General features: G+C 44.6%; 3 protein-coding genes across 11 annotated transcripts; 2 read left to right on the top strand and 1 right to left on the bottom strand.

The window, feature by feature from the left end:
- Nucleotides 1-7,208: 7,208 nt before the first annotated feature.
- Nucleotides 7,209-41,967, bottom strand: LOC131088872 (tropomodulin-2). Of its 2 annotated transcripts, none has more exons than XM_058033250.1 (10): nucleotides 41,921-41,967; nucleotides 32,033-32,237; nucleotides 29,651-29,807; nucleotides 18,362-18,484; nucleotides 17,264-17,350; nucleotides 14,493-14,623; nucleotides 13,781-13,888; nucleotides 13,367-13,510; nucleotides 12,918-13,062; nucleotides 7,209-10,916 (listed from the first exon to the last, which is right to left on the bottom strand). In XM_058033250.1, exons 2-10 carry the CDS (start codon nucleotides 32,156-32,158, stop codon nucleotides 10,882-10,884), a joined length of 1,056 nt encoding a protein of 351 aa, XP_057889233.1. In that variant the 5' UTR covers nucleotides 32,159-32,237; nucleotides 41,921-41,967; the 3' UTR covers nucleotides 7,209-10,881. The 2 variants fall into 2 exon arrangements, with proteins under 2 accessions (XP_057889233.1, XP_057889234.1); XM_058033251.1 differs by having other exon boundaries at nucleotides 32,033-32,234; nucleotides 41,921-41,950.
- Nucleotides 41,968-47,405: 5,438 nt separating this feature from the next.
- On the top strand, nucleotides 47,406-72,016 carry LOC131088971 (tropomodulin-3-like). Of its 7 annotated transcripts, none has more exons than XR_009115201.1 (11): nucleotides 47,406-47,460; nucleotides 53,611-53,807; nucleotides 55,182-55,338; nucleotides 62,341-62,463; nucleotides 63,044-63,133; nucleotides 63,637-63,767; nucleotides 64,716-64,823; nucleotides 66,246-66,389; nucleotides 66,727-66,871; nucleotides 67,961-68,100; nucleotides 69,001-72,016. XR_009115201.1 is itself a non-coding variant. In XM_058033459.1 (11 exons), exons 2-10 carry the CDS (start codon nucleotides 53,682-53,684, stop codon nucleotides 68,014-68,016), a joined length of 1,080 nt encoding a protein of 359 aa, XP_057889442.1. In that variant the 5' UTR covers nucleotides 47,406-47,460; nucleotides 53,611-53,681; the 3' UTR covers nucleotides 68,017-68,029; nucleotides 69,001-69,031. The 7 variants fall into 7 exon arrangements, 5 of the variants coding, with proteins under 5 accessions (XP_057889442.1, XP_057889444.1, XP_057889439.1 ...); XR_009115202.1 differs by having other exon boundaries at nucleotides 67,961-68,252; XM_058033459.1 differs by having other exon boundaries at nucleotides 67,961-68,029; nucleotides 69,001-69,031.
- Nucleotides 72,017-72,471: 455 nt separating this feature from the next.
- Nucleotides 72,472-81,722, top strand: LEO1 (LEO1 homolog, Paf1/RNA polymerase II complex component). Of its 2 annotated transcripts, none has more exons than XM_058033753.1 (12): nucleotides 72,472-72,555; nucleotides 73,303-74,007; nucleotides 74,256-74,360; nucleotides 74,862-74,956; nucleotides 75,626-75,771; nucleotides 76,221-76,305; nucleotides 76,628-76,722; nucleotides 76,998-77,132; nucleotides 77,807-77,942; nucleotides 78,252-78,438; nucleotides 78,710-78,807; nucleotides 81,439-81,722. In XM_058033753.1, exons 1-12 carry the CDS (start codon nucleotides 72,498-72,500, stop codon nucleotides 81,541-81,543), a joined length of 1,950 nt encoding a protein of 649 aa, XP_057889736.1. In that variant the 5' UTR covers nucleotides 72,472-72,497; the 3' UTR covers nucleotides 81,544-81,722. The 2 variants fall into 2 exon arrangements, with proteins under 2 accessions (XP_057889736.1, XP_057889735.1); XM_058033752.1 differs by having other exon boundaries at nucleotides 74,253-74,360.
- Nucleotides 81,723-127,810: the final 46,088 nt, after the last annotated feature.

The following is a 127,810-nucleotide window of genomic DNA, read 5'->3' as shown; positions in this document are numbered from 1 at the left end:
GTCGCTGGAGAGAGCAGAATACGGGGAGTTCAGTGCAGCTGTGCTGCTAGGTGCACTGGAACCAGATGTATGTTTGTATTTTTGAACTCTAAAATAGAAATAATAGTTGTGCTGGTTTAGTTTCTAATCTTTTTGCAATAGTAACTATGCATTTGCCAGATATGTGATCTCTGCATGGCACACTGGGGCCTCCCACTCAGCTGAGGCTGCTAAACCCTATAAAATACAAATAGCTGTTACAATGGATCTCCAGTGCTAGTTTTGTAGCTTTTAATTGACCCAAGTGATTATCTAAGCTACAGAGTGAGAGCACCACATCAGCTGTTCTGGTACAGGGCTTAGACTCATCTTCTTAAAAGCCTTTTTATGAATCATAACTCTCTCTGTCCTTGAATAACTTAAAATCTAACAACACTGAAAGTCTGAACAGCCCAAACCTCTTAACGATGCTTGGCTTTGACGCACATCTGAAGAGGCAGGTACCATTACTCATCCTCACTTGGATTATATCCCAAGGTCCCTTTTGTAACATCCTGTAGTCCTGTGACCAGCTCCTGACCTGGTTCTGTAAACAGGCAGGCTCTGTTGTTGAATGTTAAATCTAGCACACAAGTAACTCAAGTAGAATATGTACTCAGAGATGACATTTCAAATGTGAAACCTTGGAGGATTAGCTCTGAAGTGAATTTATTTTTCCAAAACTGATTACACCAGAACATATTTCCAGTGGACAACATCCTGGTAATTTAGTATCATCCTGGTAATTTATTCCCTTTCCTAGCTGCAATCACTGATTGGGAATTCTCTTAGCAAATGTTTGTGCTTGCAAGAATTTCTCCTCATCATCCCTATTGCCAGCATATTATCTGTGTACAAAATCCACCTTAGCTTCACTGAGAGTCTGTAAAGTTCCAGTTTAGGGTCTCAGCTATTACATCAGTATATCCATGTTAGTCTTTTCTGTTGTCTGTATTCTCAGGCTCTCTAGTCCTCATAAACCCAGATCTTGGCAGAGTAGCAGCATTTTCATCCAGAGATTTCAGTCTTCCCTGCATGTGGGTTTGTTTGGGGGGATTACATCTGGTTTGGGGATGAGGCTGCTGTTATTTCAGCTGTGCCATTACACAGAGCAGTGTAGATGCTCCTGAATGGCAATTTCTGTTCCACACTGAGTTTCAGGAGACTCAGGCCAGTCTGTGGCCACAAACAGTATCAGTTTGTGCCTATTTTACTATTTCATCTCCTAACAAGAGCATGAACCCTGATTAGTCTGTGGTGTGGCACTTAAATCTTTCAAGTCTGTCTGAAATGTGTTCAAATTAAAACCATTATTCTCCTCTGAGATTATATGTGTAAATGGGATTGGGTCAAAACAACAAAAGCTCCATGTTCTTTATTACAACTGGACTGGTCATTTTGAAATGCAGGTTTGCTCCTCCCTGTGTCCTCCTGGGAGCAATCCCTGTAAATAGGTTAGTTGTTAGCACCAAACCCTGCTGTGTCTCAGGTAGGAAGTGCAGGGCAAGAAATTGTCTCCTAATTGGAGAGAGCATTTTGTAAGTCACGCTTCTCTGTACTTAAACAGGTTTTTGTCTATAGCTTATTAAAGAGAAAATTATGTTCCAGAGAAAAAAGTGTCCTGCTTCTCCCTGAGCCAAAATAAGTCCTCAGCTCTTTAAACATCTTATCATCAGGAATTTCTTCTGGTTAGTGCAGTAATTTTTCCCTTATAAGGCAAGTTCATCATGAACTCTGAACCTTGGGTGTCTTCTGAGAAAGAGTTAATGGCATGTGAGGAGTGGGGTGGGAAAGCATTTCAAAGGTGTAAATGCGAAAATTGACCAGCATGCATGTTAGCCTTCCCATTGTCTTTTACCTTGAACCTTTTTTTCCTGAATGATTGCTATTATAGACTTTCACCTAATACTGAAACAGTAGAAAAACCTCAACATTTCCAACTGTGTTTTCAGGTTTGAACTGATTTGTAGCCTATAGACTTTGGATCCTAAAGGTCACTGGCTTACTGTCCATCTACCAGAAGACATAAATCTATTTGTTGTAGTCTCAGTCATCCCCTTGTGAGGAGAGGGGACAAACCTTGGCCTCTTCCTGCCATGACCAGCATGAGGGCATGCTTGGGAGCTTCCCATTCCAAGTGTATGTTTTGCTTCCTTGCTTTGATGCTGAAGGGGCTTTCTCAGTGTTAAAGCTGGCAGGTGCTGGCAGTGGATCCCAGTTCTTCAGGTGATGAGCATCGAGGCTCCAGGCAGATCCAGCTGGTGTCCCTTGCCTTGCTACTGCCCAGCCTTGAGGCAGCCAGAGCTGTGCCCAGCCCCGATTCACCAAGGAGATCAGGGCTTTCTCCCATGTGCTGTTTGGCTGTGGTCTCCGCTCTTTGCTGTCTGTTTGGAGTGTTCCATGGCTTGCCTAGGGAGTGCAGTAAATATTCCATGTGGGAGAAGGGAGGGAGTGAGACTCAAGGCATTAATTAAAGGCTGCCTAGTCTGGGCAGGCCGGTGCTTCAAGCACAGTTGCCATGGCATCCCTGCCCCTGGTGCTCCAGCCTGAGTCACGCTCCCCTCTGCTCTGCTGGGGTGCCTGGCTGTCCCTGTGCAGAGGGAGTGACACCAAGGCTTTGGTGACTCACACATCAGAGGGCAAGAAGCATTGCTGCAGCCCCAGTGAGCTCCACTGGAAAACAAATCCACGGCCAGCAGATAAATCTCTGCTGACACACTAGTGCATCTGTAGGAGCTCCTACCACCAATATCAAGGGCCCATCTAGTGTTAATATTTTGTTGAGTGAAAAAGAAAAAAAGCACTGAATGTATCTGTACCTCAGTTTCCTCTCTGTAGTGTGTGAAGGATATGTGCAGTAGTCTTTGAGTACTTTTAAAAGTTTACATCAAAAGTGCTTAGCAAAATGCAGCAAACTATGATTTGAAGATGGTCCAGAAACTGAAATGTCACCTTTACCAGTTACAGGGCAATTGCCATTGATAGCCACCCCTTCTACATACCCTTGTGGTATCTAAAACCTTCTGGGGGCAAATTTTTCTTTAATTCAGGGCAGCTTTATCCAGGGGAAGGAGATTCAAAAGGTCATCCAGAGGGCTGATCAGCTTGGCATGGGTTTAAACATTTTCAAGTAAATTAGCCTGCTGAGATTGCTTTGTCAGGTTCCAAGCAGAGCAAATGTTTGGGCTCAATCTGAACATCTGGAAAAGGATGCAGAATGTTGGTGCCAATGCTTTTTTAGTATCTCTGGCAGGTCTTGTGTGCCAAACTGCTCATGGTAAACTCAATCACCAACTCTGAGCTGATGGAGACATCAGGCTTTTCACTTCCTCTGCAGCAGGTGGCTTTTACCTTCAGCACATGAAAATCTCTTCATGTGTCACACCTAATTCATTCCTGCCATTGCATCACTTACTCTCTGAGCACAGTTCTTGTGTCAACATTTTTATTTTATTCTGTATGATGCAAGTATTTGGTTTGATTAAATTGTAGGCTGGGTACTGGCACACAATTTAGGGATATTAGGTACAGAGGCCAGACTTGGTGGCCCCAGTTGTCCCTCTCATGGAAAAATGAGACCAAATGGGATCATTACAAAATTTCAAAGCCGCAGGCACTGACAGCAACTCACAGGCAAAGCTGTGACCTGTGCCAGGAGGTGATTTAAGTACCCACCTGGCCTTTGACTCTTCTGACACTGCTGTGAGTGGCGCAGCTGCAATGAGTGTGCACAAACAAAACACAAAACCTGGTGCAAGTCTCCTCCTGAACAGCCAGACCTCCTCGGATGTTCTTGCAGTGATTCATTCTGACTCCAAGCTGTCCAGACAGCCCGGTGGGTGCTTCTCAGGGGCAGCCTGAGGCGCCTCAGCCCGTGTGTCTGGGCACTGCTGCCCTTGCAGCACTGGCTGTGTGAGGGCTGGAGCCTCTGCTGACTTCTCAGCATGCAGGATCACGCTGCCTCTCCTTGGAAACAGTGCTTTCCATTGTGCAAATATTAAAAGTAACTTGTTGTGACTTGTTCATTTAATTATGGAGTCGGTTTGAAAGCTTCAGAAGAGTGAAGGGAAATAATATTTTTATTGGATTTTCTTATTGGTACAGAAATAGAATAGGAAATATCTAGAAAATATTAGGTCCAGCTGTCTCATTTTAGTGAGAAATGTATATGAAATGAAAACAAATGCATTTTTATGTAAATGTCATCACATATCTTTGTTTAAACTTTCAGTCTTTCTCATCATGGAAATGATCTTTCAAGCCCCATGGATCTCCAGTGCTGGAAGGGACCCCAGCTCTTGGCAGGTGGCATAACCACTCCTGTTCCTGCTGGCTGGCTTTGTCACAGCTGCTGAGCACTTCTGCCTGCTCATGCCAATCAAACTCCCATTTCCCTTCTGTCAGGCATTCTAGACTTTTCCACAAATGCATGTGAGATCAGTACTCTACAAAAAAGGCGACCTAAACAGGAGGTAACCAGGCCCAGGTTCAGTAAAAGTGCACTTTTTTCCAGGCTCGGAAGAGATGCCAAAAACTTCCCTGTGGTGCATTTAACGTCACAGTAGTTCACCTGGACCAACCAGCATATTTGGAATGTGAAGGTAGAGAGAGCTTAACTGGAGCTTTCATCAGCAGCCACAGAACAATTGGTTCTGCCGAGCAAAATTTTAAGGAGACCCTTTGAGGGCTTATTCTTATTTTTCTCCCCCCCAAGCAGCCTAAAAGCGTGCAGGAAAAATACAGGGATGCAGTAGAGTGACTGCCTGGCATTGCCCACCAGCCAGAGGGTGGGGGAGCCTCCACAGCAGCTCCTGTCACTGTCTCTGTTTTTCCTGCCCTTGAATTCAGCACCCCATGAACTGTTATAACACAGAACCACATTAGATCTCTGAGCAATCTGCTTCATGAGGGTGATGAACAGCAGTGTGTGCAGGGTGCCAGCATTGCTGAGTACAAACTAACCCTGAATGCCAATGCCCTGGTTCACTAGACACTGGGCACAGTGGCCTCCTTCTCCACCATCATCATCTGAAATCTTTTAAAGCTATTTGGATGATTGATGAGTATACAGCATTTTCATGGACAAGTGGAAGAATTAATGCAAGATTCTCAGGCCTGGGGAATTCTTTAGTGTTCACCAACAGATTGAGATCTAAGCAGATTTTAGGTGACCTGCATCTGTGATGACAGCTGAGAAATAATTCTGTAACTAGGAAATGCTGCTTCCAGACTCTCTTCAATTTATTATCAATGCAGTCATTATCAGAAAAAAATTGACTGTGGAACAATAATGCAATTGCTTTATCTGACTGCCTTGTTTTCTCCTCCCTTGCTCACTGAATGAATCTACCTAATGTCAGACTCAATAAAGTCAGACAGCTGCTCTAAGAAACAAACAGACCCTCATTAAGGGAGGCCCCTTGTGCTGCTTTTGTTTGTGCTCATCTGCTTTATGGGAATAGACAGGAAAACCATGAATATTTAAAGCACTTTGCTGTGGCTGGGAACCAGCTGAACACAATTTCACTGGTGTTTTGCCCTGACCCACCCCTTCCAGAAGGAAGCCTCAAAGCCCATTGACCACTCAGATTGTTGGGTTTCATGTGCAAATGCTGTCCTCTAGGTAAATATCCAAAATGTTGAATTGAGAACTGCTTGGTTCCTGTCCAACAGCCCCATCCCCAGCAGAGCACTTGCCCTGTGGGATCTCCTTGCACTGCATTTGGGTGCCACCCTGCTGCAGCTCTGGCAGCAGCTTGTGCTGGGCAGGGAGCACAGAGCTCCTGGCTGTGCCCACAGAAACACATCAGCCAACAGAGCAGGGCACAAGATTTAGTCAGCTTGACCCCATTCTCTGATATTGCATTAAAACTCCCTGGAGTCTCTGTTTCATTCAAAATTGAGATTTTACTTTTGGATAGATGCATTAAAAGAGCACCAGCAAGGGACCTTCTGCATGGCAGCAGCAGGGGTGGGTGGGCATGGGAAATGCAGCTTCCTGCAGTTCAGGCAGCTGAACTGTCACTCCATATCATATTCATGGGGAAAATGACCTGGCATTCCTGGTAGAATATGAAGCACTGGGGTTTGCACTGTTGTTGCTCAGGCTTGGGAGAGAATTGAACTAATTGGAATAGGAAAGACAGAAAGATGCATGCTCAGAGATTAGGAATAGTATCAATCCTCTCTTTGTAAAGTCAATATTTTTCAGTATATGAAACTTCCATTCTGAAAAAGGTGAGTGCAAGGGGAGAAGCTGATTCCTAAAATAAAGGTGCAGAGTTATAAGGAGGGATACAGTATCTGCGTTCTTTGTATATACTGCTTTTATATTGAAAATCCCAAGGGAATTGAACACAACCCCAGTAATGAAAGGGATGCAGGACCAAAACTGGTCTTTTGGTAAAAGCTCTGAATTATGCAGAAATAAAACTCTGAGAGATATGAAATGGAGTGCATGACCTCATGAGCTTCTGCAGCTGTATTCTCTGATTCCCTTCTGACTGAGGATCTGGGAATTGTGCTGCATTGTTCCCATGAGCTCTCTTCTGGTTTAGGCTCTGCAAATCCCAGCAGAACCACACACTGGGACACAGATACCTCCTCTTCTTGAAGAGTCTCATCCACTTATTTACATTGAGATGAAAAGAAGAAAGATACTGTGAGATTTCACAGGTAAAATACTGACATAAGTAAAGGTGGTCTTAAAATGGGTAGAGAAGATGTTTTGTTTCTCTGTGGGTTAACTAAAGTTCTCTGGGATTGTGGAGAGCAAATTGTCTGTGGGGAAATGACATTTCTTTTTCAATTGTCCTTATGCACCGTGCAGTTATGTGCATTTGGCAGCTCTTTTGTCATGCAGCACAGGTTCTAAGGGCCACGTTAACCATGTCATTAACTCAGTTACGCACCCTGCAATGCACTTGAGCCCCTTGAACCTTAGAACTGGGCCTAATGTGAAAGAAATTGGTGTGTCTTGGTGTCAAATTCTAATGAGGTGCCATATGGAAATTGCTGAGGCTCTGGAGACAGAGGGCAGGAAATACCTCCAGTCTCTCCACCTGAGAAGAGAAGGGGAAATCCAGGAAAGCTGCAAGAGCCACAGAGGAGAAAGCAGTTTAATCTGATATCAGTGCACCAAAGGGGGCCCGATTCAAGTCACAAACCCATGAAAAACTGCAAAATTCAAATCCTTTGTGAAGGTTTATTTAGAAAAACCACGATGCTGGGGAGTCACTGTTACATAGCATGGTAATTCTCTTTCTCTTGAGCAATATGCACCACACCGTGCGCATGCAATTACTTTGTTCCAGAGCTAACACTGTCATTGATACATGTACACACATGGTCCTCAGTGCACACTACACTTCACAGGGATGGTAGGACACACACAAAGTTGAGCTTTTCCATGAAAAATCTGTATAAAAAATACAAACCAAACTGAAGCAGTCAACACGAGAAGCAATGTGCAAAAATAGACAGTTACTCCTGAATGTTTGCTTAAGAAAAAGGGACTCTTCTGTCCTTGTTCCCCACTCAGCATTGACAATGCCAGATGCCTGAAAGTAGGATATGAAATAAGTGGTCGCATCCTGCCCCCCTTCATGTTAGTTGCAGAGGTTTTTAACCAGATAAATAATCCTGTATTTGTATTAAAATCTGCCTCCAAGCATCAGCACTGTGTGCTGCTGTTGCATCCAACAGATCTTTATATTGAGTGTTTGATCTGTGACACTCAGGGCTGGTGACAACCCAGGCCTTGTGTGGAGCACACAGAAGAGGCAGAACCAAGACATCTCTGGTCCCTGAGCCCCCTGGCAGGGGCTGGCAGCAGCTGCCTGCAGAGAACAGCCAGGGACTGGGAGCTCTGCTCAGCCTGCTGGAAGGAGCTGGTTCCAGCTCTGGCCATGGGGTGCACACTCTGCTGGCTCATGGTGGGGCTGGTGTGGGAGATGATCCCCACAGGATGAGGCTCCTCCCTGCAGAGGAACCCTGGCTGTGCAAGGGGCAGATGAAGGAATGGAGAGCCCACAGAGCTGGGTACCACCCAGCCAGGTACCTCAATCCATGGTGCAAACTGGGGCTGCAGAACTCCCCTGGCTGTGTAAGGACATGTGTGTGCTCTGAGCAAAGCTGTACAGACGCTGCAGACACCATGGAGCAGCCACACCAGCCCATCCCTGTGAAACTGCTGCATGCAAACACCAACACTGCCAACGGCAGCTAAGACTAGAAATGGATTGCACTTGTTTCCCTTGAACGCAGACACGTACCACTAAGAAAGAAAAAATAACCATAAAAAAAATCTTCAAACAATTGATTGATAATTGGGATTCCCCTGGCTGGATTAAAGGAAAAGAAATTAGGGGCAGAGTGATTCCTATCACTGGAGGTTAGCAGTAACATAATCTTTAGGTGTTGTGGATGAGGATTCTTCCCACCCATGAAACTTCATGGTGCAAAGCCCAGTATTCTCCTTGTAATCCAAATGGTTTTTAAGGATTCTGTTTGAGCCCGTGCAGAGTTATGACTGTATTACAGAACTTGTAATTTTTTTTCAATGGGAGATCAAAGTTTTTCACAGCAAATCCTGCACGGATCCAGGGAAAACCTTAGCAAGGCTCCCCTGTGTGTTTTGTTTTTTACTTGCAAAGCAAAGGTTTCAGTTTATTCTGAGGAAGGGAAGAAGTGGAAATTGTAGAGACTGGGAGGGAAGTAAATTGTAGAGACTTCTCAGGGAAGTAAACTGTGGCTGCTGCACTTTGCATCCCAGCTCTGCAGACCACTTTAGCCAAGTATTTTAAGTGGGATTTCAGTGAGTGTTATTCACTTTGGACCCCACTACAAAGACCAGTATCCAACAGGAAGAGCATTGCCTTGGACCTTGTCATTTCCCTTACAAAAGGCACAGAGGGAGGGTTCATCCTGTTAGCTCACACCTCAGGAAGGTGACAATGTCACTCAGGGAACTGTGCCAAGCATCACCAGGTCTCTGATCCCAGTGCCCCCAGCAGGCCCTGCTGGCTCAGGACCATCCTGCAGTGACTGTGGTGTGCAGCCCTGTCTCAGAGATGCCAATGTGCCCCAGCTCTGGCTGCAGGAGCATTTCTGCATCTTCCTGAAAGCTTGGGGTGTGTGACACACCTGACCTGAGCATCCCTGGGCTCTCACAGCATGCACCTCTGGCTGTCAGTCAGCTGTTGGCAGTGATACAACTGTGGCAGAGAGTAGTTTTAGATGGTGAATTACACAAAATGAAACATCAGACTGCATTCTTACTGAAATTTCAATGCTGCTGAGCATTGGGGTTAGCTGCTGCTCTGTGAGTGCTTCCCACTGGGTTGAGATAATGTCCAGCACATCAGTTAAGGCCATGATTTAGCAAAGCATTTGTGCATGTGCTTAAATCTGCCCTTATTCAGATAAGCATTTGTAGGGGAATAGAATATCAGAAAAAAAAAGGTAGTGTAGAAAGTAATCTCACCCCTAAGGAGTTGCAGCTGGGCCAATTAGCAAAGATTGGGAACAGGCCTGACTTTAACAGGCCACAGCTGTAAGCAATGAGAAGAAGATGCTATAAAAGAGTGGGGTGGCTGGGTGAGAGGGGAGCTGGAGTCAGTGGCTGCTTTGTGAGGAAGAAAGAGTCAGTGCTCTGAGGAGCTGCCCATGAGAAACAGCAAGAAGGTATGGAACTTTTGTGAAAAGGAGACAACAGTATGGAACCCCTACAATAAGGTGACAACAAGCACTGGCACAAATACTCATGTGCCTTGTGATACAGGGACAAACCTCAGCTGCAGCATGTGAATGTCAGTCATGTGGCTGTCCAAACTACCCCTTTAATGTCTTTTTTTTTTCCCTGGTAGCACAGTGGCTCTCTTGGATTAAGCATTTAATTAATCTTCATCTAAAAGATCCTGAGAACAGTTCTATAATGCTAACAAATGTACATAAATACAGAACTAAAAAAAGTCAAACTCATGGCTCAAAGCAAAACAAATATTGCTCAGAATACTTGTTTAGGTTAAGATCACTAGCTGTAAACTGTGCATTCTAGTAGCAAACAAAAACTTGTTGGCCTAGGAAAAAAACCCAAAACATTCAATGTCTACGGGATTGGCAGCACTAATATTACTTTACAATGTGAAGTAAGAATAAAAAACATCAGTGTAACATTGCAAAATGATCCAGCTAACCTAAGCTGATGTAAACAAGTACGCTTTGACAACGTTTGCACGTCTAGGCGTGACCCTGCACGGGGAGCTGGGCGGGTGCAGACCCACCAGGGGGCACAGGAGCTGCTCCAAGGTGCTTCCAGCTGCCCAGGTCCCTGCAGGAGAGAGGCTCGGGGGTGGGAACCTGCAAACCTGTACTGGCATCACTAGCTCTACTCCTGGGAGCAGCCCTTTGCAGGATTCAGTTCAGCAGGACTATACACATGGGTAAGGATTATTCACAAACATAAGGCATTGCAGAACTTGGCCCTAAAATTTCTATTTTCAGCAGAGAATCCCTTATCCATATACAAGGTGATATTTTTATATATCAAAAAGTATCTAAAATAAGGGTCAGAGTCACTATATGTTATGCTCAGTAACACAGTTAAGATGCTGCATATTGGCTTCAGATACTGCAAACCATTTTCTTCATTAAAATCAAACCAACTATGAACCTTTCTCATAAGAATTAAATTAACCACGAAAATTAAGAATGAGCAGGCTCTGTTTTCAAGGTTAAAAGGAGAGACATTGACAGAAATCAGCAACTCCCATTGCAGTAGTTTTCCAGCGCCTTCCCCTCTGAGCAGTGGGCACTCTGGGGCTGCAGTGGTGGTGCTCTCCAGTCGTGCCTGGTGTCCTGTGGCTACTGGCGCTCCCCTTCCACCCGCTTCTTGCGCACTGTGGGCAACAAGGAGAGTCAGCACTGCCTCCCCGAGGGCACAGACAGCCCCCCAGCAAGGCAGCCAGCAGAGAAGGGAGCAGCTTCTGGGAAACGCTCACAACAATTACCATCATCAATATGTACCATATACCAGCATGCACAACAAAATAATTGTACCCAAACAGCGTTTTTTGTATTGCCGACTGTAGAATTTCACCAAGTGTTCACATCAAAAAATCACATTCTGAGGTAAAGGTTTTAGATGATTAAAAAATCACCACTTCCTGCACTTCCTTCCAGTGATTCCATTTAGATTTTATGACAGTTTTATTGTTCTTTCAAATGACACTGTGTTCCAGCTAAATTGATACTGGTCTGCTCTAGTCTGCAGTGCTCTGGATTATTAAAGCTTTAGGCATCAAAAATTAATGACTTCTGTAATTGCACAGTGTATACTGTAGGTAAGCAATAGTCATATTCTTTTAGAAAATAATTTGAATTACTCTGAAGTACCAATATCAGTTAATATTGGCAAAAAATATATTGGACATTCAATTACCTGTTTAAACCTCACATCCTCTGAATGCATCTGATAATCAGTTAATTGACTCTGTTTTTTAACTGAAAACCACATAGACTGAAGTTGTCTTTTAGCAAACCAGAGTGGTAAACCTTGTGTTATGGGCAGGATTGTTCTGACAAGTGTGAATTTTTACAGCACTTAAGATATATTATACCTGGTATAGAGCAGGTTTAGTTGGGCAGCATTTGCTACTCCACATTCTAGTAAAATACATGAGTCTTTTCTGACCTGGCCAGATAAGATTTGCAAGGTTCTCCTGTTTGTGTGATAGAAAATTTAGTGTTATGTCAGTGTCATGTCCTGTTCCTGATATTGAATGGCTGAAGCACAGAACAAAGCAGTAGAACTTGATGGATGAATGCTTTTCACCACAGAAAGTCAATAACAACAATATATTACTAAACATCTCATTACTTTACTAAGAGGAGGTTTTTTTCATCATGCCTTTTTGGCAGATTGCATTATTCCAAAGCCTGCAGTGTAGCATCATTCATTTGCGTCTGCTTTCAGTGTTTTGTTCATTTATTTTATTGAATTCCTTTAGGAATTCTGTCCTACAAAATCCTGAACAAAACCAAACAACACAAACACAGGAAAATAAAGATTAGGACATAAGTCTAATGACAAGTGGTGAAATAATGGGAAAAAGGGGTTTTTCTCTATTTGTAGATGGGATATTTCAAATACCCTTCTGGGACACTGACAGGAAAAATAGTATATGGTTGGAATGTTTAGATATTGCTAAAAATTAAAATTTCAAACCCCTAAAAGCATGCGTGAAAGAAAAAGGTTTTACCTCAACTTTTATCTTAGTTCCCACAGAGAGAAACCCAAGCTGAAACTCACAAAGACATCATGGTTTGATACCCCAGTCTGAAGCAGAACTGATTAAAAATACAAAGTTAATTTCTTTTTTCCCCTTCTCACTCTAAATTTCTTCTGCCTGGTCATCTCCTGTGTATTCTGTGTACTGAGGGCAGAGCATGTCACACTCAGGTGACACTTGCAGGGTTTATTGTCTTTGCCTGTCCTTGGTCACAAAAGCAGGAGGGTCTGGTTTGCTCCCTTGGCTGGGCAGGCTGGACAACAAAGTCAGGACTTCTGTGTCCTCTGAGAAAACAGGATGGGTTTGACTCCTCATGTACTGCCCAGAACAGCTGATAGAGCAGTGAGAAATTTAGGACACTCCATAGAAAAGGCTGAAATAACTCCCCAGAAGGAGGCGGAGAAAAATAGTGGCTCCTAATCCCAGTAAGATCTTTGCTGTTTTCTGCTCTAGAGCCTGAGGAGCTTTGCCTCTCCCCTCACACGGAGCAGTGTGAATAATGCTGTGGTCAAAATTCCATCTGAATGAGCAGACAGGGAGAGCTGTGCCTGGGAAGGTCAGGGCTGGGCTCACACCAAGAAATGATGAGTAAATGCAGTGCCAGCTTACCCAGATCGTTGTTTTTAGTGATAGCTGCTGCTACCCTGGTTCTTGGACCTTGTTTTGTGAACTGGTATCCAAACTTGAGAATCCTGGAGTTCTCCTCCAGCATCTTGGCAATCTCCATCTCTACAGCTGTCCCAAGCTGCTGCCTCTATCGGGGATGTAGTGAAGGATGCCCAAAAGAAAAGGAAACATTTGCATTCATATCAGAGAGAAGTAGGTGCTTGCATTTAAGTACTGGGCTGCAAACTACAAAGAGAATCCCATCCCTGGCGATTTTGCCCTGGGTTTTGAGTAGAATTATTGAGAAGTTTTCCTCCCTTTGGTTGCACTGACTGGGGACATGACAGAGCCACAGAGGCTGCCTTGACTCTGCCAGAGTCCCCTGGTAGAACCCTCTGGGAATCCACATAGAAGAGAAACAAAAGTGAGCTTCCCCAGCATTCTCTCTTTACCTGGTTGTCAATTTTAATCTCTGTTAGGGATTCATTCTTTTTTAGTGCATCAATCAGTGCCAAAATCCCTGTCCCAGTGATGAAGTTGGATTCTACATTCAGACTCTTCAGTGTTTTGTTCACTTTCAACATATCTGCAAATGCCTGAAGGGCCAAAAAGAGGGAACATGAGATAACATCTTGAAAGTTTCATGGAATAGCAGGGAATCTGCAAAACAGAGCTTAGTACCAACAAGAAATAAAACATAAATATGCTTAGAAGAATGGAGAGGTAGATCAGAAGAGATTATATTTCTGCTTTTCATAGCCATAGAGAATTCCTGCAAGGGAAAATAAAGAATGTATCCTAAAGCAGACACGAACCTACTTAAAATTTGTTGTGGTTTTTTTTCCCCCAGTAATGTTGAAACTTACAATGGCTACGGGGTCATTGCTTCGAGTAGCTGCAAGACTGAATGTCTTCACATGTGTGTTGGTTTCCAGAGCTTTTGCAAAATCTTTCAGTGTTGGAATAGGAATATTCTAGGGTAAAAAGACAAATCCAGGGATTAGGAAAGCCAATCACACTGCTGATTTTAGTTATTATGAAACTGATTGATGAACAAGCACAGTCTATGCAAGGGAAACAGCCCTGATGTGTGAGGATGGTTTCCAGAGTGGGCACAGTGGCCCCCAGAGGCTGGAGGTGCCTGAGATGCCAGCGCTGCCCAGAACTGGGTCAGGCCAAGGCCAGCACGTGACCCTCTCTGAGCCACTTTCTGTTCCTCTGCCAGTTGTGCAGTCTCCAATGCCAGCTCCTCCTCCTCCTCTTGCCTGTGTGGGCTGATTGAATTTGGCCAGTGATGATTGCACAGTACCCATGAGAGATCTTCCTTCACAATCTGCTGAGAAAGGCAGCCAAAGGGAGTCACCCCTGGGGCATTTAATCAGCATTTAATTCAGGATGATCAGGAACTGATGACCTTGGAGCCTCTACAACAGGAGCCTCCTTTCCCCACCCCTTCCCTGCGTGCCCTGCTTTTTCTGAACAGTAAAGAGAGACAAAATATGAGGATAAAAGGCACAGGCTTTGGAAGTATTTGAATAAATCCTCCTATGATGACATGGACAAAACCACAGCATCTACCTTTATGTTGTTGAGATTAACTTCTGTGAGACTGGGATCATTTGCTTTTATCCTTTGTAAACTTGCTTCCACATTGGTTGGATTAGGTGGCTCCTCAAAGATGGGCTTGACCTTTTCACCTTTCACCACATCTGCAACACAAAATCTCATGAAATGTCTGCCTAGGAACAGGCACCATCCCTCTGGCTGTTCCATTCCCATTTAGGTTTGTACTGCAGCAATCCAGAAGGGTTTGTGAGAGCCACAAAACCTGCAGGTAGGAGTATGATCCCCATTTTATCCCTGCCATGCCCTCTGCACCCCCTGTGCACCCAGAGCTGGCACTGGAGGTCAGGCAGGCTGGGCAGCATTGTCAAGGGCAAACTCCTCCTTCATACAAAATCCCCGCACAATTAACTGCAGCCAAAGCAGCTTTGAAGAGTATTGTTTGGGATGGGATACTGTGTCTAATATCTGTAAAGAAAGGTATGCTCAGACCTTGCCCACTGTAGTGAGAAAATGTCCCTGCACCTAGGAATAGACTGTGCTACATAAAGCAACAAGAGCAGGAGGCCCCTCAGTTTCCTCCTCTCAGCTGATGCTATCTCAGCTTACTATAAATTCAATTAGCCCTTGTAAAATTGCAACATCTGCACTTTTAAAATAATAAAACCATCAAAGCATGAAAAGTAAGTCTGTCTGCCAGCACCAAGATTTATGAAATCTTTGAGTAGTCATGTTCCAAAGAACTGTGGTATTTAGTGCTGGAAGCTATGAGCTATAAATATTCTCAGAGATGCATAAAAATCATAGCTTAGAACATAATTAGTACTTCCAATTCCCATGCATACAATTGTGGAGATTAATTTATTAACCCTGACCTCCCAAGCCACTAGAATGCTGCTGACCACAAGTATGTTTGAATCCTTTTATTTCATGCTGCAGACAGGGAGAAGTCTTGAAGATTTGTGTTCAAGTCTCAGTGTAGTACACATTGCTGTTCATTGCAATGGGTAAAGGTTCATGTCATATCATGGGCCAAAAGAAAACCACATCCTATTTAGAGCTCATACTCATAGTAGAGATGGTCATAGACAAATCTTGAGCTGGTTTTCACTCTGCTCCCTTTGATGCCAAACCTCTTTTTACTAATTTCTTGAGAGATCTCGTATATCCCTGATAACACTTCAGCCTTTCTAGGGAGCTGGGAATTGAAAACCACATTTAGAGAATTCACCTTGGATGCAAGGACAGAAAGTAAACAAAAAAAGCAAAGCTTTTTTGCACTTGTGGCAACACCCTGCCAGACTGGGAGCAGGGCAGACACAAGCACCCTGTCCTCAGGTTAGACATCCCAGTGTACTCAGGCTAAAGCCAGGAGGAATTTTCATTTTCTACTTCTTGTTGCTTTCCGTGAGTTTTTCTTGTTTCTTTAATCATGGTGCTGTTTTGCCACATTGATGAGCAAATTTTTACTGGAGCATTTCACTTGGCTAAGGCAAGGTATTGCTTTTGGACCAAAGAATAGTGATGTGATGGTGATTTTCTGGTTCATAGGTCTGTGATTGGAGCATAGTTTAGCTGACTCACATAGCTGACTTTTTGACTTAGTACAACAAAAATATTCTGAAATCTAGGAGGATTAGTAATGCAGGCAGTTGCCTGTTATGAGATAGATGGCAGCTCACACAGGGCCCCACTGGGAAAGCCTGCAGAGCAGCTTTATCCTGAGAAAAATGAAGTGACATGGGGTCCTGTCTGCTTCCCCACCTCCCCTGCAGCAATGGAAGATGGAAAGGAAAGCCCTTGGTACAGATAGCTGCTCTTCTCATGGCCTGAGGAGAAGAAAACATTTTTTGAGTACTGTTTCCCTAGGAAAGGGCATTCCACAGTTTTGTCTTAAAAAGTAAAGTTTAGCCCATTAGATATCCAGGGCCTGGAGGTGACAAGCTCTGGATCAAGACTTGGCAGCTCTCAAGGAAAGCTTGGAATTCAGATGCTCCATTTCTCCCTCCATCCAGCCTCCTGTGGGCTGCTGAGCTCAGATCAGATTCACCAAGGGTCTGTTTATTTAGTGCAAACATTTCTGGATTTGTTTTTAGTAACTGCAGCTGTTTCTCTTGGGGGATTTCCAGAATTATTCCATTTCCTGTGTCCCTAGGGAGGCACAGAACAGGCACCCTCTGCACCACTGCCCCAGGAGCCAGGTGCAGGTGGGAGATCAGAGGCAGTGGCTGGGCAGGAGCACATCCAGGCAGGCTTTGCCTCCCTGTGAATGCAGCTCAAGGTGACTCTGGTCACAGATGTGACTCTGACAGGGATTCTGCCACATTTGAGCCCTCATGGTTCAAATAGCCACATTACTTATGGTTACAAGTAATTTTTCAGGTGTGTTAATGCAGGTATTTGGGGCAAAATGGCCTGGCCTGAACTGCAGCCAATTCTTAGCCACAGCTCACTCTGTTTTCTGCCTGCTGCCTAAACTGAAATGGAATGGAAATTTATATGTCTTGGCCTCTTAAATACTCCCACTCTTTCAAACACCTTTGCAGAGCCAGATACTGCTCTCTAGGAAAAGAAATTCCCTTAGGAATCATCTGTTTGTACACTACTGTTGTTATAATGAATTTTAACATCATATTTACTTTTAAAAAGTCACCTTTCATGATGAGTTAGATCAATCAAAGTTGGTTCCAGTGACATTACACTAAATTAGACCAACAGAGCCCACCTACAGCTGTAGAAGTCCCTAGAGATGACATGCAGCCCACAAGAGAAATCTGCTCGCTTACTTCTCACGATTCCTTTTCCATCTTTACCACGGGCTCCTGCTTCATCAAATTTTGGGTTGTTGACCATGTTGTGCACTCCAAGAACAGCTGAAATGTGTAAACAGCAGCAAGAGGATACAATGTTAATGACAGGAACACAGACTGCAGGACAGTGTCTGCTACAAATTGTAGTTTAGTTCCCCAAACAAAATCCCCTTTATAAAATGCTGTGTGTGTCATGCCTACTTGTGGGGAGAGTCTTCTGGGCTCCAAATTCTGGAGACACAGACACTTCCAATATAGATTTTTGAACAATCAAGTCAATGTAGACTGCATATCCCAGAAGTGCCAGCTGGAAGGAATCACTGTGGGTCATCCTGTCCAGCCTCTCCCTCAGGCAGGAGTGCTGCCAGCACTAATGAGGTCAGCCATGGCTTTGTCTGCTGGAGTCTGAAAACACCCAGGCATGGAAATCCCACCACCTCCCTGTAAATTGTTTCAGTGCTACACTCCTAATCACTTTCCTTCCCTAATATACAACCAGAATTTCTTATTACTTATATGTTCTATTGTTTGGTGCATCTGAGAACCTCACTGTACATGTGATGAGCTTAATGCATTGCCATTCCCACCAGGGTTTCCAGTGGAAGCACATCAATACTAATGTGCTTGGAAAATAATCAGAGTGGTGAAGATACCCAGGTCTAATCACCTGGCAACCAATTTTCTCATTTAAGGGGTTAGATTCCAAATTTCCTCATGGATTCAGGATCTTTATCCACTCTAACAAGCTCATCTGGCTATTTGGGATGTCAGAGTTGAGAGGAGGTGGCTGCAGTATGTTACAAACAATGTGGATATAATGGGATCAGTCACTTCCATTACAGTGCCAGCACCCCAGCCTGCAGTGCACTGTCCACCCTTCCCTTCCCCAAATCTCATGAGCTGCTTCATCTCCCCCCTGGCCTGACATATCAGCTTTGAGCAGAGACGTCTGAAATGCAGCAGCTGCCGAGTCCTGCTTCAACCATCCTGGGCAATGTGTGACCCATGAGAGCAGCACCAGGGCCATCATGGGACACTCCACACGAGGGAGGATCACATCTGTGTGTTTCTAACCTGCAAGGTCATAGAGCTCAGTATCAGAAGCACTGGCCAGGGCCTCTTCCAGCTCTGGATCCAGGGTCACCTTCTCTTCCGTGCGCGTTTCCACGGGCTTCTCTTTAGGGATAAATATTTTGCCTAAGATAAAGAAAAAAAGCCAGAGTGAGTAATGAATTATTGGAACAACTTCTTTGCCTCCTGGCAGCAGAGGAATAGGTCTGTGACAGTGGAACTGCTTGGAAATATTATCACAGGCATGTTTTTATCTTTCTTATTTGATGTTATCCTCCACACCAGGATCTTAATAAGTCTAAAAATAAAAGGTGCATACTACTGCTCTTTGTTGGTGATTGTTATTTTAGGAATTTGCTCTCAGGAGGAGTCCCAGCTGGGATTTTTCTGAAGGTCCTGTGTCCTTAAATAGGCAGAATCAGGTCTACACAAAAACCTTGCAGAAATTTCATCCTTATATTTAAATGAGGCACCAGGAGCAGTTAAAACCATCCTACTGCAAGAATCTTTCAGTTCATGAACTTCCATACATGATCCTGAAAGCTCAGCAAACCTATTTTCTTCCAGTAACTCAGTTTAATTCCCAGCCCCTCCAGAGTATTTTCCCTCTGTGTCTCCTGATGATCATTCACATAAATAGCCTTACCCTGATCATTTGTGCAGGCCTGAAAAGTCTGAACTGAACCACATGTTGCCCAAGAAAGACTCCTGGCATATTTGTTTCGCTCTGTATCCTGCTGAAACCTTTGGGTTAGCAGATATGTGTTTCCATGCAATATTCCCCCAAGGCTGAGGTCACTGGCCTGTCTGTGAAATGGGGAAAATGCAGGATAAATCCAGGAACAGCACAACAAGTTCCACTACTCCTTCAGGCTGCTATGGTGGTTAACCTCAGCCCTGGGATGATGTAACTGCAAATTGGAGTCAGAGCTGGAGCTGCACTCGAGGCACCAGCACTGCTGGGCTTTTCTCCCACTCAGCTTTCCTGAGCAGCCCCCACAGCCAGGGCAGGGCTGGATGATCCCCCAGGATCAGACAGTGCCATTGCTCCAATAATTGAGGGAATCCCCATGATCAACTGTCCCCTGTGCCATTGTTGCCCTCACCTTGTCCCTAACAGCTCCTTCTCAAGCAGGCTTTAATTAATCCTGCTGCAATGATGATCTTTGGTGCAGGCAGCTTTGGCCACTGTCAGCTTTAAATTTTCATTTTGTGCAGCTTTTTACACTCTAGAAATAATGCTTGAAGCATTACATCTAGTCCTGTGGCTTTCTGAAATGTATCTAAAACAGTTTAATTTTAACTCTATTAGTCATATTGTTACCATTCATGAATGCAATTCTGATATTTAGTACTGAATTACAGATGTTTGGCCTCTGTTTTTTTCAACACTTCTGTGACTTCATTTTTCCCCATTATGGTCCAAAGTATCATTTTCATGTTGTAATTTCCAATTCATTTATATCTTTTATACAAGTTTGTCTACAGCTATTTTTATGCTGTCAGCTTTCATGACTGAAGTCACTGAGTAAGCTCAGAAAAAACTTTAATTGATATTTCTGAAACTCTGGCAAGGTTTATTGATACATGATTCACATTATTTACCTTAGAGATATTTCTACCAAGGCCAGACTACTTCTGAGTAGAAATTGGACAAAAAATTATGCAGAAAGTCAAAGTAGTATCACGGTATGATTTATTTTTCATGTGATACTTTAAGTAAGTAATCTTTTTAGAAAAGGCTTCAAGAAGATAAAAGCCTTTGGTGGGTGAAAGGTAAGGACCATTTTAACTGTGACTGCATTAGGTCACAGCAATTAAGCACAGCCATCCCAGCAGCATCAAACAAAAATCAAGTGGAAATCTGGGGTAAGAAACACTACAAAGATGGGTCAGTCATGCTCTCCAGATTTACCAGCAGCACAGCTAGGCAGAATTCAGACCCTCTCTGTGCTACCCCCTAACCTGAAGTGTTGGATGGCAGCTCCCAGACACCACTGACCAAGACTTAACCTGACTTGAGGAAAAATATTCATTACTGTGCTGAGGGCTAGAAAACCAAAATCAATCAGAGTATCTGAGTAAGCCATCAATAGTGAGGAATACTGCCCAGAAAGTGTTTTCCTTTCAGGTCACCGGTGATTCCACCTGAGTTTTGAGTATTCAGTAGGTTGGTTGAGGCATTGAGGGAATCTTTATCCTGACTGATAAGGCTGCTCTGTAGCAGCAGTTCCACATCTCCCCAGACCCAAACCCCAGTCACACTTTCAACAAACACCGATCCAAGTCTGTGCTTTCACACACAACATTGCAAAGGGACACAGGACCTTGAGTTTGGACTAAACTGGGCACAGTATGTGGTGTATTTGGTCTTTAAGGACTTTGGATATGTGAAGGTCAAGTGCCTTGCATAGCAAGAAATCAAGGGGTAATGGAAGCCTCTAGAGGCTCATACCTTCGCTGTACAGTTCACATATATAGGAATACAATTTTAAACATTTGTTTCAGGCATATGTAATTCTTGGACACCAGCCTGAATCTCGTTAAATGTGTATATGATTCCCAATGATAGCTTCATTTAATGCATTCTCGGCAAATGTTTCAGAAAAAAAATTCTATTCTTGGTTCTATGAAATATTCAAAGGGGCAAGGTCATGTCAAAGACAGTAATATATATCTTTAATGTATGTGGGTCTTGCTGGCATCCAGTAGTGTTTAAAAATATTCATTTTACTGCAATCTAGATAAGAACATTCCACTGTGAAGAGATGCTGTAGCACAACAGATGGAGGTTAGAAAACCTCCTGTATTTAGCATGTTTTTAGGAATTTATTACCTGTCCACCAGCTGCAAAGCCTGTGTGTCTGTTTATAGACAGCTGTCAACCTGTTTTCCTTCATTATTTAAAGACAGAGTTTAAAGATTCAGGAGGTGTCTCCTAGTCCCACATCTGTACATTGTAAGTTCATTATCCAGTGCATCATGGAATTCACCGACAAAATAAAATATGGATTGTGGCTTCCTTGATTCAATGGTCCAACTTAAAATTTATTACTTGGAAGAAGCCTTGGAGGAATAGTGACATTTTATTATTATAAAGTGAGATTTATGAAGAAAGGCTGCTGCTCTTGATGTTCTTTATATTCACACTGTGGTTTAGAAGGCATTTTATTATTATTTTATTCTATCTGGTATAATTAATGTTGGCTGTGCTATATTTTGCCTCCAGAATATGCTAATGCTCTATGCTAAGTTTTAATAGTAGTAGCTTAACTTTCTACCAATGAAAAACACAGTGACAGAAGTTCTGTTTATACATAACTTGAGCTACTTTGTTGTTAACAAGACAAAAGCAACCACAATTCTGCATAAGAATAATATTTTTTTTTGCTTAACTGAAGTAAAATATAATTTTATTTTTACACAAGCACAGAAACCCAAAGTGTGTGGAATCCCAAGTGCTTTCTTTCAGTGTGAAATTTTAAGTGTTCATCACTGCAATTCTCCCCTTCCTTTGGCCAAACTGGCCAAAAGTGTCTGGGGTGCCCTGGGGTATGGCTGAGGCAGCTGATTACAAACAAGGGCCTTGCTGAGAGTGAGTGCAGTGAGCAGAGTTTTGTCTTGGCTCAGTTTAACAGCAGAGCTACTCCTTTTCACCCACTGCAGAAACAAGACTTCTATTGAGACTGAAATAGGAGATGGCTTTCCTCAAAAGAGGCTACAGAAACAAAAGCCATTGACAGCCAGAGGGAAGAGGATTCAGAGGAAAGCACTACAGAGAGACACAGAAATGTGGATCAGGTAAAAGGAAAGCGAATTCTCCATTAAAAAAAAGAAATTCACTGGGAACAGTCATGAAACCACAGATTTCATTTTGCTACTTGGTTCAGCCAGGTTCTCTTTTCCTGCATTGTGCAAATGCCCCCATTAAAGCAATGTCAGATTAAAGCAAGGAAATGAGATCTCCACCTTTTATACAGTAATGATTAACTACCATATGCACATCTATGGGAGGATTTTTTAAGGATATTGACTTAGTTTTATAATACAAATGCATTTTCTGCCATAATTGTAAAACAATAATGTACTTTCTTTTCCTATATAGTGTAACTCAGTTCATTGTATTTTCAAGAAAAGACATGGTTACACTTACTACTTCTGACTTCTCAATGAATCACTGAGCACAGTGAGTGCCTGTTTGTTCTCAATTACAGAATGCTACACTGACCTTGGGAGTGAAATTCAATAATCCTGGAAATCTGCCTTGCCTAAATCACAGGCACCTGATTCACTTTTTTCATTTTACACTATTCTTTTCTGTTGATGCTTTCTTAAACACCTCCCTACAAATATTCTATAAAAATTGAGCTAAATTAGTTCTTACCAAGGATAAATTTGTATTATGAAGAAGAAAACATGCCAAGTTCAAGTAAGCATGAAGCTGAACACCAGCAGTAATAAAAATGTATTATCATAATTGTTGTTGTTCTGCTGCTCTTGGATTAGTGTCAGCATATTCTATGCCTTAAAAACTATGACAATGGACTAGGAAGGCTGCAGAGATAAGCATTCCAAAGCTGTCAGATCTATTGTGCATAAACACAAAAAGTGAACTCAAGTTGCACCAGTATCCTTGGCTTTGATCAGCATGCTGTGATGCTGCCACTGCAGCAAAACCCTTCAAAGAGCTCTCCTGGAAAGTATGCGAGCTCGAACAAAAATAAACCAAAGCCAACCTGTACTTTTTTAAAACAGAAGGAAGCCCAGAATTTCTTCAGACCCTCACATGGATTATCAGAAGTTAGTAATCCAGTATCCTGGATTCTCACTCGACCAGTCCAGCAGAAAGCTCCATGTCTGATGTGGAATGGTGCTAGAGGAGGAAGAAACTCAAACTGTGCCACTGCACTTCAGGTCCTCCTGGACACCAAAGACCTTTGAAATGTGGGCAGAGCTGAATATCACACGAGTTATGTTCCCTTCTGGCCTCTTTTCTCCTACCCAGCACATTCTTCTCCTCTTTTCCTTCCCTCATTGCCCCCTGTGCCTTCCCCATCCCCTATATCTCCTGGTTTTGAAAATCTTTGAGTCCTGACCCTTCCCACCACCTCCCTTTCTTCTGCCCTCCCTTCCTCACCACTGCTCTCCTCTACAGCTCCTTTCCCCAGAGCTGCCACATCTAATCCTTCATCCTGGAATATTCACACAGCTCCTCAAACCCCCCTCCACCTCTGTCCCAGCCTCTCTGCTGGCTCTTTGCTCTTTTTTCTCCTTTGCAGTGCCCTTACAAAGGGAGGGGAGGTCGGTCAGAGCAGGAGGGAGCCTCCCTGCCCTTGGTCCTGGTGTGACATGGAGGAAATTCCTCTCAGATGAGAATTTCAAGAGCATCCTGAGAGCCCAGCCATGCCAGGTCCCTCTGGGCACTGCTGAGCTGCCACATGAGCTGGAGCAGCACTCACTGCAGGGGGAATGCTTGCAGAATGCTACAACAAACTGGAAGCACAAGAAAGCACAATATTTTGAGGATGCCAGACTTGAGTATATTTCCCTGGGGATTCCATTTCAAGTCTTCTCTTCAAAGCATGGAGGCACTGCAGGTCATAAAAAAAATCAGCTGGAAAAATTTGCTCTAGATGGATAAAACAATGTGTTTTCTCCTAATCTTGTTCTTGGAAGCAGCTAAGTCCTTTTTGCTGACACTTTCCAAAACTCCAACTCGAGGCAGCCTCTCAGCATGGGAAATTTCACTGTGAACTGTGCAAGTTTGGCAAAGTCGTGAGTGACTAAAAGAGAGTCTTAGAAAAGCAAGCAGTGAAAGGCACTGGCCAGAGGCATTACGGTCAGCAATGCTTTCAGTGCCTTAAGAGACAAACATCAGCTCTAAATTTAAGCCCTAAAGAATAGGAAAAAGGTGGCAAAAACTTAAACAAACCATTTAGGCATTGGGGGTGAAACGACTGCCATGTCAATCCAAGAAATGTGTCTCTGTATTAAACCCTAACTTTTGAAAGCAGTCTGCTGGACACAGTGGGATTGGAACTCATTAGCATCCACTCTAACACTCTGACCTTCTGGAAATGACTGTTCTTATTACTGCTGCTGTGTGCTGATACTCTGCCTGGCACAGCACCATATGCAACATGGATGGCCTCTGCCAGAGCAACTGAAAACACAGGTTTGGCCAAAAGTTCTCTGGTACTTTCTTCCCTTTCCCTTTTATCAATCAGCTGAAAATGTTAGTATTTAATCACATACAAGCATGTTCCCCTTCCCTTTCTAGCCGCAAATAATAATAGCCCAATCCACTGAAGTTTTTCCATGCCTTTGATGAGAACTGGATGGGATCCAAAATGAAATGGTTTGGCAAGGAGCAGAAGACCATGTAGAAAACAGGGACAGTGGTGAAGGGTTGAAACAGCAATCCTTAAAGCAACCTTTCATAGCTAATGACATTTCACAACAGAAGAACTTTTTTTAATTGTGTTTCATTAGTACCATACAGTTCAGAGAAGCCCTGCAAGAAAGCAGAAATGCTCTTCCCAGTTGATGTCTGTGCCACAGCAGGACTCAAGCTGAGGTCAGACTGAGGTACAGAGAAAACAGCACTGACAGAGCTCTGGAATACTTTGTGTCTGCACTGCCCCTCATGTTCCCCACTTTTCTTTTTATTCCTGGGTCATTCATGAACATGAAAATGATACTTCAGTGATGGAAGTCTGATAGCCACCTGTTCCAGCTATATGTGTCAAGTGAGTCACCTGGACTTAAGTACACCCCTAAGTAACTTCCACAGACCATCAGGTTCTATGTAAGGATTTCTAGGACATCTATCCTGAGTAGGAACAAATCCAAAATACACAAAATAAACACTTACAAACTGCCCATCACCATGGCCCAGTTATCAGCCCTTACTCTGCCTACACTGCTCATTACTGACACACATCTGTGTTGCACAAGAGCTCCTGAAAGCCACCAGATGGTGTCAAGCCACACAATGGGCATTCCAATGAAGTGCCCAGCCCTGACTTGCATTAGGGAGGATGTGGGTAAAGCAGCCTGAAAACATTTCTCAGTGGCCAGCTTTGGGTGTGAGCCTGTGATCACTCCAGCCCTGGTTTGGGCAAACCTTGGGTCTCCACTGAAATGTGAGATCCCTCCCATGCAGCCTTAAATCCTTTTTGTACAGCAATTAATGAAGCACACCACCAAGCTGCAATGTGGCAGAGGCCCAAAACCCTAATGCATTCCATACATTTGATTGTTTTTACCAAACATCTCCAACCTCTTGAAACCACAATTACAATCAAAAACAAGGCAATTCCCTGCACAATCAGTCCCCCTTGTCTGGGGCTCATATTTAACATTTCCTGTGCTTTAACCATTCCGCATATCCCTGTCAGCTCTGGAATTTGGTTTAGCTTGTTTCTAGGACAATCAAAACCTTATGGTTGCTCAGCATTTAGAGACCAACATAGGCAACTGAGTTTTTGTCCTTCAGCAGCTGCTTGGTATTGCTTCTGGGTCAAGAACTCTCTAATGAAATATTCACAAAAAAAAAGAGAGTAGATAAAAAAATCATCAGAGTAGATAAAAAATAACAGTAGATAAAAAAAATGACAGTTGATAAAAAATCATCATGTACCACATGCTGGTCTGGAAGGAGGATATTTTAAATGCCACCTTCTTTTCAGCTCATCAGTGAATTTCCAAGTTTTAGCTTTGTATAGTAACTGTAAGAACTGGTAGAAATGTCACTTTGCATTTAATAGAAGCATCCCACTTCCTAAACTTGAAAAAATAAATGCTTTTCCAGTGGCAGACAAATATCATAGTACAAAACACTGACAAAAGTTCAAACAACACTTGACATACTCTAATCCTACTGACACACAAATATTCTTAGGTCATAAACACCAAATGGCAATTTGGCATCAATTCCTCCCAAATATACACAACTGGATGCATTTTAGAGCTGCTTGAGAATTTAATTTTTAACTAGCAGAAAAGCCTCAAATTAATTTGGAATTATTTACAGAATGGCTACATTACAGTGCATTTCGAGTGTAAAGAAATAATTTAACAAATCTATGTAATATAATCATATAAATATTTACCAATCTGTAAATACAGCTTAGAGACCATCAACGTGCAGAAGATGAGAAATAAGATTTTCCTCAAGAGATATCCTTCTTTAGAATTCTTCTGAGGACACATTTTAGAAATTTAAATTATTTTTCCTGAACTAATTACTGAGCTTTGGAAGAATACTAATTATTCTCCAATTAAAGCATCTAGCATGTAGCATCAGATTTGAAAATGTCTTTCAGGATTGCTTTGTTCCCTTGCATGGGAAATATCTTCTTATAAGTGTAAAAAAAAAAAAAAAAGTAATTTATATTTTAATACAGCCATCCTGGGTTTTTTTTGTTTTCAATTGCGAGTGTCAAAATGAGTCACACTGCAGTTACAAGCATAGATTCTAAGATCCAGGAATAGCCACACGTGGACTTTGTAGAACATCCATCACGTTTTACCAATTAGCAGCCAATTAGCAGGTTTGTTATAGAACCCACGGGAGGATTTCAGTGCATCTGGCAGATGGAGATTGCAGCTATATGTTTTATAAGGCTCAGGGCTGCATTGCTGCAAGTTTGCTGCATTGGTGGTGTTTCTGTAGGACACCTCCTGCCAAGCCACAGAGGGGCAGCAGGACTCACACTCCAGTACCAATTTAGCATATGCCAAACTCAAACTAAACAACTTTGTTCTCAAAGTCAGTTCCCTTAAAGCAGCACAAAAATGACACTGTGCACTCAATTGTCAAGGTACTGGACCTCATCAGATCTCAGATTAATTCAGTTATTTCTAACCAACAAAGAAACAAAGGGTATTTTCATAGCATTTGGCCTCTGACTTCAAAGAAAATGTAGTATAATTCTGTGTGTTTAGATTATAATTGTAAAATGACTGCAGAAATCACAGAACACATGGTTGTTTTCATTTGACTTAATCTGCTAAAGCTGATACTGAGGATTTTGTCATGAATTTGTATTGTACAAAGAGGAAGTTAAGGGAATAATTCCTGTGGCCTAAAATGCTGTCATTACCTCATAATTGTAATAATTCTTGAAATTGTAATTTTGAAGTAAATGAACACAGTGAATCAAAAGCCAAATTAAGAACAGCTTTAAATGCTAGGAGGGCTGCATTCACTCTGTGCTCAGGGGGAAGTGAAATGTGTGGTTGGTTGTGTTTGCAAAGCAGTGGCATTTCCACACCAGAGACACCAGGAACTAATAAGCAGAACTCATAAGCACTTTAAGGGCATCTGGAAGCAAATGTAGGAATAATGTTGCTCCAGCTTCATCAAAGGAAAACTGAAATGGAATAAACAGCCCAGCTCATACAGTACCTCTGTTAGGGACAATGCAGGGACTCATTTCGTACAGATCAAGGGCCAGTCCTATGGGTATGTACCATTCCATACACTGCTGGGGTTTGTGCACTGATGTTTCAGCCTTATCTGGAGATCTCAGATATAATACAGTGAAAACTGAAAAATTTTAACCATAAATCTGTAAATATCAGTGAGGTGAGACATGACTGGAGGCATTGGTATAAATACCTGGGGGCCTGCAGGCAGTGACTTGTACTGCTCTGACCCAGCACGAGTAGGAGACTGAAAACAATTGGCAATAAATCCATACTGCAGTAAAGTGCTTTCCTTCCTGCACAGTGTGTGCTTGACCTCTCCTGCTACTGGCAGGACCTCTGCCCTGTCACTGCATGTCAGGGGCTCACCATCAGCCCTCTGAAGAGCAGTGTGTGGGCATTTTGATGGGGCAAAAAATAGGTTAAAGAAAATGCTGCATAGAAAAATCACACATTGATCAGATCTAGCTGAAAAATGTCTCATCTGACTGAAATCATTGTTTCAAAGACTGAGAACACAATGTAATGATAGTAACAACTCCTGGCCTATGAAATGTTGTATAAATAACATTTTACATCTTTGGTAATTGTACGTAATGTAAAAAATGCTGCCCTTGAGTTTCTTGAAGTATTTGCTTTCCCTTAAGCAGATCCCATTGAAATAATGGCAAATGCATTATATAGCCAGAAAGGGACCCAGACTTAGGAAGCTCCTTCTTGAATGAAGGGGTTGCCTGAGGCCAGCATTTTTGTCCCCTTCTTATAAACAAGGAAAAGGAGTTAGTGGTACTAAAGGAATATTGTTTGTTTAAATTATGACTGTTCCTGCCCTGAGGTTATCCTACTAGTGTTTAAATTATTAGAATTAGGTTTTCCTGTTTTTCCCCTTTTTTTTTCCTGTAGCTGTAGGACAAGGGTAGCAGGGAAAGTGTCTGCATGAATAGCATTGCCAGATGTGATAGTAAACAAGTGGAAAAATACTTATTTTTTTGTAACAGTATTCCCTGAGCTGTTACGTACAGCAAGATTCACTCCGAAAGGCATTTATGTGTTTCCTCCTGAATGCCTCCCCCACTCAACACCCCTGCATGGCCTAGTGCTTAATAGGGAGCAGACCCTGTGGGGCTGGTGAGAGCACCTTTGTGCTTGAGTGCACCCAGAGGCACTGGCTGAGCAGGGAGCTGCTGCCCGAGCCCTTGGCTGCACTGGTGCTCCTGGTGCTGTACCCCCAGTTAATCTGGGCATTAACCCAGCACAGGCCATGGAGCTGCCACTGGGACAGGCCACGGGGCTGCCACTGGGACAGGCCATGGATCTGCCACTGGGACAGGCCACGGGGCTGCCACTGGGACAGGCCATGGAGCTGCCACTGGGACAGGCCATGGATCTGCCGCTGGGACAGGCCATGGATCTGCCACTGAGACAGGCCATGGATCTGCCACTGGGACAGGCCATGGATCTGCCACTGGGACAGGCCATGGAGCTGCCACTGGGACAGACCACGGGGCTGCCACTGGGACAGGCCATGGGGCTGCCACTGGGACAGGCCACGGGGCCGCCACTGGGACAGGCCATGGATCTGCCACTGGGACAGGCCATGGGGCTGCCACTGGGACAGGCCATGGGGCTGCCACTGGGACAGGCCATGGATCTGCCACTGGGACAGGCCATGGGGCTGCAGAGCAGTGACACAGACACTGGAGCAGCTGAACCAGCCCTTCCCCTTCTGCTGCAGCAGCTCCAGCCCTGACTGCAGCCTCGCCCTGCACTGCAGAGCCCCAGCTCTGGTGCCCAGCACACTGCAAGAACAAACAGCAGGGACTCTGTTTGTCTGTCTGCTGCCCAAAGCATGGCCAGTACCTTTCTTTTCCCCCGTGAAGGGCACGAAGTCCTCTCTGTCCTTGTGCTCCAGGGCTTGTTTCTCCAGGTAGGAGAGCAGGCGCTCTCTGTCGAAGGGGCCCGTGGCGGCTTTGGTGGTCTGGTCCTTCTGCCGGAATCCCGCTGGCAGCAGGGCATTCTGTGAGAGACAGGGCAGGGAAAGGACACAGGCAGCTGCACACTCTGCTCCACACCTCATCTCAGGGGTTTGCAAGTGAAATCATGCTTTGCATAATGCTCTTGGGTGACAGCAGTAACACACATTACCTAAATGTAATCACAAAACCCAGCACATCATTCGGTGCTCTTGACTTACTACCCACTTGTCACAGACATATTTTATGAAAAATCCTTTCGTTAGGATTTTTTTCTCCTGAGAAGCTGAGAAACCTCAGAAACAAAATATAAACAATAATTATTTGCTGCTGTGGAATGCAACAGATGCGTCTGTGATTGGTCTCATATAGTTGTTTTTAATTGATAGCCACTCACAGTCCAGCTGTTTTGGACTCTCTGGTTAGTTACAAGATTTTATTATCATTCAATTCCTTTCTATTCCTTGCTAGCCTTCTGATGAAATATTTTCTTCTATTCTTTTAGTATAGTTTTAATGTATCATCTTCTTTTAATATAATATATATAATAAAATGATAAGTCAGATTTCTGAAACATAAAGTCAAGATTCTCATCTCTTCCCTTGTCCTGGGATCCCTGTGAACACAACCACACCCACTAATATTTGTATTAACCATATCCACAGTCAGACCACTGAAGAACTAAGTAAAGTCATTATAACCCCAGTTTGCAGTCCAGGGATATAAACCAGGCTATGTTTTCTGTAAATTTCCTTTACTCTTTTTCCATTTTTCTCTCACTGAAAACAAAATTCCTTTCATTCTAAAGCAGATGTCTCTCAGACTTCAGAAATGAGTGGCATGCACTAAAGAGACTGGTGAATGAGGTAGACCTCAGCTATTCAGAGTATGAGGAAGCAAGCAGATAATTCCCACTTTCAAGATGTAGCTGTGGGGTCCTGTGATTTCACCTGCATCCTGTAACATGGGAATATGCACGAGGCCCCCACATTTCAGTCCAGGAAATTCCAAGAAGAAATGCAGGTAGGTGGACCTGGCAGTGCACATGCAGCAATACCAACATGCTGAAGGTGCCCCAGAGTACCTCAGGAACATTTCCTCACTGGCCAGAACATGCAGAGGAAATCTGATCCATGGCAAATACACAGGCAATTCTGAGCACATCCAGTGAACAACTCAAGTCACCAGTTATTTTACCTGTGCATGCACAAATGTGCCCAGAGTGCTCCAAATTCACTGCACACATGTAGCATAAATATAAATGCACCATGGCCTGATTTACTGTGTTGGTTGGTGTTGCTTTTTTAATGGTTTTCTGTGTCTCCATTTGAGATGCCAGATACTTGAAAATACCAGAAAATGTAGAAGTGGTAGTAGTGTAGGAAGTGGCAACATGGTGGGAGAGAACACTAAAGTTCCCATTAATTTCCAGACAAACCAGTGCTCTAGAATTAGAAGCTATAATTCTGTTGTGTTTCTCCAAATTCATTTTGCCTCCAGACAGAACATTTTACCTGCCAGTTTTCAAGCTTCTACATCAGTTTGAATATTTTTGAGTAGGTACAGTCACAATTCCCTGCACACTTGTGACTGTAACCTCGTTATTGTAGGATCAAGTGGTTCTCAGACCAGACCAGAGATCTTTAAATTCTTTGTGACAATTTCTCAATTACTATATAAATATAATAATTTTTACACATATATAAAAATTGGAGGATTGGAGGTATATATATATATATATATATATATAAAATTGGGGCAATAGATAGATAGATAGATAGATAGATAGATAGATAGATAGATAGATAGATAGATAGATATAATCCAAATTATTCTTACTCTCTGGAAAATGACAGTTGGGTAGCTGAATCCTGTTTTGCTTGATCATACCCAAACATGTTCTCTTCAGCTAAAAATATATGTGCTGAACAACACAGTCAACAGATTTCAGAAGTTCAAAAGAGCTGATCTCCATAAACACAGGTTATGTTTGTTTATTGCTGTGCTCAGAAATGGCAGCCATAAAAAGCTTCTCATTTTGTTGCAGTGTGCCAACATGACTAAAAATTTAGATTGCAGACAAGCTCATGTCTAAATAGACCAAGAGCACAGTGATTTTTACAAAAGTAGCACATCACAGCAGGAATACAACCAAAATGTCTGCAGCTGAGCTGCTCATGCTTTAGAGCACACTGTCACAGAATAGAAATTAAAAATCCTGCAGCGTGTGGCATTTCTAACAGGCAGTGCTGCAATTCTCATCACTCACCTCAGGATCAAGGTCATCAAGAACATGCTCTAGCTGCTTCAGTTCATCCTCTGAGAGCTTGCTGAGTATTTCATCCTCGTTGATGTTCTTGTACTTCTCCAGCTCCTTTCGGAAGGGCAGCGACATGGCTCCTGCTGTGCTGCTCTGCTGCTGCTCAGGATTCCAACCATCCAGGGGTGCCCGGCTCCTCCAGCCACACTCCCTGCTAACAATAAACCATTGTGAGCATCTCCATTGAGCTGAGAGCCCTGGAAAGCTGAGGGTCACAGTGACACTTGTTAAAGCAAGCAAAGCAGCAGCGTGTCCTGGCACAGCACAGGGCTGTGGGATGGGAACAGCCAGGACGGGTTCAGTGTCCTGGGGCAGAGCAAGCAGCAGCTCTGAGACACAGATAAGGAAAATATTAGCAACTCTTCCTTTTTCATAGAAATAGAGCTGCTTTATTTCATTTGCTTGGAAACAGTATCTGTTTGCTCTTTTGGCCAGAAGCAAAGTGGTAGAGTCACAAACAGTCCAACAGTGACAAACAAAAACCAAAACGTTATGCCTTGAGGGATTCTATCTCATCCCAGCTTTGCTGGTGGCTGAAAGCTAACCCACATCATCCTGGCTGACTTTTTGGCACATTCTAAGCATCTGTCAGGTACACTGGTAGTTAGTCTTACTTCAGATACAAACGATAGCACATACAATCAAAATTCTTGGAGTGAGGAGATGCCAGTTATAGCTCAAAACAATATCTGTAATTCAGTCTGTTACATGGGAGACCTGCAGAAGTTCAAAACTTGAAAAAACATGAAAAAAAATACGAAGTTAGTATTTCACAAACTCTTTTATTTTTAAAATTTGAACATGTTTCCTTGTTAGATGATCCCAGCCGACTGGGAACAAGAAGATCCCATTTGCATGTCCACAACAGTCATTGTCATCATATCTGTCATATGACAATATGACAAAGGACTCTCTGTCTTTACTTGCTCTTTTTTTTTCTTGTCCAGAGCAAATTCCAGAACCAGAACCAGCCTGTAAAGGGACAGAGTGAAAGAGAACTAACTTATGATGAGAAGCAGCATTAGCTGGGGCTCTCAGTGTGCTCCAGGCCCTCCCAGGAGTGTCCAGCTCCCCCAGCAGCAGCACCAGCACTCTCCCAATGACACAGTTAGCTGGGCAGTTTCACAGATGAGTTTTTGCATTCAAATTTCAGAGTTATGGTTGATATGGAAACCAGCCAATGGCACCTACCACTGATTTATATACCAACCCCAACCCTAATTTCCTCTGGCCAGGTTTTTAGTTGTCATAAGCTGATAAAATCCATGTGGGTGCTGTTGTTTGTCATATGAGCTGGAAGCCTGATTTTTGTTTTACTTTTATTCCAAGTCCAAATGAAAATATTTCATTTACTTATGAGTTTCACTATTTAAGTACTAAATATTAAAACATATTTCATTTTTATATTTATCAAAAATACTAGAAATGAGCAACCTATTGAAAGGGAAGGGAATAATTAGTGGATTTACAAATTTGAAATATCTGCAATTCTGTGACTACTGCAAGGCACATAAAGCCTTGACTGGTAACTTAAATATCCTATTCCAAGAAGAATCATTATTTTGCCTATACACTTTCTTTTTTTTTCCTTATTCCTGCTCTGTTTGTGGCTGCTGTTTTCCTAGCATGACATCATCATCAAGCCACTCCACATGTCAGGATAGAATTCAAGCATTCTTAAATTGAGAGTTTGTTTTAGGGAGGTAGTCAGCATCTGATGTTTAACAAAGTTACAACTGTTGTGAAATATACTTATAATACCAAAATTTCCTCATATGCAATGAGTGGGGGATATTTTGACCAAAACCAGTATACAAAGGAGCCAATGTTTTTGTGTACTTAGTGATTAAGAAGAAATCTAGTTCAATATGTGTCTAATCCAAGCAATTTTTTATCAAAATTACTTGTTAAATAATGAAAGCATTTTATTTTAAAATTATAATTTGTTTAAACTGTAAAACCAAATGGAGCTGCAGTACAACATCCTGCCCTAGGGCATCAGGTGCCTTTCTCTAAGTTCATTTGGATAAACTCATTACAAACATAACATTTCAGCTAGCAGTCATTAACTGAGATAAAAAAATTCTTTTAGGGGATTACAGCTTTTTAAAACTATTTAAGTAAAATGGTTATTTTATTAGAGTTTAATCACATCCCTGGAAAGGACAGAAATGTAATCGCAAGGCTAGGGTAATTAAATATTGTAGGAAAAGCAATTTGTAAGAGTCCAGGGCAGTTTCCCTGGCTGAGGGTCAGCAGGACACCTGTAACCAGGACCTCTCCCTCAGAGGTACAGCCCTGCAGGGCTACAGCCAGCAATTGTGGCACTGGGATCAGCAGGGCCATGGAGCTGAGGGCTTCTGTGAGGTCTGCAAAGCTGAACCCATGACTGTGTGCACCCCAAATTCTTTGTGACTTGCCCAATTGCTCAGCCATAAAGGGAAGGTGTGCCAGGAGACACTTTGGACAGGTGACAACTCTCACTTTTTAACTTTTAAGTAAGAAGAGAAGGTGTCTGACCATGTCCAGCAGGGATACCCCAAAGAGAAATTTAAACCCAGATGTTACAGATGTACCAGCCTAACTTCTCTGATGGCATGAAGAACTGTGTTGAATAACCCCTATGAGATTGGTAGTGCATGGAAATTGTGCTTTTCTTGCCTGCACACATTTGCAACAGAAATTCCCTTAATATCTTCCTTTTCACAACAGAATCCTACTCTTTTGTGACTGAACAAAAGCAGAAGACAGCTTAGGGAATTTCTTTGTCCACAATGCCTGAAAGCAGTAAAGCTTTTCTGGAGATTTCACTCTGCTGCATAGGAACACCCATTGCTCACTCCTGGGTTTATGCTCTCTGTTGACCTTTCACCAGAGTCACAGAACCACAAATCAAGGGAGGAGATAAACCCAACAATTCAGCACCAGGCAGACTGGGAAGGAAATGCTGAACTCTTGATTCACACACTGGAAACTGCTGTCTAATGTGATGATAAGGATCTCCACCTCCCTAATTGGATTTGATACTGTTAATATTGTGTATGTAAACAGAGCCACATGCTGCCTGTGCAGCTCCTTACTGAGTGTGCACAACTACTTCTTGCACACTCCATCCATTGGATTTGCTTTGTTTTGATCACTGTATGAAAGCTTCCATTAGTTACAAAAGCAGTTCTAACCCAGAGCTCCCTACTGCTGCTATTTTGAGCATATAAAACAGATCAGGTGTCACACAGCACAAGGGACATGTCCAATCTAGAGACAACCCACTCCTGAATGTCACACTGCACTAGGGACACTGGGGGAAGCAGGATGAGGGAGCATGGATAACACTGGAGCAGTTTCCCTTCAAACTTACTGGGAAGAGTGAAAGAGATGAAGGAATGGGGGAGCACACATCCCATTTGTTTTTCTCCCCTGAGTTTCAGGATGGAGCATCTCAGTTTCTCCTGGGCCTAAGCCCCACAATTAAACAGCAAAGCCCAACAGACCTGTTGCTTGTTCTGGATGGGGCAGAACTGGAAGAGGCATTTCTGCCACCCATGTGCTCCTTTTAAACCCTTGTGGAGCACAGAGGTTCCACAGTGAGCTTCAAAGAACCTCTTGCTGTATTCCTGATTCCTTTCTAAAGAAAGAAATACATACAGAGGAATTTGGGGCAGCTTTTCACCTATTCCTGGCAACATCAGCGTTCAAAACATGTTTTCAAAGAAAAAAAGGGTGTCATTAGTCAGCCTACATAAATCATTGCTGCTCAGTGCAGTTAACCCCTGCTGTGATACAGCCCGTCTGCACCTTGCCATGCTCTTAAGCACTTTTTTGTTATGCTTATACACTTCTGAAAGGGCTTTGCAGAGGAGCCAAGCTGTGGTTTCTGCTGATACCATAACACTGTTGTAATCTTCTACTGCTGATACAGATGTTTCTTTCAGAGAGTGAATCACTCTTCTGCTGAATTGGTGCTGAATGTCACAGGGGTCCCCCTTGCATCTGCTTGGATCCCTTAGGAAGTGTTGGAACACCCTGAACTGTAGAATCTCCTATGGACCAGCAGCTACAAATGCACTTCAGGTCACTCCTGCTATCTAAAACACAGACTACACACTCAGAGAAACATCAGTCTCTGGGGTCCTGCAGAGAGGAGAAGACTGTGATACTGAGGATGTGAATTTCCAGGTTTGATAGTGTGTATAAGCTAAGAATGAAGCTGCATGACAATGTGCATTATGAAGTATAGAGAGATGTGATGAATGGGAAATAATCTATTAATAGAGTTCTTGGCATTTTTATTGGGAAAAAAAGGTATTTTTTTATAATCAAGCTTGACAAATTGCTCTCATTTTTGCAAATCACAGCAACTGATCTTTAGAAAGGAAATCCTGATGCATGACCTCTTTTAAACTATCCCTGTATCCACAGTGGTGGATATTTGTGTTTTGAAAAACAGTTGTAAAACTGACCTGTAAATGTGGGAAAAATCTTCCCTTTCTTTAAATAGACTCATGGAGCTAAACATGAAAATAAAAACCAGGTGGAATTAATCCCAAGTTAAATTGATACTGGACCAAATAAATAGGATTGGGGCCATTATGATTAGGAGCCGTATTTGTGCAACACAAGCAGATGCTCAGTAGAAGGAGGATGATTGTCCCATGCTGCCCAGGCAAGGGAGTTCCCCCAGCAGCACACTGAACCCAGTGTCAGGCAGGGAATATCAGAAATACTCCATTGTCTTGCATATAAATAAGGTTCCTTTTTAATTTTTATACTTAAAAGGCAAGACAAATGCACCAATGTACTTTCTAACCATGAACATGTGGGGGATGTATGCTGGGAGATGATGTTTTGCAGTAGGAGGTTCATGAATCTCAGAAAAGTTAGGAGGAATGCATTAGGGCCAGCACAGAACACAAGTGTGGCAGAACACAGCATTGCAGAACTGGGCTTTATGTGTGCAGGATGTGAATAGAATTGGCTACAGGTCCTGATGCAGACACAGCAGACATGTCAAAGAAATTCACATAGGTACAAAATGGAAGAGAGATCTGTAGAAAAGTACTCTTCCTCTCTTTCCTCTTCTGGAATCCCCCAACTTTTCTGTCTGTTTCCCAAAAAATACTTCAGAACATAAGGAGTACTGAAGTGCTCCAGTCCAGTCACCTTTTCTAAGCCTTTTACATTCATGACATGGCACGATCACTTGGTGGATCAGAGCAAATCACCTGTTAGAGGACTTGCAGAATTGGGTTCATCAGGGTGTGTCTCTGGGGCTGGCAGGGGGGAGAGCCCAGCTGCACTTGGCACTGCCTCAGGGCTGGCCCTGGGACAGTCAGTGGGGCCAAACCTCTCCTGTGCCCAGCCCAGCTGCCATCCTTTGTCATGCTGCAGCAAAGAATCCCTCAAAATCCCTGAATTTAAAATCCCTACATTTAAAATGCTGCTTTTCTCCAGAGCTAATGTAGGGTTACTTCATGCTCTGTTCCCAGCAACTGGTTCAGTCCTATACAGAGAGCAGTGAATAATTAACAATTATGTTGTCCTAATATTAGACTAGTCCTGAAATTTTAGGATAATCATTCAGTGGTGAAAAACTCCACTTGATAATTGGATATGGCATTCTGAACCTTGGTAATGTTTATGCTACTCTATAGTTTACATCACAGTTGGCTGCTTAAATGGGGATTGATAACTTCCATGCAAATAAAATGTGAGACATTAATTCATTGTAATGGGACTTCAGTCATGCCCTTTAAAAAAATAACCACCACATATATTGCAAAATTATCCATATGAAAGCACTGTTATTTATAGAAGACATAAAGGGATGTACTCCCTCTGATTGAGGTAACATGAAAGGTTTTTCCCTTGTGATTAAAGTAAAATGAAACATTGACGCTTCTTCCACTGAAGCAGAATGTTACATAATGACCAATTTCTGATTGTTTCTAAAATAACATTAGTGGTATTACTCATAACCACTCAAAACATGAAATTGAGTCCTGGAAAGGAAGTATTTCTTTACAATGCCTAATGAATTTATAGCTTGTTTCTGGGTATCATGATATTTTTAGATCATAACCATTAGAACTGTTTCCAGACAAACATATGATGACTAATTATACAGGGACCATATGATGATTTAAGTCTTACTTAGAAAATCCAACCTTTAAATCATTCAATTCCTGCCTCCAAGAAGAGGATGACAGAACAAAGCTAAGCTCGCAGACATTGGTGGGATTTTGTGTGGTGGTCTGACATTTCAGTGATGCATCAAGCACAGGAAAACACGAGACCTGTTTGTCTGTCCTGTCTCTTGCAGATGAACACTCCCCGTTGTTTCTAGAGGGGTGAAGTTTAGTTACAAATGAATGAAACAATCTTTCTGCTCACTGCAGCTGGTAACTTTGTAGCACTGGAAGGTTCTTCCGTTTATGGAACTTAATGATGGCTTGAAAATCTATGCAATGTTAATTAGCTGTTCTAAGATAAAGACATACCAGTCACTGTCTGAAACTGAGGGCGGTGTGAAGTGCAGGCTGGGAGTCCTGGAGGGCAGAGTCCTTTTATACAGGCAAGAGAGACGGTGAAGTGGCAGCTCCACCCTCAATTTGTCATCTGTGTGCTCACTGTGACGTGAACAGGAATGCCCTGGCTCTACAGGGTGCCTGACTGATGCTCCCTTGGATAAGATTGCAAGGAGAAGGAAATGGCCTCATTATTCTGGTGGGCACCAATGATATTTTAACCCCCTTCAATAACGACCAGACTCTGCAGGTTGGCAGCAGCCGGGTGCTGATTTACCTGGAACAGGTAAAGATCTGCACCCCTGGTCAGCACTGCCCCAGAGCTGACATGTCCCCTCTGTGACACGGCAGCCCACGGTTCTGTGGTTCCCAGGGAACATGGATCACACACATTACAGGAGCAGCTGGGATGCTCACAAGGAGGTGTCTTCACCCAGTTCAGTTCCCAGTTTTGTGTTGGTTGAAGAACTGTAATCCTTTAATCAGCACACCCACCGTGAATGCACAGCAGAGCACACACTGGGGGAGGAAGACCTGCAGCTTTGCACAGAGGCACACTTGGAAAGCCCAAGGCCAGGTTCTGGATCCTCCTTGACTGGTCACATTTACATGGAACCAGCTGCTGTGGCGCCCTAAACACCATCAGCCACACGAGAGCGTCTCCACTGCCCTGTCAGGAGAAAGAAATGCCTTGTGCAAGGTCAAATGGGAAGTCTGTGGCAAGATAAGGAATGGAACCATCTTCCAAGTGTCAAGCATTGTTCAGCTTTTCCTTTGGCTATGGGTCCCTTCTTCCATGGACATCTTGTACATTTAAGTGGATCTTTTAAATTAATAACATAAGCCAAGTGAAAACACAGCAGAGACACCCAAAGGCTGGGTAAGAGCATGTACTAATGACTGCAGAACTGAGATCCTGAATCATGACCACTGCTAGGTACCCTCTAAATAAACCTCTTTTAGCATCTTTCCTAAGCAGCTTTTTCTCCTTACAATGCACAGAGATATGATAACTACCAACATTTTTTTGCATTTTATCTGTAAACCAAAGCCAGAAACCATGCAGGATGTGCACATCCCGACAGCTGAAACAACAAACAGGAGAAGGAATTACCTGTTAATTGACTTTTTATTTTTACAATGAAATACATCAGACCAACCCAGGAAACAACAACAGCAGTGTTTGTTTCCCACATGTTGGAAACATCAATAGGAAAAAAGGACACTGGGTAACATAAACTGCAGCATTGTTCCACCTGTGCTGCCAACAGATAACAAACCAAGTGCTACCTTTTTGTCACCACTGTTCTCAGATTTCCCTGTTTTAGCATAGCAGCTGGACACTCAGTCCCAGCTGCTCTTTGAAAGAAGGATTTAAAAACAGAAGTTTACAGATTTCTGGGGCACCAAATAACGATGACCAAATCCCTCTGTTAAACAGAAGCCACCACTACACTTGTGTGCTGTGGTCAGTAAACAGAACTTGGGCATTCCCCCCACTATGAACCCACCATGTACAAATATCTGTGGCCACAGGATGCAAAACCCTGCACAGCCACCTCATTCCCAGTCAAAAGGACACTCAATTACAGGAAGCCATCAAGCTAGGAGGCTCAATAATATAGGAATGCTACCAAAAAAAAACCCTAAAACAGATTACAGAAATGCATGAACATTGCTTGCCAGAAGTTGTAAAATACTGGAAATAATGCTAATTTGAGGAAGGAAGAAAAGGTATGCAAAGAGAGCAAAGCACACTACTTTGAACAAAATTATTTAGACCATCAAGATAAGAGAGGCTACTGGCTAACTCAGATATACAACCAAGCTGGATAAATGGAGAAAAAGACACATTAGGAATTTAGGTTGGTGAAGTCATTAAAATGAGTCACATAAGTCTTCATTTTTCTTATCCAGTAGTAAAAATTTAAATATATCCATGGTGGAAAGCAGTTAAGATGTGCACATTGTAGAGCACCAGCACAAAGGCAGGCAGGCTGTTGGACAGCAAATGAGTGCAGAATAACATGGAAGGACTGAGATATTGTCAGTGTAATTCAGTGAGACACCACTGAATATACCACTGGGTGCACCACTGCACACCCCTGAGTGTGAGTTCAGTTTTCTATAACTGCATCCCTCACAAAGAATTAGGGGATGTGATGCCTCCAGCACCAGGCCACCTGATCCCAGGTGTTTCTTTGCCATTGCATGTTCCCCTCTCCAAGAGTGAAGGGCAGAACAGAGGAAGTTCAAAAAATAATCAGTTCTGAGAATAATCAGTTAAAGTAAATCTTTCATATAAGAAATTGAAAGACTGAACCTATTTGCTACAAATAAGCAGCTCAATAACTTGATGAATATTTCCTCTACTAAACACTTTCAGAAGCATAGATCTACACAGTGTATCATTCATGGTATAAAAACATAATTACTTCTTCCAATTATTTTAAAATTTATATTTTATATTGATGAATTTCTGTATTTGTCTCATTAGTAATAATGATAGAATTTTTTCAGAAGTTTATGTCACTGCTAAGCTCAGGATGCTTATGTTATTCTAACCAGTTGTCATTTACTTTTTTGTGTTTATAGTTCTCAGTTATCTTTACATGCTTCTCATTATTAACTGTGGATTTTTACTCTGGCAGAAGAAATTCCCCTAAAGTTTCCACCAAAACCTTGAACTAGGGCACCCTGATTATTTTTAATTAGAAGATGACAGTATGCGATCTCTAATGCCAGTGTGCACGTTTTGAGGGTACACTTTGCTCCTCAGGACCTTGGAAACGTTCTTAAATTTTCTAAATCAGCGATCTCTTCCTGACCCTGGCGTTGGCTCGTTTGTTCTGACCCGCTGCCCGGCGGCGGAGCAGAGCCCCCCTCCGCCGGTCCTGCCGCATCCGTGACATACAAAAGGCAGGAGATCTCCAAGGAGGGGCAGCTCATCACCATCCACGCAAACACCTTCTTGAGGTATTTTATTAAACTGCCCATCTAATTTCTGTCCTCCCACGCGTGACCCGGAGGATGCGAGCGCTCCGCAGTAACCAGGCGCGCACCCGCTTGTCAAAGCTGCGTTCTCCGCCGAGCCCGGGCGTGGCGGGGCCGAGCCCGCCGTGTCCCGCACGGCTCCCGCGGCGGTCCCGGGGCGCGGCTGGGTGGGATCGGGGCCGCCCCGCATCCGCGCCCCGCGCCGGGGATGCTCCGCCGCCCCCGCCGCCCCCGCCGCGCCCGCTGCGCAGCGCGCGGAGCCCCGCGGAGCCCCGCGGGCGATGCTGCCCCGCTCCCGCCCCGCCGGCCGCCGCCTTACCCCGCCGCGGGGCCGGGCCTGGCCGCCGCCCGCCGCCTGCGCGCCGCTCCGCGCCCGACCGGCGCCGCCGCCGCCTGCGCGCCCCTCCGCGCCCCGAGCCCGGCGGCTGCAGGTGGGTGCCCGGCGCGGCGGCTGCGCAGCGCGGCCCCGGCCCTGCCGGGCACGCTGGGACTCGTAGTCCGGCGGCCGCAGCGCTCGCCGCGGGCACCGGCACCGCGCCGCACCGGCAACAGCGGCGGCGGCTCCAGCAGCGGCGGCTCCCGCAGCAGCGGCCCGGGAGCCCCCGGCCAGGCCGCCCTGCCTTCCCCTGCCCCCCGCAGCCCTCTCTGCTTCTGTCCGCCCCAAGCCCGCAGGTGAGGTCCCGCCTGACCCACACAGTCCCTGTCGCCTGTGCCTTGGCACGATGCAGCCTGAGCCTTCTGTCACCCGCGTGGCTCACGACAACAGAGCGCTCACTGTGCCTTGGGCGCACTGCCAGCCGCGGCCACCGCCCCTGCCCCGGCACAGCCCTGCCCCGAGCACAGCCCTGCCCCGGGCACAGCCCTGCCCCAGCCCTGCCCCAGCACAGCCCTGCCCCGGGCACAGCCCTGCCCCGGGCACAGCCCTGCCCCAGCCCTGCCCCAGCACAGCCCTGCCCCAGCCCTGCCCCAGCACAGCCCTGCCCCGGGCACAGCCCTGCCCCAGCCCTGCCCCGAGCACAGCCCTGCCCCAGCCCTGCCCCGGGCACAGCCCTGCCCCAGCACAGCCCTGCCCCGGGCACAGCCCTGCCCCAGCCCTGCCCCGAGCACAGCCCTGCCCCAGCCCTGCCCCGGGCACAGCCCTGCCCCAGCACAGCCCTGCCCCGGGCACAGCCCTGCCCCAGCCCTGCCCCGAGCACAGCCCTGCCCCAGCACAGCCCTGCCCCAGCACAGCCCTGCCCCGGGCACAGCCCTGCCCCGGCACAGCCCTGCCCCGGCACAGCCCCGAGCACAGCCCCGGGCACAGCCCTGCCCCGGCACAGCCCTGCCCCGAGCACAGCCCCGAGCACAGCCCTGCCCCAGCACAGCCCTGCCCCGAGCACAGCCCCGAGCACAGCCCTGCCCCAGCCCTGCCCCGGCACAGCCCTGCCCCGAGCACAGCCCCGAGCACAGCCCTGCCCCAGCACAGCCCTGCCCCGGCACAGCCCCGAGCACAGCCCCGGGCACAGCCCTGCCCCGGCACAGCCCCGAGCACAGCCCCGGGCACAGCCCTGCCCCAGCACAGCCCTGCCCCGAGCACAGCCCCGAGCACAGCCCTGCCCCAGCGCAGCCCTGCCCCGGGCACAGCGCTGCCCCGGGCACAGCCCTGCCCCAGCACAGCCCTGCCCGCGGTACCCGGTCAGCTCCGGGCACACGTGTCGCCAGCTGATCCCGAAGAACGCGGTTTGCTCCTCTCAACACCTGCTGCCAACCGAGCCAGCCAAACAGGCCCTGCAGCAGAACCTGCTGGCCCTCACCCGAACCAAGATGTGTCACTCCAGGGAGCCACTTTTGGAGTAGAGGGTGCTGACCTCTGAGACCATTTTTGATATTTTTCCTTTCTCCTGTTAATTAGTGTTGGCAACTCAATTTATATTTTTTCTATTATTCTATAGTAAGGTTAATCATTGGTTGAAATTGGAAGTAATATTATTTAAGTGAACCCCTTTTAATTAAGCATGTCCATAAATTAATTTATCAGGATGCTTTCACTGGGTGTTGTGATTTAGTTAAACAGAGGCCCTTGGTTCTGAGCACTAAGTGATGAGTCACAAGCAGCAGAAAAACTGTTCCAATGATTGGGATGTCTTTAAGTTTCATTTCACATTGGCAGGAAAAGAAGACATCGCCTTATTAAGAAGCAGATGCTGCACTGGAGTCGAATTTTCCTACGGAAAAAAGTACAAGTAGGAAACACCAAACCCCGCCAAACACTTCAGGTGTCTGTGGCAAGACTTAGAGCAGAAAACTCAGGCTAATATGAGGGGCTGAAGGGTTACCATGGGTGTTTTGCCACTGCTGCTAAGGAAAACACCTGTATCCACAATAATGCGCAGTGTAGAAAAATCCTCCAAAGCTGCAGTTACCTGCTTGGAACCTCCTTGCCTCAGACTTCTCGTAAAATGGGATATCCAGCCATAAGTTAACAGCTTTTTTGCCAAACATCTAAAATATCATCAGACCAACAGAAATAGGAAATAATCAGATCCATTTATTCTGCAGTCTTTCCCTTCCCCTCCCTGCCTTGAAGCATTCAAAGAAAACAAGGCTTGCATCTGTGATTTTGTTTGTTCAGTCCCAGAAGCATCAGGCAAGCTGAACCAAATTGCTTTGAAATCTTCTGCCCTGTAACTTGGTGGCTCAGGCTGAAGAGCAATTTGTTGGTTTGGTGGTGGGGTTGAAGCTTCCCTGCAAATGGGTCTCATTCAGCCATGAGACAGAAATGTGGATTTAATTATTGACACAGATCAAAACCTCTTTTGGGATTTAATCTTGATCTGTAGGATCAGGGCTGGAATGAGTCACTCATAATTATACAAATACTGGGAAAGGGAAATGTATGCTATCTACACAGAGTGAAAGTTAACATTAGGGTGTTTGCTTTTTGATAAACTCATACAAGTTTTTTCACTCAGATTTTCCTGTCACGCCTTAAAATGTATTTATTAAGCTGATATGAAGGAAAATGAATCCTCCCATGCTGACTTTCCCATCTGCATGCTTTATATCTGATGACAAATTCATTCCATATCCCTTTCTGTTAAAAATGTAACAATCCTCTGCAAAGAGTATAGAGTTTGGCTGAAGTCAATATTCTGCTCTTCTTTGTGGTTTCATGTTTCTTCCTTCCTTATACTTCATGCATGGAATTTGCAGTCAAGGAATCAGAAATATGATCAGTTTCTGTTTAAGAAAAGGTGCAGGTCACCTGTATTTACGAGGCATAGCAACAAAGCCATACACAGTAAATAGATTAAATGCAGATGTACTAGATAATCCTTCATTCTTCCCAAACTGCAACTTTACAAGACAAATGTATTCAATACAATTCATGAATCTGAGCTCTATCCCCTGTCTGGGCTGCAGGAGATCCCATTTATGGGCTATGCCTGCTGTGATACATTTACATCAAACAACTGTGGCCACCTGCACTGACCATATTTCCCATGTGTGGGATTTCCCAGGCTGGCACATCTGAGATTGTAGGGTAAGGCTCCAAAGCTCTCATTTTTCCCCTGGCAGAACCTTTGCATAACATTTTGCCCACCTAGCCTTTTGATTAATTTTATTTTTATGTGTTTGACCTGTTGAAAGAAGTGCAGTGGCAGAGTAAACACCCTAAGGATATAACATATAAGGGGACAACTACCCTAGAAATAAATGTACTCCACTCTGGGGGATGCCTTTGAGAGCTGGGATCCTGTGGATCCCAAAACAATGCATTTCCTGGCTCAGCCTTTCCTACACCCAGTGTCAGTTTGTTTCAAAGGCTCTGTGGTGAATGCAGTGTACATGTTTGGCATTTTTTCAACTCTGTCTAAACTGGGCTTACTGCCAGCAGGTTGTACCAGTAAATCATTAGCTGGGGCACCCAAAAGCAGGTTTTATTTTGCTAAACTATTTGTAGCCAAAATGTGGTTAGTTGTTTCAAAATGTTTGTGGCATTTTTAAAATAAAAAGCCACAGGGGCTGTTGTTTTCATCTGGTTTCCTTATGACACAGCTTGTAAGACTTTGCTTAATTAATTCCTGCTAGAACTGGAGCTTGTCTTCTAGACAACATCTGGACTTGATTACTGTGTGGTGCATGTTTTGATCTCTCCCCTTAAAGACCAGATACTGATCAAATTCAGTGACCTGTAAATAAAACCCCCTGGTTCGATTCCTGATCAGCAAATTTCAGGCCTAGGGTAGAGAAAATAATTTACTCTTGCCCAAATGTAAAATTACTGAATTGGGGAGATACTACTGAAATGCCCTTGAAAGAAAACCAATCTATGTTAGCAGCCTCCATTTGTAAGATCTTGATAGTTCAAGCCTTAAAATGTTGGCCAGCAGCATTTCAACTGGTCAATCCCCAACTATATTTGGATTGGAAATTTTTAGTTGCATTGATTTGATAGGTAATAGGATTTTCTTGGATTGTTTTATAAGGTGAGGTAGGGTAAATCATTAAATAACAATGTTGTCAAGTCCTCTGTTATTTCATCCAGACTTGCTTCCTGTGAACCATTCTACATCCTTAGCACAATAAATCCTGAATAAATGCATTTCAATTTAGACACTGCATTTGCTATGGTAGCAACACTAATAATAAATATCTTATCTGTCCCAGTTAATTTGCAGCAGATATCCAACCGAACCACAACTTTCATTTTGTGGGTGTGGAAGGTGAGACACAGAACAGATGGTGTTTGGAGTCTGGGGCCCAGCTGGCAGCTATGCCACTGGAACAGGAACAGGCTGAAAGGTGCAAGGCATGGCCATGTGAATTCCCTAGGCAGGAAGACATTTCTGTCTCAAGCCACATACTTTGAATGAATAGTCGTCATTTTTACCACATCAGCACTGTGGAGAGTAAGTACAGTATGTTTTAATCAGTTTAGGATTATGTTGGAGGCTTTTTTTCCTGCTGTGCTCAGCTCTGTGACCAGCAGTGAGTAGCTCCGTGCTGCATCTGCTCTTGTTCTGCATGTGCATTGTTTCAGCACCAGTGGAACTTCCACTGTCCAAGTCTTCTAGTCACATTATAAACCTTTAAAAAATTGCATCCAGAATATTGTTTACTAACAGGTGGTGCTTAGCAGGTAGCTGAAACATCCTCAAAATCCTGATGATTAAGCACATTGGGCACCTTGGTGCTTGGATCCCACCTGCCCCGTGCCAGCAGAAGGAGCTCTGGCCCGGAGCTCGCCAGGAGCAGCCGCCGCGTCCCCGTCAGTGCTCCCTTTGCGGGTCAGGGGGTGACGGGGCCCTGCAGGCCTCTGCGCGGTGCCCTGCCTGACAGCGCACAGGGGAAGCTGCACGTTTCAACAGATGAAACAAGGTGTGGGCAGAGGAGAAGAGGATCCTGAAGGGGCCAAAGGCAGACAGAAGCTACAAGAGATCTGCAAGGCCGCGGAGGGCCGAGAAGGGTCCCACGGGCGGGGCGGCCCCGGCGCTTTGCCCCGCGGGGGGCTGCACACGGGTGGTGCGCCCTGCGGAGGGGCCGCCACACAGCCCAGGGGCACGGGCTGCCTCACAAGGGACCCCGCAGATCACCTCGACCCAGCGCCCTGCCGGACAGGGGCACCTTGCACAGCCCGTCCAACCTGCCCTTGAGCACCTCCATGGCCCGGCGGGTACCCGGACAGGCACCTGGACCGGTATCGGGACCGGTATCGGGACCGGGACCGGCCCCGCGCAGGCCCCGCCGCTCCCAGGAGCCCCGCCCTCACTCGCGCGCAGGCGCAGGCGCGGGCGGCTCGGCGGCTCCCGGCGTGCGCGGGGCGCAGGCGCGGCGCTGCTGGTCGGGCTGGGCGAGCGGGGAGCGGCGGCCGGCGGGGTGAGGGGAGCGGCTGCGGCGGGACGGGACGGGACGGGACGGGGGTGCCGGGTGGAGCCGGGCCGGGCTGGGCTGGGCTGGGCTCGGGCGGGCAGAGCCCTCCGCCCGCCGCGGCGGGAGCCCGGTGGGAGCAGGAAGACGGGGCTGGGTTGAGCCCGCCCGGCCGGACCCCGGCGGCTCACGGGGCCCGGAGCCCCGCCGGTGCTGGGGAGCGGGGGGGTCCGGCCGGGGCGGCGGCGGGCCCGACAGCGGGGCCTGCCCGGCGGTGGGCGCGGGGCTGAGGGGCCGGGGGAGCTGCGGGGCTGGGCTGGGTGTTCAGCCAGCGCCCCGCTCTGCTGGGCAGCCCGAAAACGGAGAGTGGGGAAACTTCTCCTGTAGAGCTGGTGCCCGTAATGCTTTCAGTTTGCTGCGTGTGTTTCCACGGCTCTCCCCGCGGTCGGTGGCGGAGGGATGGATGCCTTTCCGGGGCGGGGTGCGACCGTGCACCGACACCGGGCCGGCGCTCCCGGAGCCTCCCGTGCGGCCCTGCCCGGGGCTTGTCCCGGGAGCTGCTCGGGGCTTTCGGGGCCCTGCTCTGAGAGCCCGGCGCTCTGCGGGTCGTGTTGAAATAAGCGATGTTCTAGCGAGGTTGCCGTGTACTTAAAGTTTGCTGCAATGTGCTGGATCAATCCTCATAACTAAAGTTTGGCTACGGTGTCAGGTGTGGAGAGATTGAAAGCAGCCAGTGATGTAAGAGAGGACCTGAAATTGACTTGTACTCAGAAGTTTTCCTGAAGTAATAGAATGGAAATGAATTAAATTTCTTCTGTTGTTCTGTTCCAGGCTTGTAAGTTTTGCCACTTTCCTGCAATGGATAAAAGATAACTGAATGTTTCAATTAACGTTCAGGTAGCTTGCTTCTGAAGTTTCTTTTTGACTAAGACACCAGCAGGCAATTCCTCCAGGAGCAGATACTGTATATTAATGGGCAGCAGGTTTCTATTGAAGAACATCCAGGTATTTTCTGGGAAAAGTTATGCCTAAACATCCCTCATCCTGGCCAGTCAGTGGCTTTCTGCATGTTGGGAGGGAGAATGGGCAGCTGGAGTGGCGATTTGTCACTGAGGAACTTTTTGGGGCACCTGGGATTTTTATCTTATCTGAGCCTTGTATTTATTTGGGATTGTAACACCTGCCCTGCAGCAAGTTTGGTGAGCGTGCCTGGAAGTGCCATGGGTGTGCTGAGCTGCTGCCACTTCCATGCCCTGTGCAGCTTGCCAAGCACTGGCTTTGGGGCTCCTGGCCCTGTCACCCTGCTGTTGTCTGTTTAGACATACCCCTGGGTATGTCTGTTTAGCCCTGCAATGCATTCAGGAACAGGCACATAGGAGTAAGTTTTTATGGGACAATGCCAGCTTGGCAGCTTTGCCATCACTCAGAGCAGCAGGAGAGCTGTGTCCCAATTCTGTGTTATTGTACACAGGATTTATAAAAGAGCAAAGTGGGCTTTGGTTGCAGGTGCCCTCTGATACAGAGGAGGAGCTTGCAGGAACTGGAAACACAGATGTGTTCAGATTTCCTTCACTATGGAAGCATCTGCATGGTGTGTGTAGTTACTCTGCAGTAGCTGCCTGTCCCCCTCCACTCCCTGGGTCACTGTCTGGACAAATGTGAAATTAGAGAAGCTCAGTTTGCCATGTATAAAGCTCAGTGAATTGTCTCTTTGAACAGAATGAAGCCTTGGGCTTGCTTTTCTAGGAAAATAGCCCAGAATAGTTGTGTGTTCCCACCTGGAAAACACAGTTTACCCTGAGGAGAAGTGTGGGCAAAGGCGAGCTGCCACCTGCTGGCTCCATGAGCCCTGGGCTGGGGGATCTCTGCTCCTTCCCGGGGCAGGACAGCCCTGATCCTTTGCCCTACCCCAGCCTGGGGCTTTGGAAGCCTCTGGTGGGTTTCTAAAAGCTTTCTGCTAGGAAGACTTATGAAGCATTACAAAAATATCCCAAGGAACCTGCTGGGATGATGGTAATATTTATATTTACTCATTTTTCTCCTTGCTTTAGTAAGTAAAGATAGCTCTTTCAAGTGCAGTACATTCTTCATAAAGAGTTCTGTACAATCTTGCACACTGGAAAATAGAATTGTTGCCATCACAGGGGTTCCCTGGGGAAATGCTTGGCTTTGGCTGCTCCAAGCAGCTGGGAGGGTCTGGGGCCCTGCGTGGTGCAGGAATGCTGACAGCCCTGCACACCCCCTGCTCCAGAGCCCCCTGCTCTGCTGGGGTCACCCAGAGGCTGGGGGAAGGAGGCTCATGAGGAACAAATGAGATTAAAGTGAGCTCTGACTGTGCTGGCCAAACCCAGCTCAGTTTGTTTTTCATGATGTTGCTTCTATTTTCAAATCCAAGTCACGGAAGCCATTTGGAGTGAACTTTAACAACACTGTTGTTTCCTGTGGGCAAGTTATATCTAAAGAGTTTCTCCTGTTTGCCTCCCAGGAAATTATGTTTTTGAATAAAACAGAAATTTCAGGGGGGGTAAGGGGTGGAGTTTTTGAAAGATAATTGGAAGCTTGCTGTTTTTAGAATCTTCTGGTTTTTAAAAATATACTTTCAGAGAGGAAGGGAGAAAAAATATTTTGACTTGTGCATAAGAAATGTGTGAAAGTTGTTTGACAGTCTTTCAAGTGATTATTCAGGTAATGGCATCTACACTGACACAAAGTTACTGCTGTTTTCTCATTTCTTTAGTTCTTCATTGATTTCCCAGGCCTGGGATAATGGCAAGATTTTTTTTCTCTGTGATGTCCAGCAGAATTTCTTCCTTTCTGATTTTCAGCTTCTCTTCTGCTTAACAAACAGGGAATTGACATTTGATGGACTAGAAGTGATGGCTTTCTTTCAGTTTCTCTAAATGTGACTGTGAAGTTGCTGGTGTTAAGAACTTCATGTTACAGTTATATATCTGAGAAAGAATATTAACTCTTTGGACTTTTATGCAATGTTTTCATGGTAAAGCTAAGAAGGATACTTGAAAGTAAACTAGCTGTGCTCATGAAAAAAGGGCAAAATATTTGCAAAGCCAGAATTGATGGTTACAGTTTTTCCCATGATTTTGCATTAAGAACACACATATACACATCTATATATATGTGTGTATGTATATGTAAAATGTGCCACAAATATTCACAGGCCAAGTAACTGCTCCTTCTAAAAGCCTGTATTTTGTTATGCATGTGTCTCTATGCTGAACTGCTACAGCAAGTGATGGAAAGCAAATAGAGCACTAAGTGTGTTTAATGGGAGGTGAAAGGCTTGTTTGATTAGATTAGGGCTTTAGCTGGCCTTTATGCCCTTTTTAGGTAGTGAGAATTCCTTACACTATGTTTTAAAACCTGATTTTTAGCATGTTGTATGCAAGTGTTGTAAATGGTGTGTTTGCTTTTGTAGGGGATGTTTGAGAGTCGTTGCCAAGCAATCTCAGTGTGCTCACCAGTGCTGCCATCATACAACTTAAAGGTGTCTCACATTAAGGGTGTTTTCATATTTAAAAAAAATATCCCTGATAGGTATTAGAAAATATGTCCAAAAATATTTAAATTTGTATTTGCCAGGCCACATGGGATGATTCTCTTCTTGCTGAAGTGAAGCCTCAGTTACAGAAACTGTGGTTTTTTGGTCTGCTGCTTTATTTTTCACTTTTGGGTGCGTTTGTGTGTGTGAACGCTGTACCTGAAGAGTTGCCTTGGCTTCTTTGGTTGTATACAAACAAGTGAGACTAAGGGCTGTGACCTGAAAATTAATGAATGTATTACAAAGCATGAGTAGTTTTCCAATACAAAATATCCCAATGCAGTAAGTAAAATGTAATTAATTCTGGATGACAGCATTTTGTGGCAATTAATGAAGAGGAAAAACAGATGATGTTGATGAAGATAATGTATGGTTATGCAGTGCAAGTCTCTTTCAGAGTAAGGGCAGCATAATTCTGCAGCTTACTAACCATTCTGCTCCTTATAATTACCTGTTAAAACTGCACCTTTTAATATTTGAATGCAAATGGACATGCAGAAATGTGGTAAATAGCAGTGTCTTGGTGCAGGGCAGCCTGGTCACAAAGAGCAATGTGTAATGAGCTGCAGGAAATGTTTTTCTCCTGTGATCCTGTGTAATGGCTTGAACTGTAAGGAAGGGCAGAACATTAAGGCTCCAGGAATGAGAAGTTCACATGCAGATTGTGTGGCATCAGCTAATTGTCCATCAGCTGCTTGCACCTGGAGAAACAAATACTGCCAGACTATGAAAACTGTAGGAGGTGGCTCTCTGGGCCACAGAGTCACTCCTTTAATTACTTTTGGAACTTAGGAAAACATAGGTGTGCTACTCTCTGCATTTTCTGCAGCCAATGACTTGGATGGCCCTAGCTCTGTAGCCTCTTGCAAAAGGTCTGGGCTCTTCCACCATGGTTTGGTTTAGTTCAGAGGAAACCACAGTTCTTTTGATGTAATTTACCACAAAAAGCAGAATTTCTCCTTATGTTTGAGAGATCCTTGCAAAGGTCAGCTTTGGTCCTATCAGTGTCAACTGTAGTTCACAATAAAGCTCTTCTGTTTGTTTCTTAAAAGCAATACTTTCTTAAAAGCAGACATCCTGAAAGTAGCTGAATATATTCCTCATTCAGGTGTACGTGTTGATAGGACCTGGAAATTCACTGTTCTTGCAAAGGCAATTGTTAAAACCAGGTTAATTTTACAGGTACACTTGACAGAATGGTGTGGATGAAGCTCTGTGTGCTCAGGTCTGTTCAGTGTCTCTGAATTAAAATGTCACCATATGTAACTGTGGCAGCCAGGGAGACCTTTCTGGATGTAAACAGCTGAGGTGGAGGAATCCTGTGTGAAGGATTCCCTGGTATAGCATGTATGTATATACAGCCTGCCTTTTCCTGCTGCTTAAGAGGCAGGGACTAAATTGATCTGGTTTTGAAGGACAGTGTAAGTGTGGATTTGAAGCAGTGCACTTGTATTTATGGTGTGGCATCTGTCCTTGGATAGGGGCTACTGGAGAAAAAAATATTTTTACTGTGTGCCTGGCCTGTGTTGAGTATTTCTGTAGAGCCAAAAAAAGGATTTAAGGAAACTAATGAACAGGAATGTATACATTTAGCTTTTGCTTCCCAAACACCTTATGGACTCTCTGGCTTATTCACAGGGACTCATCACAATTACCTTTTCTTTGTCTGTGTGGTCAGCTTCAAGCAAGAATTTGGCTGAACAAAAGGAGAGTCCTAGAACTTGTTTCAGAAAAATGAGAGGAAACAACTTGTCAGCTAGAACACTGATGGGATTAACTGTTTTTTCCATCAAAAATTGTGGGAGGTTAGAAAAGATGTTCCCTGCCCTCTCCTTGTCTTTGAGAAGTGCTATAGAGATTGTACATTTTGAAGGACTCTGGTTTCCTCTAAATATAACATTTAGCGACCAGCTTATTCTTTATTTTTAATTTTTTCAAAAAATTGTTTTTAATTTCATTTTTTTATGGTCATAGGATTGGCTGGAGTGCTGCCACTTAGAAGCTGTGCTTCCTATGCTTTTCATCAAGCTATTGTAATTTTCCTTGGACAGAACAGAATGTTGTTTCAATGGTAGTGCTATAATTAACTTGGAGGCAAACTTCCTTTGTTTCCTCTGTAGGTAATATGCAAGGGTATGAGTCAGTAATAACCAATTACCTTGTTTATAGGAAGTTATCCTGAAGTGCCCTTGAACTGCTGTAGCAACAATAAATGTGGAGCATCTTAACTCTTCTTTTGGCTTCATTATGTGTAAAAAATGAAGATGTTAAACTGGACTCATAAATGGTAGGATCTCCTCTCTCCTGCCCTGCTCTGTGGGAATTATGGCTTTGGTGTTCTTGTCAAGAGGATTAGGTATTGAGTTTGATTTGAAAATAGATATAGCTTAGTTAGATATGGTTTGAGTACTGATGGACAAAGGCATGGTGGGACAGGATTCTCATCAGTGAAGAAGCACAGCTTCCAGGTGCTCCTTGTCAGCTGTTGAGTAACAGTACCAGCGCTGGGTGACAAAGCTTTCCTTTCACAGATGTACATGGAGGCCGAAGATGCTTTGTAGTTGGGGTATTTACCTTAATTCTGCTTATTTCTTTTTCAGTTTGTCATAGATCTGGATAGGAATTAAGACTTGGTTTTGAAGTGCTTGAGCAACTTGCCACTGCCCAAGTCATGACACTCCCATTTCGAAAGGACTTGGACAAGTACAAAGATCTCGATGAGGATGAAATTCTTGGCAAGCTTTCGGAAGAAGAGCTGAAACAACTGGAAACTGTTTTGGATGATCTTGACCCCGAGGTAGGCATTAGCCAAGAGAAGTTTTATTTTTTTTCATTTGTTCCATTACTAGTCTAAAATAAATTGAGGCTTTGTACAATATAATTTATACAGAGTTTTTCATAGCCTGCTGATGATCTCACAGATATATATGTGTATATAGTGCTTATTTCCTGTTTGCAAGGTGGACACAACTGCAGCCAAGGAGAACATAAGAAGGGATAGCTGGGAGGAGCTTTCCGGGATTGATTTATAAATAAGAATTGCTGTTGTTCATGTTCTTGAGAAGAAAGTTTATTTAGAAAGGCCTGTTTAACTTTCCTGTTTCTAGTGCTGTCTGGTAAACAGCCCTTTTGCATCCATGTTTGTTTTATTATTTCTGCTGTGGAGCTTGATGGGAGTAGGAGGGTGCCAACTTCTTCTAATGAGTCCTGGTCCTGTATCTGGTAGCTTACATCTATTCCTGTCCTCATGCTGACTTTGTGAAGAGAAGACAAGTAATTGCTAAGCTCCTGAATGATTATGTCAGCATGGGATACTGAAAAAAGAATATTACAGCTTTCTGCTACAAAGTGCTGAGTTGTCCTCTACAGATAGTGGAGCTAGTTTAAGACTTCAAGACTTGTGTTCTCCCCTCATGGTTCTCTGGTTTTGCTGTAATAAAACCAGGATTAGTTTAATCTTGATGTGCAGGGATCAGTTCAGAATATTATGATCATGAACATGATTATGTTTTGTTGCACTGCAAGGTGTTACTGATATGTTAAATGCCTTTGACTTTATGGATGTTTTAACAGAGGAGAACTGGCAGAAGGGACTGGTTGTGTTTCATGGCAGAATTCCTATACATTCTGGTCATTCTGTACTAATATCCTTTTTTTTTTCTCTTTGTTGAAATATGTTGATATTATCAAAGAAACATCCCACCTTGAGTCAGGTCAAAACCAGGAATACTGTGTTAAAATAATAGTGGAGTCAGTTGTCTTAAAGACTTAAAATCACATGGATGTAAGTGACAGAGGAAATAGTCTCTTGCTGAATGTCTAAAATGTAAATAGCTGAGTTTTATTTAGTAGTGCTCATTTAAACAGTGCTGATTCTAGGAAAGAAATGCAAAGTAACTGGTAAATTGAATGCTGGGAGCTATTGCACTTAAAGAATTGCTCCTATCCTACTGAGAGCACAGTGTGCTGTATTTTCATTATATTCTCCACGTCTGGATTACCTTGTGTCCTTCCCTGCCCCAAAAAAAGGAAGTCGGCAGGGAGATCAAAGATTGCCTACAAAAGATGATGTATCAGGGCTGAACCTTGCAGGGAGTGAGGAGGAAGTGGGAAATGAAGCTGAGCAGGTGCTCAGGCAGACTTTGTGAGCTGTGCTGCGTTTGTTTTGCAGAATGCGCTGCTGCCCGCAGGCTTCCGGCAGAAGGACCAGACTGCCAAGAAGGCCTCGGCTCCCTTCGACAGGGAGCGGCTCCTGGCGTACCTGGAGAAGCAGGCCCTGGAGTACAAGGACAGGGAGGACTATGTGCCTTTCACAAGGGAAAAGAAAGGTAACAGCACCCCTTCCCATGTGAGCGCTTGTGAAATCTCTGAAGTGGAGGAGCCAGAACTACTGTGAACGAATTTGGTTGAAGCACTGGGAGCTGTAATGCTTCTAACTCAGAGCATTTCCAATGGCTGCTGCTGTGCAGGGCCAGGAGGTTTCCTGTTCAGGCATTTGTGCTGCTGGGGCTGGTGTGCTCTTTGTGTGTAGCACAGGAAGGAAGTAAGACTCAGAGATTTTATCATAGATTGTGAAGTTCTGATGGGCATGATATCCTCCAAAGTAAGAGCTAACTCTGATTTATGTCAATAATGACAAATGCTGTCATGGTGCCTGTGGCTTATGCCTTGTGTTGAATACAGGCAGCAACCTTTATAACCCTGTGTTGGTTTAGAGAAATTGAATGATGTGGTAGACAGTAATGTTTGAAGATGATGTAGACTGACAAGGCCATACAAGTGGTGTATGCAGTCATGGTGTTTTTCTAGCATCCTTACTAAAGGGTTTAATAAGATTGCATAGTTACTCCTGACTAATTATATAGTTAACATTACAAGTTTTGAAATCTGGCAGTGGTTTGTGGTCTTTTCTTAAGGGTTTGAAACCCTTTAATTCTGCTTAATTCTCTGGTGTGAATCATTGCTTATTTCAGAATTGAGTCTTCATTCATCCACTGAGTTTGTGTATATGATTGTGGGGTCTGTTTGGTGAAAATTTTGTTTGAGAAAATGCATTTTCTCTTCCTGTGCCAGATAGCTGTACCTGACAATGCTGATGCCTCCCTTTTTTCTTGAAGTAATAGAGAGATAGTGACTTTACAGTGTGCTGCACCATGTATGAGGGACTTCCTTCACAGAGCATTTTTTACTTTATTGTGTAGCTGAGCTCCCTTTGTGTTGAGAGATAACTGTGGCACTCTTTGCTGACAGCAGAAGGGGAGTTTGGTGACTGAACCTGCAGGAGTAAGCAAGTGCAGGACAGTGCAATGTATTCACTGTAGAAGGCAGAGGCACCCACAGCAGCAGGGCCTTGGTGGCACCCCTGCTGCCAGGGACCTGTTCATGTTGTGTTCTGCTGTGCCTGGCTCCTGCTGCTCTCCTGACACATCTGCCAGGCTGTGTTGGAGACAGACTGATGGCTAAGTGTGACTGAGTTCAGTATATTTGGGGCTCACAGGTGATTGGGGAATCCTTGAATCCTGTGAGTGAGCTGGGCAAGGAGGATGTGCTCTAACACTGCATTTTCTGCTGACTGCTAGTGCTCCTTTCACATGGATGGCTCTCTAAAGTCAGCTTACGTCTACATGCACACATAAAAGTATTTGCTTGGGTAGATAAAATCTGTGAGAATCTTGCAGAGAAACAGAAGGGTCCAGCTGTAATGCAGAGCTTGGTTAAGAAAGATCAAATGTCATTTCCTTTATGTAATAAAGTATTACTAAATGGTCTGTCTGCTTGTTGCAATGAGTCATATCAGTGTAGTAAAATTTCCTGTATCTCGTAAAAAAAAGTTGCTATTTAGTAACTTCTGTCATTTATTTGAGTGCTGTAGGAGAAGAGAAAATAATACAAAAGTGAAATGTAGATTACTTTCATTAAAACTAAACATTCATTAAAACAAATGTTTAGTATCCAAATTGATGCTCTGTTGAGTGGGCAGGAGGCAAGAAGGTCAAGCTCATGTTGGAGTAGTGAGGGATAACCTTTTCTTTTCCCCTCATGAAAGTATTATGGTGCAAATTTGACTTGCTGTTGCATTTGTTGCCATTTTGCACAAAAATGGCAATTGTAAATAATTTAATCATTTAAATCAAGAAATTATGATATTGATCTAGATGGAGAACTTGGAAAGGCCATACAGTGTAATTAATACTTGAGTAGGATGTTTTTTGTTATAGAGGGCTTGTATCCTAATGTGGTTTTTGTTAACATTAAAACAGACCAACAGACAAGTAAACTGGGTTATAATTTTTCATTTCATCTAGAAATACATGTTATGAAGAAACAATAACAAATTGTGGAAGAAGGGTAGGTGAAAATCCTGCTTGATTCTCCTGTTAATTTAGGAGAAATGTGACAAATATAACCTTAGTTCCAGAGGTATTGGGAGGAGAGAGATTGATTGAAGCTGCAGCTGGTTTTTTTTGGTGCCATTTGTTGGGTCAGAATTTGCTAAAATATTTCTGTGTCCCTGGCTCATCTCCTTGCTCTAACTTGTTCCAATTTTTCATTTCATGGAGCAAAAAGAGGAAAAAGCTACCCTTCTCTTTCCTTTTTCTATTTTAGTAGAACTGATGTCCTGCATGGTGATTTGGTCTGCAGATTTATCAAAGAAGCTTACCCTAGATTAATTTTAAATATCCTGTCTTGCTACTGATTCTGGTAACCTTGTTTTCCTACTAGAGTGTGAAGGAAAAGACTCTCTTCCAGACGCCCCAAGTACCTAATTTTGGGGTAACATATTATTAAAATAGTGTTGCTACTCTTTCAGTGATAGATGATGTAATTGCTCCAGGTCTTTGGAACCTCTTTTATTTTGTGCTATGGCATGTGGAAGATGAGAAATAATGTAAAGTGTCCTGCTGTGGTGAAATGAACAATGCTAAAGAAATGCAATGTTTTATCCCTAAATTGTACTGTATTCCATTTTCCCAGTGCCTTGATTTTGTTTCTAAAAGCATCCTTAAAAACTTACTTTGTTTTAAAAAATGATTTTAATGATTTAAGTCACATTCTGTTCCAATTAAGTGTTGAACCATACAGTAAACCATTGTTCAAGAGATTAATGAGATCAGTGTGGTAATATTGTAACAGAACTAGCTTTGTCTCAATGTGTGTATGGAAGTATGTCCTAAAGATTTTCCAGGGTATACTGCAAGGAGAAGGAGCTCTCATCCAAGCAGTAAAGCAAGGCCTCAGCACTGAAGGCTGTTGCCCTCAAGTGTGTTCCACTCATCTGACTGACTCTGAACAATGCTCCTCCTCCTGGAACAGCAGAAGAAGACAATTATTGCTGCTGAGATAAAGACATATCTGAGATAGTAATGCACTTTGTGCTGTATAGTGCAAGGCATGAGCTAAGTGCTGTGTAAGCAAAGCTTTGCATTTCCAGCCTTTGCACTCTTCTAATTGTGGCTCTCTCTTCCCTTTGCATTCCTGCAGGGGTGTGTTTGTTCTATCTAGATTTGCAGTTCATGTAACCTCTGCTTTAGGCTTGGTTTGGTTTGGTTTTTCCCCTTCTCTGTCACTCAGAAAACAGTGAAACTGTAGCTGAAACTACTACTGAAACTAAAGCTCTTCTGTTGGCACCCTGCTCAGTTGTTGCTCCAGATCACCATTGCCTTCTGTTGCAGCAGGATTTGGGATGCTGTGTTATCTGTTTGCCATTCAATCATTTTAAAGTCTTTAAAGGAAGTGTGTTACATGTTGTGAAGTGAAGCTAATATCCTGTAGGATATTTGCAGAAGCAGCTTGTCAAATTGATATTCTCCATACAAGAGCACTAGAAGAAAATAACATGTGATACTCCAGCTTTAATGTAAAACAGTTTTCTTATTTATTGCTCTGTGGCCTGTAATCAGATCAGATAGCAGATAACAGCTCTGCTTCTGCACTAGGACATTGAGGAACTCACTTGTAAGTTGAATTAGAAACATTAGTATGAAATTGTGCTTACAAGGGAATTGATAAACCTAAATTTGTTACACGGTAAGAAGTGGAGATTGATGAAGTGTGGATTAGATAAATTTCTGAACTAAGCAAAGTTAAAGGAACACAAGATGTAAGGAATGCATCAGATGTTGCTCACTTCTCTTCATGAAGTCAGTGGTGAGAAAAGCTTGTATTCAGATGTTCTCAGGTAGCACTTGATTTGTTTTCCCAAATGGAGTACCCTAAAAGTGGAATTTAGACTTTCTTCTGCTGTGCTAGGTGTGGCTGCCTGTTAGTGTGGGGTGTGTGAGAATAGTACCAGCAATGTGCAGTGCATGGCCCCACTGAACAGACCTGATTTCTGCAAGGTACTGAGTCCCACCTTAAATCCTGTGCTTCTGTGTGGGAAGTGTCCAGGGCACTTCCATAAACACCATCCAGTGTTCCTGCCTTTAGAGCAGTGCAGCTGGGTGGAACTTGAACTGAAAGTTCATTCTGCAGCAGAGGAGGCCTCTGACTTAATCTTGCATGTGCATCATCCAGCATGAAGCTGAAAGACATGGAACACCTGCCTGTATGTATTACAAAAATGATGTGAACGTCCCTGAAATTTGCCTCTTCATGTTGTCTTGCTTCATCTTTGCATTATCCTGGCTGGCTGTAAGGGAGCTGTCATGTTCCTTCATATAATAAAAACCCTGCTATTTGGAAATGTTCCACTTGAGGGCCAGGCAAGCTGCACAGATGTGTAGTGGGTTTTGGTTTTATTTAAAGCTTGCATTAGGAGGGGGGAAGGGACTTGCTGAACTGTATTGGCAGCAGGCCTGGAGTGAGATCACTGTCCCCAGGGACACAGGGGTCTTACCCTTCTGGAAGTAAGTTCATTGCTAGAAGGGAGTGGGGGAAGGATCTGCTTTTGTATGTACATTGTAAAACTCTGATTTCTGTTCTAGGACGAAAAGAAGCCAGTGAATGAGAAATTATGTACACAAGGGTGTGACTTGCTTTATAACCAAAACTGCTCCTGACCCAGCTCATGTGACTGGAGTTGGCTGCAGTGAACATTTCTGGAGGGCAGTGGCTTTTAACATTTTTTCTTTAGTAAAAACTGATTATACTTCTCACTCTCTTTAGGTTTTCTAAAGAAAGGCATGTATGGATAAGTTTTTATTACTCTTAGGAAGCAAATATTTGAACCAGACATTTCTAACCTATGAATTTAAGAATTACTGAACAGCAACATCAGGAAAAGTAGTTCTCTTTTTGTGAGCACTGTGGGATGAATTAGACAGAAGGCTGAATCAGATTAAAATACATTTTTGTCAAGTTGCTTTTAATTGAGGTTAATTTCTTTTTCCTGGTCTCTTCCTGCAGCACTGATGCTGCAAATAGGATGGCTGAACTAAAGCTCAGGTGCTCGAATCCCACTGTCCTCCTTCCTTGTACTCCAAAATCCTCACATTTTTACTAGCCCGTATTACTGAGGGAAAATAACACAAACATAGCTGCTGAAAGGCTTTAGATCATGTGTGTGCTCCTCAGAGTGCTTCATGGATTGGTGAAGGCTTGTCAAACATTCTCTTCTATAAACTACAGTTTAAGTTAAAGGTTAATCTCTCCCCAGTAGGTGATGCTGGTAAAATAAAATGATAGAAATGCATTGCATCATTTATATCAAAACAACCTGAAACAATTGCTACATAAGCATTCAATTTATGAAGAAGAAATGTGTAATTTCTGAAGGTTTGCTTTTAATCCTGAATCAATTTATGAAGGTTTTCTTTTAATCCTGAATCACCAACAATTTCTTTTGCACTGTCCATCAAATCTGAGGTAATGAATGTCAGCTGCACTTAACTACTGTTTGGAATCAGTACAGTTATGTAAGGAGGTTTGTTTTCTGCTTCTAAATATGGATAATGACCATTTATACAAGTTTCCAAAGAGATAGCAACCCAGGAACAAAGATACCGTGTTGCTAGCAACAGCTCTTGGTCATCAGACTGTGTTGTCAGAGAAAAACCTGATGTGCCTCTCTGTAATCTGTGCCAGTGGGAATGCATTCACTTCCTTTAAAAGGAAATGGCCACAAACTGCTGTAATCTAGAGAAGATATGGAATACATGATTTTGGGTTTAGTGATGCTAAACTCCACCTACTAGCACTGTAACTGGGACATTGGGACAGCAATAATTCCTCTGTGGAAATACTTTTTATAGCTATGGATATGGCAGAGGGTGGGCTACTGAATTAGGACTGAGACTTCATAGGGTGATTATCAACACCACTTCCTACCCAGGAAATAACAAAAGGGAGCTGGAACTCCTTTTCCATTGCTCTTTCTGTGGATAGCTCAGGCAACTTGGAAAGTTTGAAAAACTTGAACTTTAAATAGCTCTTAAGATTTGATTCACAGTTGTATAGGTGGGAACGATTTCTCTCAAATGCATCAGTAAAAGAACTTTTGTTTGCTATGTTAATTTGTCCTGAACCTAAGCACCCCTTGCCTGTCCTGGCTCTTACCCAGTGGAAGACTTCTTTGTTCTGAAGGACCAGTTCTAAACCATTCACAGCTGAACTGTTAGAAAGACTTTCTCATATTCTGATTTCCTACCCTAAAGGTGCATGCAGGAATTATGGTAACTACACAGACCTCTACCTAATTCATGTGTTCTAAAATAAGTTTTCCCAATACCTGCCTGCAATAACCTAAAGGCTGGTGCAGAATGTAATGTTACTCCTGGTTCTTTTGCCATTGAGTTTTGATGACCTTTCTAAGTATCATTTTAGAAAACAGTGTCACTGGCAGAGAAATCTGGTACCATGTTTTGGGCTGTTCACAAACCATGGCTTTCTCACTCAGCTTTGGTTTTTTGCTTCAGAACTTGGGTTAACATCTGAAATCAGAAATTTTGTGTATAGTTTAAAAACTGCAGTGAATAGTCAGGTGTGTGATCTCAGATAACTCTGTGATATTCTCTCTCTGACACATTCCCATTACAGTTCTGCCTGGCACCCTTTTTCCCTTGAGAGGAAACTCAGCTTTCTCTGCTGATACTAAATATTTCTTACAGTCCTTCTAGACTGTTCAAAATGTACAATCCAGGTCTTGATGTTACTGTCTAATCCTTAAGAGAAGCAAATAAGGTTGGAATAATGATCCAGACTCCTGGAAATTTATTCTTGTTTATACTCTTTCCTCATCTCTGACTTGTAATAGCAGAAGAGCCATTTATGTTGTCTGTGGTTCTCCTGGTGTTCACTAAATGTAATATATATTCTTTAAGAACATAGTATTTGAAACATAAGTAGTGATATAATACAAAGTAACATCAGACTTTCCATTTTGTTTACTCCAGGGAAAATATTTATCCCCAAGCAAAAGCCTGTGCAGTCTTTCACAGAAGAAAAATTCTCTCTTGATCCAGAACTGGAGGAAGCCCTGACCAGTGCCACAGACACAGAACTGGGTGACCTTGCAGGTGAGGATTTTTTGAAGGATGGATGGGCTGGCGCATATTTAGAGAAGGAAGATCTATAATTAATGTGATGGTGTATTGATCTACAGGATGTTGTAGTTGTGATAGAAGCTACATTATGTTGTTTGCCAGTTTGCTTGAAGTGTTTCACTTTGTTGGTTTGTGATCATTTGTGAGGAAGTTAATTATTTTGGCCTGCAAAAGATTCCTGATGTTTAAACTCAAAACCTTTAAGTCCATTCCTCAGACTGGCTGGTTTTTGATGTGTATGTATCTGCTTTTTCTTGTGTATAACAATGTGTTTGTATGTGCCTGTATTCCTAAAGCTTCATTTTTGTGATTGAGCTGCACTTTTTAATGTTGGTGAAACTGGTGAAGTCAGAACTTTCTAAGATGTGAAAATTAACTAAAACGTCTCTAATTATTTTTTCTACTTTTTTCAAATAATTAAGATATTGAATGGCTTTTTGTACTGATAAGTATTGTACAAACGTCAGGTTTTGTTATTTAAAAGAACCCTGCATCTGAGCTGAATTAGGAACAGTAAAAACTGGTTTTTCCTTTTTTTTTTTTCCTTTTTCAGCAATACTGGGAATGTCCAACTTGATAACAAACAATCAGTTCTGTGATGTAGTAGGAAGCAGTAATGGGATTGACAAAGACAGCTTCTCAAGTAAGTGTGTACACAAGTGCTAGAAAAATCAATTCTCTGTACTGCACACAGTTCCTATAGCATTCACCAACATTCTTTTAGACTGTCCAGCCTTAGTCTGGAAATGTGTATGCCCATAACATTGCTAATTGAGTTCTGGCAAGAGTTGAAATATACATACACTACAGTGTCCTCTGCATTTAAGTCATTTTTTGGTGACAAAATAGGCATAAGCATGCATTGTGTGTGCTGATTCTCAGGTTTTATATTTGTGTTTGTAATTCAACTCCTATGTGCTTTCTGGAAAAAAAAAAAGCAGAAAGGCTGTGAGGACTTTTGATATTGAAAAGAATTGAACTTGATAAAAATATGGTCAGGAGAGGATGGTATGCTTTTTTGGTGGGGGAGAGATGTAAATTCTGATGAAATGATCTTTAAATACAGGAAATATTTAGTATGTGTATAATTTATTCACAATGAATGTGTGCAGCCAGTTGATTACATTTAAATGCCTTACTTTTCAGATATAGTAAAAGGTGAAAAAATGTTGCCTGTTTTTGATGAACCACCAAATCCTACAAATGTGGAGGAGACACTGCAAAGGATTAAAGATAATGATTCTCGTCTTGTTGAAGTTAATCTAAATAACATTAAGGTAATTACATGAAGGCTGCAGTAAATATGCTGGTTTTTATCAGTAGAAGACACTTTTAGCTGCAAAACTGTCTAAGAGAGCATGATAGGCTTATTCTAAGTACAGCAATCTTTCTGCTGAATGTTGCAGTGTGTATAAGCTCAGAATCTGCAGCTAAACCAATAAGCCATCTTGGTTTCTCTTGCCAAATGTGTATTTAAAAAGTCTTAGACTTTCTCACTGCCAGCCCAGATTTCTGTAGCTGCCAAGCTGGCAGCAGCTCCAGCAGCTCATTATCATGGAGTTAACTACTTTGCTGAATCCTTTGTCCTTGATGAAGCAATGTGCCCTCAGTTTCTATTGCAAGTAAAGGGATATTTGTGCCTTTAATCCTTCTGATTCTTGTACAAAAGGGCTGGTGGAAGTTAGGGCGGCTTCTGCTCCAAAGTCATATGTAAAAACACAGTTGTGTTTTTACACATGACAAGCTTTTGTATATTTGCTTGAAAGAAACCAGAACTGCAGCACCCCTGACTTGCAGTGCAGACACCAGAGACAGCCTTGCCAGCAACCAGGGCTGCTTGTTCCCCTTACTAAATTGGGGAAATAAAACCCATGGTTTAAGAGTACTGTGTAACAGGTACATGCTAGCCAGAGTAACTGCTTAAAAAGGCAACAGATCAAAGTTTGATACAATAAACTGAGATATTTGCTACCCTAATTAGTTCTTTAAAATTATTCCTTTTAAGCTTGGTTGCTACTATTCTGTATAAATGATTGCTTTATAGAATTGGTGACTCCTGCAGCCATTGCATCTTAGGGTAGGTCTTCACTGTGAGGCTGCTGGAGACCATGGTAGTTAAAATTGTGGGGAATTTTGCTGTAAAGAGAATAAGATAGTGGGAGAAGTTGGGGGGAGGGGATAAACTTCTGTGTCTCAAGAGAGTGAAATGCTGTTTTTAATTCAAGAACATACCAATTCCAACGCTGAAAGAATTTGCAAAAGCCTTAGAAACCAACACACATGTGAAGAATTTCAGCCTGGCAGCCACCCGAAGCAATGATCCTGTTGCTGTTGTAAGTACTCTCAATAATGGCTTTAAGTGGGGTGCAAGGGAAGGTAGGATGGAAAGGCAATGGTAAGGGATTGAATTTAATCCAGTTTAAATGATCAGGGATGAAAATGTTTCCATTCTGCTACACTGTAAATTACGTTTTCTTTAACAAACCTTTGTTGTATCTAAGTTGGTAAATGATTACTAGTAACTTAATATGCAGCAATGCTTGAGATGTGTGAGGGAGAATTCTTTATTCCAGTCCCTTTCCCTGATTTTTCATTTTGCTAACCTTCTTCCTTTTTTTCCTTCTCTCCTAATTGTTTAGTTCCTGTTGTTCATTCCAGTAGCCAATAGTTCATTCAAAATTAATTTGCAGGAAGCACATTTCAGGACTTAAAAACACCCATAAAATTTTTCAACTAACTAGAGTTTTAGTTTAATTTGTAAAAATACTTGTTTCTCTATCTCCCTGCTACCAAAGATTGGCTTAAAATATTGGTATAAAAAGCATAATATTAGTCGAAGTATCTAGCTTGAAACTTAAATATAATTTATTGTCAGGTTGGTTTTTTCTATGTTGAATTAAAGCAGTACCTTATTTAATTACAAATAAACAGGTAAGAAAACAAAATTAATTATTTTGCCAGGACAGTCCTTTGCACTTGTTTTAAATTCAAGTTAGAAAAAAACAACTATTTTGAAAGACTCCCATTAAATGAACAAATGAGCATTTGAAAGCTTTGGGTTTGGATCAATTAAAAAGTTTCTTTTCAGCAGGACTAAAACATGTAATAAAAATCCATAAAGGCCTCCTTCCTCAGGTGTGGTTTTGTTGCATTTTTTGTATTGTGACTTGGTAGAAAAAAAATTCAGAGTTTTTCTGCCAGTAAACTCAGCGCTTAGCCATTCCTGTTTTCTTCCTTTCTCAGAAATAACATCAGGTATAAAAGTGCCTTTAGCTACATGCTGCTACTGTACTTAGAGCTTTGAATTTTACCTTTTCCTACCAAATCTGTAGACAAAAGCACTTTGAAAGTCAGATCTCCTGTTTACAAATTAACCATATCTAATTCTCCTCTCAGTTGACTAATGCCCTTTCTTTGGCCTTTGCTTAGCAGCCTGCATTGCTCATTTGTGTGTTACAAAATGGAACTGGTCCAATATGCTAATTTCAGACCATTTATATTCTGTGTAGCTTTTTAGTTTGTAACAAGAGAAAGACAGGCCTTCTCTTGACTGAATGCTACTTAAGAAGGGAATGTAGATAATGCCTGGCTAAAGAGTCATCTCAGTCTCAGTAAGTGAAAGCTTGCAAAGTTACACCTTGCATCTCTGAACTTGCTGGTTCCATGGAACTAGTTAGTGGAAGTGGTTATTGCTGTGTCCTATGAGGTACTGCAGCAAAATTCAAAAGTTTAATGATGCTTTCTTATATTCAAAGGCTCTTGCAGATATGCTGAGACGAAACACAAAATTAAAAAGTTTGAACATAGAATCAAACTTCATCACTGGAGTTGGAATTCTGGCATTGGTTGATGCACTGAAAGACAATGAAACGTTGACAGAGATCAAAATTGATAATCAGGTAAGTGAGGTGGTGGTGATACCATAGCTAAACCCAGCCAATCCTAATTGAATGTTTTTACAAGACAGCCTGTGATAAACATTTCAAATATTTTATGTTTAATTATCTTAACACCATCAACAATTGTCCTTAAGACTGTCAGAAGCATCCAGCTGAGGTTGATTTCTGTCCTTCCTTGTGCTTTAAAATGTACAAATATATTTTAGGACCTTCTCCCTATCTGATTAACTAGAATGAAGCCAAGTGTTTATTGACTGATATGGGGCAAGTATTTGGATCTCTTTCAAGATGAACACACCTAAGCTCTGTTGTCTTTGTGTACCTTTTATTTTAACAGAGGCAGCAGCTGGGCACAGCTGCAGAAGTAGAAATTGCCAAGATGCTTGAAGAAAACAACAAGATCCTCAAGTTTGGATACCATTTCACACAACAGGGGCCTCGAGCCAGGGCAGCTGCAGCTATCACAAAAAACAATGATTTGGGTAAGACCTGTCATCATTAATTGACTGGGGGTGGGGCACAGGCTTTAAAGGGCTTATTCCCCTTCTCTCTTGACAAAACCAGGATAGCACAAGATTAGTAGATCTGTTTCAGGTTTCTCCTGTGCTTTACTCCTACTTTTTTGTTGCTGCTTGATGTTTTCTGTTTTGTTGCAGGGTGTTCATGAGGGGAGAATTTTTTGCATAGTCTAGAACAAGAGCATTCAAATTTCATGTGAGTTGTGGCGAAGGGAGTGAAAACAAGAGTTTTGATCCCTCAGTTGTATCCAGAGAAGATTAATTTCCTCTTTAAAATCAGTACTTGAAACTAACAGTGTAGGATGCCGTGTTCAGTGCCAGAATCCAAATGTCACTGGGATTGCTTGAGCAAGGAAATTAAACATACTGTCATGTACAGAGGCTGGGACTGGGTAATCTCTCCCTTGGTGGTTCTGTTCATGCACAAGTAGCTGATAGCAGTGGCATCTTTATTTGCTGCAGTCAGGTTTGTTGGAGCTCATCAGGTAGAATCCTAATTAAATGGATCAGCAGAAAAGTGGTTAATAACATAGCACATGAACGGAAATAATTTGTATAATAATGTCAAATACTTGAGGCACTCAGCTACAAAATAATGTCCATCTATTCAAGTGGAACTTCATTTTAAAATTCTATTTAATTAAATCTTTTTGGTTTAGATGCTTTGTGGTGACCTCTCATCAGTGTGAAAAGGGACCAGGCAGTTTAGTAGTAGTAGCGGTAATTAAGGAATATATTAGAGGGAATGACACAGGAAATTGGAATTTGGTTTAAAGATCTGATTCCACTCTGAATAAAGGTTAAAGTGGAGAACAGCTCTAAAAGATATGGATGAGTAACTAGAATAGAGCACAGAGAGATAAGAAAGGCACTCAGACACTGCATATCTGTTTCTCAAAATAGATTCTTAACCAGTTGGGTTTTTTATCATAATGCTTCAGGTGTCTCACAGCTTTCTGAGGTTTCCTCTCTCCCTAGTTCTCTTATTAGTGTTTGACTGTTCAAAATCTATGCTTCTATTGATATCTTGCCTTTTTTCCTTTGCTTTCTTAGTCTGGAGTATGCGAGTAAAAGTTTCTGCAAATACCTTTTCATCTGTCCAGCCCTGAAGCTACAGAGAAGGTTACTCTGAGTACCCACTTGGGTATTGAGCACTGAAACCAAGATGTTTGAAGTCTCTCATTTCTCTCTTTGTATGTTCCTTCTAAAAAAAAGTCTATGTCTTTTTCCTTGCTCACACTGTGTTGTATCACTTCTCTGTTCTTTGTGTACTTTTAACTGCATGATTGGAGAAGTCTAGGGCTGGAAATTCATTTCATCTGTTCTTGCAGTTTGATGAAAGCAGGTATGAATAACTTTTGCCACCTAGTTTCCATTGAGTGAATTTAAGAGCACATTCACTTTCTTCTTGTATAGATGTGCTTGCTTCACTTTTTTAAACAAAATTGAGATGTCCTTTGCATTTTGTGCTTTATGTGTCCTATAAGACCTTTAGTGCCATTTGCTTTGTCTGCACAGAAAAGGAGAACATAATTTGATAGTGTGAAAACATCAAAAATAATAATATTGAGGAAAACTCCAGTCATTCAATCAATAGTGCATAGTCTCATATCTTAATAAAGTGAGCTTTTAGTTATTTTAATCACAAATATTTGTTGCTCTTGCATTTTCTGAGAATTGATTGTTTCTATTAATAAATGGAAGGTGTTAGGCTGTTGATTGTAATATCTGTGTGTATAAATTGTGTTAGCTATAGCGTGAAGCTTTTGTAGTGTTTCTTTTGAAGCCATGTAAATTAAATTCACCTCTAAAAACTGCAAAAACTGTAAAAAAAAGAATCCTGGCTAAATCTGCTTATCAGACATAAGATGATTAATGTTTCCCACAAGTCCTTCCTTGGAAATATTTGCAACTGTTTGTGAATAAGGCAATAAGCTCTGCTTATTTGCTTAAATTGCTGTCTAATGCTAAGTGTTAGCTAACTTAATTTATGGTACTTCATGTGACAAAGTAACTGTTCATGTTACAGAAACACAAAAGCCAGTTAAAATGCTAACATAGCAAACCTTCTCTTTCTTGTCTCCCTGCTGCAGTTCGGAAGAGAAGGGTTGAAGGGGACAATTAGCAAAGCTGCTGCCAGAACTGTGGAGTCAGCACGGGCAGCGCCGTGGGCTTCAGCAGCCTTGGACTACACTGACCTGGTTAGAAGGGAAAAGACTGGAAACCCCCTTCCTTTTAAAGCAAAGAATAGAATCACCTGCTGGTATGCAGCACAGTTTTGGGATGGATGGAGACACAGCAACTGTGCCAGTCTCTGTACCATAGGTTTTGATGGGGTTTTTTTTAAGAACTTTTTTTGTATTTCAAGACTTTGGCTGTGCTTTCTACTAAAAATGTAATTGCAAATCAATGGTATAATTGTATGTAGTCAAAGAATGGGACTTTTAAGATGATTGGGCAGATACTGACCCAGCTGAAATGTTTTAAGAAAATCTGGGGGTGTGTATTTACCAGGAAGGGTGTGTTGTGTATATTCCTGACAACAATGCTCTAGAGAAAAGGGATTCTTCACCCAGCAGCTGCACTCGTGTAGAGCTGTTCAGCTTTGTTCATCTGCACTGAAGAGAAATCTTTTACAGCAATGTTATTTGTAATTCTACTAGTTTGTTTTTTATTTGTTCTTGATACTGTAATCAAGTTCAAAGACATCCTTTCAAGCCAAACAAAAATACATTGGCTAAGGACTTCTCCCAAGGAATTAGAGGGACTAATAGAAAAATGGAAGCCTTGGAAAACAAGGAAAAAATTCTGGAGTCTTGCAAAATGACAATTTTTCTGTTACATCTAAATCCTTAAAGTCTTTTTCTAAAGGTCCCATAACTGTATCTTGCTCTGTATCTAAACTGAAAACATTTTTAGACTGATTTCATGTGTTCATCAGCATTATTTAGTTTATATTCTTTGTTTAAAAATTGTTATCTGCATTCATAAGTATCAATTTCTCTAGAAGTAGTGGACATTCATATTTAAAATTCTGCATAACTATACAGGAAAAGCAGCCTTAACTGTAAGACCACTGGCCTAAGTTACATTACATTAAGCTATTTGTACTTCATACAAATCCAACAGTTTTCAATAATGAAGTAACACTTTTAAGAAATGGTTTTTCCATTCTATATCTGTCTTGATGTTGAAACACTACCTAAGACATGCAAAACCAAACCAATATGTTGTGTCAAATCTCTAGGGCGTAGTCATTGTTGAAGTGTTTAAAGTTCTGTAAGCAAACTAATAAGGCAACAAGAATCACTTCAACTTCTGTACATAATCACAGTACACTTGAAATATGCAAATCTAGAAACTTTGGGGTGTAGGTCTGTTTGGACTGTCTTGTGCTAGTTTGCTTTGAGTTCACAAAAATGTTCTACAGGACTGCTTGGCTGTATTTATAGCAACAGAGAATTCAACTGACAACTGTTTTCATCCAAAGAGCATAATGTGGTGAGCATTTATGTATAGAAAACATTGGACTGAGAATTTTGCATCAGGTTGTATATACTGTAAAAACAGAGCAAGTCTCTGACACTGTGCCCACACTGTAATTTGCTGCAAGTCTTGGTTTGGATCTTTAAAGACAGACTTTATTCTGGAGGTTTTACTGCAACTGTACAGAGAATTTTGAACTATAGTGCCTTCAGTGAGGATGTATATAACTGGTTTATACTCATGGAAGAACTTTTTTTCCCCCTACTTCTAGATAAGTGTTTTATTAGAATTACAAATAAATAATGTGCTCTGAAAACCAAGGTGGAATTAGTTCAGTTAAAACCAAAGACTACATTTACTGTAACCTCACAACAACACCTGAAGTGTTCTGGTGAATAACAAAAAGGGCTTCTTTTGGTTTGGGCTTTTCAAGAACTTTTTAGATTTTGAAATAAACTTTGAAATAGTTCTAATACAATATGCATACAATCAGAAGTTAAGTGTATTGTTACAGACAGACACTGCTGTACAAAGATGGCCAAAGCATCTCATGTGCTGAGTTGCCTAAAGCTGCACTTTACTTTTGATTTGCTAGGCACCATTATCATTTTGTGTCAAAAAACAGGCTGTAATGTCTTCCTTCATTTGTTGAAGGGCTGCATATTCACAGAATCTGTTCATGTATTGGAATTCTATGATGAGTTGTTATATCACTACCTAAAAAGATTAGGCAGTTATCTCCTAATTGAAAATGAAGGAGAAAACTGAAAGGCTGGATTATGGAAATAATAGCCCAAATCCCTTTCCTGCTTTTACTTAATCAAGTTTGGCTGTTTAATTATTTATATTCCAATCAAAGCCAGAGCCATTTAAGTTTCAGCTCTCAATTTTCCTGTCACAAATGATAGTTAAATGGTTTAACTCCGTAGACAACAACTAAAAATTTGACTGCTTGTGACTTTCCGGACAGATACCTGACAGGCTGGGCATGGAAAACAAATTTTTTCAATCAGAAGGGTCTAATTATCCACATTGTTGCAAGACCCTTGGTGTGGTGCATGGAACAGTAAACAGCAATCACTTTTGTGCCCTGCAGTGTGTATCCTTTTTGGAATAAATGAAGAAATTCAGTCTGTAGCCGGGAATCTTCAACAGTCTCAAGAAACAAAGTGAGCACTGATGTAATGCCATCGAGTGAGATCCTGTGTATGATTTCACTGATTGTGAGTGCAGGGAGGGCATTACTGTGGTAGCCAGTTACCATAAACACAAGGGCTTTTTCTGAAAGAGATACTGTTTTCTGTTTTCTTACTGATTGTTTTTCCTGCTTAATGCAGAAATCAAATGACCGCATATGTTGATTCTGTTGGTTCCAAGCTAAGCATGGAAACATAATATTTCAGAGCAATTACCTATTTACTCTTGTATTTTAAAGAAATAGCCTCACTCTCTCTGCAACTTGAGTAATCCTGCGTTTGTAAGCTACAAACGAGCAAGTGTTCCATTTAAATTTCCATTGGGGAAGCAGGTATTGAGTATTTTAGCATATCAGCACTATATGCTGTCAGATTGTAAAACAGTTACTAATTTTTGGATTATTAAAGTACTGTATTCTTGTTGTGGCTTCGGGGTTTTGTTTGTTTGCTGTTTTTAGTACTGTACAGAGTTGTTCGAAACCCTTGTGTTTATGTGAGAGCCGTTCGTTCTCCGGCCGGGCGGGAGCGGCCGGTGCCGCTGAGGGGAGCGGCTTTCCCTCAGAGCGGGGCGGGGCTTTGAGAGCGCGGGAGCGGCGCCGCCACAGCGGCACCTGCGGGCCCGAGCGAGCGCTGCCGGGAGCGGAGCGCGGCTGCTCTGCGCTGCTCTGTGCGGGGCGCTGCAGGCACGCCGGGAGCGTGCGGAGGGGCAGCCGGGCACGGTGCGGGTCCCAGCCCGGCCCCGCGGTGCCGCTCCCCGTGCGGGTCATGTCCCCTCACGGCCGCGGGCGCGGCCCCTTTAAGAGGAGGCGCCCCCTTTGAGAGCAGCCCCGGCCGGGCAGCAGGCGGCCTGCGCGAGTGGCGCCCCGTGTAACGTCACTGCGAGGCGCCGGCGGGGCCGCGCTGCCGCCATGGCCGACATGGCGGATCTGTTCGGCAGCGACGCGGACTCGGAGCCGGAGCACAAAGGTGAGGGCGGCTTCTCGCGCTCTCTCTCTCCCTTCCTCCCTCCCTCCCTCCGCCCGGGTGCCCCCGCCGCGGGCTGCGCCGCCTGCCCCGCCTCTGCCCCGGCCCCCGAGCGCGGGGGCAGGGATGGAGGGAGGGAGCGGCGCGGAGCCGCGGGCCGGGCTCCGGTGCCTGCAGGGAAGGTTGTTCCGCCGCAGCCGAGTTCTGAAACAATGGAACACCTGGTTTACGTCCCTGACGTTTAAATAATTCTCGTACGCGTTTCTGTAAATTACTTTTCAAGGCAGGTGTCCTTTTATTTTCCTGTTGGAAACCTCGTTTACCAGCCTCGGCAGTGAGGAGTAGTTCCATTGTCATAAACCTCCCTGGGTGGATGACTTGGATTAAATGCAGAGTGACAGTTTTGGATTTGTAGGATCTTAAAAGCCGCGTCTATATAGTTACTTGTTCAAGCCCTCACTATTTCAGTTGTTACCTTCGTTTGTGTAATTCTTTATTCCATCTACAGTTTTAGAATCTTAGATCACAGCTTGTGGTTTGAAACTTTTTTGGCCATCAATCATTTTCCATTGTGCCTTTTGGCTGTGCTTTTATTAGCAGCCATTTTATTTCACTATTCTCGCTAACTCTGTTTATCTTGCTGGCCGTTCTCTGCAGGTTCGGTTGTGTGTTTGGGGTTTTTGTTAAAGCAGCGCACACACATCCTCAGAGGGGCATCCTGACTGCTGAAGGGTGGTGTTTGTTTTGCAGACTCCGATTCCGGCTCGGATTCCGATTCGGAGCAGGAGAACGCCGGCTCTGGGAGCAACGCCTCCGGCAGCGACAGCGACCAGGACGACGACAGGGAGGCGGTAAAACCCAGCAACAAGGAGCTGTTCGGGGATGACAGCGAGGACGAAGGGGCATCCCACCACTCCGGGAGTGACAACCACTCCGAGAGATCCTACAACCGCTCCGAGGGCTCGGGGCACGAGGACAACGAGCAGTCGGACGGGGAGCAGCACAGCGCGTCCGAGGCCGCGCACGACGACGACGAGCACGGCTCCGAGGAGGGCAGCCATCGCTCCGAGGGAGACGGCTCCGAGAAAGCACACTCCGAGGACGAGAAGTGGGGCAAGGAGGACAAAAGCGATCAGTCGGATGATGAGGAGAGGCAGCAGAACTCTGACGATGAGGAGAGACAGCAGAACTCTGACGATGAGGAGAAGGTGCAGAACTCGGATGAAGATGAAAGGCCACAGGTGTCTGATGATGAGGAAAGACTGCAGAACTCAGATGAAGAGAAAATGCAGAACTCTGATGATGAGGAAAGGCCACAGGCCTCAGATGAGGAGAAGATGCAGAACTCTGACGATGATGAAAGGGCCCAGCGGTCTGAGGAGGAGAAAATGCAGAACTCTGATGATGAGGAAAGGGCCCAGCACTCTGATGAGGAGGAGCAAGAGCACAAATCTGGTAGGAATGAATACAGAAATAATGATTTGCTGCTGTTTTGGTCTCTCTTTGTTTATATCTCTCTTTTTGTTCACATTGGCCTGAAAAGATTGAAACTTCAATGTAAGGGCATTGATTTCATAGTTTTTAACTGTAGTCATCTTTGCAATTATTTTTGATGCAGCACTTTCAGAGCTTATTAATAGAGAGGAATTTTTAAATTTGTGGATGAAAATTTTTACTTTGCTGAGAATAACTCTGCTCCTTAGAGTCTGCAAGGGGCAGTGACAGCGAGGATGAGGTTCTGCGAATGAAGAGGAAGAAACCAATTGCATCAGATTCAGAAGCAGAGAGTGACACAGAGGGGCAGAAAGGTAAATGCTGAGGGGGTTTGTGGGGTTTTGGGTCCTTTCATCCTCCTCTTGAGCCTGCCATTCATCAGCTACAGGCCTTGATAGAATTGGTAGTGTTTGCTGCACGGTGCCATGGAAATAACCAAACAGACATCAGGAATTCTGTGTGGGATGCACGTGCTGATCCTCTCCACATAGCTCTGTCAAGTTTTCTCTTCCGCAAATATTCTTTCATCCATTGTTACTGAAAGATATGAAAAATGGTTCCTGTAATCAGAGCAGAGAACCTGTGCTATGATTTGTGGTGATTTAGCTGGCTGGTGAAGAGGTGCTTATTTTCTGAGAAGTAAAACCTCCAAAATGCATAATGAAATTTCTTTACATCTGTTCAGTTACGTGAATAAGGATTATCTTATACTCTTCTGTTGCCAACTTGATTTCCTTGTTTGATAAATAAATCTTGCATTACAGCTGCATGTGCATATATATGTGTGGTTTAAAATTGTAATTTTTCTGCTGAAGAGCATGCAGATGTCATGGACCTGTTTGGAGGTGCTGATGACATTTCCTCGGGGAGTGATGGAGAAGACAAGCCACCAACCCCAGGACAGCCCATTGTGAGTAGATTTGACCTTTGAGATAGTTAACATGCCATTGCACTCTGAAATGCAGAACACCAATTGAATTGGGTAACATTCTAGTGGAAAAAAAAGAGTTGTGGCGTTTAGTAGCATTGCAGATAATTTTGTCCCAGCTGGAAGAATTATTAAAATTTTATACATTACAATATCAGATTTAATCTGCCTTCTCCCATCCCTGCTTCACTTTTTGAACTCTAAAAAAAATTTTAAAAATAGTTTGATTGCCACCAAATAAAATACAAAGCCATAGCTGTCTTTGGTACCTTATTGCAGCAATTTGGCAAAATACTTTTGGTTTTATGATAATTTTTCATCTTTTATTGATAATAGATAAAAATAACTCTTCTTTAATCTGGTAGAAAGTATCCCCCAGTCTCCAGTGCTCAGCCAACTCTGTTGGCTCCTTTGCTGTTTTTTATTGTCTTTGGTCTCTTGAGTTTGCACTGGTGCTTGAAGTCACTTAAAGTGCCACATGACAATGCTGAGTTGAATTCCTTTCAATGAAAATGCCTGAATTCTTTTATCCAAATCTTCCTGACCTCTCTGTGCCTATGAATGACTTTTCTTTAAGCAAAATGTAATTACTAGAGCAGCAGTAGCCAGATAGATTTTTTCACTTATTCTCCTGTTCTTTTTTGTCACCAGGATGAGAATGGGCTGAGTCAAGAGCAGCAGGAAGAAGAGCCTATTCCAGAGACCAGAATAGAAGTAGAAATACCAAAAGTAAACACAGACTTGGGTAATGATTTGTATTTTGTGAAGCTGCCCAACTTCCTCAGTGTGGAGCCCAGGTAATTGCACATTAAATACAGGATTGATAAAGTCTTTTAGTGTTTTTGTTTAGTGTGTGTTTACCCTATTTAAAGTTGTTGACATTAAGATGCAATTTTTGGTTGTGATTAGTTAATAATAATGGCTGTTGTTTTCTAATCAGGTAATTTTATTATGAAGGTAGGTTTCAGCTTGATTGAATAACTTACTGTCTGTAAAAAGCAGACAAAAATGTGGTTTATTTGAAAGCACATGCTATCAGTTGAATTGTAAGCACAAGTTTAGGCTCTCAGAGATGTGAAAGGTGAATGTACTGACCCTTATGCAATTTCCAGTGATTAAAAACATAATTTTGAATTTCAGAATAAGGCCTTTTTTATTCCTGTATATTAAATGTACTATTTATGAAGAGGCTGGTTACTTGGATTAATTTTCTTGGAAGGATAATGTGTTGTAAAATTTGTTGCAGACCTTTTGATCCCCAGTATTATGAAGATGAATTTGAAGATGAGGAGATGCTTGATGAAGAAGGTAGAACTAGGTTAAAACTCAAGGTATAGTATTAATTTTCCTTTGTCTTTTACACTCACCTAGGCACTTTCCTTCATAGTCTATTTCACATCTTTTGGAATGATGTTTTGAGTTTTCAGATTATGAAAGTGTGGGCACTGAGCAAAGTTGATCTATTGTAATAAATTTTTAAAAAGGTTGATAGCTGCATTTCACTTACAAAAGCAATACTTTTCACCTTTATTGCTTTGCATTGTGCCACAAATTATCAAGCCTTTCTAACTGAAATTCTTGACCTATATAGAGTGTATTTTACTACAGTAATCCTTAGCAGCTAGAAAAACTGTTTTGTTTTTTCCCCTACAGGTAGAAAACACAATACGATGGCGGATGCGACGAGATGAGGAAGGGAATGAGATCAGAGAAAGTAATGCAAGGATAGTTAAATGGTCAGATGGAAGGTTAGTTTGCACCCTTTGTTACTGAAGTAATGCAGTTCTTCTTGCACTGACATGCAAAATTGGAAGGTCAGCAAACTCTGACATCAGTTCTGCACAGTACAAATTATTTTAGTCTCAGTGCTTTGAAAAGTTTATGCTCTGCATAGTTTAGGTTGAAATATAATTATTGGCTAGATATCAAAAGGAAACATGAATGCTTTCTCCATTTAGAAATGAGGCAAAAAAATAGACTGCAGTGGCTTTATCAAGTAACTGATGTGGGAATCTCTTTTAAGCATGTCCCTCCACTTGGGCAATGAGGTCTTTGACGTGTACAAGGCGCCGCTACAAGGGGACCACAATCATTTGTTCATCAGACAAGGGACAGGCCTGCAAGGACAGGCTGTGTTCAAGACCAAGTTAACCTTCAGGTAAACTGCTGTTCCATATCAAATGTTGATACTGTTTTTGAAATTAAGTGTTGTTAATAGTATATAAGGATTAGATATACGAGTTTGTAAAGCTTCAGAGCTTTACTGGTTAGTAAGAATGTGCTGTTTTCCAAACTCAGTTTTTCAGTAAGATTTATCCTACATTAGGTGTTTAAGTTGGGAATGTTACTGTGCCGTCTCCTGCAGGCTACATACAAGTGTTTTGTATACATGTTTTAATTTTCATTTTTGCATGTAAGTCCTCATTTGAGTCAGAAAAAATATTAACTATTCCCTGAAATTAATATTTTGTCTGAGGTACAATTACTATCAAGATGGCAATTGCTTCTTGAGATATTGATGTGAACTGTGAGGAGGATATATCTTTAGGTAATAAGGGTCAAAGGTTGTAGGATTCTAGCATCATTAAGGGTAAAAAAGGCCTTAGAGATCTTTGAGTCCAACTGTTAATGGCTGGACTGTGATTTTACTGAGAGAAGACTTGCTGTCTCCAGTTGCTATTACAGTACACATAAATCCTTTTTGAAAAGGGTTGATGCTTTTACTTTTGTGCAGATGAATCTCTGAATTCTCAAGTGCTGGTCCTACCATTGTCTTTTGAGAATGGATATATTCCTTAAAGAAGTTTTTAACCCCTAGCAATTTTTTACCAGGCCACACTCTACAGACAGTGCCACTCACAGGAAGATGACTCTGTCTCTGGCAGACAGATGTTCAAAGACCCAGAAAATTCGTATTTTGCCAATGGCAGGCCGTGATCCGGAGTCTCAGCGCACAGAAATGATCAAGGTATTGTGGCATGGTGATCTGCTGGTTTAATCTTAATTAACACAACTGTAATAGAGTTGTGAATTTTGAATATTTTTGAATGTTTTATGATTCATGAAAAACAGTAATGTTTTGGTGTTTTAAGCAAGAATTCCAAGCCATGAGTGTGGCTTCCTTAACCTGGCAGATGACAAAACGAGAATATTTGCAGCCTTTACCTGCTGTGTAAAAAGCTACAGTAGGATATGAGAACAATGATGCTGCAGGTGCTCTTGAGGTGGTTTGGGGTTTTTTATCCCTGAGTTCATTGCTTGTGGTGTGCTTGGGCAGAAAGAAGAGGAGAGGCTGAGGGCTTCCATCCGCAGGGAGTCGCAGCAGCGGCGCATGCGGGAGAAGCAGCACCAGCGCGGGCTGAGCGCCAGCTACCTGGAGCCCGACCGCTACGACGAGGAGGACGAGGGGGATGATGCAATCAGTCTGGCAGCTATCAAAAACAGATACAAGGGTGGCATCAGAGGTAATCATAAACCTTAACAGCATGTCATTAAGGCCTGTGTGATTCAGGCAGGGTAATTGCACAGGACAGCCTTGGTGAGATAGGATTTTGCCAGTTCATTCAGTATGTGAAGAGATGTCAATTCAGTTTGTGTAAGTTTATTTTGTTTACTCTGGACTTAGCTTCAGCAAACATTTCGTGGCACTAAATATAAGACATTTTTAATATTCTGTCTTCCACACCAGTTTCAGATAAACATATTTGGCTTTTTATTTTTTTCTGGAATGTGCAGAGGAACGTGCTAGAATCTACTCTTCTGACAGTGATGAAGGCTCAGATGAAGATAAAACCCAAAGACTACTCAAGGCTAAGAAACTTAATAGTGATGAGGTAAGAGAAGGACTTTGTTCTTAAGCTGCTCATTTTTAATGAGGAACATTTCCTTCACTAAATCTAGTGTTTAAACTTGGGACTTCTGTGGTTTCATTTACGCCGTGATGAATGATTTATGTGACTTGACATGCTTTCCATGGTAATTAATCACCAATTTCTTATGCACTGCATTAGTTCACAGACCTGAGTGATTCCCAAAGGAGGACACTATTGTTATTGCTGATTTAAAGATGGAAAAATTTATGCAGTTATGTAAAATGAATATACCAAAATTATTCAAGGAGTAATATTGGAGTCTTAGTGCAGTGTTACCTAAGTTACGTGGTCCTCTCCTGTTTATTATGGAAATAGTGGAAGCATTTTCACATAATATTTCTGCTCTTTTCAAATAGAAGAGTTAAAAAAACTGAGTTAAAAAGACGTCTTGTCTATTGCTAAACATACATTTGCCATCACCCCAGGATTGTATGAAACATTGGGCCCTGATCATATTAACTGTTAGCTACAGCAGTAGTGTTGTTTCCTAATCTAAAATGGTGTTTTATTGGTTTGTAATTTATGACTGCTGGGTCTTTATTAAATGAGTTTTTGTGAACATTGCATTTGAGGTTTAGTTCAAGTCTGTCACTGCTGATACAGCCCTGCAGTGTTACACAAGGAGTAAGCTGCTCTCATTTTCATTTCTGTGCTGTGTTTCCTGTAAAGTCCCTGGGAGGCCTCACTCCCCAGCCCCTTGGGTATTTTCTGTGTGCTGAATGCAGGTTCTTGGCGCTCTTACAGAGTCAGCTGAGTTACTTGCACTAGCTGGCATTGTAATGTCAAGTGGAATTAGTAAAAATTAGTTTAGTCTTCTAAAGACATAGACTCCTGGCTTTTTATTATACATCAGAAAAATGTAATATATCAGAGCATATAACCATATGCCATAGTAAGCCATGTAGACAAAACTGTAATTTTGTGAACCCTGTGAGCATTTGTTGGTAGAAATTGAATTGTTTATTTTTAAGACTCTTACTAGATGTGTTAGTTCATGATACAGCAATGTGAGGACTTGTCAGTCCCCTTCTCTCAGAAGAAAAGGTCCAATCAGCAGCATTTCTCTGCAGCTTGAGGAGCAGCAGCCTCCATTTTAGAGTGTCTGGAAGGTGATGCTCCTCTGGGGCCTCGGAGTGGAGCTGCAGTGCCACAGAGAGCCCGGCGGTGCTCCAGTTCCTGTGCTCCGTGCACACCCACAGGGGGAGTGTGTGCTCAGTGCAAACCCACACGCGGGGAGCTCTGGCTTCCTCTACACTCCCTTGCTTTCACCTGCTGCCAGTCAGCAGCACAGCACAAATCTTGGTGCTGATAGCAATTTGTTACCATTACTGCAAGTGTCAGTCTGTTATTAATAATGTAGTTTATCACCACACAGCAAGTAGTTTCACTGTTGCTGCAGTTAATGGGGATATTCTGCTGCACAGGAAGATGACTCACTGAACAATAGCCCAGCTAGATTACAAGAGAATGTTTGTTCTGAGGAAGAAGTTATCACTGAGATTCCCACCCCTGTTAATTTCTGTTTTCCCTGCTTAAAATTCCTTCAAAACTGCGATTCTCCCACTACTGAACACCCTCATATAGAATCAAATACTCTGGATAAATAATTGATCCTTGGAGTTCTGAAACACTATAGTTCTAGAACTTAGTCTTTCCTCCTTAAAATCCAAGCAAGTTGCCTAAAAAAAAAAAAATGAAAAACCAAACCCACACTTCCAAACCCAGCAAATGGAAAAAGGGATGAGGTTACTTAGGCCTGAGAGTATTTTTAAAGATGCACTTCTTTTTCAACAATAGTTGAGTTACCACTTGTTCCTCGTGTCACTAAGGATGAGTTTTGCATGAACAACTTGTGATTTGAAATGTTGTTTTGAAGGATGATTCAAACTGAGCTGGTGGAAATGTACATGGAGCAAAAATCAACCTTTTGGCTCCATGACCTAAAAACTGAAGATCAGCCCTATAAAAGTCTTTATGGTATTGCTTGTAAGCAGGTAATTAACTCAGTGATTTGAGTTCCTTTGACCAGCTCTTTGCAGCCTCATAAACTATAAACTGTTACATTTCTTGGACTGTTGATTCTGAGTGCCAGTGACTCCTCCTGATTTTTTTTCTTTATGCCAGAGAGCAGTTAGTTTAGTTTTGTCTTTCTGATGAGCAAAATGCCTGCCCACTTCCTGAATTCCTTCTTTGCTTCAGTAGCTCTGATTCAGATTATATAGGTATAAATAGTTTTCAGCAAAGCTGCAGGGGCTGCCTGAAGGGAATGTGTCTGTGTGCTGGAGAATCACTGCTCATGAGGGCTGCTGGCAGTGCCCTCACATGCTGTAAATGCAGAGAATGCAGAGAGAGGCTCTGTGCGTGCCCTGCTCAGGCAGAGCAGGTGTGGATGCAGGGCCAGCAAGGGGATGGACCCTCCTGCTCTGGGGTGTGACACTTGGAGCAGCCACTCAGTTCTGAGGGTCAGGACTGGCACAGAACCAGCCCTGCTTCATGTAGCACAGAATGGAAAAACTAGAGCTAGGAATTGTGCTTTCCTTACAAGAAAGACTTTGAGGTGGTGGCTTATTTTTGTCCTTTTTTTGCCTTTAGGAAGGTGAACCTTCTGGAAAGAGAAAAGCAGATGATGATGATAAAGCAAGTAAGAAGCCTAAGAAATACGTGATCAGTGATGAAGAGGAGGAGGATGATGATTAATATTAAGGAAGCGCAGCAGTTGATTTTTTTTTGTTGTTGTTTTTTCTATATATATGTTTATATATATTGTACAGTTCTGTTAGAGTACAGATGTAAGTAACCATAAGGGGCTTATTTTGATAAAGGAAAATTCCTAAGTCTGCGTTTCTGGTGTGAATAAAGTTTTTTTGACTTCCTTTGACTCTTGAGAGTTTTGTCTCATTGCAGCAAATGTTGCACCAGGGATCATCACAGTGCTGATTTTAATCTTGCACAGTGCATTTGAGTTTTGAGAACTGTAGTAGCTGGTTACCAAGTAAATTGGTCGTTAACTTAGTGAGTTCATTAGGAGAAGCCATGCTAATCTCTGTGGAATGCTTCAATGAGAAGTTTGCCCAACAAGGGTATGATGCTAGAGCTTGCTAAGAGCACACAGTGGTACAGTACAACTCTCTTTCTTCCCTAGATATTCCTTATTTCCTGTTTACTGGACAGTACATTGCTATGCTGGTATAATTTGCTGACTGAAAATATTTCTTGCCATGTTTGAGTAAATCATTTTGACTGCATGAACTTCACAGTTAACTGGTCACATAAGGCATTTATTTTTCATGCATTCAAGTCCAGAATTAATATCTGCATCTTGTCAGAGTAGTAATAATAATAATAACAACAATAATAATAGTCATATGCTAGTGATATAATGTCAGAGTAAAAGCACTTGTTTCAACAAAACTGACATTTCTGCCAGCAGAGCTGGAAGTCTCCTTTAAAAGGTGAAATGAATCACAGTGCAAAAAATGCAACATGACAATTGTGTCAGAGAATCCCATGTAATTCTTACGGTGCCATTTCCCCTTGTTCTGGTAGGTTTTATAAATGGTTTTGTTTAACTGGGACGTCACTGGAGGAGAATGTTCTAGACAGAACCATTGCTGTGTTTACACTTTGTTATTTGACAATATAATACCAGCTGTAAAAGAGTAGAAGAAATTGCTGAACTTCTCCACTCTTTCTTTCAGAGATGAAACAGCACGTGCAGTTTTTCTCACTGATGAGAGAGCATTTATATGTTATCTGTGCAGCTCTTTTGGCTGATTTCTCACATAGTCCTGCAGGCCTGAATGTGATTTGAAGTTGAGAAAGCAGAAGTAGCTAACTCCCCTACAAATAAGTAGGGGAGTGGTGCTGTGCAGTTTACGATGTGGATTTGTGTTACATAAGCTGAAATAAAGTAGCTGGTAGTTATTGAAGAGGGACTGGTCCCCATCTCTCTCCTGCCAAACTGAATTTGGCTTTTTTTCTAAAACAGAAGGGAGAAAGTGCCTCAGTGAGCGTTCTGTTTGTGACATTCCCTGGCTCTTTGAGCTTTCAACCTGGACATCTTGCTTTTCTCACCTTTAGCTAGGATAGTTGTTTTCCACAGTACTCTGCCTCCATTCCTGTCTGGAGGGCACAGGAGTGTTCTGGCTGCAGAGCACAGAGCTGTGCATGTGTTAGTGCATTCTGCTGAGCAGCTGACTGCAGTGCAGACTGCGAGTAAGAAAAGGTGAAAAATTTCATCTTGGAAGTCTGAGTGCCTGAGAAACTCTTCTTTTTTTATACTTAAATACTTAACTCTTCTTTTTTTATACTTAAATACTGATCTGAGAGTTTCTGTGCCCCTTTAATGTGCAGATAAAGTCCCCAGCTGCTGGAATTTTGACCCTGTAATCCTCTTAGTTTAGACCTCTGCTGGGAGAGTGGTTCCTTACATGAGGTTACCTGCTCTCCACTGGTAACCTCCTCAGGAAGAAGCCAGCTGTTTAGGAAGGGACTCATTCTATATGGAAGTGACATGCTGTAGTTTCACATAAAAGCCTCCCAGATACCTCTGAAACAACAAATTTGGCATATGGAAACACAGCATCATTTCACTGGTAATGTGTTTACTTTTATAACAGTTTAATGGAAATGCTGGCTATTTTTATTTTTACTACACTCCTAAGAGTGAAAATGTTTTAATCACTTTCGTAAGTTTGATGCTGACTAAGCCTTTACTAAGTAAGTGGTCCACTTTAGCTTCCAAAAATGAGGCTTTTTGTGGATTACAAAGATGAAAAGAAGTCATTTTTTACACTGTCGTCTTTTGTAAATTGCTCTTTTAAAGTCTTATTTAAATGTGGACTTGAAGAAAGTGTTTTCTCAGCTTAAATTGGTTTAACAATCATCTTGTAATTAAAGTCACTTGAATGAACTTAGCCTTATCCCCAGTGTTATTTCAGTTGTGGGTCTAATGTATGGTTTCATTTAACTCGAAGACAGCTTTTGCTGTCCCTTTTCCCAGCCTCCCAGCCTGCCTGTTGATGCAATGAGGTTCATAAAGCCTGTTTTAGTGCCTGGTGAGTACTTGTGGTGGCTGGGTAAAGGATTCAGGTGTGCTGCAGGGTGTCAAGAGAGCTCAGCCCTGACCTCTCCCTGCCTGAGTGGGCACTGCTGTGGAAGCAAAATATCCCTGCAAGGTAGGAGGGGGGCAGACTCCCTGAGGAAATGAGTTTTCTCCTTCCTAAGTAGGATGTGCAAATGAAGCTTTCTTGGGAAGAAAGACAAGTATCTCCAGTGGAAAGTACAGGAATTTATTACTGGATGTTCTGTAAAGTTATCAGCACAAAATGCTCTTTATTTCAGCACTCAGTGCAGTGTGCAGTTACAGGCTGTGCCTGCTCTGTCTGTGTCATTTCAGGTCTGCACTGAAACCTTTCCAGAAATTTTCCAAACAAGCCAGGAAGCAGCAGCACAGCTGCACAGGGCAGGGTGGAGTAGGGCCTGGCAGAGCCAGGGCTGTCGCAGGGAGCAAGCCCTGGCACTGGGATGTCCTGGGAGTTTGTGCAGCCTTCAGGTCAGGGAAGAGCAGCCCATAGGCATTGCTACCCGCTGACCCAAAGCATTCCATCATGGAATTACATCTTCAAATAAACCCAAGGGCACTTCCTCCTCTTGCAGTGATGAATAGTGGGAATATATAAGGAATATGTTGACTTTTATCTTGACAGGCAGCTAATTTGATCTGGCTGCCCTTACTGTAGACATGCTGGGTAGGATGTTGCTGTGAATAAAAGTGGTTGCTGGGTATTAAAATAGCCACATCTAATTTTAAATATCCTTAATTCCAGTAGGATGAAAAATAGATGGGGCAGGGGAATGAATATTCAAGATATCAGGTGTTGTCCTGCAGTGACTGAATGAGCTCCAGAGTTTTCTGCAGCTCTAACTAACCCTGTTCTTATCACAGAGGTAACATCTGTGCATCTGTTTAGGTTATTTATGGTGCTTGTCTGGTTGATAATTAGGTTTGTGTCTGCTGTGACTGGTTAGGTAATGTTTTCCCAGGATCTCCACTTGCAAACGGCTGGGTTTGCTTTAGAGTTACAGTGCTGTGGGAGCTCCTTCAGCAGGGCTCCTTCCTGCCTCAGCTCAGCCCTCTGCACTGTGCTCTCCCATCTCCTCGGGGGCTGCAGTTTCTTCTGGAAGCAGTGGGTTCAAAGCTGCCCTGGGTGGAGGTTTTTCTGTTGTGAGCTGAGTGACTGATGTGCTGTTTTCACAGTAGTGTCAGGACACGAGGAATTAAGAGCACAGATGTGGAAGTTTCACACCTGAGCCCTTGTTGAGACCCTTGTTGGCACTGAGCTCTGGGAAGCTCCTCAGAACAGGTCCTTGCTTCAGAATTGCTTCAGATTTATTATTTTATGATATATAAAATATTAAAAGAAAATGATATATTAAAACTATACTAAAAGAATAGAAGAAAGGATTTCATCAGAAAGCTAGAAAAGAAAGAAAAAGAATGATAATAAAACCTTGTGACTGCTCACAGCCTCGACACAGGTGGCTGTCATTGGTCATCAAGTAAAAACAATTTCACATGCTGGGTAAACAGTTCTCTAAATCACATTCTAAAGCAGCAAAACATGGAGAAACTGAAGATTTGCAGCTTCTCAGAAGAAAAAATCCTAACAAAAAGATTTTTCATAAAATATGTCCATGACATGTGAGTGAGTCAAAATTCATTCCCTCGTAAGGAGGGATTGGTTTTTATGAATACCATTCCCAGGTTTTTTTCACATATATCAATATATATATATATACATATCTTATTTTTTTTATATATATATATATGGAATGTGTATTTTCCACATCTCATGTCTCTCATGGTCAAAACTTCCTTTAAATCTACAGATGAAAATACATACTGGACATGATTGCAAAGTGACCACATTTAAACTGAGAACATTTCACTAATCTGTGGATATGTTACCCTTTTGCAAATCCTGTTTGATCTCTCAGAAATAAATAGGATTATTCTGGCTCTCAGACTTTCTCAAACACTGAACTTGAGTAGCTGCTGGCATACAGCAGGCAGCACCACATATGTGGTTTTCTGTTGAAGATTTATTCCTGCCACAGCACAAATTGCTAGATACTGGGGAAATAATTTCTGAATGCTGCACTGCCAGTTTGATACTTGAGTCACTTTGTAATTTGGCCCTTTGCTTGGACATCAGGGCTGCTGTTTTCCTCAGTTATTTACTGCCTCTGCTCCTGTTTTTTCTTGGGACAGCTTTCCCTTCAGTTAGCCAGCAAAATTTTTTGAGTAAGCTGGATTATCTGAGATTTTTCAAGCCATTTAAATGTCCTTAATACATGTGCAGTGACATTTATTAGGGGCATTCTGGATTTCCTTGATGGGAATTACATAAATGTGCAAAGCATTGTGACTGCAGAGTGTTCTTACCAACACTTACACCTCTGCACAGGTCCCACACTGTGTAGAGCAGCATTTTAAAGTTTGATTTCTGGTCTGAGGTTACTTGCCAGAGATCCAGACTTGCTGGAAGGCTGGGAAGAGGCTTCTGCTGGAAAAGCAGATGAGCTCATGCTCATCTGTTAGGAATTGAGGCTGTGGGTTGGCAAAGGTTGGGAGTGCTGACCTGGGTGTTTGGGACAGTTCACAGTTTGGGTACAGCCCTGGGTATGACAGCACTTTACATCTGACACTTTCCTGCACAAAATACAATTCCCAGAGAAGCTGGAAGGAACCTTGTTTAGGGAAAGAAATTATTTTGACTGTCAAGGGCTCCTTTTGAGCCTCTCTTCACCTCTGTTTTTGTTTCTCTTCTTGCCTTCCTTTCACAATTTATTAAATCTCTTCAGGCTTCCCTGGGCCAGACAGGTTTCTGCTGTTACACAACATCATCCAAGGTGTGCTGGCAGATCAGCTCTGTTGCCAGGGGTCTGGGAATGACATCTCCAGCTTTTTGACACAGTCTAGTGTCACACTTGAGTGACACTTTGTGTATTGCATGCTGGTGTATTGCATGCTGTGGAGCTGAACTCAGGGCAAACTTTTATTTTTCCCAGCAGCCTGTTACTATAAAATTTTAAAAGAGTATATTGCCTTTCCAAAGTTATTAGAGATTTTAGGTAGATTGGCTCTTCAAAAGACTTTGATCTTGAACAAGCCCAGCTTTTAGCTTCTTCTTACACCACGTCATTTCCAAAACACAAAAAGCTTTAAGATTAAAGGAAACCTGAAATTAAATAGAGGGGGAAAGCCTTGTTTTGGAAGCAGGGAGGGGGCAGAACTCGCTGTGCAGGTGTTTGATCTCACAGAGGGGCTCTGCTGGGTCAAGGGTTGGTTTTCTGGGTCTGAATGAGTGTGCAGCTGCCTTCTGCAGCACCCAGGGCCAGAGCCTGCAGAGGGGCTGCAGCCAAGGCTCACACAGGCAGAATGTTATTCCTTGCACTTCAGAAAATGTGGCAATTAAAGAAGAGTGGGCTCACAAATAAAGAAAAAAAAAAAAACCCAGGCATGCCCTGGCTTTCTCTAAACACCTAATTACACAGAAGTACACAAGTTGTCTGCCAGAAGGATGTGTTTTTCAAGTCATTATTCCAGATGGTTCTTTCCAAGCCATATAAATATATGTGGTTTAAAACTGGCAACAAGGAAGGCTATAAAATAAACTGAAAATCTGCATTAAAGGAAAAAAAAAAAAGGAAAAAGAGGAATACATACTAATGCAATTTAGGCTGAAAAAAAAAAAGAAGTCTGTGTTCAGCAAGGAAGGAAGGTGTGAGGTCTGTGCCTGTGCCCTGAGCTCGGGCAGGAGTGGAGCAGCCCCAGGCAGCTCCTGCTGGGCCCTGCTGGGTCAGGAGCTGCTGCAGAGCCCGAGCAGCTCCAGCAGGGCCTGCCTCCATCACCCACAGCCCCATCCTCACCCCAGGCTGTGCTCACCTGGGCTGCTGCTCCTGCTCTGCTTTGGCTGCTGCCTGAGCTGTGGTGTGCTCAGCCTTTCTCAGGCCAGGTGTAATTCTATCCTGCTCCTTTATGGGAAGGGTCCTGTGACCCTTCCCATAGCTGGGTTTGGCTTTGGGCCATGGTGTGGCATGGCAGCTTGCCTTACAAACCCTGTAAAGGTTTACAAAGCAGGAAAATGTGTGCTGAGATGTAGAGAGTAGCAAATCTCTAGAGCCAGAACTCTGCAGTACTGAGTGCCTTGGTCACTGGGTTCTTGGCACAAAACGCCAGTGGGTTTAAGTTCATAGAAAAATGGGTTTGCACATGGACCTCTGTCCTCTGAGACAGGGTAAACTCGAGTAAGCTTTTCTGACAGATTTTAACCTGTGATTTCACAGTGCTGATTGTGCTGTTTAGCTGTTTCCAGTTTCCCAGAGGTTTTCTGAACTCACCTTTTGCTATGGCTTCAATCTGGACATTTTCTGTTTTGTAAACAAGGCAGGGCTGCAATTTACACAGCTGCTTTTTGAGCATTTCCTAAATGTGGTGGCATCTCTGTCGTTCAGTTGTGGACCACCAAGCACTTGCCAGCTCCCATTTGCTCAGAGCCCTGGGTTATTCCTCCTTCTGGAAGAAAAAAAGGCGCCTTTAGGCCTTACAGCTGGAAGTTCTGTTGTCTGTCTCTATGTGGGGAGTCTGTTTTGTGAAGATGAAGGAAGGCTGCACATTGCATGAGGTCATTTGGAGGTGGAAGATGAAATATCCTTGTGCTTTAGTGACCTTGATAATGCCCTGGCAGAGCTTTGATGTGCAAAGCTGAGATTGCTGCTTTGGGCCAGCTGTAACCAGTTCATGTTGCTGTTTGTCAGTTTGAGGGTTTCAGAAGGGAACAGGACAGATTAGGAGAGAGCAGCACAGAAAACTCTTGTCACTGGGCAGCTTTCTGGTTCTTGTGACTGGTTTCCATAGCAGGGAATAGGCAGCTTTGGTTAAACCTGTTACGTGTGACTCTGTTGTGCTCCAGAAGGATTCCTGCAGCACTGAGCAGTGTCAGACCTCCTGTGCCAGAGGGAGTGGGTGCTGTGCCAGGCTGTTTGTGCACAGAGGAGCTGCTCTGGCAGCTCAAGGGCAGCTGGCAGCTCTCCTGCCTCGTCATGTGTGCTGGCAGCAGCTCCTGGGCTGATTCACCTCCCCAAAATACCCTGCTGGGCCAGGCTGGGCTGCTGAGCCCCGTGCACCTCAGAGGGACCCCAGGGACACGGTGAGATCCCCTCTGCACTGCTGGGGCATGGCTCTGTGAGGGATGGAGGAGGGATGCAGTGACTGACTCTCACAATAATGCACAAATATCATGGGTATGGGTTAAGAACAGTTTTATAGAGTTATAGTTATGATTGACTCTCACCATTAATGCACAAATATAATGGATATAGGTTAAGAAAAGTTTTATAATTTATAGTTATGACTGACTCTCACGATTAATGACAAATATCGTGTAAATAGGTTAAGAAAAGTCCCTGAGTTAGTGAAGCCCCACAAAAGTCACTGGGAGCTCCAGGAGCAGGCAGCAGTGAGGGGAGGATGTTCCAGCCACATCTGCTGCCCAGGTGAGCTCAACCACACCTTGCTGCAGAGCCAGGCAGGACTTCACCACCCTGGAGAATGACCATCCCTAAGGGAGGTGGAACTCCAGTGAGAGCTTCACCCTGAGCACTGAAAATTCAGCAAATTGTCTGGAGAAGGAAGGGTTTAATAGTCACAAGGCAAGAGCCAGATGTCTCCTGAGGTTACCTTGGTGTCACCACCCCTCACGTGCCCCACTGGAGTGGGAGTCACCAGCTCTGCAGCATGGCCTGTGTAGGGAGAGCAGTGGGAATGCAGCCTGTGGGAGTGTTCCATGTACCAGAATGTGACTCAAGGTGCAGCTCAGTGAGTGCCATGTTTTCTTTAGCAACAAAACCTTCTGACAAAACAAGCCAAAGCCACTTGACAAAGCTGTTGCTGCTCCAGCAGCCTGGGATTTTCCTCTTGTCACTGACCTACCTGTGGGGACACGGTGTGAGTGGGAGTACTGAAATAGTCAGAGTTAAGTTTAAAACAAAAAAATCTTTTAGAACAAAGGGAAATTTGTTCCTGAACTGAGCTCCTTCTCTGGGGAGCTGCATGGTCCCTCAGCATCTGATAACATTGCAAAGCAGGAGGGAGCCCTGGCCCTGCAAGTGTGTCTGAGGAATCTGCCTCCACCCTGAAACCAGGGTGGGGAGAGGAGGAACTGTATTTTTGGCACAGGTTACCTTGTGTATTTACATTTTCTGCTGGGATGAATTGCCTGTAATGGCCGAATATGAGTGATTTGGTTAATTTGGAGTTCTTTTCCTCATCTAGCCTCATGGTAGCTTGCAGTGCTGCACAGGGATGCAGATCTGAGGCTGTTTCAATATTGCTTGTTATTCACTGTATCACACTCCTCCTGGCAGTGAAGCAGTGTGTAAATGTGTGTCACACTGTGTGCTGAGCCTTTGGGTTCATTGTCAGGGTAAATTTGCTGTTATTGGCTGAGCAGACTGGAGTGCCTCAGCATCCTCAGGGCAGGGGTGCTGGTGGAGCTGGGAAACTGCAGCTGGGAATCCCATCCAGAAGGAGCTGTGGTACCAGGGGGGATGGCTGAGGTGGGCAGGCTCAGCTGAGCCCCACGGTGCTTCACCAGGGCTGCAGGGATGCCCTGCTTGTCAGGGGGGTGCTCTGGAGCTGCTGCTGCACTCGTCCTTTGCAGGAATCCCTGTCCCAGCCTGCAGAGAGGGATCCCTCTATGGGAATGAGTGTGGAACAAGGGCACTGCTCTGGCTGCTCACACAGCCCTGCATGGGGGTGTCCCTGCTCCCACAGCCCTGCATGGGGGTGTCCCTGCTCCCACAGCCCTGCATGGGGGTGTCCCAGCTCCCACAGCCCTGAATGGGGGTGTCCCTGCTCACACAGCCCTGCATGGGGGTGTCCCAGCTCACACAGCCCTGCATGGGGGTGTCCCTGCTCCCACAGCCCTGGATTCGGGTGTCCCTGCTCACAGAGCCCTGAGTGGGGGTGTCCCTGCTCACACAGCCCTGCCTGGGGGTGTCCCTGCTCACAGAGCCCTGAGTGGGGGTGTCCCAGCTCCCACAGCCCTGCATGGGGGTGTCCCAGCTCACACAGCCCTGCATGGGGGTGTCCCTGCCCCAAGAGCTGCCCGAGAGCCAGGTTTGGGAGGCGCGGAGTGGAGAAGCACACCCTGCCAATGCTCAGTGTGCCACAGGCAGGGGGGCAGCTGTGCCCTCCCCAGTTTGGGGAAGGAAGGTTCTGGAAAGCTGGGCCACCTTCCCACAGCCCTGCTGCTGCACAGGTGTGCCAGGTGAGCTGGGTGGAGGCTCCTGGGTGGGATGTGGCACCTGTGGGAAAGCAGGCTGGAAAGGGAGCTGCTGCGAGTCTGTGGGGTGCAGGACAGGGTGTGGGGCACAGGCACCACTGCAGACACCCCAGCCATGCTCCAGAGGGTATGCTGCCATTCTGACTTGCAGTTTGCTACCAACACGCCACTGTGGCCACGACTTCATTTTTCTTTTGTTTTAGTAGCTGAACAAACATTTTTCTCTCACAAAATGTACTACACTAGGCAGAAAGGAGTTGCCCCTCTGGAGAGACACCAGTCTGGGCAGTGCCAGGTTTGCAGTGCCATGGCAAAGGGTTTTGAGTAAGGTGGAACATGCTCTGTCATCGAGCTCAGCAGTGAAGGGAGCATCCTCCAGGGCTGGAGAGTCCTGGATTGGTTCTGGGAAGGGCAAAGGGTTTTTAGTAAGGTGGAACATGCTGCCTTCACTGTCACCAAGCTCAGCAGTGAAGGAACATCCCCCCAAGGACAGAGAGTGCTGGATTGGTTCTGGGAAAGGCAAAGGGTTTTGAGTAAGGTGGAACATGCTGCCTTCACTGTCACCAAGCTCAGCAGTGACAGAGCAGCCCCCAGACACGGAGAGTGCTGGGATTGGTTCTGGGAAAGGCAAAGGGGTTTCAGTAAGGTGGAACATGCTGCCTTCTCTGTCACCGAGCTCAGCAGTAAATGCAGCATCCCCCAGGCCCTGGATTGGTTCTAGGAAAGGCAGTGACGCTGCAGGGCCAGGCTGGCTCTCACAGGTGACTGAGCCCAGTGGGGAAAGGGGAAGCTGCAACTCGAGAAGGTCAGGTTGGGCTGCTCCTCTGCTTCCCCAAGCTCAGCCCACTCCGTGTCCCTGAAAGACCTAGGTAGAACTAAAGTTAAGTCAGTCAGATAAATATTTAGAGTACAAATGTTGGAATACAATCCTCGAGGGGTCTGATTGCTCTCTCTGTACTCCAAAATGTACCAAAGGGGAAATAATAGTGCTATAAATAAATAGTGCTATAAAAAAACTGTTTAGCTGGGTCATTACCTTGGGGTGTTTCTGGTTCTTCTCTGGGGACTGGAGTTGCAGCAGTGAAAAAATTAGCAGGGAACTGAGAAACCAGGAGAGGGTGATCCCTTTGCCAATGATCCCTGGTTTGCCGGGCTCCTCAGCTATGCAGTGATTCATCATTACAGCAGCAATCAGGTTTAAAGTCCTTGTATGTGCAAGTCATGGCAGCAGCCAGGGCAGCCCTGGTACAGGCTGGTCAGACCATTCTGTTGCAGATTCTTTGGAGAAGCCTCACCCATCAGCTCTTTTGGGTTGTTTGTGGTGGGGTTTTTGTAGTTTCTTATTGCCTTGAATTAGAAAATAGAGCAGTGCACAAGATTCAGAAAAAAAGTAATAAATTTTTTAAATTTTATTTTTTAAATTTTTAAAGTAATAATTTATTTTATTTTATTTATTTTTATTTTTTAAAAGTAATTAAATTTTTTAATAAAAGTGTTTTTCAACGGCCAGTTCCCCACACCAATTTACAGAGACATCCTCCAAAACAGTTAATATCTACACACAGAAAAAGTGCATCTTTGTGTAGAAGAGGAGTTTGATTTGGTTTTGCTCTTTCTCTTTACAGGAGCAGGACTTGGTGCTGCTGAGCAGGTGTTTCTTCTGGACCAGGCTGCTCCAATTTCAGTAATACAGTGGGTAGAGGTTGCAAGAACTAAAACCAGCTTGCACAGAAAGTGAAAGGACCAAGCTTTCCTAAACCCACCATCCCCAGCTTCCAACTGGAGGTTAGTGAAGTTCCTGGTACATGCAAGCCTTGCTGGGAAATGCTGAGTGTTTGATATGGTATGAGATGCCCCAGAGGGGGAGGCTGGCTGGGATGTGTGGCTGTGTGTGCTGCCTGGGGCTGCACCAGCCTCTCTGCTGGGCAGCAGCTCCAGGAGGGCCAGGAGGGGGCTGTGGGGAATGGTGCTTGCCTTGTTTTCCGAGGGGAACCCGGTGTACCTGCAGGGACTCCTCCTCCATCCTCTTTTCTGCCGGCAACTCGATCCCAGGTTATCTCCTTAATGTCATTTTGTTTGTACTTGTTGGCCCTGAGCGGCCTTGCTGCTCCAGCTCCTGCTGCTCTGTGGCCAGCTCTGAAATGGAGTTTGTGCAGGAGTGCAGCAGTTTGGGGTGAGCAGGTATTGGTTATCCTGCACATGGCACCAGGATCTGCCAGGCTGGGGCACACACCATGCCCTGCAGAGTGCCTGGGCTGTATTTAGGGCCAGGGCTGTATTTACTGCGTGGCTCTGAAACATCTGACAGCCAGGAGGGCTGGGCTGTGGCTGCTCTGCTGTTTGAGTACCAGCAGCGAGCTGGAACCTTCTCCTGTGCCATCAGTGCTTGGGCTACACACCCAGCAAAGAATTGGCTCTGCTTGAATTTATGCTGATTTTTTTCTGCTTGAATTTTATGCTTCAATGCTGATTTTCACCTTTGCTGTGACCATAAGAACTCTGAAAGAGAAGGAGTAAAATCCCTTTCCTTTGCCAAATGTAGTAGCAACGATGTGCAAGAAATAAGTGGACAAAGTGAGCTGTGAGGGGTGTTCTGGGCTGGATTCCCGTCCCAGGGTATCTGAGTGTGTGTGCACCTCTGACTGTCTGTGAGCCTCTAACAGGGACCAGTCTCACCCAGAACGGGAATTCAATTTCTCTGCTGTAAATCATATTTGCCACAAGTTTCATCTATTGTCATCATTCATCTTCACACCTACCTTCCTACTCTCTCGTTCCCCTGACTGCTGTTTCAGATATTTCTCCTGTGGTTGTTATATTGTATTTATTTCTCTTGTATTGTTACATGGAATGGGTGGCTGCAGTCACTCCCCAAACACCTGCTGGAAATTTTATCACACATCACAATTTTATCAGTCAGCATCACATGGTAGGACTAGATTATACTGAGACAAAATCTTCTCTTTTTTCCCTTTTTTTTTAATTCTTTTTTTTCCTTTTTTTTTTCTTTTCTTTTTTTTTTTTTTTGGTTGAGGTTTTTCCCCCAGGTGGATAGCTGAAAATAGCCTTGTTCAAAACAGACCTCCCACAGAAGTCTGTATGAGTCTGGCAGACACTAGAGCTGAGTTCATTTTGACTTCATAATTTGTATCAGCATTTGAAAAAAAAATAAATAATGCTGCCTCTTCCTCACTGAAGAGCTTTCAGCTTTGTGCTTGACAAGTGCATTTATCTGATCATGTACAAGGAGACTTATTTTCAGGTGATTTCCCTCTGATGTCAAGCCATAAAGCAGCCTGGAGCCTGATCCCAGAGGCCCTTACCAGCACTGTCTGCTGGCTGCAGCAAACATTCATTTCTTGCAAATAATTAAACCCCTGTGGAGCAGCAATAGCTGGGGTGCTGATATTGCATTTAGATAAGGAGGAGGAACTGTAGATGATGCAGGAGAGCTACTTTGAAGTATTTGTTCTCTCTCTAAAGCACTTTCTCACTGAAAGGAGATGTCTATCAAATCTTCCTCTTGCCAATTAAATTTAGCTCTCAAATTGCTGCTTCTGTGGAGCTTCAGGAGGTGCAGCCCTCACATCAGCTCCAGCTGTGCTGGGGGCTGGTGCAGGCTGAGGCAGAGATCAGACCTGGCCTGTTCTGCCCGCTCCTTACCCAGGTACCAGGGCAAGGGCTGGAATCAAACCTTGCTTTTCTCAGCCTGGGTTTGAAAGGGGTTTCCCTGAGCATTTTCTCCCACCTGCCCCTCACATCAGGAGCTTAAAGCCCACTGACAGCATCTGGAGGCTCCTGCCAGAGCCCTGCCTCCCCCCATCAAACTGCTGTTTTGGAGGAGATAAACTCTCACAGCTTCTGCTGCTGCAGCTAATGGGAGCTGCAGAAAAGGCTCAGCAATCAGGAAAATCCAGCCTTCAGCTGCACTCTTAAGAATGGAGATGGCTGATCCTGTCATGAGCCCCTAAAAGCCCTGGTAGTGCAGTGGAAGTGGTTTGTAACAGCAGGAATTAATGTATTAATAAATTTCCCCTTGCTTCCCCTGACACTAACTCAGTGGGCTTCAGCTGCAAGGTGCCTGTGCTGACACCAGGGACAAGCAGCTCAGGGTTCCAGGGATGGTGGTGGGGTCACAGTTCTGAGAAAAGCACCCTGGCTATTTCATGGTACAGATGGGTCACACACAGCTTGCTCAGCCTCTGGGTTCCTTTGGACTATAAGCTATGCATGAAGAATAACAACTGGGATAATTTTAGGGGAGCAAGTTTAAAAAAAAATACATGGGAAAGTGAAGTTGACTATAAAAAATACCAACAGGAGAGAGTCTTGCAGTGGCAGGGAGAAAAAAAAATGTTTTAATGGGCTTCTCTGATTACCACCACTGACTCAATAGAACCCTCTACTCTGCCTAATGAGAACAGGTGAACTCTCCTGACTTCAGCAGGGACCTAGCCATGACATCTTTTCTTGAAGCTCGAGCCAGGCTGGTGTTCCTGGAAGAGGTGGGAGGATTCAGTTATTTATGGCTAAGTCTTTTCAAAGAAATTAAATGGTACTGCACCAGAATAACTCACCAGGTATTTATCCTGTCATGAAAATAAAAAGTTAAACATGTAATCAGAAATTTCAAATGCAGTGCTTCCTTTGTTAGCTTGTTTTGAGTAAGCACTGCTCTTAGAAACTGGAGAGTCAGGAAGCTGGTGGTGTTCTTAGAGTGGTTTGTCCATCTGCAGCCTGGAGAGGTGTTCCTAGAGTGGTTTGTCCATCTGCAGCCTGGAGAGGTGTTCCTAGAGTGGTTTGTCCATCTGCAGCCTGGAGAGGTGTTCTTGCAGTGGTTTGTCCATCTGCAGCCTGGGGAGGTGCTGCAGAGCCCCTGTGCCAGGCAATGGATCCAGATGTGAAGGATGGCAGAGCACACCCACAGCAGTGTAAGGTGCAGCAGTGGAAAACAAACGGAATTCTCTGCAGGCCCTTGTCATGCTGTGCACTGGACAAGCTTTGTGGATCCTTCAGGAGCTGAAGGAAGGTGGCCTCCCATGTCCCCTGTGGCTGGGGGGAAACACCAGAATGCTTTGTCCGTGTGCTCATAGGAAATCTCTTCTTGGCATGGATGTAAGAGCCCTTGTTCTGCTCTGCTCTGTTCCTGCTGTATGCACAAGCCCATCCTTGGAATGCTGTGCTGTTTCCTGGTGCTCCTGGAAAGCAGCTTCCTGCCACTCCTGGAGAACAATTTTCTGCCCTGAGATAACCAGGAGCCGTTCACTTTCTCCAGGATTTGTCCTCACATCCCATTTCCCAGCAGTGCCCCCCTGGGAGCTGTGGGAACTCAGGAGCTGTTGGTTGCCAAATTCCTCCATGGGCCCCTTCCAGCAGGAGCAGGGCAGGCAGCCTCTGCTTAGCTCATAGAGAGAGGAGGAAGAGGGGGAAACCTGAATACAATGTCTGTCCTTTCTTTCCTTCACTGGCATGTATTTTCTGGATGGGTTTTCCTGCTCTGACTCAACCTCAGTGAGCCCTGGGTGCCCAGTGTGTGATTGTTCTGCTGACAGAGGAGGAAGGAGGCTGTTGTCATGTGCCCTTGCTGAAATGGCCTCTGACATTTCTCTTAACTTGTTTAAACAAATACATCTCAAAACCAGTTCTCTTTAAGAGGCAGCACACAAAGGTTAACTCTTAACTCTGTGTGTGCTGTGACTACTTTTCTATGATATTATGCTTTTTCAAGGAGCCATAAGTATGCTTTCATTGAACTTGAGCTCCTGAGTTGTCTAACAATACGTAGCTCCATGGCAAATAAGTTAATGTGAATGCATTTTCTGCTAGTTGTGGAGTTTATCTTGTTCTTTAGATTAATTATAATGAAAATATTCTGTTTGCCTATCCAGACTTGTGGGTATTTTCATTCCTGTTTGTGAAATTGGGAAGATTACATCATGATACTATTTTCTGGGTTTTAAGAGGGTTATGACAGGGAACTATTATGAATGGACAAAAATTACCAAAAAAGCCTGTGACAGTGTTTAATAGCAATGTCTGTGTCTTTTATTACTGCAGGCTTGTAGTCTGCTTTGTCCCAGTAAATTCACAGCACACATTTCAGTCTCCTGTTCATGCATGTCTTGGAGAGTAAAGGAAGTCTCACCTGTGCAGGAGTAGCTGGAAATGAGGACAGATGTTAGGAGTTGTTTTTCTGCCATTTTTGTTTCACTGCCCAGTTCCAGTCCACCCAAGGGAGCTGCTGCCACCTCTCCAGGACCTCACAAAGCCTGGATGTGAGGAGCAGCATGCTCCAGCTGGAGCCCCCTGCTTTCCATGCCTCTGGAACAACATTGAGTTTCCAGATGACAGGCAAAGGGTTTCACAGTGAAATAATGCCCAGGCTTGTTCTGTTCCTGACATCAACCCCCTGAGTTCTCTCTCTGGCATCTCAGACATTTTGTGAGGCTCTGTAGCCTGTACTGTGCCCTGTGTGCAGCAGGTTTGCCAAGGGCTCTTGGAAAGTCCCTGACAAAGACCTTCCTTGGTGTGCTGAGATAGAGAAGTCTTTCAAGGACTGGAGTGAGCTAAATTGTGATAAGCTGCCGGAAGAGATTTTTGGGCTGCACTGAGCTCCAGGGGAAAAAACTTTAATCCACAAATCATACCCTGCTGAAGGAGGTTTTGTTTTGCATAGCTGGTCAAATAGCAGTTTGTCTATGTTTTCATTTCTGTTTAGAGCTTAGGAAAAACACTGACCTATTTGAGCCCTTGAAAGGGTTGTGCAGAGCCCTACAAAAGGAAAGCCCTTCTCCCTGTGAGGAGGGAGCCACTGCAGCTGGGGCTGAGTTATGTAAAGGGTGAAAAATGGCTCAGTAAAGGTGCAAATTCAGCTTTGAATTGGGTGAATTGGGACCTGGAGAACAGAACAGTGCAGAGAGCTGCTGGTGGTAGATGGTGGTCCAAGAGGATATTCCAGTCCAGGTTTATTTTGCTTTTGGACTGAGTGCTACTAAACTAACAGAAAGTTTTGGCTTTCCACTGAAGTTCCTCTCCTCCACCCTCAGCAGAAACCCACAGAGGTGTGTGCTGCAGCTGTAGATTCCCCAGTGTTTGAGGAGACGCTTCAGGGAATGCTCTCCCCAAGCACATCAGGTGGGCAGGTCCTTAAGCTGTCACCTCTCTGCTGGGGCTGTCAGCACACAGCCAGCCTGTGAGCCAGCCTGGCAGGGCTGTGTGACACCCTGGGTAGGTCTGCCACAGCTTGTGCTCAGCCTGTGGGCCACAGCTTGTGTTTCTGCAAACATTCTGCATTTACTAGCTGTGTTTTGCCCATAGGACCAATTTCTATAGTGTGCTGACACGCTTTGCTCCTGTAGGAATCTGTCTCTTGACACCTCTCCGGTGCCCACTGGCATAACAGGAGAACCTTTCCAAAGATCTCCTTGTGTTACCATTATTTTTCGCACTGAATTGCACTTTCTTCTCTGCCAGGCCAGCAATCCTTCCCACAATGCATCCTCATTCTTGCCTCCTTTTCTCCCCAGGCAAACATGACCTGCAGCTTTCTAGCTACCAGACATAAATCACGTGCCTTGGCATGACCTTGACACCAGCAACAACTGCTTGTCTTGTTGATTGTCTTGCACAGATGTGCCTGACACAGGTATTGAGATGCTTGAGATTAGAGGGAGTCCTGGCAGGGGAGGCAGACAGAGCCTGGATGAGCTCAGCCTGCCCAGGGAGCTGCCTGGGGGAGCAGAGCACACCTGCAGAGACCTCCACACCCTCCTCACCCTCTGTGCTCAGGGCACAGCCACCTCCTGGGCCAGCCTCTGGGGTCACACAGCCCTGCCTGCCTTTGGGGAGTGCCAGGCCATGCCCCAAGGGCTGTTGGCACCTCTTGATGGCAGAAATAAGGCAGCAGAGATTCAGGGACAAGAGTACCCCCTTCCAAGTGAGAGCAGAGGGCTGGTGGCAGTTTTCTGGCTCTCCCAGTGAAACTGCACTTCAGGAATGTTTTTTTTTTTGAGGCTTGACCTGCAAACAGCTTTGCACCAGTGTAGCCAAAGAACTGGTTTTTAGAGCACCAATCCTCTCTGGTTGCTCACCTATAGAGAACTGGTATACTTGGCTTGTCCTGGGAGGGGCTTGGACTAGCGCCTTCTTCCAGCTCCTGCCTTCTTCCAGCTCCTGCCTTCACAGCAGAACCATCTGCTTTTCCAGAGGCTCCCTCAGGTCTGCCACTGCAGCTGCACAACCTCCTCCAGTCAAAATGAATTGGTTTTGGAGCTGCTGTTTATATCTGTGTACCTATAACTTTTGTGTGCAGCTGGACTTGCAAAGCCTAAGGCAGCTGTTTTGCTATAAATGTTGCTTGTAAGCTTTTCTAACAAAGCCCAGCGCTTGACAAGTGTTTCATAGCCCTCTAATCACATCACACCTTGGAGGGCCACATGTTGGAGGCTTCTCCTGTGGCACCAGGTTTAGTAATCCGTGCTTTAATGCCTGCTTTCTGCCTGCTGGATTGAAGTTGCCTGCTCAGGGCTGCAGGAACAATCAGAGCTTGTGTCTGACCCGCTGTTCAAAGCCAGCCTGGTGCCCCAAAGCCACCCCTGTGCTGGTGCTGCCCAGGAGCCCAGCCTGGCACCCAGCTCCCTGCAGGTTCTGCAGGGGCAGCATCCTCAGGGACAAGCACAGGGTGAGGCTTTTGGACAAACACAAACCTTTGTTGAGGGCGGTGTCCCGGCTGAGAGCAGGGCTGTCAGCAGGGCTTTTCCTGCGCTGGCTTTGGGATTCAGGGTGTGCTGGGAGCTCACTGCTGCAGGAGAGCAGTGCCTGCTTTCAGGAGATGGCCCTGGGGAAGAGGCCTTGTGGCTGCATGTTCTGGTGTGCCTTTCCCTGGGCCATGGTGGGTGCTGCCCCCCTGGCTGTGGCAGCGGATCCGCGGGGAGCGAGTGACGCACGGCCAGCACAGAGTGCCATTGTGGGATGGAGTCACATGGGGCTCCTAAAATGGATAGAAAGGGAAAATCACTTCATCTCTGATTCCTCCATTGTCAACAACCTTTCTAGATAATACATGAGGCAAGGAGCTTTGCACTGAGATTACAGGGTAGTCTTTGCTCCCAGGTATTACCCAAGCTCTTCCTTCTGCTGTTAGAGACCCATCTGAAGTGGTATGAAATACAGCAAGCTGCTTAAAACATGTCTGAGCAGGCAAAAGAAAGAAAGGTCTGGTATTCTGGGAAGGCAGCAGAGGTAAAGGCTGGCAGGTAGGTATGCCAGGCACACCTCAGCCAGCTCTGTGCTGGTCAGTGCAGGTAATGCAGCACCCAGTCCAGCATGGCAGCAGGGTAAATGCACACACACACACACACCTGGCCCATGGTAACACCTGACACTGCTGCAGGTGAGTTTGTGCTGTAACCCCAGCAGCTGTGCTGCACTGAGAGGTGACAGCCATGTAAGTGAGCTCTACTGCACCATGACCTGTAAAACATTGCTATTTTGAGATTGCTGCTCTTGCACTTGTCTTTCCATCCAGTTAAATTGGTGCCTGAAAATATTCTCTAACAACTCTGATTCATTCACTAAGGGGTTTTTTTTCTGGTAACTGTTTTACTTTTTTTCCCCCTTCTTATTTTAACTGTGTTTAAGTAGAAACCTTAGATGAGCAGCCATGTTATTTAGGCACTGTGAGAGGCAGCAGTACAAAATGAGGCAGTTTGTTTTTCCTGTCCTAGCCAGCCAAGCAATTGCCTGCTCAGTCAGCCCTCCCAGCCACAAGTGGGTGCAGCCCAAGGCTCCCACCCCACACCACAATTACAGACATCCACATTGTTCCCAGTTAATTGCTTTCTCCTGAACAGAAGCTGGTTTTCTTTGAACTGCAGCACAATGTGACACCAGGCATCACGTTGCCTTCCTCCTCACTCTCCTGTGGCCTTAGCAACCTGATACAGCTGTGACCAAAATAATGCCCATGGCTGTTAAAGTCAACACAGCTTTCCAGTGTTTTATGAGAGAATTGAGGAGAGAAATGCTGATGGGATGTGGTCTTGCATGTTAGTTCAGAGAACTAACTAGACTGGTCTTCCTCCCTGCTTACAGGCAAGCTAAGCTGTATTAATCACTTTATAAAGAAATAGCACAGTGCAATGGGGTAAGATTTCTGTAGGCTCAGAAACACAGGAGGAAAAGCAGTGTAAATCTTAGTTTAACTAAGACTTAGCCTCATCTGGGCTTTAATTGGGCAGACTGGTTTCTGCTGGTTTCTGCTGTAGGCAGCTTGTTTCAGTTCTCTGCCTTGCCCCTGTACCCAGGGCTTGTTTCTCCTCTGGTTCCTGTGCAGATGGGAATGGCCACTCAGTGCTGAGGCTCTCTCTGGACTTTCAAGTCTTAACATCTCCAGGTCATCCTTGAGCAGCTCTTCCCCCTGCCTGCTTTCACTGCCCTTCTTGCTTGGCTGCCACGTGTCAGGATGTGAATCAATGTCCCATTGTGCCTTTGTCCTTGGGCTGGGTGCTCTATTTGCCATGTGAAAGCAGCTGGAGTGTTCAGAGCTCCTTCCAAAAGAAGCTTTACCCCACCATGTGCTGTGCTGGAACCAGCTGGTGCCCTGTCTGTGTCCCAGCCTGCTCTGGCATGCACAGGTGAGATTGGAGCCTTTGCACTGCAGGTCTGAGCCTGGTGGGGGACTGGGCTTGTTTTGAAGGAATATTGAAGAAATGACTGTTATTACATGGTTGTACTGTGAGCTGTTCTTCATCCCAGAACAGCAAATGCTGCTGCAAGTCCCTTCCTCCACAGGGTAGCTCGAATTGACCCCCAGGGCCCACAGCCCTCCAGGACTCATTTGCATCTCACAGCTCACAGATATGCATCAGTGGCTGCTGTTTGTTCCAGTGAAAGGGGGAGTATTTCTTCCCAGCTCCATGACTTTCCTGGGTCTCTGTACAAATCCCGACTCTTCTCTCCAGCAGAATAAGTTATGGGGATTCCCTGATCTGCACAGCACATTTTTCAATTTGGTATTGCTTTGCTTTGCTTTGCTTTGCTTTTGCACTATGGGGTATGGGGAATTTTCTGGGTTTTTTTTAAAGCAGAAATAAATTTGCCCCATTTTACATGAAATGCAAGTAGCAATGCAAATCCCTTACATAACAAACTTATTCCAGCTTCCTCCTAAGAAGGATTGATTTGGATATACAGAATAACATTTCACCACTTGGGTAGGGAGTGATCGGGCTAAATTCTCAGCAAATACGAGCACCAAGCATCCTTAACCTTGTGAGTGAAATTGAAAGAACAAGAATAAACCTGTGTGTCTGTAGCACCACCAGCCTTCTCCCAGGCAGTTCTGGGCAGCATTTTTCTTGCCATCCTCTACCAGATGAGCAGGCTCCATAGCCTCAGCTCTGCACTCCTCCAAGGCTGAGTGTGCAGAAGTTCTCTCTCAGCTGTGTGCTCTCTGCCCAGCTGCATGTGTCCCATTTTAAGTTGTGCTGAGCTAGGTGCTTTCACATACTGGCAGATAACTCATTCTCTATCTTGGTGTATACTTCAGGATTTGCACCACATTAAATTAATTTCATCAGGAATTATTGCCAAGTGCTTCAAAATCTCACATTGAAAGTTGATTTGAAAGCAAGAATAAATTAGTATTTTCAGAGGGATGAAAATTAGGGCAAGGAACATGTTGACTTAGAAGCATTTACAAGGAACCAAATCACAAAGGTGCTGACCCTGTTTGATGTCAGTTTGTTGCATCACTTTATCCAAATTGAGTTTCTGCTATCTCTGCTTCCTTCTGTTAATGCTGGGGCACTGTTACTGCTGTGGTTCCCGAGAATCCCTGCACTGGATGGCACTGCCCAGTGAGAAGGTTGTCAGATATAGAACTTATGAAGTAGTGCCATAACAAACATCACCCCACAAAAACAGGGGCATGTTGGTGGGAAGGATTTGTTGGGTCCTGTTGATGTGTGTGTTGTGTGTGCTCGATGGTGACAGAGCAGCAGAGAGACTCAGTGCTTTCAGGAGCTGTCACCACCCAAAGTGCCAGCCCAGGTTTGATTCTGGACTCAGGGCTGAGGTGAGGATGTGTTCCCCCAGGGCTGTTCCCACAACTGCAGTGAATAACTCCCCTAAAGGGAATTACCTTGGGGCAGATGCTGCACCCACAGCTGGCATTGTGTTCCCTTTGCAAAGCCTTGGCCACAGGACAAAGGGAGCTGGAAATGTGGTGGATGGGATCTGGAGCAATGGCTGGCAGTGGAGGGGCTGCTCATGCTTGGGGGGTGTGTGGGAGGACAGTGAAGTGGTGTCAAACTGAAAGCTGCTTTTGATCCCTTAGAATGAATTTTTGTGATGTCAGGTATTTAGTGGTTTGCTTTTTGTAAAATACTTTTTTTTTTTTCCAGCTTTGAAACATCACAGTGTTTTAATGTTCTGCTATGTAACTGGGTATATACAACAGTGATTAGTTTGGGAATTTCTTCAGATCTTTAGGGATGCCACAGTTTCTTAGTTGACAATATAATAATATATGAGAGCCCATCTTGGCTGCAGGCTGTGGTAATTAGGCAGTTTTGCTACAAAGCTGCTCCAGCAGTGCTTTGAAGCCCTGCCAGCTGCCAGAGCCCTCAGCTCAGCCAGGGCCACACGAGGTGGGAGCTGCAGGTTCCTGTCCCTCGTGTGGGGCTCTCAGAGCAGGCATGGCAAATGTCACACACAGCACACTGCCAGCTGCATCCTCTGCCTTCAAAGACTCTGTCAAGAAGCCCCATGTAAACACTGCATTTTTGTAAAAATATTCCAGATTAGCCTTCTTCCAGAAGGCAATATGAGTGAATAAACTAGGTGACAATGGTCTACGTAGAAAAGTGATAAAACTCATCTGTGCAGTGAATGCGAGTCTGGATCTTATTTTGATCAGACATTGGTAGGCTCTGGTTTTATTTTCTTTTCACTGTGATGATGAAAAAAGATGGATTATCTCCAAATCATAGATCTTTGAGAGGCTTTGAATGGTTACCTGAAGTTTAATTTTAAAGAAATACAGAAGGAGACTGCTCAGAAAGACACTTTGCATAGAAAACATACTTGGGAAAGGCAGTAAAGAGCAAAATCTAAGAAAGCAGTCAGAGAATAAGATTCTGAATGATTTGTCCATTTGCATACTTCTAGGAGCATTTCCGAAATTACTTCAATATTTAAGCCCTTTTTCCTGCAGTACTGAAAGTCTTTGCTAACACTTCAGCTCTATCTCCTTTATTTATTATTTGTAACACATGACTGCCTCTACTATATGTGCTTTCTCCTCTTAAGTAGCACCTCATAAGCATTCAAGATTATATCTTTAAAAGAAAGTATAATGTCCCAAAGAACAAACATAGCACAGCATAACCTTCACCTCATTGGGTTGGAGACAACAAAGCTGTGAAAGAGCTCTGGTGTTCAACAGTGGAATACAAGTAGTTTTTGGAATGCTTTCTTCTCTTTTCATAGAATCATGGAATGGTTTGGGTTGTAAGGCACCTTGGTGAACATCTAGTTCCAACTCCTTGCTGTGGGGGTTGCCATTAATGAATGATTTTTTTTTTAATGTTATGGTTTTTTTTAATGTTATGTTTCTTTTAAAAAGAAAGTTTGACTTTAATAGTCAGCATATATCCCTTCAAAATTTTGCAAAGGTACCTTCCAGCTCCTTCTCACACCCATGACTCTAGAAGCTATTGCTTTTAGTGTCCCCATTAGTCACTTGCTGGATTGGGATGGATATCTTCACCCAAATGCCAGTGGGATCACAGTGAGAGGCTTCTGTGCCTGTTTTTCATTATGTTTAACCACATCACCACCCCTGTGAGGTTACAGCTTGCATGAGATCAGCTTATGGAGGAAAACCAGCTTTTTGGGGACAGAAGGAAGCACTCTGAAAAGTCTACAGAGTCTTTGGCTGAAAGTAGAAAGCTGTAATTGTCCAATTTCATCTGCAATTTAGGAGTGCTATTGAATTCCACAGTGTTCCTCAGCTTTCTCACAATAGCACCCACTTGTCACTTTTCCCTATACCTCAGATTGGCCTGAAGTCTTGTGCCATGTCATTTTGTCAAAACTTTTCCATAAATGGGCTCTGAGGTGATATTGTTCAAAGTCTGCTGTGCATTTTTCAGTCAGGCTCAACAGCAAGATCCCACCCTGCTCTAAGTAGATCTCCCTCTAGGTGATCCTTTCTTCCATCCACAGGCTTTAGCCAAGGGAAGCTGGACATTCTGCACATTTGTTGGGAATCTGGAATGTCTGGAAATGCAGGACTTGCAAGGGCTCCCCAGGGTTTCAGTGTTCCAGGGGACAAGGACAGTGAGCTGCAGGAGTCTTGGTGTCTGTGGCAGAAAGAACACTAGATATAGGAAGGTGGAAATGGAGATTTGACATGTCAGCAGAAAGACTCCTGTTGTGTACCTTCATCTGTGGTGCACCCCTTCTCTTCTCTACATCTCCAAGGGAACACAGAAACATGAAACTGAATTCCTCCTGATTTCACCCCCTTCTCCTGCCCTTTCCTTGCTCTCCTGCCTTGGCCTCTGTCAGGAGCAGGGCTGGGGTAGATTGGCTGCTGCTCTGACCCAGCCTGACCCACAATGGTTCTCCTTGCAGTGTTGTGCAGCTTTTGCTCCTGTGCTGGGAGTCCTTGTTCATTAGTGCTGTAACACTGGAAGGATTTGAGGTGGCTTTTTGCTGTTTTTGTCTTTAGGGTGAGCCTGACCCTGCAGGAATTGAAGGGTGCCAATGGCCCCATGGAGCAAGCAGAGTGTGAGGCTCTGGGAGGAGCAGGAGCAGGAGCTGTCCTGGTGTGACAGCACCCTGCAGCACACCCTGCCTGGTCAGAGTCAGAGCCTGCTGCTGCACCAGGGGCTCTGCAGGCACACAGAGACTGCCTCTGAGCTTTGGGGGAGAATTGGGCTCTCTCAGCACCTTTCTGTCACGCTCCTTCTGCCTCCTGTCAGGGCGGATCCAGCCAGGGCAGGCTCTGCCACTCCAGCTTTCCCTTTCTGCTGCTTCAGTGTGAGCATCCTCTGCCCTGTGGGTTTTGCACAGAGCTTCAGGGCTGTTTGCTGGCTCTTGACCTGCTTCACAGTGGAAAATTCTTCCACAAGTGTTACTTACAGGAAGCAAATGAATATCTCCTCTAAATGGTCTGGCTGAGGAAATGGGTCATTTAGTGAAGTGTGCTGTTTACTGGATAGCCAGTGGCCCATCTCCAAAATATATACTCGGTCTGAAGGAAGAAAAATATCTGAAATTATTCACTTTTTATATCAGCTTTTAAACAGTATGTAGTTCATAGCTAAAATTTAAAAATATGTATTTTCATGTGGGCTAAAAACTTCCTATCCTGTTCCAGAAATTTGGTCAAACCAAGTTTTAAATTTCTTTCAGTAAAAAATCCTGGGTGTGTATGACTTGTTGAGGTTTTCTTTGTTTTGGGTTTTTTGTTTTTTTGGTTTTTTTTATTTACTGTGTCATGGTCCTCCACATACTGTAACACTTTATAGCTTTGTTATAATGGCTTGTGGTAGGGCTAGTATCTCCCAGTGATACATTGGTAAATTTTGTACTTGTTTTATTCAGCAATTCAAAAGGCAGCAGCCAGCTCAAGCCTGGAGCATGATCTTGGTTTTATGCAGGGCTGCTTTTGTGATGCCTTCATTTATAATTGCAGTTTCTGCCTGCACTCCTTTGGTATTTTTGGTGCAGCCTCAGGCTGAAGGGAAAGTGCCTCATTCCTTAACCCAGCAGACATGAATAAGCATGTTGACATGGATCAGTGCAAGATTAGCACTGCCCTGGCTTCAGATTATCTAGATCAGACACTGTTCTGTAATGCGATGCTATCCACATTCAAAACATCATAATCTGGCAAAAACAAAATGCACCCAAACACAGTGTTTAATTTTCTGCTCTGGCATGGGTGCTGCACAGGTGCCAGGGAAGGCAATAACACCTGAGCCCATGAGCAGAAGTGCAGCATCAGGCCAGGGCTGGTGCTTTCAGGGAACTCTGTTAGCAGTACAAAAATACCTGTAGCATTTGTCACATGGCTGCTTTTGGTAGCTCTCAAATGTGAAATAAAACAGAAAAAAAAGCAGCAGCAGAAATCTGTAGGTATGGAGGCTGAGTCCCATGAAAGTGAGAGGGACATTTTGGGCTGCTCTAAAGGTTTGTAGTTGGCCCTACACCCAAGGGTCATCCAGAGCTTCATGGTTAACATCTGAAGCTGTGTCAGAGCACAGAAAGGACCCTGTGTGTGTCTGTGTCTGGATCAGCTCTGCACTCCCTATCAGATTTGGCATTATCAGCTACACCACTCCTCATGTTTCCAGCAAGTAGGTGTTTGCACAGGCCAGAAAAGCCTTCCTTTTCAATCCAGAACCATTCATCAGTCTGCTTCAGAGGTCAAATCCTCAAACAGTTTGGTAATTCTACCGTCATCATCTTCATGTGACTCCAGTGCAATCTGATAATGACTTTTAAGTAAAAGTGTGTCCAGGGCTATGGCAAACTCCTCTGAGCAGTTTCATTAAGCAAACTCCCATATCTCTAGACTTTGCTTAACAATTGCAAAATGGTTACCCAGTTAATGTTTATCCTATTGTTACCAAAACTCCCAATTCAGTGTGCCCAGTTCAGAGAGCAGTATATGCGTCAGTGGTAATTGCCAGTCTGAGCCTCCCAAGCTAAATGAAAAGCAACTGTGCCTTGAGCTGCATGACTAAAGGACACATTTTCAAAGGCAGCCAGTCCATCAAAGGTGCAGTTCCATGTAGGTCCTATCACCTATCCTTTTGGATGGGATTTTAATTCCTAATTTACTTTGTGGTCTTTGAATTCCTAGGGACATGTACCCCCCCCCCTTTAAAAAATATATTATTTTCTTAAAAAGTCCTGCTTGAAATCTCCCAGCTGATGACTTTCTGTCTAGCATCTCCTCTGGGTCATACAGATGCAGAATGGCACAAACCACATCCTGGCTGGAGACTGCATCACTTCATGGACAGCAAAAAGCTCAGCAGTCCAGGAGAAAAAGTTTCAGAGCTGTTCCAGCAGCTGTAGTTTTTACAAGCATGTGAAAATGTTTTAGTACTATGACTTAGTGTGTCTCAGAAGGAAAAGATTTGTGTGAATTTGTCTGTGAGGCAATGAAAGTCCAAGAGATGATACAGAGGGGGGAGAAGCTGAGTTATGGAGGATGACGGTGTGCAGGACCTGGCTGCCTCCTTCACCCTCCTCAGGAGCTGCCCCTTGGACCCCAGCGAGCCCCACAGCCTCCCCTGTTGTTTTCCAGACCATGTTTGGAGCCTGCCAGCTGGGCACAGTAAGAAGCTCTCTCCTTTTGGCACTGGGAGGTCTTCATCAGCATGGAAAGGCAGCAGCATGCTCTGGAGAGGGCTGCTGGGGGGAACTGGACTGCCAGGGTGACCTCAGTATTCACTTGGCCAGAAGTCCTTGTCATAAGGGCTTGTTTGCACAAGGACTTGAATCCTAGAGTAGAAGGAGCAACTTTGGTCCAGTTTGGAGTAAGCTGGCTGCCAGCAGCCTGGCTGGGAGAGCTGATTCAGCGTGGCCAGCCACTGCCTGGGAAGCCTTGCCCGGCCATGTGGTTCCTGTGCTGAACAACTGGAAAAAATTACTGGCTTAATGGGATGCAGGCTCACGAGCTGAATCAGCCTCGGCAGGATTTTTGTTGTTCCAACTGTTCCTTGCATTGCAAACCCTGCTCCCTGGCCATCTGTGGGGCTGAAGCACGAGTGGTGACTGGGGAGAGCAGCCCTTGCCCCGGGCAGCGAGGGGAGCTGGAGAGGGGCAGGGTAAAGCTCAGCCCTGCGAGGGAAGGAGGGGAGGTAGAGCCCAGACACCGGCACATCTCTCCCTCACAGCAAACACAAATGTGCCCTTCTGTGGAGGGCAGGGGACAGTGAGAGGGGGCAGCTGTGCCAGCCCACGCTGAGTGCTCGGTCCATCAGGGCTTTGTCTGCCAGAGCCATGTGGGCTCTGCTGCCTCCGATCACTGTGTGCTGCCATTGCTGCTCTTTGGCTGGGGCAGGCAGCTCTGCTGAGGCACTCTCAGGTCACTGTGACTTACAAAGGGAAATGTTTTTCAATCCTCCTCTTCCCCTGCCATGTAGAAACACAGAGATCAGTGGGGCTGCAGTCAGGGAGGGCTCCTTGCACTTGCTTTCCTGAGCTCCTGACTTTACCTGTGAAACTGTAAATTCCTCACCCAGCAGGGGACTGTGCAAGGCCACTGTCACACAGGCTCAGACAGCAGTAACACCCAGACAAACAGTTCTCTGACCATGTTTAGCAGAGGGGCAGCTACAGCTGAAATTCTGGGTCTGAGCTTTGTGTGCAGTAATTGAGGAGAGTGGTGGACCACACTGCAGAAGAGCAGCAGGAATAACAATGGCAAACCATGCAAAAGTAATAGCAGCACTCCTCCTCCCACACCATATTCTGCATGGAACAACTGAAATAGGGGTTGTCCAGCTTAAACAACAAAGGGCTAAAGAAGCAGAGAACAGGCTTCAAGTTTGAAGTCAGGGTCTGTGGGGGATCACATTAAGAAAGGGGCTAAAACTGCAGCAAGAAGGGCTGGCACAAGGCAGGAGGAGGCAGGGCTGTACTGCTGCCTCTCTGCTTCAAGGAATCTGATCTTCATAGGCTGTGCAACACACTGCCTTCCTTTACCCAAGAAATGGGGATCAGAAATCATGGCTGGTTACTTTATCCCAGCCATCCACTTGTTTCTGAGCCGTCCCAGTGCCTTGGAGGTGGCAGGGAGCCCAGGCAAGCGCTACACTTGAGCAGCAGGCTGTGTTTATGGTGTGAGGCTGTAGCTGGTGCCTGTGTGTGTGTGCCTGAGCTGATGGCACCCCCAGCACACAGCAGATGCTCCCTGCACACACAGCCACACAAGCTGCTGCCTGCTGCCTTCAGCAAACCCAGAGCAGCCGGTGTTGTGTCTTGTGACTCTGTCACTGTGGCTGCTGCTATCTCAGGTCTGCCTCAAAATGTGGCAGAGGGTTGGTGCTGTACACAAGAGGAATTTGATTTTGCTCCTGCACAGAGCTCCTCGGGGCCATGAGAATTTCTGGAGCCAACATTGTGCCTTGTGTGAGTCTTGTGGATTGCAGAAATAAGGCCCAAAGCAGGGATGTGGCTTTCCTTTCATCTCCCAGAGCTTCCTCAGCCACATGCACAGCTTTATCAGCTCTTGAGGCTCTGTTGTGACTCTCAAGATATTTGGTAGCTTTGCAAAGACACAGCTCTTTGATGCACAATGTTTTACAGAAAATGAAGTATTTTTTTGTAAAGAGAGATGAGGAAATGAGGGATGTCTCCAGCTCCTGTGCCTGCAGAAGGAGACCTCAAAATGCAAAGGGGTGATAAACTCTTAGTCGTGCTGAGCATTGGTTTTAAATTCAGATCTGAGCAAAGTTTCAAAGTGCCACAATTGCCTCTGACTCCCAGCAAAGCTCCTGAAGTCTTTTCAAGGCAGATGGAAGCTTCTACTGTTCCCTTCGGGAAAGGATCTGAGCACCTCGGGTCTGAGGGAGCACTGAGGTTTAATCATTGCACCAGTGCTTCCAGTTTGTATTTCTGCAGCATTTTATAAATAGCAGGAAATATGGTCTTTGCTGTTCTAAGCCCCTGACTACTGAGCCTGCAGCACAGCATCTTCTACAGCTAAGGTTGTCTCTAATTTTTAGCCTTGGCAGCCTTGACCATGACCTGGTTGGAATCAGACCTCTCTAAGCACTGCAGGGCATCTTAGAAGGATGCTGAGCTCAGATCTGCTTCTGCCTGGATCTGATGGCAGAGGAGCTGAGAGCTCTCCATGCAGATTGCTCATTGAAATGCAAACCTCATCCCAGTAAAGCTTCTGTCTGCCAGCATACCCTTTGACAAACTGATAATCCATGATAATAGAGAATTTTATCTCCATTTTTAAACATCATCAGGCATGATTATTAATGTCTTCCTATTGCACAATAAACAACACAGAACCCTCAGCTTTCCTGAAAGTGGAAGGCAGGCAAATTACATCTGCACTGTGGGTGAGCTGTGCATTTGCTGCTTCTGCAATCAGCCAACAAACCCCTCCAGATTTCTGAGGCCAGACTATTGCTGTTGGCAGCTTATCTCCTTACTCCACAACAGAGCAGGCTCTCGGGGTGAAAAGCTGGGCCTGTTGAAATCAGTGACAAAGTCCTGCTCATTTTCCTTGAGTCAGGGTTTCTCACTTAATCTCTTCATTTCTGAGTGGGCAGAGGAAAAAATCCTTTATTTTTTGAGTGCCTTCTTGGAGGGCAGCCCATGTAATGTTCTGCTCTTGTCTGTGCAGAAGCTGTGCGAGGTGTGGGAGGTCCTGCAGTCCTGCCCCGAGTGTCCCGAGCTGGGAAGGCAGGAGCAGGACAGGATCTGTCTGTGCTCCCAGCCAGGGCACATGGCATTCCAGCCTGAACTCTGTACCTGCTGTTCATCCTGCCAGGGCTGAAACACATCTCAACAACACACCCTGAAGATTTCCTGATATAGGCCAGGAATTTCTCTTTCTGGATTCTCTGGTAACTTGGGTGACCCCTTGATCTGATAAGGCAAACAGGCTCCGTAGTGCAGCTAGAATCAAATTCATAATTCTCTTTGCCAAGCACGACCTTCCCTGTGGGCAGCCTCCACTTGCCCATAGGTAGGTAAGGAAAATGCTGCTCTTGTGTGCAATGGAAGTTCCACCTTGTGCCCCCTTCCAGGTGCTGCAGCACCGACACAGCTGAGAGCTCTGCAGGAGCCTGGGAGAAATCCAGTGACTGCTACCCAACCATACACAGGTTTGGATTTAAAAAATCCCTACAAGTGGCAGTTCAAAGATGATTTCTGACCCAACCCAGCTGGAATGGGCCCTGTGCTGGGTCTGACAGGAGCAGGACCTTGTGTAACTCTCACTGTGCTGCTCCCACTGACAAACTGATGGGATGGGCACTGGAGGGGCTGTGGCAGCAGTCCTGCTGCTCTCAGGGAATACCCTGCCCTGCCAGCTGGCTGCTCCAGCTGCAGTGAACCCAGAAAAGTCACTGAGCCAGCTGCCCCAGAGGCCAATGACCCTGGGCCTTGTCTCTCACGCACTGCAGCACAATTGCCTTTTCCTTTGGAGCTCCTGAAACCTGCCCTGGTTTGCTGTCTAAAGAGCAATTACACAAGTCTTTCTCTCATTGCCTATATTCTGCCAAAGACCTCAACTGCACCTCAGGAGTGGGGGTTGTTGGTATTTTTTTCTCCCTTTTATCTCCTAAAGACTTTGATGCACCTGGCCCCTTTTTCTTAGAGCACCACCTTGATCACAGAGCACCTTACAAATCATTCTGGTTGTGTTGTTTTAAGGCATTTCCTCTTTCTCTCTTTTTGTGGTAAATGTTGGTAGAGCTCCACTGAAATGTTGCCTGAACTTCTAGCCCAGTATTAGACTTTGCTTTTAGAGAAAAGCTTCTAAAGATGTTCTTTTATTGGCTCCAGAGTGCCCATAAAAAAATCTCAATTAAAATGGAGGCAGAAGGAATGTGCTGTGAGTAACTGCGCTTTCAGTGATGCAGAGCTGGCTGGTTCTGACCTGACTGCTGTCCCAGTGCCTACATGCCTGTGCTGCACCTCTGTAGGGCTGATGTGCACCTGAGTCACCACTGAAAGCTGCTGCTGGCACAGCCTGTGTCAAACTTGATCAAAGGAGGGCAGTTAGGTGGTGAGGGGTCTGGAGGTGAAGGTGGTGAGGGGTCTGGAGGTGAAGGTGGTGAGGGATCTGGAGGTGAAGGTGGTGAGGGGTCTGGAGGTGAAGGTGGTGAGGGATCTGGAGGTGAAGGTGGTGAGGGATCTGGAGATGAAGCCCTGTGAGGAGCAGCTGAGGGCACTGGGTCTGTTCAGCCTGGAGGAGACTGAGGGCAGAGCCCACTGCAAGTACAGTGAGGCAAAGAGGAGGGGCAGGCACTGATCTCTGATCCCTGGTGACAGTGACAGGACCTGAGGGAATGGCCTAAAGTTTGTCACAGGGATTTAGGCTGAGTATTAGAAAAAGGTTCTTCCCCCAGAAGGTGGCTGGGCACTGGAACAGCTCCCCAGGACAGCAGTCACAGCACCAAGCCTGACAGAGTTCCAGAAGTGTTTGGACAAACTCTCACAGTGTGACTCTTGGGGATGGTCCTGTGCAGGACCAGGAGTTGTGCTTGATGACCCCTGTGGGTCCCATCTTAGCATATTCTGTGATAAATAGATGTAGAGGACAAGGACTGGCTTCTCTGCAGCACAGACATTGCCAGATTCAGACTGGCACTGCAGAGGGGGAGTTTGGCAGCCCTGCTCACCAGTGCCACAGAATGGGGCACTGCTGCTCCATGTTTGCTGTGTTCACTTTTATGCTGTTAAGATAAGCAATGCCTCTGTGGAGGTGGCTCAGTTTGCAAAGGTGGCAGGAGGATTCCCAGTTCTCCTCTCCACACTGTGAAGGCCTGGTCTGTTCACCCTTATCCAGCTGCTGCCAGAAGCTGGGAAAAATCCCCAGGAGCTCAGCACAGAAACCTGGGGCTTTTTGTGCCTCCTTGGGAATGGGCCTGGTGCTGCCGTGGGAAACATGGAGACGTGCACTTCCCTGTCCTCTCCCCTTTCCCAATGGCCTGAGCTCAGCCTGAAGGAGCAGGGCTGGACAAGAGATTCAATTCCTGCTGCTCCTCACTTAGCTGCAGGCACTGGCATTGAGTAACCCTGGGCACGCCTTCACCCCAACCCCAGCACAATGCCAGGGCCCGTGTCAGCACCTGGCCATGGCAGAGCCCAGCCACTGCCCGTGTGCCACCAGCCCCGTGGTGTCCCCAGCCCCGCGGTGTCCCCAGCCCCGCGGTGTCCCCAGCCCAGTGGTGTCCCCAGCCCCGCGGTGTCCCCAGCCCAGTGGTGTCCCCAGCCCCTCGGTGTCCCCCAGCCCCATGGTGTCCCCCAGCCCCGTGGTGTCCCCAGCCCCTCGGTGTCCCCCAGCCCTGCGGTGTCCCCAGCCCCACGGTGTCCCCCAGCCCCGTGGTGTCCCCAGCCCCATGGTGTCCCCCAGCCCCGTGGTGTCCCCAGCCCCTCGGTGTCCCCCAGCCCTGCGGTGTCCCCAGCCCCACGGTGTCCCCCAGCCCCGTGGTGTCCCCAGCCCCTCGGTGTCCCCCAGCCCCGCGGTGTCCCCCAGCCCCGCGGTGTCCCCCAGCCCCTCGGTGTCCCCAGCCCTGCGGTGTCCCCAGCCCCTCGGTGTCCCCAGCCCCACGGTGTCCCCCAGCCCCGTGGTGTCCCCAGCCCCACGGTGTCCCCAGCCCTGCGGTGTCCCCAGCCCTGCTATCAGGAGAACCCACAGTGCTGAGCCCTGCCTGCCTCTCAGACCTGCCCACGGACACCCAGCAGCTGCTCCTGGGCTGGACCCAGTGCCAAGGGCCTGCTGAGGTGGTGCTGGGGACAGGGACACCAGGAGCAGGAGCTCCCTTTGCACAGAAATGTGTGTATCCATGTGTGTCTGTGCTTGCATTTGCATGCCCAAGACACCAAATTGGTTCATTTATATTTTCATGCATTTAAAGATTGCCAGCTGTGCTAATGATGGCTGCAGCACATCAACCACTTCTGTTCTCTCCCAGATTTGTTATTTTCCCACTGGTTGTTCTATCTGTTCTGTGAGAGTGCTAAAGTGCTATTTCTCTCACACAGTCTCAGGTAGGAAATTGCAGTGTAGCCTATGTATTTTAAGCATTACTTAATTTGGACTGGAAAGATCACAGGTTTGTTAGAGCAGAAAGAGACCTCATAGCTGGGATCAGTTAGCTACAGAAACTGTGGAAGACTGAAAAGAAGAGTATATTGTCATTTTTGGGAGATTTAAAAAAAACATATGTTTTCTCTCCAATATTTCAGACTATTGAGCTTTATCAGTTTTACTGCAAACTACAAATTCTTTTTGTGTAATGACAGCTCTTTAATTAGAACTTGGAAGCAATAGCATCTGCTGATTATAGCATGGTCCAGCATGTTCTTATTCCTCAGTTTTTATTTCCAGCTCTGCAATTAAATTGTTGCACGCCTTAAGGCAAGTAACTTCACCCCTCAGTGTCTGTACTTCCACAGATGGAACTAAAACCTCCACTGGAGATCCCTGGACAGAACCTGCTCAAATGGCACAGTCTTGGATTACTTTTCCATCCTGTGCGTGTCAACCCATGTAAGGTTTGGGATTTACCTTGTCCAGGCATAGGCTGTGAGACATTCCAGGTTTGAACAATGGAAATTTTATAGGCTTCAGTCATAACTGGCTGGGCAAGAAACAACAGCTTCACAGTAATAAGTTCTCACTTGCATGGAATGCCATTTAGTGTCTGATCTCTCCTCACCACAATGAGATATTAAAATCTGTCTATCCAGAGCACATTTCTGGAGGGATGAAAAAGGGGAAAAATCCTTTCAGTTTGAAGTGACCCTCAGTTCTGTATGGGAAAGGTTTGGTTTCCCAGGAGGAATATTATATACTAGTGATTCTGGAAAAAATGAAGCAATGCAGTTGAGAGAGAGACAACACAGCTGGTTCTGCTGTCTGCAGTCTTGGCAGAGACGCTGGTGGAGATGAAGGAAAATGACAGTGGTTGTTGTGATCACCCTCTTTAAACGTTTAGTTTTTTGATTGCCAGTCTGACCAACAGGAATGGGTTATCTGGCCTATAGCTGCTGCACAGTCTGAAAGTCACTGCCCTCCCTTCATTGGGGATTTCAAATGCAGTCAACTGAAGATTTTCTTAAGTAGTCTCAATCACTAGAGCCAAGTGGGGCAAAGTCAGAAGGGATGTGCACAAGGGAAGGAGCTTGAGTCACCCTGAGCACTGGCAGTACCTCAGTGTTATGTGTGCTCACAGGCAAGCACTGGTGTAAAGCACAACAAGCAAGTGGCAACTTTTTTCCAGTCTTATTTAAAAATATTCCCAGAATCTGTGAGTACAGCATCACAGAACGTCTGATATTTTGTAATGCCACAAATACTGACCTTAACAGACACCAGAAATCCCACTGGGAGTTTCATCCATTTGCAGTGGAAACATGATGTCTTTAATAGTAAGGATGTTTCAATAACTTTCCGGGATTTTTTCCACTTTGGCACAGCTGTTCTCTGACAGATTGCAAAAGAGAGGAATTCAGTAGTAACAGCTTGATTCTGCAGGATGCTAAAGCCTTTCTGTCCAGGACTGTGTGTCCTTAGCCCCTACCCAGAGCAGCTCAGCATCATACAGTGTTACTCAGCATTTTGCAGCCTGGAGCCATTCTTACCCACTTGGCCTTGCCATCAACATTTCTATTTCTACTTCTATTTCTATTTCTGTGGAAATGAGCTGAAACAGATGTCTTTCTCTGAAGGAACTCAGCCGTTCTGTCTAGGAAAGGGCTTGGTGGTGTTGTAGGAAAGCTGTGGAGCAATAACATGTCTTGAAAATTTATGCCTCGATTTCTTCCTCTTAGAAAAGCAGCACCTTAATGCCAGATTTAGTAACAATGGCAGCATAACTGAATTGTTTATTATGTTGTGTTAGGGTTATGTAGAGGAAATGTCAAGGGAAATGGCTTCCTCCCTGTTTCTAAACTAAGTGTAGACTCCAAACAGGTGTTTATTCTGATAGAATTAATAATTCCAGAATGGGTGGAGGTTGATTAAACAGAAAAAGGTGGTGTTGGTGAAAGGAGGTGTTGATTAAACAGAAAAAATATTGTATCTTTGCTATGGCTGGTATGATCAACATTTATTAAACCTCTTGTTTGGACATAAAATATCCACATTGCATAAACAGTGCCTGAGCTTTCCCCATACAGCACTAATAGAGTCAATGGTAAAGTTCTTGTCAGCTTGAGGAGGCCAAAGGGGTTTCACGCTGCTATGGCCTTTCCTGGTATTTGCTGCCTCACAGATCAGTGTATTGCAGAATCCTCTGTTGCTCAGAAGGCTGAGAACATGTTTTTCCCTCTCTTTGCCCTGGCTGTTCCTTGTCAGAACAAGGGGGAAGAGCAGGAGGCTGAAGCAAAACAAACAAGAGCAGGGCAGGATAGTATTTGTTTACTTTGGGGCCGAGTGAGCAGCAGTGAGGTGCTCACTGTTCTGCTACAGCTGTGGCAGTCTGTGTGACAGAGAAACGTCCCCACTTCCCAGCAGGACCCTCAGGCTGCTGCCCCTGCCCTGGGAAGGGCTCTGCCCTGTGTATGGGGTGCCTTCCCAAAAAACAGGTCCAAGCTGCTCCCCTGGCGTGTGACTGGGAATGGGGACTGCCCTTAACTGTCCCAAAATCCACCTCTGTGAGCACAGCTTTGGCCCTGCTGCCAGAGCAGTAAGCCATCCTGTGCCCTGTCTGGCTTTGGAAGTCCCTTATCTTAGGCTCCCAAGGTCCCTGGAAGGGCCTGAGGTGCAGGCAGACAGGAGGGAGCTGGGGCAGTGCTGGCTCCCTCAGCTGGAGCTCTTGGTGTCCCCAGTGCAGACAGACAGGACCTTCCTGGACCTGCTACAGGGGGCTTAAATTCATCAGGTGGGACTTTTTAGCCAGTGGAATGATAATATTTTTAACTGCCCTAACTTGATTGCATACAACCATCTGCCCTTCATGGAGAAAATGCAAGGAAAGATGTTTTAACACTGAGGCCAACCTCTTCTGATTGCTCTTCCAGGCCTGGTCTGCAAACTTCCCATTTGATCCCTGCTGAAACTCAGACCAGCATTTATCTGAATGGAAGCTGCTTTGGCTGCCCTTCACCGACCTCTTGGTCATTAACTATAGAAATTAATGTGGACTTTCAGCTCATACATCTATAAAAACCAGACATACAGCACCCTGTTGGATTACAGACCCCTGCAGCATGTGTGTAAGTGAGGGGGTCAGATCTCACCGTACTATCAATCCCGTGATGGTTTTTAAAACATAAAGCCATGTGGCAGCAACTTCAAATCCCAGCTTTGCTTTGGTTTGTTTGGGGTTGGTTTGGTCTGGGATTTATTCCTCAATAAAAGCTGTTTCAGAAATGCCCACAAGGGCTGGCTCTGAGGCTGCTGGTCTGGTGGGACACGATGGAGCTGGTGTAGGGCTGGGGGCAGCCAGACCTGCCTCGGGTGCTCCAAGGAGCTGCCATCCCTGCTGTGAGGCTTCCTGCTCCCCCTGCACTCATTTCCTGCCCCCAAGAGCAGAGCTGTCCTCTCCCTCCTCCCCACAGCAGCACAGTGACGTTGTGTGTTTATTTTGAAAAGCTGTCTGCAAAACTCTTTAGGGTTGTTCTCTATTGTAAGGGGGAAAACTAAAATTAAATGGAAAGTCTCCTCTCTAAAAAACACCAAAGCAAGTGCCTTTGCTTTGTGTAGCAGAGTGCACTGGCTTCCATATCTGCAAAGGATAATGGTCATAGATTTTTCCAGAATAAAGTGTCTTACGGTTTAAATTCGTCCCCCAGGTCTTTAAGGCCAGGGCCACATTAGAAGCTTATGATAATGAAATGCTTGTTGAAGAAAAAAAAAAAAGCCTTTTTTTTTGTATCATTAAAATACCATCATTGTAGGTGGATAATTAAATCAATGTGATCTTTTTCCTGTTTAGGTTATTTAACTCACTGAACTGGGAATTGCTCTGCCAGCAAAAACACCTCTGGTAGGAAAGTTTGTCATTTTTATTGCATTGAGAAAATTTTGTGTTAGAGACAGGGCTGTTACATTATGGCTCTTTTTTAGTCTACATTGTGTCTTCAGAGCAGAGATTTAAGAGTATTTTGAATAGCAGTTATTACTGCCTTTAGCAGTCTGGCTCCTGGGAACCAAAGCCCGTTGCCTGTCAGTGTCACTTTGGACAAGGTGACTGCCTGTTTGTACTCCCCAGCAGTGCCAGCCTTGCCAAAGAAGAGTGAATTCTGTTAGAGATGGGATATGCCGTTTTTCCTACAGAAATATCAACATCAAAAGCATGGGAGGGAAAAAAATGTATTTCATTTACATGTACTGTTTAAGTGAAATGCATAACTGAGGTATCAAAGCAACTTTTGAGTGCAGAATCTGACTACTCTTTTGATTCTGATTCAGCAAACTGCTTAGGCATATGCTTATCTCTGCTATAGATCTGCCTGTTTGAAAATTAAAAGAGAGAATTGAAGTGTAGTAGCCAAATCTCCAATGCTGATTAAAGGCTTCTCTTCCTTCTGTGGTTTTCTTCTGTCTGTGGCTTATTAGAGGAAAATAAAAACAAGGAAAGAGCAGCTTCTGGCAGTCCTGGCAGCCCTGAGTGCTGAGCAGCCTTTTATCCAGGGTGAAGAGCAACAGATCCAACTCACAGGAGGGAAGAGCTGTTCCCACATTCTCCAAGGCTTGCAGTGGGGTGTTTGTCAAGCAAGGTTTGTCAAGCTGCAGTCGAGCCCAAGGAGGATGGGAAGCTATTCCTGGCATCAGGTGTCCCATCCAAGTGCTGTTGTGCCCTATGTTCTTTGCATTGCTGATAAGGAGAATAGCTGCTAAAATGAGTAAGTGGAGCAGGCTTCCAGCTTGGAATACAACAGAGAGGGAAGGCACAAGGTCATGGCTGGAACATGGGCAGAGTGGCCACAAGGCAGGGGGAGCAGAAAGCTCAAAAAGCACCCCTGCAAGTGTTGGAGAAGTTTACAGTCCTTATTCCCAATGGGCAGCAAACGGATGTGGTCATTAAGGCAAAGAACCTCATTGTCATGTACAGGGACTGAGCTCAGAAATGCTAACAGGTCTGGTGGTTCAAGGCTAGGTGTGCAGAGCTGCTGGGCTCCTGGCTTTCCTGTCCTCTCTCTGCCTTACTCCTTCCCCTGGAACCCCCAGCTGCTGCTCTTCTCACCAGCCTGAAACCCTGTCCCCTGCCCACAGGAGAGATTTGAATTTTTAGTAAACCTGAGCTGAGGTAGTTATTTTGAGCAGAGTTTCTGTAAAAGTCTGTGGTTCCAGCAGTTTTGCTTTGAGTTTTGGGTGGAAACCTGCGCTCAATATGAGGTTCACGTGCTGCAAAAGAACCAGGCAGGAGTGTTTACTCATACTTCTGAAAGTTAATGTTTCAGATTTGTTCAGCCCCAGAACACCCTTTTTTTTCAGTTCTCAAGGTGCTGAAATGTAAAGGTGTCTCTCAGCAACAGTGGAGTCAGTGTGAGTCTTTCTGCTTCTCACCCTTCTCCCCCTCAGGAGGCTTTGTCTGAGGGACCACTAGCTGGTGACTGACTGGGTCATTCTCCCAGCAAGGGCATCCTAACTCTGCCTGCTGAACCTGGCACTGAGACTGCAGCACAGGCTGCTTGCCTGTCTGGGAATGCCTTGGCCATCAACTTTCTCAGGATGAAGGGATAAAAGAGGTGGGATCTGCTTGTCAGCCTCTGGAGAGGTGGGAGAGGGGCAGGACAGGATGGAGGTGATCTCTCTGTGGGAAATCACATCTGAGGCCTGCTGCAGACCAGGGGAATGGCATGGTTTGGTGTTTTAGTGCTAAAAGGGTAGGAGTCTGGAATTTCAGTGCCAAACTTCCCTCTGACTGGGAGAGCTGTGACTAGTAGAGCAGACGTGAGAAACACAGGAGCAGCCAACCATCTCTAGTGGGATGATGACACAGAGGGGCAGCAGGGCCTGAGGCAGTGCTGCTGCTTGTCTGTACATTTCTGCAGAGGTTGTGGCCCTTTTGGTTGTGTGTATTGAATAAAGTGGTTGAGCCTTAGAGACTTTTGACCTGCTTCTCTCTGGCCAGGGCCTGTTGCTGGTTCCCAGGCAGTGACTGGTTCTGCTGTGTGGGTAGAGCCTGGACTTTATCAAGCCCAGATTTTGAGAGGGCTGTGTCTCATGGAGCTCAATCTTTATGTCAGTGCTACTCCACTGGCAGGTCACAGATGGAGTTTTCTTTCCCCTCCCTTGTCCTTTAGCCCCAGCTGGATGCCTTGGCTGAAAGCTGGAGGATTCCTCCCTGTTGTGTGAAAGATGAGGTAATGGCTGTGCCCTTTGTTCCATGACAAGTTCAGTGTATTTTTGGAAGTGCCTGGTTTGAAATTTGTGAGTAAGGAAAGAAGGGACCCAAGTGCAAGTGGTAGGCTTCCAGACCTTCCTCTCTTTCCTGTCTTCCCAGCCCCAAGGGAGAATTACTGCTCTTAGGACTCAGTGTGATGTCTGAATTCATGAAATAGCTCTGCCCTGTAATGAGTTACATGAAAGTCCAACTATTAATACTACAGAATGTTGTGGAAGCCTGTCTGATTTGAGATCCAAATGCGTAGCATGTTTCTATGTGTCATTGTGTGTATTCATCCCTAAAGCCACCCCCACTCCAAATACACAAATGGAGCATCTAGAAGAAAGGAGCTCTGTGGCTCCTCAAGCTATGGACAGACACTGCTCCATTTGTCCTCCTCCACTGTGCTCTCCATGCAGGAGCTGGAAGTCATTAACTGCCCTGTTTCCCCTACTCTGCACTCTGATCTAAGCTTATTATGGCAGAGCTTCCTCTCTGGATCTGTGCAGAGCTGGTCTCATTGCTGCTCTGATGAAAGAATAACTGTTTGGTGCTTAAACACTACTCTTTGCTCCCACTATGCCCTTGTGACCTGCTCAGCAGATATGGACTTGATAATGCAGGGTCATGGGTACTTATGGTCCCACCTGCATGGTGGGAAGGAAGTCTGTGCCTGTTTAAATGGGAAGCTGTCTGGGATACAGGAAATCTGCCCTGGAACAGGCTGGAAGGCCCTGGCAGTATATCTGAGCCGTATGTAACCTCGAGCATTATAAAGTTTGTTTCTTGTCCCATAGGACAAAATGAGGAAATGAGCTCCATTCATATTTGCAGCATGTGAGATTTTTGTCTGGGCAAGTGGGGTAGGACTCAAGATGTTGACTAACCTTCTGGCAAAAGCAGGATTGAAATAAAAAAGAGTAATACTGTACCAACTTTGCCTGTAGTGAACTCAGTAGATAGGGACAAAAGCTTTTAAAAGTAGGAAATCAAGACCAAATTTGTGACTAGGTGGTCCTGGAGAGATTTAATTGAGGGATATCTAAACTGTTTATCTGTTCCCAGGGGTAAGGACAGTCATGAATAAGCCTGTGTGCTTTGATGGACAGTCAGTGACTCATGCAGTTCTGTCTGTTATCTCACCATGAGAAATAGTTATGGAACAAAGACCTATCCAGCCTGAGTGTATAAATGTATTAAACACTTTCCACTTGAACTTGATATGCTGCTCTGAAGTACTTTATAGGGATACAGGTACATACCACTAGTGAGAGGAATTGGTTCAAAAAGGAAAAAATATGGCATCATTCAGGCTGTTGCTATAATCACTGAGGGTAGCTGCAGTTTTCCCAAGAAGAGCTGCTATTTAATTTTCCTGCAGAATATTTGTATAAAGGATTTTATGGCACTTTAAGCTGCCTGATCTTCCTGCACAATATAACCTCTGTTGAATTTTTCTTCCTTCCTTCTTTCCCTTTCTTCTTTCTCCATTCTCCCTCCCTATAACACTTTTGTTTGTTCCACAGTTTGAGCCCCTAACAGAGGCTTTTCTACCTTTGCCAGCATTAGGCTTTGTTCATTTACAGGGTCAAGACTGAGCCAGCTACAGTGAGGATGTGGCAGAAATATTTCCATGTTTGCTGTGGTGTATTTGTTGTGAATGTCACACTTCTAATCTCTGAATATGCACATTCAAATCTCTTGGGTCAGGTCAGTAGGCAGCAGGGTGAACACTCCTCATGGATTTGCCCCTCACTACCTAAGGGGGCTGCAACAAAGCTGGAGAAGTACTTTTGACAATGTCATGTAGTGATAGGACAAGGGAGAATGGCTTTAAACAAAAAGAGGGTAGATTTAGATGAGGAATAAATTCTTTACTATGAAGCTGGTGAGGCACTAGAACAGGCTGCCCAGAGAAGGTGTGGATTCCACATCTCTGGAAGTGTTCAAGGTCAGGTTGGCTGGGGCTTTCAGTAACCTGGTCTAGTGGAAGGTGTCCCTGCCCATGGCAGGGAGTTGTAACTAGATGATCTTTAAGGTCCCTTCCAACCCAGACCGTTCTGTGATTCTACAGTTCTGTGAATTTGTAGGACTGCATAAGGATGGCTGTGTCCATGCTGCCATTACAACTTCCTCCCAGCTATGACCTAAAGGCTAGAATGTTTTACCATCCAAGTTGCTGAAATTACTTTAGCTTGGCCGAGGGAGGGCTGTAAGGGAGGCTGAGCAGGTAAAGCAGGTAGAGCAGAGTTCTGGGTTTCTCAATCCTGCTTGAGCATCTCTGTTGAAGTATGAGAGTTGCTGCTGCTGAAAGCAAAATAACAAGAGTTTGACCACAAGCTCTGGAGGGAGATGCCAGACAAGAGAGTGTCCCAGAGACAGCTCCACTGCCAACCCTTCATGCTGAGCCAGCAGAAGGCCAGGACATGCTGGGTGGCCAGAGCAGCTACTGCAGGCAGCAGCACCAAGGCCCTGGTGACAAATCTCCAGTGTCACCAGCCTCTGTGGCAGGCACAGGCACGTGCCTGGCAGGAGCAGCTCTCATAAGGACAAGTACATGCAGGAACCGAGTGCCACATGGCTTTTTCCTCTGGTTTCCTCCCGCTGAGCCATGTAGGTTGGGCCTGCTCACCTCTCACTGAGCCGCACACGAGCAGCCCGAAGCCTGGGCCTCACGTCCAGCAGCGTGGAGCAGCTTAGTGTCTTTTGTTACCTTTAGCCTGGCAAAGCCTGGCCACAACGTGGCATGCACTTTGTCCCCTGTGTCCCTTGGATCTGTGCAGGGCCCCTGGGAGCACAGGCTCCACAGAGAAGCTCGGGCACAAGGCAGAGGGAGGCTGCTGCCCGTGCCGGAGGCGGCCGGCCCTGCTGGGAGCCGTGGCCCCTGTGCTGTGTGAGCTTGTTCCACACATTGCCCTGAGCTCTCCTCAGCTCTCCTGCCTCTGCCCTGGCTGCTGGGTACAGCTTGCAGGACTGACTTCTGAGTAAGAGTGGATTTTTTGGTTGTTTGGTTTGGCTTTCTTCTTTCTCTCAGGGCAGCGCTGTTAGGCCTGGGCTGGTGAGCTGTAGCAGCCTTTCTGCAGGAGGCTGGGTGCTCTGCTGACACTGAGGGAAAAGTGGGGCTTGGTTTGGCTTTTAATGAAAAGAAAAATCCTTTCCTGGATGAGCTTTCCTTGTGAGGACATTAAACTGCCTTATGCTTCTCAACCCAGCCTTTCCACAGAACATTCTTCTGTACACGTCTCTTAACAACTTGTCTTGTTTGAGTGAAGCATCCTAATTATGAAATAGCTCTGAGCTGCTGGAGCAGGCTTGGCAAAGTCATGCAGCCCTCCTGAGATGGATCCCTGTGCAGGGCAATGCCACAGTGAGGAAAGGTCCTCTGGAGAGGTGGCTGGAAGGAAGATCTGTGCTCTCTGCACCCCAAGAACGGGTGCCTGAGCAAGGCTTCCCTTTCTGGGCCTGCTAACAGCAGTTTGGGGCTGCCAGCAGAGCCAGGGTGCACATTCTGGCAGGTGAAGGAGAGAGAGCTGTGGGTGTGGAGGAGTGTGGGTGTACAGAGCTTACTCAGGGCAGGGTGAGGTCGCACAGGGAAGAGCCAGAGGCACAGGTGTCACTCGGGACACTGGGGAGGCGGCTCCTGTCCACGTGCTGCTCTGGTGTCACCTCACCCTCTCTTGGTGGGGTTGTTGGAGTGCAGAGGGGTCTCCCAGAGCTTCTCACCCTCTGACACCCTCAGGAATTTGTCACAAGGTCCTGGAGCTCCATGGGTTGACATCCCTGGTGTCTCCAGTGTCACAAATCTTGTCGAGCAGCAGCAGGAACAAATTTGTGTCCTGGACGAGGAACAGTGGTCCTGGCACTATCTGCCCCACTCCCAAGGAAGAATTGAAAGTTGCTGTTTCTCATCTGCTTCTTTAAACATAGGTGCCAACTCAATCCCAAACCTCAAGGAGGTGTGCTGAAAATATGGGAGTTCATGGTGAGGTCAGTCATGGGTCACAAAGCAGCAAAACACAGTCTGTGCCACCACGGGATGGGGAAGGAGGTTAATGTTTCACAGTATACTTAGCTGAGCAGCACAGCTCTGTCAGTGTTTCACTTGGTAGGAATTATTTATTGACAAGAAGGGTTTCCAGACTGTCCCAAGGAAAATTCTTTGTGAAACTGTATTTTTTTCAAGTTAAGCTATTAGGAACATGAGTTGAAAACTGACCCAGGGATGGACGCTCCCTGTCAATCAGTTACATTTAGGAAAGAAAAGATTAAAAAACTCTGAGGCAGAGCCAAGCACTTAAAAGGAGGAATTCTTTGCATTGATTCCTGTGGTAAAATGCCAAGACAAGCCTCGTGATTTCCTGGACCAAGTGCAGAGAAATGAAATTAAAAATATGAATAGGCCAGATACTGAGATGCTCATTACAGAAAAGGGCCACTCAAGGGTACCTAAGATCTGGCCTCTCATCGGGGAGAGAAAATAATTGAGAGAGATCTGGTTGCAGCTCAGCCATAGCCTTGTGCTCAGCATCCTCAGCAACTTTCTTTTTCCTCATCTTCCAGCTTGCTGTTCTCATGCCAATTAAGAGGGGGAAAAAAACCCAAGGAGCCGAAACTACCTGCTCTATTTTTAATCCTATTTGTCTGTAGATAAACTGCATGTTAGATGATTAATAGATCTTTATCACTTCATAAAGTTTAGTCTATAAAAAGCCTACCCCTCTCTTTTGACTGTTAAATAACTATGTAAGCTTTGCTGCTGTTACTTGGAATCTAAATTACTCACAGCACTTCTGAGAGCGTTTGTTAATATCTCAAGTGGACCACGTGGCCTTGGCAGAGCCAGAGGGGAGTTTGTCCCCTTGTGTGGCCTTGGAAAAGCTCAACAGCCCGGTTTCAACTAGGAAAACCAAGCCATGGAGGCTTGGTTAAAGAAAAATTGGGCACAAGTGTAGGCTGTGTTTGGCCGTGCTAGGGCTGCACCCAGCCATTTGCATCCTGTGCTTGCACCTTTAACACATGCTAATTCAGTTCCAATTTGCATATGATAAGGTTTGGGGACTGTGGTGCCAGCATGGCTCTTCACACTGACCCTGTGTGCCCAGGGCAAGCATGAATTTGCCTTTGTTTTTTTTTCCTTTTTAACTAAGAGCATGGGCTGGAATGGTGTGGCATTTGAGCAGGCATTAGAAAAGGCTGAAAAAACTGTAACCTCAAATGTACTCATCAACAGAGGCTGTAGCCTCTTCTGAATCAAAGCCATGGATTTGGATTAAACTGGCAACTTCTGTCACTGAAAGAAGAGCAAATCTGAGCCTGGGCTTCTGCACCTCCTCAAACACAGCACATTGATCTGGTAGACGCCAAGTCCAGATGGAAATTGATGGTTGCCTATAAAGACAGCTGTAAAAGCTGTTGCAATCTGGTGTTTTATGGGAGCTATTAAATCTGTCAGCTGGCCCAGTCTGTACCTGAAAATGTTTGTCTTCCATGACACATTTGCCTTCAATTAGCTATTTATTCAGTGGTTGCAAAGAACTTTTCAGCCTTTGTCCACAGTTTTTTCTTCAGATTAAACTGATCCAACAGCATAGGTGCATTAGGTGTTAATTCCAGCCTCATGGATCTGTCCTACCCATGAGGCAGGAGCAGTGGTGGAGCTGGAGGGAGGGCTCTGCCTGGGATTAAACCGGTGTGGGTGGTCTCTTCCTCCAGGAAGGAAGAACCTAATCCCTGCAAGTGTAATTGCTGAAGCAGAGAAGAGGCATCTTCCTGCAGACCCTTGTCATCTACTCTCTGAAAGCAGCCTAAATCCATATTCTCCATTCCTCCCACATATCCAGGGGCCTGATTCAGCTTTATGTACAAACCTTTGCAGCAAGTCATGAGGACCACTTTTAAAAGTTACTTTGCTGGGATACTGACAATGGATATGGAGAAGATCTGACTAGTGGTGTTTTCTGCAGTGTATTAATAACAAAATATTTTGCACAGGATACAGTAAATAAAACCTTCCTAACAGTCAGCTAAAAATATCAATGTTAACTCAGGTTGTTTGCAAACTTGTTCATAAAGGATTAGGCTAACAAAATGAAAGGAGGGAGGAAAATCTTTGCTTGAACAGGAAAAAATAGAAAATTTCTGAGGGAAGAATTTACCTTAGTGTGCTGAGACCTGATGTTACAGCATGAATTTGGCATCTCCTAATGTTGTACTTTGTGTACCTTGTATTTTCGTGCCAAGCACTAAACCAAATGCTTTTCTGTGGATTTGTTCTGTTACAAACTATTTTTTATTTAGCCTCATGGCCATGTCTGGAGTCCATGTCTGGTTAAATTATTGCTTATTACCTTTTTAGAGTTACACAGCCAACAAGGCAATGCTCAGCCAGGGCTATCACAGTAACAGCTCTGCTAACAAAGAGGAGGGAGCTGCACAGAATTCAGAAGAAAATCCCAGCCTCCCAAAACCCAGCATGTGAGAGGTGTGTTTATATTGAATCGCTGGATAAAGTTGTGCAACCCTACATGCAACCAAGGGTAGTCAGGCAGCCTCTCCTGC

The sequence above is a fragment of the Melospiza georgiana genome, chromosome 13, assembly GCF_028018845.1.
Source record: "Melospiza georgiana isolate bMelGeo1 chromosome 13, bMelGeo1.pri, whole genome shotgun sequence".
Classification (NCBI taxonomy): Eukaryota; Metazoa; Chordata; class Aves; order Passeriformes; family Passerellidae; genus Melospiza; species Melospiza georgiana.
Note: the sequence above shows the minus strand (reverse complement) of the source record. Positions and strands in the feature narration are given on the sequence as shown.

What these genes read in the sequence shown, in the direction of transcription:
- LOC131088872 (XM_058033250.1), bottom strand. Translation starts at nt 32,158, where the DNA reads ATGTCGCTGCCCTTCCGAAAGGAGCTGGAGAAGTACAAGAACATCAAC. An exon ending in TGGAAAAGGAATCGTGAGAA is followed by an intron (nt 14,624 to 17,263) that starts GTAAGCGAGCAG and finishes TTTGTGTTGCAG; the next exon opens with ATGTGGTGAAAGGTGAAAAG. An exon ending in AGATTAAAATTGACAACCAG is followed by an intron (nt 13,063 to 13,366) that starts GTAAAGAGAGAA and finishes CATCCCCGATAG; the next exon opens with AGGCAGCAGCTTGGGACAGC.
- LOC131088971 (XM_058033456.1), top strand. Translation starts at nt 53,682, where the DNA reads ATGACACTCCCATTTCGAAAGGACTTGGACAAGTACAAAGATCTCGAT. An exon ending in TTTCACAAGGGAAAAGAAAG is followed by an intron (nt 55,339 to 62,340) that starts GTAACAGCACCC and finishes TGTTTACTCCAG; the next exon opens with GGAAAATATTTATCCCCAAG. An exon ending in GCAATGATCCTGTTGCTGTT is followed by an intron (nt 64,824 to 66,245) that starts GTAAGTACTCTC and finishes TTATATTCAAAG; the next exon opens with GCTCTTGCAGATATGCTGAG.
- LEO1 (XM_058033752.1), top strand. Translation starts at nt 72,498, where the DNA reads ATGGCCGACATGGCGGATCTGTTCGGCAGCGACGCGGACTCGGAGCCG. An exon ending in CAACCCCAGGACAGCCCATT is followed by an intron (nt 74,957 to 75,625) that starts GTGAGTAGATTT and finishes TTTTGTCACCAG; the next exon opens with GATGAGAATGGGCTGAGTCA. An exon ending in TTCCTCAGTGTGGAGCCCAG is followed by an intron (nt 75,772 to 76,220) that starts GTAATTGCACAT and finishes AATTTGTTGCAG; the next exon opens with ACCTTTTGATCCCCAGTATT.